General features: G+C 39.6%; 1 protein-coding gene across 1 annotated transcript; it reads right to left on the reverse strand.

Moving 5' to 3' along the window:
- Positions 1 to 43,506: 43,506 nt before the first annotated feature.
- LOC149084401 (uncharacterized) lies at positions 43,507 to 106,300 on the reverse strand. The gene is made up of 6 exons (XM_089234789.1): positions 106,056 to 106,300; positions 91,061 to 93,606; positions 65,121 to 65,308; positions 58,051 to 58,176; positions 44,754 to 44,865; positions 43,507 to 44,428 (listed from the first exon to the last, which is right to left on the reverse strand). Exons 2-6 carry the CDS (start codon positions 93,573 to 93,575, stop codon positions 43,773 to 43,775), a joined length of 3,597 nt encoding a protein of 1,198 aa, XP_089090915.1. The 5' UTR covers positions 93,576 to 93,606; positions 106,056 to 106,300; the 3' UTR covers positions 43,507 to 43,772.
- Between the last annotated feature and the right edge of the window lie 23,211 nt (positions 106,301 to 129,511).

The following is a 129,511-nucleotide window of genomic DNA, read 5'->3' on the forward strand; positions in this document are numbered from 1 at the left end:
GCAACAACAACAACAACAACCTTCCGTTCCTATGATATGATAGTCGGTGACCGACCTTCCCCAAGGGGTCCTCGATCCTTTTCAAGAATCATATTTACGAGAATTTAATGGCTGGGGGACATGGTCTTCGAGAGGTGTCTACACCGCGTGAGACTCTGCAGGGGATCTCGATATTACACGTGGTTCGTGTTATATGGTGGGACTTCCCACTGGGTGGCTTAACACGTCAGAGTCATCCGTGATTTTTGCGTATAAAGCCTATACGATATTATACAGGGTGCCCTGTATATGTAAGTACTAATTCGGCCTTTATCTCATCAACTCTTCGTTGTAGAGGTAGGGTTTTAATTTAAAAAATGCTGTAAAAATATGTTCAGAAATCACTCTGTACCAATCTCAAGAGTGAATCGGGGAAAATGTTTGAAAGAGCAGCGTAAACTAATGGACAACACGCTCCTTTCTCTCATTTATACTGTTCTTTTACAACTTTTCTCCGATTTGGAATTCAAACGCATATCAGTGAATATCACACTTAAAAACGTAAAACTTTTTTGTTGGCCTCGGGAAAGACAGGGCAACAACTTTCCGATTGGAAGTTAGAGGTCAGGGAGGCCGTATGACAATTTTTATTTTATGACTCGCCGTATTTTCTCTCGAAATTGGTATACAGCCATTTCCAAATTCATTTTGAGCATTTTTAAATTTTAACCATACCTCTATTACGAATGTTTGAGGAGATAAAGGCCGAATTAGGACTTACAGGACACCCTGTATTCAATATGTGCAATCCGTCTCAACAGGTTACCGAGTTAACACGGCCCTAAATTAAGATATTATTTAGGAGACACTAGATATATAGTCTTATAGGCGCCCGAGTGGTGCAGTGGAGTGGTAAGATGCTCGTCTTTTACTATCAAGGTACGTGGGTTCGAATCTGGGCATAGAACGTCGGAAACAAGTCCTTTACTTACCGATCCTGGGGCGAGAGGATGTACTTAACATGGGGATATTCTGGGACCTCCAACAATCGAAAGTGAAATTATTGGTACTTCTCCGAATGCAAGAAATTTCGCGTACTCTCTAGAAAGTTACTCTTGAGTTTAAGAACGGCGGATCTAGATCAGTGCTTCTCAAATGGAGTTCCATATAACCCCGGGATTCTCCGAGACATCACTAGGGCTTCCACGAGTAATATAATACCCACTGCTAACAGTTCTTATAATTTTGTAGGAAGCACGGATGTATCATTTCAAGGGGCGCCTCAGAAAACAGAATTTTCAAACCGCTCAATTCACGCGGAACCCTTTCTGGTTGCAAGACTACTGCACCTAACCCAGAATAACGGGAATACTTCTCTGATATAGATATTTTTCTTATGCAAAATTTTGCAGCTTATGATACTGCGAAACACCCCGGACGAACAAGTTCTGACGGAGCCGTGAGGAAGAGATATTCAGTTAGAAACAAATGCCTTGGAGATATTATTTCAATGGTTTCCTAACATATGGATATTATTTCAACGGTTATCTCAGTAGAACTTTGATATTATTGCAAGGTACTATTGCTATAGAGCAGTGTTTTTCAACCGCCGGGCCGCGGCCCAGTACTGGGCCCTGACCTCATTCATACCGGGCCGCGAATGATCAGCCGTTTAATTTTTCCTCGTTCATTTACCGTTGGTCTTGTGTTTAACTGGCCCTTCCACTCACAAAAATGAATGAAACTGGGCCGTGGGCTTGCCAAGGTTGAGAACCACTGCTAGAGAGGACATCAACGGTTCTCAAAATAGAGCCGTATGACCCCCCCCCCCCCCTTATGGACATGGGATATTCTAGAAGGGACGGGTGTGAAAATCAAGTGAAAGAAGAGCTGCGGTGAAATAAGTTCAATAAGTAAAATGTTGCTTTTGAATGTAGCTTCTGTGGGGGGGGGGGGGGGCAGAGAAAAAAAGAGGGCACCACGGGTAGAAGAGATTAAAAAACACTGCCTTGACCATGAAAAATTTCCAGATCATCTCTAGATACCTAGAACATGCATATAATTTAATTTAAGCGCTTCCTAGAGCGTGTAAATTGATCATGTGGCACTGATCATTACTTCATGGGTTGCAATATGATTGATGTAGTTTCAGGGCCTCCAGCAGTACATGGATCGTAGCACATAGACCTGTTATTTCAAGAATTCCATAGAAAAATGGAAGTTTCCCCCAAGATCAGGGCCCTATCCCCATGAATCTGTAAAGGCAAAGTCATGTTCTGAGGGCCCCCATTTATCTCAAAGTATCCTCCCTATACCTCTTTTGTTCACTTACTGTAGGCTTACTCCCGAAAATCATACCACCAAACATCGTCATCACCGGGCTCCCTACGCACTTGAAGCCCCCGGGCGCAACCTGTTGGGATCCTCCGTTAGGTGTTTCCTTTCCCAAGGGTTCCACGAGGGCAAAGGGAATACACCAATTAATAAGTGTGTAATGGTATTCATGAAAACGCAACCAATGGGATTTATAAACGTTATATAATATACAACATTCTTCATAGCACCCCTTTCAGATTAAAGAATTTTTTCTCCAAATCATTTCAGCACCCTAAAGCGGTGTTTCTCAAAGTGTGCGTTGCAGCTCCTAGGGGTGTCCCAGCCAGCTTGATATATCGATTTGTGTACCTAATTATGCTTTGAATTGTCTCTTTTATAGGAGAAAATATCTATTAAACATAGGGTATACAACATTTAGGACAGTGCGGGCCACTTCATTGTTTTAGAAAACATATCACGTATCACTTAAGTGATATGTAAATGTGCGCGGGTAACATGAGTTATCTAGAACTGTGCCGCAGGTTAATCAATGGATCTGTAAATAAGCTGTGGGTCACTCAAGGCATCTGAGAATGTGCCAATGGGTCACTGCTTGAATAATTTGCAATTGTGCCGCAGGTCACTTGGATGATCTGAAATTTTGCTGCAGGCCAGTCTGGGAATATTTCACGGGCCACTTTAGTGACGCGGAACTGCACCGCGGGGTCACTTAAGAGATCTGGGAAAGTGGGCCAATTAGTTCATTTTCACAGCCGCTGCGGTGGTCGAGTGTTCATAGTGACGGACTCGCGTCTCACAGTCCCGGGTTCGAACCCCACCGTTGCCACATCGGGGGTCGGCCGAAGTTGGTTTAATGTGGTTCCCAACTTCAAGGCGCGAATGTGAGCCGGTCTCGCCACCGAGAGCAACAGACCTACAAAAAGCAGAAATTTAATTCAATCATAACACATCACTCACTTCACTTCTGAAATATAGATGGCGGCACTGAAAAATCAAACAAAAACACTACAAACACGCATACAGACTGTTAGGTGCACACACAGTTACACTTCCGGCACAATTCACTAGGTAGTAAATCACCCATAGATGGTGATATACCCGAGTTGTGCTCGGTTTGAAAGAAAGAAAAGGTAGTTCATTTTCACAAAATTAGGTCTGAGGCCAAATCACTTGGCTCTGAGGGCCACGGGTTGCACATGTATGTATATATTAAACTATTCTAGAGAGTCGCGCGCAGATGAGCCATAAATTTGACGAGGAAGTCGCTTTCGACAAAAGTTTGAGAACCACTGTTCTAAGGTTTCACCTACGACTTACCTGTAGTATGGTACCACCGCAATGTGGCACACCATTTGGAAAGGGAATAGCACTAAAATTTTTGCTTTGCTATCATGTCCATTTTAAAATATTAAACACTCGATCTTACATAACATGAACAGCTATTGTCCATAAAAGCGTATGCGGAATGATTGTGACTTCAAAATTCAGCCGACTTTTTCTGTCAGCCAGCCATGAAAGGAAAGCCATCGAGTTGACCTTAGGAAGTGGGGTTTCTTTCTAATGAGCCTGTGCCTATATACGTATTCGTGAAGCTTCCACCTGATCATTCTGGAAAAAGTTGAGAAAAGGATGAAAAATAGCTGGAAGGTGGAAAAACCCTATCAAGTAGGAGTCGTCTTCGCATTTTATTAATGGCTGATGCGATCGAACGAGTAAATCATTTTCAACTGAAGAGGAAGGCCACAAGGTCCGTTCCGTTTTTGGTAATCAATGACACGCACACACACACAAAATAATAATAATAATAACACTTGCGTGCGTATTTCCGAATGTGCGTATCCGGTGGCTACGATTCCTGACAAGAGATTAATTGCATGCTTGCCTCATAATGAATATGCTTGTCTATAAGAGGGTGAAAAAAACTCTGCTAGTCTTTGATTAATTATCAAACTTGAATGATAATTATTTTGAATTCGCGAACCATACTTTACGGTGCATCCAATCATGCTATTAAGACGGTCTTGTGTCTTGGAATCATAAACGTACGCGTGATTTTCTCGGGGCATGGGGGGGGGGGCGCATGTTCATTTATTAACTAGGGCTGGGAATCGATTAAAATTTTTAACTGGTTAATCGAAAAAATTTAATCGATTAATCGAATTTTTTTCAAATGCTATGCATAGCAAACGTAGTGTGTTGGCAACTATGTATTATTAATTGACGTTATAAAAACACATATTCTATTCATTTCACGCGTCTATCCACTGAATGGATGTAAATAAATATAGAAATATATTAACAAATATATAAGCCACCTGCTTTTTTTGAAGCTATTTAATATCGTCCCTCCCCCGTTCCAGAAACATGAATCTGCAAATTTTTCTAGAACTTGGAAAACGGCTTTTGAATGCTTATTCCACATCACTCTATGGAAGTTTTTCTCCTAAAATGTGTTTGAATAGGGTATACAATTTGCGCATTTGTGGCAAAACTTAGCAAAATAAGTGATCCAACCAGCTGATAAACCCTAAAGCAGCGGTTCTCAACCTTTTCTGACTCGCGGAGCAATTTTCAGTGAATAATTTCAATGGCGGAGACTTGTTTGACTCGTGGAGCCCTTTTTAGTACATTATTTATATGGCGGTACCCTTTAGGTCTTTTTTTTTTTTGTTTGTTTATCAAATTTATTGATTTATTTTATTATCCTCGAGTGGCCGCGGAGCCCCCGGGAAGTGCGCACGGAGCACCGGTTGAGAACCGCTGCCCTAAAATGAAAATTTGCACATTCGTGTCATAAGGGGGACGATATGCTAAACATGCTTGTCATATCTTGGAATTTCTTAACTCTTGGATTTCTTAACTCTTCTTTTTAATCAGTAGTTTTAGAAATCATCACTAGTTTTCGTTGAATGGACTTCGTGTTTGCTTATGTTGAAAAATTTGATCAAAATATTGATTCAAATATTTTTAAATACGGTCACTCATCTGAAATGTGTTTTATAGGAACATAGCTTAAAATATTTAATGGGTTTAGTCAAATAAGTCAAGTTAAATTATAAACATTCAATAAAACTTTCAATTGAATTTTGATTGAATTGATAGAGTTGATTAAAATTTTCAACAGCGATTGACAAATGATCGGTACTAGCCCAATTTATTACTACAGAAATACATTGAAATTTCAGCTGTACTTGCGTTTGCAGGTGCTCGGAATAATATTTACATTCTGTAGGATCGCATTGGCCAGTCATCAATATCCGTGATCCTAGTGTTCCTTTAAAGCACTCTTCACCTTCAAACGGAGCCCCTGCTGCACCTATCGAATAAAACCAAAAACTATTTGGTATTTATTTTTCCACTAAAATTGATTATACGTTTCAAAACCTGTGTGCAGTATTGAAATGGACACACAGAATTCAATTTCTCTCGTCGCTGTCCAGCCCGAGGGGGACTGCCCTTGCTGGCTATGAAGGGGGCTATAGACAAGTTCGTGCGTGTTTATGTAGATGTGAAGTGCTTGTAAGTTAGGGGCCGTTCAAGTATTACGTAAGCAAATTTTTAGCCATTTTTGACTCCCCCCCCTCCCCCCTTGTCAGCAAAATTTCGTCATCAGTTCTGCCCCTCTGAATCCCAACTCATATTTTCATAAAGGGTGGTTGATGACGTAAGCATTATCCAAACCCCCCCCCTCCCCCTTGTCATCAACAGTCAGCAAATCGGAAACCCCCTCTCCCCCCCCATAAATGATGACGTAATACTTGAACGGCCCCTTAATGGATCTTAAAGAAGGTAACTGTGCGAAAAACATAAAAATATAGTAACCGGTATCTTGAATGCATAAGACTTACACCAGTATGATGTAGCATGAAAATAATACATTGTTTCATACACACCACACATATCGTCCATTTTTATGATGCACACCGGTTTAAAACCACAATCAATTTTATTTGAAGAATTATGACAGACAGTTTTTTTTCCATTCGATAGGTGGCAGTAGGCATATCAACCTAATGATGTTTCTAGTATGGATAATAGTTAGAGTTTGAAATATACAGTCAAACCTCGTTAATGAGTCACTCTTGGGAGAGCAAAAATACGACTTAGTAAGCGGAGTGACTCGTTAAACGGAGTAAGCCATAGCAGTACCAATTCCTGCCTGAGGAAAATTAGGACTTCCCAAAAGTGGGTGACGCACTAACGAGGTTTGACTGTACTAATAAGTTGGAGGTAAAAAGAGTTTTCCTCCTATTATTATTATTTTTTTCTCCTGTTCGTAAATTATTTCTTCCATTTGCGCCCGTCTGCGAAATTGTTCACCAATTTCACCAGTCCGCAAACAAAAAAGGGTTGAAGAACACTGGTCCAAACAGCATTATGTGCCACGGGCAAAGTGATGTTATGTGGCCAAGCGTGGATCCGGGGGGGGGGCGAGGATGGTGATCTCACCCCTCCACATGTTAAGTCGCTTATTAGACACGGCCTACGTCCGCTCGTTTCGCCATTGAAGATGCCTGCTTCCACTCCATTCACGCTGAAAATGTATGCCTTCTGTCAATTTGCAGCTCAAGATGTCTGCCTCATTCGCAGCTGAAGATGGCTGCGTCAATATGATCTATAACACAAGGCCTTCGCGCGAAGCTCGTGATGTCACTGAAGTCGTCCATTTCACCTATAGACGTTGAATATATTGCAAAAAAAAAAATAATTAAAATTTTTTCGCATACGTCGGACTGCTATATCCAATGGCTACAAGTGAAATGTACGACTTCGGTGACGTCATAGCTTCGCGCGGAGGCTTTCTGCTATAGAAGGTGTTGCCTACTGGATATAGCAGGCCGACGCATGCGCCAACTTTACCCCTCTTTTGTAGTACATCCAATGGCTATAGGTAAGATGACCTCCTTCAGTGGCGTCACTAGTTTTATGGGGGAGGCTTTCTGCTATAGACGGTGTTGCCTCCGTTCGCTCAGGCGCGATTCCAGGGGGTGAGGCGACGGGAACGACCGCCCCTCCCATTTCATTATACGGGAAAATTTGCCTGTTCCGGTTCTTTCATGCCTGCCTTACGTTTTCGCTATAGATGAATGAAATTTTTACATGCGGAATTATATGCCAATACTGCTACTTGACCGTACATGCATCTCGTATACATACCCCTACTTCTACTTCGATTAAGTTCTAACACAACATGGCGCGCATTTGGTGTATACCAAAAAGGATTTCATAAAAGATCTCCCAAATGCATCTTTTGTGAGAAAACGACAAGTGCTGTTGAACACCTAATATATAAATGAGAAGCTTGGAAGAAAAACGGAGAGGATATCAATTTTAAGAATGAAAGCATCGCCATTCTGGCACTAATGAAAAACAAAAAAAGACTGCATATCTTATAAAGCAAATTAACTCTTATAAATTACAATAAATATTACAATTTATAATTATCTCTTATAAAGCAATTAATGGAAAAAAAGTGTAGAGAGCATTATATGCAATAATTCATAGCTACACATATCGTTCATTGGTAGTAATGTGCTGATGCAATAATATGCTGACAATCATTGGCGTACGCAAGGGGGGGGGGGCTTATAACCCTGCCCTTAAACTGTGATTATAGTGTTATTTTGCAGAAAAAACGTAATCCCCCCCCCCCTGAGAAAATTCTGCGTACGCCTTTGCTGAAAATATGGTAACATAATATCTGCTAATCTTTTTCTTTAATGTAAATTACTTATTGTAAGCCAGAGGGGCACCAAATTCTTGCTCGCGAGATGTTAAAGGTGCTCCCTGGGGTAGGAAGTTTATATATATGGGTTTTTTTTTTTACATTGAGAAAATAAATGCTCCCTTCGGGGGAACCCCCGTATGGCGAATCATATTCGCCGGGCCTGGGTAAGTTACTCAAACATACCTCTACGGAATTTCTGACGAATTGGTACATGCCGTAATGTGTGTGTGTGTGTGTAAGTGTTGACCCTAACATGAAGTTTGTTCTGTGTAGTGCTACCATCTGCCGTCAATTTTTTTAACCGTGAGTGAAGTGTAATGATTGATTAATAGCACCGTTGTAGCCCTGTTGCTTTCTGTGGCGAGACTTTTTAGCAGGGATATCGGCTGGCATTTGCACCTCTAAAATGGGAACCACAGAAAACCAACTTCGGCCGACCACCACTCTGTGGCGACGGCGGAGTTCGAACTTGCGAGTCCGCAACTATGTCACCCTTCGACCACCATAGAGGCAATTATATGCCACTTCTTTTCTTTCAAACCGAGCACACTCTGGCCTATCGCCATTGGCAATTTACTACCGATTGTGTTGTGCCGGAAGTGGGAGGGGGCCCTTATTTAGCTGAAAGTATCCTCACTACCTCTTGTTGCACACTTATTCTCAAAAATCATAGCACCAAATATCGTCATCATCGAGCTTCCTACGCACTTGGGGCCCCGGGAGGCTCCCTGGTGGGGCCCCCTCGTTTGGCGGCTTCTTTTTTTTGTGCCCTTATACGCTACCACAGATTACACGCAGGAAAGGCCGTCCTCTCGGAAATCATAGTGCAAGAATTTCGTTGAAAATACGGAAAAAACGAAATATATATAATTTACAAAAAAGTTAGGGTGACCAAAATTACTGAGAAACATCGGAATGTTCTACGAAATACGGGCATTTACTTCACATAAATTTGTCAAAAAAATGTACGTTTTTTTTTAATGAAATCCATTGCAACTGTTTCCCGCTATTGACGATTTTTCAGAAATTTTAGCGATAGTTGGCAATCATAAGCGGAGATAGACTCAAAATTCTGGGGGGGGGGCCGGGGGGGGCGGCACGATGATGAATGTTGGAGGGGAAGGGGGCATGATGATGCTAATTCATATATACGCATATACATTGTGGGGAGAAAAAGTCCGTAAAAACGTTAAAAATGAATAAAAACCAGAAAAATAACCGAAATAAAAAACGGTTTGCAGGGTTAGCATCGCTAGGTCACGGGAATTTTTTTGACAGGGAAAAAAACTACAAAACAGCCGATAGGTGGCACTAATACGAGCAGTACGGCCCCGGGTGTATCGATCCGCTCTATGGGTTCATCCAATCTGTCGGAACTGAATGATGCGATTCACTTAAAGGTGTGATGTATATACATCCGGACCTGCTGCACTCTGCCGTTGCTGGATTTGTGACTCGCCTGCAATGTGTTATCCCTGTTGTGGTGTTTATGTGGAGCACATATCTGCTGTAAGAAACGATTTGGAGGCATTCTGTTCGTTATTTGTGTATCTTTTCTTTGACTTGTGTACATCAGCGCCACCTGTCAGCTATTTTTTAGTTATTTTTTCCCCCTGTCTTAAAAAAATTCCCGTGACCTAGCGATGCTAACCCTGCAAACCGTTTTTTATTTCTGTTTTTTTCCGGTTTTTATTCATTTTAAAAATTTTTACTCAACCTTTGTGTTTCTCAACCTTTCTTAAAACAAAGACCGGTAAAATGTCAAACAATTTGACGGACCCGTGTTACGGGACAATCCTGTAATTTTCGTTGTTCCGATTCTTTTAAGACTTTTGTCCCTTTTTTCAACTATACTTATTTGAATTTGTGATATCTAAAGTCTTGAATGCACAGCGCTTTCATAATATGTATGAATTACATTACGATAATTATGGTAAAAAACTATAAATATTCATCTCACATATTTATCAAGTTTAACGTTCTGTCCGCAATTTTTTCGGAATTTTAATTGTGAATATGGTGATTGTGGTGCGCCTTCTCCTCACAATGTTTTTGATGACACTTAGTGATATCCCGTATTTTACGGACCACTATTTAAAATCTCAGTTCACCTTAAAGTATGAACCTAAGTATGAATGTATAATTTTATTTGAACCTATACGGAAGTCACTAATATCAATTACAACGGGTGAATAATTTTATCAAGTCTTCATGCGGACTATAGGTTGAGAAACACCGCATTAGATCAGTCGGCTCCTCCTTTGACGCTGGGGAGGTTGGCAATGTCCCTCCCCCGTATCTCCACCCATGTTGGCAATTTCAATTACCTTTGACAATTCTTTTGGCCGTTATCGGAAAAATTCACTTCACCTTTGACATTTTTTGGTGATTTAAAATTGGCGATCCTCCCATATGATTCCCTATTCACAGTATTTTTATGAAGGAAATATGATCGAACTTCTCTGCTACTGATACTTTTCTACCGGCACACCTGTCACGGGCCGGATCGATTAGCGGGCTGTATCTGGTCCGCGGGACAGTTGTGTAAAAAAAAAAAAAAAACCAAAACTCCATTACAGCCATTTTAAATATCTCATAATCTAAGAAGCTTTTACTACAGTATATCCACCTGATAACCTCAACCATCCCCCCTGACAGGACTTTCTTAAATCTTTTGCATCAATCTTAATTCTCACGATAAGGCGCACTCTCGTTCCGAGACGTTTGCCGTATTTGATAGATATCTATCGGTCAAGTAATACTACGCACTAACCGAAAAAAAAAGGACGTCCTAAACGAATTTCCATTTACTTCTCAGAATTTTTCCTATGAATTAATTCCAATTAAATAACATATAAAAATATCTTAATAATTATATAATTTCTTCTCTCTAGATTTCTTTCCCTACATAAGGAGCATTTTTCCGGCAAAGTCTTTTCAAGGAAAAAAAAAAAGATCCCATATCGCAAACTTATTTTTTTCTCGTTGTTTTCTTCTATTTGCTTTGACAACCATCATCAGTTTTACTAGTCAAACCAGTAAAATGTAAATGAAAAAAAATTAAGTTTTTTTTTCCCCCTTTTTAAGGATAAATAGAAAGAAAATGTATAAGAGAAACCTGTTCTCTCGGACCCTCTAATGCATTTCTTGTTTTTCTTATAAAAGAAGAAAACTTTTTTTCTGATAAGAAAAATATTCTGAGCCGTTACGGTGAACCCTAATTGCTCTGATTTATAGACAACGGACATAATGTTAATTTTTTACCGCGACTTATCATTTCTCGAGATCTTTCTCTACTTTTCTTGAGTATTTAGAGAACTTTTTCTCCGTTATTTTTATTCCTCTAATTCATTTCTTCTTCTTTCTTTCTTCAACCGTGACTTTGAACTTGAAAGTTGTGTGAATTTACATATGCGAGGACGTTTGATACGCGGTGCGGTTTATGTATGTATGTGTCTTTAAAAGTGTTTAAGATTGTTGTTACCTTAAAACACTTTTTAGATCTTACTACGTATCAACCTTTGAAGAAATGTATTCTTGATTTTGTATAGAGATCAAAACCTAGGAAATACGGATTAATTTTCTTCGTGGTTAATACTAATCTACGAATATGTTACGGTAAATGTGATATAGGGCCGGACTTGGGCAGGTGCGAAGTGTGTAGCCGCACCGGGCCGCTACATTTTAGGGGCTGCAAAACGCATTGAAAATATTTTTATTACATTGAGGTTTTTCTCAACGTAATCAAAAAATCATTGAGGAAAAATACTTTGATTAGATTGAGGAAAATACTTTGGTTGCTCTGAGAATAATACTTTGATGACATTGAGAAAAATACTTTGATGGCATTGAGAAAAATACTTTGATTAGATTGAGGAAAATACTTTGATTAGATTGAGGAAAATACTTTGATGGCATTGAGAAAAATACTTTGATTACATTGAGAAAAATACTTTGATTAGATTGAGGAAAATACTTTGGTTGCTCTGAGAATAATACTTTGATGGCATTGAGAAAAATACTTTGGTTGCTCTGAGAAAAATACTTTGATTATATTGAGAAAAATACTTTGATTATATTGAGAAAAATACTTTGATTATATTGAGAAAAATACTTTGATTATATTGAGAAAAATACTTTGATTATATTGAGAAAAATACTTTGATGATATTGAGAAAAATACTTTGATTATATTGAGAAAAATACTTTGGTTGCTCTGAGAAAAATACTTTGATTATATTGAGAAAAATACTTTGATTATATTGAGAAAAATACTTTGATTATATTGAGAAAAATACTTTGATTATATTGAGAAAAATACTTTGATGGCATTGAGAAAAATACTTTGATTACATTGAGAAAAATACTTTGATTAGATTGAGGAAAATACTTTGATTAGATTGAGGAAAATACTTTGGTTGCTCTGAGAATAATACTTTGATGGCATTGAGAAAAATACTTTGGTTGCTCTGAGAAAAATACTTTGATTATATTGAGAAAAATACTTTGATTATATTGAGAAAAATACTTTGATTATATTGAGAAAAATACTTTGATTATATTGAGAAAAATACTTTGATGATATTGAGAAAATACTTTGATGATATTGAGAAAAATACTTTGATGATATTGAGAAAAATACTTTGATTATATTGAGAAAAATACTTTGGTTGCTCTGAGAAAAATACTTTGGTTGCTCTGAGAAAAATACTTTGATTATATTGAGAAAAATACTTTGATTATATTGAGAAAAATACTTTGATTATATTGAGAAAAATACTTTGATGATATTGAGAAAAATACTTTGATGATATTGAGAAAAATACTTTGATGATATTGAGAAAAATACTTTGATTATATTGAGAAAAATACTTTGGTTGCTCTGAGAAAAATACTTTGATTATATTGAGAAAAATACTTTGATTATATTGAGAAAAATACTTTGATTATATTGAGAAAAATACTTTGATTATATTGAGAAAAATACTTTGATTATATTGAGAAAAATACTTTGATGATATTGAGAAAAATACTTTGATGATATTGAGAAAAATACTTTGATTATATTGAGAAAAATACTTTGATTATATTGAGAAAAATACTTTGATTATATTGAGAAAAATACTTTGATGATATTGAGAAAAATACTTTGATTATATTGAGAAAAATACTTTGATTATATTAAGAAAAATACTTTGATTATATTGAGAAAAATACTTTGATGATATTGAGAAAAATACTTTGATGATATTGAGAAAAATACTTTGATTATATTGAGAAAAATACTTTGGTTGCTCTGAGAAAAATACTTTGGTTGCACTGAGTAAAATACTTTGGTTGCTCTGAGAAAAATACTTTGGAAATACTTTGGTTGCCCTGAGAAAAATACTTTGGTTGCTCTGAGAAAAATACTTTGGTGGCATTGAGAAAAATACTTTGATTATATGAAGTACATTTGGACTTCTTAATAAAGCAATAGCTTAAAATTCTGTCCAAGACAGGAGACCCTCGAGGTCTAGGATTTTGACAACCCACTCCGAAACTCAGGGCTTGTATCTCATGAGTTCGGGCCCTGGGCAATATTATTTTTGGGATACCTTATACATAGTGTTCTTTGAGGCAGAGGTATGAGGAGCTCTGGATACTTCAGGGGAGCACCGTCGTGCTCGCGAGCAACGGGTTGAAGATGCCTGCTGTATAGAAAGAGGTTCATATGAATTCCTGTTTGCCCAGGACCCGAACCGGGAAGACTCTGCACGTATGTTACAAACAATATCCGAACAGAGCCGCCCTTAGTGGTGAAGTCGCTCCGCTTCGCCCTCCCCCCTGCACTCACGGTAAAAATTATTGGACGCTTTTACTAGTACTGGAATTTTTTCTTCCGTGAATTCTGACTTTTCATCAGTTCTGGAATTATTTAGTCCGTTATAATTCTGTATTTTCATCAATTGATAAAATTATTTCTTTCGTTAATTTTGTATTGTCATCAATTCTGGATTTTCCCCCCATCATTAACCCTTTAAGTGGCAATGACGAGATATCTCGCCTCCGTTAAAGCCTCTTATTTTAGCATTGACAAGCTCAGACATTTTATAAGAATGATTTCTCAATGGAAATCTTTTCCCTCCGCTTAGTTTGTACCTGCTGAAAATTGGAAGAAAGCTTACTCTCTCTCTCTTAATTAAAAAGGATATGGCATTTGTGTGTGTGCGTGTGGAAGGAGCGTTTAGTGATTTCTAATTGCCGCTTAAAGGGATAATTCGGTATTTTCATCAATTCGGAAAATTACTGCTTTCACTAATTCTGAATTTTCATCAATTCTGGAATTTTTCCTTCCGTAAATTCTGAAAATCATCTTCCCAGCGTCAAAGGCGGAGCCGACTGATTTAATGCAGCGTTTCTCAACCTATGATCCACAGGCAGACTTGATAAAATTATTCACCCGTTTTAATTGATATTAGTGACATCCGTATGGGTTCAAATAAAATTGTACATTCATACTTAGGTACATCATGCATGATCGAGGAGAATGCACGAAATTGCGATCCTAAATACAGGAAAATTTTGCTGAAAACTGTAATTTATTGCTTTAAATACTATTCGCTAATGATATATTTCATTAAAAAAAATATGGTGAACTGGGATTTTAAATAGTGATCCGTAAAATACGGGACATACGGGACTAAGTGTCATCAAAAGCATTGTCAGGAGAAGGCGCACCACAATCACCATATTCACAATTAAAATTCCGAAAAAATTGCGGACAGAACGTTAAACTTGATAAATATATGAGATGAATATTTATAGTTTTTTTACCATAATTATCGTAATGTAATTCATACATATTATGAAAACGCTGTGTATTCAAGACTTTAGATATCACAAATTCAATTAAGTATGGTTGAACGAAAGGTACAAAAGTCTTAAAAGAATCAATTCTGGAATTATTTACTCCGTTAAGTCTGAATTTTCATCAATTATGTAATTATTTGTTTCGTTAATTTTGTATTCTCATCAATTCTGGAATTGTTTTTCACCGTTGATTCTGTATTTTCAATAATTCTGGAATTTTTTCCTTCTGTTGATTATGAATTTTCATTGTATGGCGCTGAAATTGTTTTCCTCAATTCTTTTTAAAAAGTCTAAAATTTTCTTTAGTTTCGGGAATTGTTTTTCTCATTGATTGAAAATTAACATCAGTGCTGAATTTTTTGTGTTAATTTACATTTAATAGTGTGTTTTTAAATTTTTTGTATGGTTATTTCTCAGCATTACCGTATATTCTGAGATAACGGATGCCGATTTCTCCTCCACAAAATATATAAAATCGGGTCTTCAACAATTTCGGTGCCTTGAAATTGTTGAGCCTCGCTATTGTTTTCGCACTGGGCCTCGCGAATGGTAAGGGTAGCCCTGAATCGGAAGTTGGACTTCAGTTATTAGCCATTTCATGAAGTGCCTAGATGTCGGAAATTAGCCCTGTATTTCTAAACTCAATGGTTCTCAAACTTTTGTTACCCGCGGCTCCCTAACTGAATTTTACCTGCAGCTCCAAAGAATAGTTTGATGGATATTTTTCTATGTAAAAAAACCACTTCAAAACATAAATGGGCACAAAAATCAATTTCTTCTGGTCGCCGCGACGCCTTTGACATAGGTTTGTTATGCCCTATTAGAAGCCACAACGCACACTTTGAGGAAACACTGCCTAAATCAACCTATACCCCGGACCAAATGTAGCCCTCGGAGTCATCTAAGGTGGCCCATGACTTCAGACATAATTCTGTAAAAATGAACTAAAGTGGCACATAAACAGATCATTTAAGTGACTCACTGTGCAGTTCCACATCAGTTGGTCGGCCCGTGGTATATTCCCAGATCACAATTAAGTTTCCCTGCGACAAATTCACTCCTCATTTGAGTAACGTGCGACACAAATGCTGGTGTGGAGCAGTTCCACTTCACTCATGTGATCCACCACAGATTGGCGCATCACTTGAGTGACACGCAGCAGAATTCCAGAATCTTTTAAGCGGCCCGCAACACATTTAAAGATCACTTAAGTGGGCCGCGACACAGTTCCAGATCACTTAAGTGGGCCGCGACACAGTTCCAGATCATTCAAGTGACTCGCTGTTTCAGATCACTTAATTCAGTGGCCTGCGGCACGGTTTCGAATCAATGAAGTGACCCCAGCACTCTTTCCTAAAGGTTGAGCATCCTTGGACTAAACCGTTTCAAATATTCCAGGAACGTACCTCGGACTCAATTGCTGTGTATTATTGGATTAATTCTCAGTGTCTTCTCGACATTCCAGATGCAGAACAAAAAACCAGGTATTCGACATAAAACTCAAAATTTTTCCGAAACATTGATCCACATTCATATCAGTCACAGGTATCACATCAATAACGAGAGTAAAAAAACACGTCCATCAATCAATCTTCTTTTCCTCAAGCCGTTATTGAAGTCATAACAATCCTGTCATAATATAATATACCAGCCTAGAGGGTCTTTTGGAAAAAAAAAGAAAGAAAGAAAAGCACCATCCAAAGTGACAGACTCTCGTTACCTCAAGGACTTCAGTGACGTCTTATCAAGGATTCTAGTCCACTCTCCAAATGTACACTCGCAGAATAAAATTACGAATTCCCCAAAAAAAACAATAAAAATAATAAACGTCATTTTCATTACTGTTAACTCGAAAGCCTTAAAAAAAAAAGGGCCTATGCGCGTAGAGAAAATAAAAGAGACAAGATGGTGGACAATCAAATATAAAAAGGGTGGTGGGCTCTAGGGTTTTTTATTTCGGCTCTCTAAGAAATATTATTCGTCTTGACCCGGTGCCATATTTTTCTTTCACGTATTTAATTCAATACAAGGCCCTGGAATTCTCGCATAAAAGCTTTTTAGGCCTTTTTTTTGCTTCTTCTTACTTTTGCTTCTTTCACTTAATATAAATCACACTATTAAGATTGTCTCCAACCCATCCTCTTTAAAAAGCTTATCGCGTTTCTTGTTTTTAACAGATGCCGAAAATTATTAGGTGGGGCCCACCGATGCTATAAAATAAAAGGGATGAAAAAAGATATATAAATGACCATTTACCTGCGGAATTTGTCTCTCATTAATATATACAGCGGGTAAACAGCCCATATGCGTTATTACGGTTTCTCAATTTATGCCGATGATGGCGTTTTTCTTGTGGGAATCGCTTTTAGGCTCATTTTTTAAAGGGGTTTTGTCCTTTGAATACGTAAATATGGTCGGCCCCGCTTTATCGGATATCAACGATTCCAGCACACAATATCTGATTATGGGAACAGTTTAATTACCATTTTACAATGTTAGTATATTTTGTGTATTGAAAACTGATGAAGAATCAATATTGATAAAGCTTCTCGAATAAATAAGACGTCAAAAATGGAATGAAAATGATATTTAATTACATCTCAATACCATTTTACTTTTTATTAGGAAAGTTAGCTCCCTCTATTGGCTCAACAGAGAACAAAAATAAAATAATTAAATGTATGGGGTCATTCAAGTATTACGTCAGCATCGGGGGGGGGGGAGGGGGTTTGAAGGTTGCTTACTTCATCAACCACCTCTTTTTGAAGATATGAAATATTCTAAGCTGCTGACGGGGGAGGGAAGGGGAAAAGGTCAAAAATGGCTAAAATCTTCTTACGTAATACTTGAATGGCCCCTATGTACGTATTGGAGACAACTTGAATACTAGGAAGAAAGCATCATATGTTTTATCTTAACCTCTCTAATGTAACATTTCCCATTAATTCCAAATGTTTTTATTCAATAAAAACATTATGTGTCATAGTGGTTGGGGATATGTACTAACAGTTAACTAAAAATATTTAAATGTACGTATTAAAGTCACAATTTGACGCAACGGCACATTTTGAATACTTGGAGGCAAGTAGGCACCTATTCTGAAAAAAAGAAAAAAAATGTTTTCTTGTTTTTTAATGTTAACTTATTGTTAATAACATATATTTTCCATTAATTCTAAATCACTAAATGTTTCACTCAATAAAAACATTAAGTGAAAAGTGGTTGATGTGTATTAACAGTTGACGTGTGAAGCTTAATGTTCAGTTAAGTGGGGGAAAAATCGCTAAAAAAAGCGGGAACTTTAACGTTGTCTCTGTGGGAGAAATTTTGGTGACGGAGGATTTTGTGTCCGTTTAAGTGGGGTATTCGTTATCCGATTAAGAGGAGGGGATGTAAAGATTAATGTACAGATTGGAGTTCTGGAGGCCGCTAAGTGTCTGGAAGTACTTCTTAGATTCAAAAATCATAATCTAATTATATTGAAGGTACCCCCCCCCCTCCTCCCACCACCAAGGAACTTGAGGCCTGACGGGTCCATTTTAGAAAGGCTCTGGTCCCACCTTGTAAACTATAGGTGTACTACGAAAGTGGCAGAGTGGATATCAATTTTAGGACCTGTCAATTCTGGTGTCTCCTAATTTGGCAAAAAAAAAGTAGAAAAATTGCAGAATATCACTTTCAGTAGATATATTAAACACTATAAAGTGGATAATTTCATGAAAATCCAGTGGTTCTTAACCAGGGGTCCATGGACTCCTTAGAGATAGATCTTTGGAGAGATTTCGGAGGGAGCGGGGAAATTCGTGAGCTTGGAGAAGATTATAATTATGAAATAATAACTAATAATATTCATTCATGTAAAATTTTTCCAGTGCCCTCCAGTTATTTCTCTATTTGGTATTGTTTTTTGCCGATCTGCAAACCATTATTCATATTTATGGATTTTTTCAGGTCTGAATTATTTTTCACATTTAGTAGGTTCTTTTTGTCGGTTCTCAAATTATTTCCACATATTTTTTTTTGCTAGTCTGCAAATTATTTCTATTCATTTCTTGCCAGTCTACAAATTACTTCTATTTATTTCTTGCCGGTCCGCAAATTATTTCTTTTATTTATGTTTTTTTCGCCGGTCCTCATATGATATTTACCCTATTTAATAATTTTTTGCCAGTCTTTCTCATATTCATTTTTTTGCCGGCTCGCAAATTACTTCCATTAATTTTTCGTCCGTCCGAAAACTATTTCTGCTGTTCATGTTTTTCGCCTGTCCTCAATGTATTTATCCAATTTATTAATCTTCTGCCGGTCCGCAAATTGTTTCTCGTATTTATGTTTTTATCGGTCCGCATATTATTTCTCCTATTTATTCATTTTTTCCGCCGGTTCTCGAATTATTTCTCCCATTTACTAATTTTATGCCGGTCGCGTTAATTATTTCCCCCATTTCTGTATTTTTTCCCAGTCCTCTAATTGAATTTTAAGTTTCGAAAAAAGGGCTTATCTCCGAAAATTAAAACTTTTCACGAGACACAAAAACAGTGTTGAACCCTTTTTGACTTATTTCAGCAGTTTTCTTTTTTCGTTCTAAAATTATAAACAAATGCGTTTAATTTTAGAAAAAATAAATAAATTGTGTTTGGTGAAAAATTTTAATTTTCGTAGAGATCAACACTTTGAATTTCAGTTATTATTAGAATTTATCAATCTTTTTTGCTGGTTCGGATTTTTGTCCAACTTATTTTTCCAGTTTATTAGTTTTTGATAAACTCAAATATCATTTCCCCCAAATTTATGTTTTTGTCGGTCCGCATATTATTTCTCCTATTAATTCTTTCCCCCCCCCCCCCCCGTCCTCTGGTTGTTTCTCCGACTTTTGTTTGAAAAACTCTTATTTTTCCCTATTTATTAATAATCAAAATATTTAGGAAACATTTTTTCTGGATATTATGCTGAGGTGAATTCGGAAAGAAAAGTCATTTTGTCTCCGCCGGGACACGAACCCAGGCCCTCTTACATACCTGGAAAGCATGCTACCATCTACACCACTGGAGACACGACACCTTCCTTATTTCACACACTGTGGCGTGAGGCACTGAAGTATAGACATTAGTAGCCTCTCAACTTCAGGAAGTATGCCCGGTATGCAAGAGGGCCTGAATTCGAGTCCCGCCGGAGACAAGATGACTTTTCTTTAAGAGTTCAATTCAGCATAATATCCAGAAAATAAAATGTTTCCTCGATATCTTGGGCTGAGAAAACGCCATCTATCAACCAAATTATTTGTATCGTATTTACGTAACATTTGTATTTATGTGTTCTTTTTGTCGGCCCACAAATTCTTTGCCGTATTTATTAATTTTTCACCGGTGTTCTCGGTATATTTATTTCTCTTAGTTATTAATTTTTGCCTGCAAAAATTAAATAACTAAAATTAACTAAAATTATATCTTCTATTTATTAATTTTCACCGACGCTCAAATTACTATTCCTCATATATTTATGGTTTCGGCCTCTATAATTATTTCTCCTATTCGTTAATTTTTTGCCCCGATCCACCAATTAAATTCATATAAATATATATTTATTCCACACAACTTAAATTTTTCATATTTATGTATTTCTGCCATCATTTCTACTACTTTATCCATTTTATATAGCCGGTCCGCTTATTTATATCTCTTGTTTATGTATATTTAGCTGGTCAGCAAAAATTATTATTCAGATTTATGTTTTTTTTGCGGTCTGCAAATTATTTCTCCCGTTCCTGCCGGTCCGCAAAACTGCTCAACTATTTCCACGGTCCGCAGTTGTTTAGAAAATGGAAGAATATAGATACAGAGCACACAAGGTACCTCCTATATTCCCAACGATTTTCAACCGCTCAAAAGCCTGAAGGATTTCCGCAAAAACCTATTGGAAGAGTTTTCGAGAACTGGCGGAAAATAGTCTAATTATGCCAATGTCGATTATTATTGGCTACGAATACGCAGAAATGGCCGACGGGAAAAGGGCAAAAAATAGAGTGAGACACTCAGACACCAATTAGTATTGTAAACCACATAAGTGCTGAAAGATAGGTGACAGCCTTGGGAAAGCCCTCCAACTTCTCGGGTATCAATTTTGCCACCCCCCCCCCGAGAAGAAGAAGACGCGAGACGGGGGTGGACAACCCTATTTTGTCTGTCACACCACCCAGACTCTGGTCCGCCCCGACGTCGTTAAGGGTCATGATCCCTTGACGGGAGGTCACCTGTCCAAAAGAAAAATAGGCCCAACATTTCGTCACTCTTCGGTCACGTATATTTTAGAAACATTTCGTGGGTGTCTCGCCGTCTCAGGGCCGTCGTAATGAGTTCGAGGCCCCCCAAGGAAGAAATGCTTCTCAGGCCCAAAGTCAGCTTCTGCTAAGGGGGCCGATTGGAAAATAATATTAAATACTGAACAAGATAATCATAACTAAACAAAATTCATAATGAACAAAATTTTGAGGATCGCGAGCGATTTTAGTGGTCTGGAAATGTGTCGCAGACAATTTAAGTGATCCAAAAGCCACTTAAGGGTCTTATGAAATGCGTACTGCTTAAGTGAACTGTAAATGTAGTGCCACGGGCCGATTAAGTGATCTGGGAGCCAGGGCCGTCTTAAGAGCATCATGGACCCCCGGGCCAAGTGATTTTTCTGAGGCCTTACGTGGCAAATGTTCGAGAATTTCAACCGGTTCTAATTTGTCTGAGGCCCCTCTTCCCTTGAGGCCCCCGGACCGTGACCGGGTGGGCCCATTCGTTAACACGGCACTGCTGGGAGCATGCCGCGGGACACAAGTAATCTGCAAACGAACCGATCCCCTTGAGTGAACTGGAGGTGTTTCGCGGGTCGCTCAAGTGATTTGAAAATGTGCTTGGGGTCGCTTGAGTTATCCGGATATGTGTTGTTGAGGGGCTTAAATGATTGGGAAATGAGCCGCGAGGCGATGAAATAATTTGGAAATGTACCTCGGGCCACTTAACCTGGGGACACTTTCATGGGCCACTTGATTGGTCTGCCGTGGGTCGCATCAGACGACTCCGAGGGCCATATTTGGCCCGCGGGCCACGGATTGGGAATTTATACTGTAGGGAACATAAGATAAGCTGAAAACACCGATAACAATTCATGTTAACGATAACATTCACCACGCAATTCATCGATATGAAAATTCACCGACGAAAAATCCCCAACAAACAATTCACCGACAACAGTTCGTCACCAGTGAGTGAGTGAGTGATCGAGTGAGATGCTTAATGAGCTAGTGAGTGAGTAACCGATCGAGTGAGTTACTGCATGAGTGACCGTATGGATGACAGAGTGAGTGATCATATGAGTGATCAAGTGAGTGGGTGAGCTAGCAATTGTGTGACCATATCAGTGAACCGGTGAATGGGTAAGTGAGATTTCGAGTGAGTGATTGAGTGAGTCAGTGACCGTATTAGTGACCAAGTGAGTGCTGTGTGAGAGAGAGTGAAGCAACTTTATATGAGTGACTTACTTATCCGCTCACTCACTTGCTAATTTGCTCACCTGTTCACTGGCTCACTTTCCTGTGCTTATCAACTCATTTACTATATCATTTTGTAGATGAATTGTTTGTCGGTGAATTACGAGGTGATGAAAATTGTCATGGCGGTGAATTGCGTGTCGGTCAATTTTCTTTTCTGTCAATTGCATCGTGGTGCATTTTACTTCCGGTGAATTGTTGTCGTTGAATTTCCGACATACGACGAGTCTGGGTTTGAATTCCGGTGGTGACGTGGGAGCATATAATTCTGTCCCAGAGAATCCTGAAAGGAAAGGGTAATTCCCAGGACCCCCCGGGTGCCAGATACCACGATATCCTGCGATACATTAGCATTCTTCCTGTTTACTGTGTGTGTGGGGGGAATGGATGGATGGATGGATGGATACCCGGATGATGAGAGAATTCCGCGAATTAAGTGGGCAAAGCACCAACTAATAATAAGACAGAGTCTGTCTCCGCTAAGAAAAAAAAAAACTTCTCAAAGATCGGGAGGCGCCAGCGCGTGGAGTACATTGTAAATCAAGATACTCCATTTTTTTTTTAAACTCCTCAGGGTCGATGGCGAATCTCTGTCTCTGCAAAGTGACGGCCAGAGCCCAACAAACCTCACCACCTCAAAGAGAAGAAAAAAAAAACGTAACTCGAGGAGTGGTGAATATTGTTGTGTGCGGAGAGAAAGTCACAGTCAGTCCTCGCCGTCTTGACGGGCCACTGGCACCTTTGTTTACATCCCAGTTTAAAATAGTGGTGACCTGATACTCTCTGGTTGTGCCTTGCCCACCACTTAAGTAGTCTATTCGGTAACAGATTGTATCTATCCCCCCATGGACGCCCTTTCTTTTCACTTGTGTTATAAAGACCACGGAAGCGATAACAACAGTCGCGCCGGGGGAACCCTGCTGGTGGAAGCTACTGATCCATCATTACCTGCTGAGGGAACACTCTGTAGGGAACCGGTCCTCCTTTTTCTCACACACTTTTAATACCTTGTCCAAGGAAACGGACTTGTGCGGAAGAGGCACCTTCCCCAGACTGACAGCCAGCGCCTGTTTTTCGCATGGGCAAACGGGGCACGTGCCCAGGGGCTCCGAATTTTTGGCGAATTTTTATATTATAGGCACGGGCCCCCCTCCAACGCTTCTGCCGTGAAGAACACAATATAATGTAAAAGCAGTGGTGTCTTAACGCACGGACCCACTCGAACATGGCCAAGGGTACTCGAGTGCTTAGAGGGTCGGTCTTTGATCAGAGCGATTTTTTTGGGACGAGCGATCTATGGTGTTGCCTAGCTCAATTGATTGTTCGGATTGTCCATTGAATCCTTATAAAACGGGATGGGCTAATTTTTCCCACATAATTTGCTCTTGGCAGGATAGTGGCGACCCCACCACTCTTGGTCCTGGTGCCTGCCTTGAGCCTCAACGAGGAAACGAGTGACATGGATTTTTTACATTATATTATATTGCACACTAGCTATTACTCGCGGCTTCGCTCGCGGGGATTTGGTAATCTGAAAATGACTTGGCGGTGATTTCTTCCGGTAACATTTGAATCCCTCATGACCCCGTTGGGTGTTGCATTTCCAGAAATCCCGTCTTGGCGAGTTTCTATGTTATAAAAAATATAATACTGACCGAATTTCATATTGATAGCTTCCATAGTGTTTGGGCTCAGCGATGATTGTCCCATATAACCTTCGAACTCCCTTTGTGACCCCCTTAGGGTTCGAATTTAGGAAAAACCCCTTCATAGCGAGTCTTTACGTCATGAAATAAAACTACTGACCCAATTTTTCCCAAATACTCTAGTGCTTTCGGCTCGGCTTGGAATTTTCGAGAATAAGTAGTATGCAAATAGGTAGGAGTTACTTTTGACAGGTGAAGGGGGGATGTCTGAGAAAAATCACGTTTTCCGGGAAGCCTATGATGCTTTTAAGACAGTCCTGGAGTCACGAGCACCGTTCAAGTTGCATTAAAGCAGTGGTTCTCAATATTTTTTGACTCGCGGAGCCCTTTTAGTAGGCCCTGTATCATTTGTATTTCGGAGCCCCCGTAAGACTCTTTTTTTTTTATTTATTTATAAAATTCACTGATTCAATTTATTTTCCTCGAGTGACCGCGGGGCCCCCCGGGAAGTGCATGTTTAATAAAATCAAATTATTTCTAAGAAAGAAAATGGAGATGGTTGCGAATATTGGGAGGGGGGGGGCGGTAAGCTTTCTCGTGGGGTACCGATAAATTTTTGCGCGGAAGAGAAATGCCCATGAATATTGCTTGAACGCTGGGACGGCTCTCGGCGTGTTGATTGAAAGCGCCTGCTTCTCCCATGCCGTCATTTCCCCTGACTAACGGACTGTTGCCACCTATTGGATGAAAACACAACTAATAATTCTTAGAATAAAATGGTTGCTGGTTTCAAACCGATGATACAGCATGGAAATTAACAAAACAATTTTTTAAAATTTGTATGCTGCATACCAATGTAAGTTTTATGCGCTACCAGACCAGAATTGAACCCTGAGTCGATTCCCAGCCCGCGGGGGCCAACTGCCGGCATAAAAACTGGCCAAGAAGGCCTGTGAAGAAGAAAATGTGTACATGTTTGTAGATAGATATGTGTTTGCATGAATGTGTAGTGTATGTAAAAAGAACTGGTCAAATTGGTTAAAAGTCATGATCTGGCTATAAGCAGGCAAATGTCATCACAGTTCACAGAAGCAGGTCACACAATCTGCAGCTGGCAACATCTATTCCAAGTGGAAAGGGGGGGAAAAAACATCACATGGGAGTCGTGACGCAAAAACCCCAGCAATGACATCAAAAATGCAATACAGGTAATAAAGTTCAGTTTCAACTCAGTGCATCAGAAATTAATGGGGATTTACTATTGACAAATTTTATGTAGCAAAACAATCCAAAGTTCAAAAAGAGTCTTCTCGCTCTTTTTTTTTTTTTTTTTTTTTTACACCTTTTTCATATGTACATCATATATAGGTCAAAGTTCAATATGCAAATTCAATTGAGAAATATATGTGTATATACAAAATTCAATAATGAGAAGATACAAATCGAATAGATGCGAATAAATGTCAAAAGTGGGTAGATACATAGTATGCAAGTAATGCGAGTATGTACAATTGAATGACAGAATTTATGTATTAAAATAGTGTGTGCACAATGAGATTTGTAGAAGAAAACATCTTTACAAACTCTCCCATGTAAGGCGCCCAATTTGTTTGGGCCTCCTATATTTCCTTAAGCAGTCAGCATCATAGTCACAACTTCCCTCAGATGTTCGAATTGGGAATTAAACATTCGCTCGAATTGATCATTGTTTAATTTCTTAATGTATGTGAATACGTGAGGTATGTCCAAGTCTTGTCTGATGTTTATTCCACGAACAAACCAAGGGGCTCCAACAAATCTTCCGAGTATTTTATTCTGCATAGTCTGTAGTTTTTTGATATTCGTTTTACAAGCGTGCGCCCAAGCTGGCGAAGCATAGAGTAGAGTAGGTCTTATTATGGATTTAAAAAGAATAATTTTGTTCTTTAATGAAAGTTTTGCCTGTGGAAATGTGATGCGATTGAGCATACCCATAATTCTATTAGATTTGTTTATTACATGATCAATGTGTGAAGAGAAAGATAGATTTTTGTTGAGGATACAGCCCAAGTACTTTATTTGTCTAACAGGACTTAAAGATTGTGTACCAATTTGAAGTCGTCTGTCCGGTATTTTACGACGTCTAGTGAACCATAAAAATTTGCATTTGTCACTATTCAGTTGGATGGCAGATTGATCACACCAATATTCTATTTCATCCATGGTTTCTTGTAAATTGTTGAAGGACTGATTTGCATCCCTGCTACTGCACAAAACTGCACAGTCGTCTGCAAATAAAGATATTATGCCATTTTGGGGACAAAGTACGTCATTCATGTATAGCAGGAACAGTTGTGGCCCCAACACACTGCCCTGAGGCACAGAGGCATGGATTTGTTTTATTGAAGAAAGTGTATTTTGAATTTTTACTTGAAAAGTTCGACCTAAAAGATAGTGATAGAAGAATATGACCATATGCGGAGGCATATTTAAGTCAATGAGTTTGGAAAGCAATGTAGCATAATCACAACGGTCAAATGCTTTTGCTATGTCTAATAATGATACAGCCACAAAATCAAAATTGTTAAAAGCTTCATTTATGAACTCTGAGACTCTAACTAGCTGTGTCAGGTCGAAACCCGTGTTGTTCGGGTCTAATTAAATTATTTTCACCAATGTACAATAGGTGGCAGCAGATCTCCTTACTTAACACCTGTCTCGTATTTATTTTTCTCTTCATCATGGGCGGAGATACGGAGGGTCATTGTACCTCCCCCCCCCCTCGTCAGTGGCGGAGCCGACCGATATAACGTACTAGTTATAATACCCGGCTCTTCCCGGGTTTTCTTAAATTTCTGGGAGGATTGGAAAAGTGACAAACCATTATAAAGGAATAAACTGTTATAATGGCAGCATTAAAGATGTGACAAACCATTGTAAAGGCATATACACGTCTGAAACGCATTGTTGTGTGTAACGGTAACCAAATTAACCAAAGCAAATGTTCCGAAAAGTGATTGTTGTGGCCCAAAAACCATTTTTGCCCGACGATTTTTCGCCCATTTCGGGCATTCGCCCAGCTCTGACGAACTTTTAAAGTAGTCTATGGTTCAATCCCGGTCCCGTTTGGCATATATGCTAAATTTGGCGACGATCGGTCTAAAATTGTAGATTTGTATAAAGAAGAGAAACACATACCTACATACTTTCACATTTATGTATAAGATACTCATGTATATGAGTTGGCATCAGGGCCGCAACTAGGGGGGAGCAGGCGGGTCTCGTGCCTCGGGCGCTGGACCAGAGGGGACGCAAATTTTATTCTAAAACTTCTCCTTCAACATTACAAGTGGGCGCCAAAATGCGCACTTAGCCCGGGTGACCAAACGTCTAGTTGCCCTGGTTGGCATCATCATCATCGAACGCCCCCTTCTCCCCCAGCCTTTCAAGCCCATCTCCGCCTATGTTCCAGCCGCGTACAGCCTATATGCAGTCGATTCCGCTTATAACGTTCACATTTAGAACGCTTCCCAAAACCAGTACAACTTCTTTTCGTCGTCTCCCACAACTCTAGCGAATTCTTATGAATATTTCCCGCTTATAACATTTTCATGACTTTTTTTTTATTTTGAAAAAGGTTATAAGAGGGGTCCACTGTATATAAGCCGTACAAAGTCCGGGCTTTAGTGCCAATAGATAATTTTATCCATTGCCTTACAATTCGCATTATGTCCCGGTTTTTATCAGGGTTTGTCCAGGTTTCTCAGTCGCATGATTTGGTCATCCTATCCGTAAACAGTGCTCGCATAGGGAAAAAAGGCTGAGTACCCCCTAGATTCCGTGCTGTATCTGTAGCTTCTATCGTACCTCTGTTCCATCGCACTCGTCACCCATTTTGGGAAACACAAATCAATGCCTTTTTAGGAATGAAAGTACCTAATAACACCAGCTGATTCGGCTAGAAAAAGTCAGGATTTTCCCCCATGGGCAAGTGGATATCACTATACTAAATGGATATCAAGCTCAAGATCCTGATATTTTCGAGGCCCCCAAATTCAAACAAGAAATATTTACTGACCAATCTAGGCCCCTAGTCACCCACGCTGGCTTCGCTCAGGGCCAGGGGTGGATCCAGTGTGCTATGTCAGAAGGGACGACCAATTGCGTAACCTAGTTGGATCGTCCCGTATTTTACGGGAGAGACCGATTTCAAACATATTATTTGGCTCTTGGGAGGGGCGATCGATGCCCTCACCTCCCACTTTGGGTCCTCCGGGCCTCCCTAAAGTGAAACCCGAACAGATCCTAGAAAAGTTTCATGCCCCGGTGCGGTCAGCCCCTGGTGGTACCTCTCCGGCTCATGATGATGATGCTACTCTTGAGGACTTTCAAGGTCTTTAAGAATGTTTCATATATAGTAATACTGTTTATATTTAAAGGCCCTTTTTTCTTTCTGGGGCCTTCTCGACACCTGCGAGAGCCCTAGCCGGGTCTTGGCGAAATTAAAATTTGGGTGAACCCTCAATAATTTCAGGTTCTACTTTTTTTTTTCACTTCTTTTACACCAATGGGTCGACGTTTTACACGAAAAACCACTTAAGTAAAAGACGACGGGGGCGAGGGGTTGGTGAACGTCTAAAGAAGTTAACAAGCAAGGGGGCGGCCGACACGGGTCGCGATGACTTCTCTTGTTATCTACCATTCGTCAGTTTCTCGATCGTCAGTCACAAATTGTCCCCCCCCCCTCTCGCGTTTGTCTGTGACCCCCGGCTCCACACCTTTTCTATGGACAGGATTCGAGGTCCCGAAGGAGAAGCTCGTCACACGTGATGCTCATTTTCAATGTCCTCAAGGAGAAAGCCCATCATAACCGTATAGTAAACAAAGATCGTAAATGCTCAAATTGTGGCCCCAAGGACTAAATGCATGGCCCTCACATCCTGTAGCGGGGCCCCTCGATCAAACTTTTAACGGGCCCTTTCTGTAGTTAATTTATAGCGTGAAAAAGTAAAAAAATGATGATAACCGTCCCGGGCCCCACGGCTAGAGCCCTGTCAGCCCCCCCCCCCCTATGTGGGGGTATGGCAATCGGTTGACGCGGTAAAGGCCGCATCATCACTCACGGGTCACTCTGTAGACCAGTGTTTCTTAACCTCCGGGCCGCAGCCCGGTACCAGGTCCTGATATCATTAATACCTGAACTAATATCCCCCCCCCCCCATTGATAAGTTCTCTAAAGAAGTGTTTCGTTCCGTCGGGCCGCGAACTGGTACTGGGCCCTGATATCATTCATACCGGGCAGCGAGTGTGATTACCGTTTCATTTTTCCTCATTTATTTTCTTATAATCACGTGGCCCTCCTACGCACTTGATGCCCCTCAGGCCGTACCAGGGTGGCTTAATTCGTAAAGATCGCACTATGATGGGGACAACTGGTACTTTGAGGGGGAGGGGGGGGGGAAAGACTAAAGTAATAGTATAATAGACAAAATCACATTATTCCGTACGTAGTAGTCATATTATCACATTTCGGAAGGAGGTGGACCCCTCCCTCCAGGGCCCGTATGACCTACTTGTGGTCCTGGGACATTTTAATTAGACCACAATTGAAGAAAGCCATGGCAGGTTATTGGGGGGGGGGCACAGAGTGTATAAAACACAGATGTGAAGCATTCGTAAAATATGGCGGTAAAAGGTGTGACTACTTTTAAAATCACAGTAGTAGTAGGCTACCTGCGAACCCCATGGTTTCCACAAGGGTGGGGGGGGGGCTGACAATGCTCCAGCCCGGGAAAGATCCGATCCTAGTGACCCTGCTGCAGGATGTGGGGAGAGGGTCATGCTGGGCACCCCCCCTCCCACAAGAACGAGAATCTTGTCCAGGGTTCCGCTCAAGATACACCTTGTTCATAGAATTTTTCTATGCCATAAGTTTACTCAGAAATATATGTAAGTAGAAACGTTCTTACTCCTTGTTGTTCGGGAGGATTGGGGGGGGGGGGTCCCGGGTAGACTGGGCCACAACGGAAAAATATGGTCCACGAGGCAGTGCCATGTGAACGAACTGGCCTCACCCTTTCACGGCCGGGGGGGGGGGGAAGCCTCATAAAAATTAGATCTGGTTACAATTTTTAAAATTGAGCGTATCTCGCCAGGGGTAAGGAGGCCGAATAAAAATCACTTTGTCCGGGGGCTCAAGATACGTTTATGACGGCCCTGCCACGAGGGGACCATTGTTGAAAATACATCGAGAAAACATTTCTATGGATCACCACTGGTTGTTTCTTGCTATAGGCAGAGCTGGAACTAGAGTGGAGACGGGGGAGTTTAAAATTTAGGGGAGTGGCAATTTTAGGTGGGAACAAAGAACACCGTTATAAAATTATTCGAATTTCAAAGTTGTGGTGGGGCAGCAAAAATCCTAGTTACGGCCCTGGTTATAGGACAGGGGTCCTCAACTTTTCTTGAGTCGTGAGCACTGCCTATGCAAATATTTGCCGAAGAGCACCCTTACGGCAAAGTCGACATAAGTGTGCCTAAAATCTGTATAATTGTAATCCTTGAATGCAAATTTTATATGGTGTTTAATTGAAGTATTGATCAAGTACCCGCGAGTATACGAAATCGGACGCGAACATTGAGCACTCTTGGTGCTTCAGGGAGCACAATGGTGCTCTCGAGCAACAGGTTGAAGATGGCTGTTATAGGCGATTTAATTATGGAGAGCACTGGTTGCAGCATCAAGATGGTGGCACCGGCTGGGAATTAAGTGCCCCCCCCCCCCAGTTTATATATTGTTTGTATATATGTGCGCGTGTGTTGGATCTCCCTCCCTCCCCACCAAAAAAGTTGTTGCAACTTCAGGCGTCACAGTTTAGATGACATCGCGTTTTTTGGTCCGGTGTCACGAAGTCGCCGTCTGGGCTGAAATGTCACCCTCCCCACTGAAAAACCACTGGCATTAGGAAAGAAGACCCGAGGGTCTCTCCCCCCTGAACATTATCTCACCAGCGGGAAAAAAAAAATGCCCTCACTCCCCCGATAAAAATCACACTTTTTTTTTTAAACTATGTGGAGCACCATCACCACAACACACCCTTGGGGGGGGGGGAGGGGTATTTGTTTCTTTCCTTGAAAGACGCTGTCAACAGTCTCCATTGGTGAGCCATGACGGTATCCACGGACACTACTTTCTAGAAGTTACTGTTTTAAAAGCTTTCTCTCTCTCCTTTGATTTTTTTGTGTGTGTGTTATTTTACTCGCAGAAACGATAACTGGACCACCGGCTTTGAATCTCGTACGGTGTGTGAACGGGTAGGTGGGACAACGAGGCCCAGGGCCCCGAAGTCCTAAATTATTTAGGCCTAAAAAATTTAGGACACTTCGTGGTCATTTTATAATAAAAAATTATGCCCGATTCAAAATTTTTACATGATCCGAACGGGGGGGGGGCAGGAGAAGGGAGGGTAACTGCCCCGGGCGGAAAAATTTAGGGGCCGGTAGTTTTAGGTGGGAACAAAGTACACCGTCACAAAATTTTATAATCTTATAGGTGTGGGGGCGGCAAAAATCTTAGTTACGGCTCTGGATCTGAACATGTCGGACAATATCAGTACGAAATACTGCTACGGACATCAAGTTTTTGAGGCAGAATAGCTGAAAACAGGCAGAAGAGAAATCGTATTAACCGATTTTTCATTATAACCGACTATTTTATAAGTGAGTGTGAATTATTAAAGGTATTCTGTAAGTTTTTCTGAAAAAATTCGTTTTTTGGATCAAAGAAACGATAGAAATTAAAAAGATTGTCTCCAAAACTCATTTACGTGTAAAACCAGAAAGTAACATTTCAAGTAAAACATAGATGACGCTGAAAAATAAAACTGCAGTAGGACCGGGATTACACTATAAAAGTACGATAAAAGATCTTTTACAAAACTTAAAAAGTAACCAATAAGCCTATTGATTACATTCGATCAAATGTAATTGATGTTCTTATTGGTTACATGTTTCAACTTTTATAAAACAAGTTTTATCGAACTTATATAGTGTGATCTTAGGCCGGTATTACACTATAAAAGTTTGATAAAATCCCTTTTATAAAACAAAAAGTTCAACCGATAAAGCTCATAACTATTTTTGAAAGTATAAATTGCAGTGCATATCGCGTATACAGGGTGTCCTGTAAGTGCTAAAGGGCCTTTATCTAATCAACCACCCGTCGTAGAGTTACAGTTTCAATTCAAAAAAAATGCTCAAAAGGTGTTCAAGAATTACCCTGTACCAGTTTTGAGAGTGAAAATACAGTATGTAACATAATAAATATAAAATCTAAATTTTTAAACGTCCCCTTGTCCTCTACTTCCAATTAGAAAGTTGTTGCCCTGTCTCCCCTGAAGCCAACAGCAATATTCCATGTTTCTAAATGCACTTAGAAACATGGAATTTTTTCTGCTGGCCACATGAAAGAAGACAGGATAACAACTTTCTAATTGGAAGTTAGAGGACAAGGGGACGTTTAAAAATTTAAATTTTTATGTTTTGTAATACACTGTATTTTCACTCTTCTTGAAAATTTTTGAACGCCTTTTGAGCATTTTTTTTTTGAATTGGAATCATACCTCTACGACAGTCGGTTGACGAGATAAAGGCCGCATCATTACTTACGGGACACTCTGTAGACCAGTGTTTCTTAACTTCCAGGCCGCAGCCCGGTATCGGGTCCTGATATCATTCATACCTGAACTAATATCCCCCCATTGATAAGTTCTCTGTAGAAGTGTTTCGCAACCGCCGGGCAGCAGCCTGGTACCAGGCCCTGATATCATTCATACCGGGCCGCGAGTGATTAACCGTTTCATTTTTTTCTCATTTATTTTCCGTTGGTCGTGTGTTTAACCAAGTTTTCGACTCACAAAATTGAATGAAACCGGGCCGCTGGCTTGAAAAGGTTGAGAACCACTGCTGTATACTCGTGTATATGCCGACCCCACCCACTTCAGGACAATCAAGACCACAATAAATTGAAAACCCGCCAAAGATCAGCGCATTTTAGACGGGGGGGGGGGGGGGGGAATCGCATATTTCTTTTCAATGAAAAATGATTCAAAACTTCTTAATCCATTTCTTCTAATTCTCCAAGCATTACATTGAAAAAAAGTCAAAGTCATCATACGGCGTGGCATCTTCAACTGTGCCGTCATCACTTTCAAAGAGAGGTTGTCATCTTCAGTTCCGTCCATCGTGTTGATTGATGATAAACTTTTCTCCCAAAGCAGCGTTTCTCAACCTTTCTGAACCTAAGGACCGGTAAAATATCTGAAAAGATTCGACGGCGTCTTCTTGTGTCCCGTATTACGGGGCATTCCTGCATTTTTAGTTGTTCCGATTTGTTTTATACATTTGTCCGTTATTTCAACGATGCTTATTTGGATTTGTAATGTTTGCTAAAATCAAGAATAAACATAGTTTCCATAATTATTACGGTAATTTTGGTTATAAATACTGATAAATGATAAGTATTCATCCTACGTATTTGCCAGTATCAACGTTTTTTTCCCCCTCAATTTTTCATCGATTTTAACTACAGTTAGGAACTTTGTCAACTTATGGCAAGGTTTTTGATGACAAGTGGTAACGCCCTGTATTTTACCGTATTTAATTAAGATCCCAGGTTTCCCCTGATTTTTTGGCAATGAAATATAGTCATCAAGTCGTTTGAATTGGTCCACCTATGCCATCGTCGTGAATTATCTCTGGTCCACGGACCATATTTTCGTCAAATACTGACTGAGATTTGTACCACACTTCTCTCATTTTTGCAGTAGGCCTAATTAGTGAATTCGTCGTGAACTGCATTTTTTGGCTACAGTTAGTGATATCCAGTATTTAGGATCGCAACTTCTCGCTTGTTTTCCCCTGATCAGGTATGGTAAACCTAAGAAAGTATAATTTTTATTTGAACTCACGTGAATAGTATTAATATCAATTACAACACAATTGATAATTCGATTCTAACTGAATGTAAAATTATTCGAGTCTGTCTGTGGACCACCCATGCCATCGTCGCGAATTATCTCTGGTATGGTCGGTATGGTCCGCGGTATGGTCCGCGGACCATATTTTGAGGAAACGCTATTTTCAAGGATTTGATTATGATTTCAGTAAAAGCAGAATTCCACACCTCGTGTACCCACTGTCAGACCGACACGACCCGGGCTCTGTCCCATCCGGGATGTAAGTTCTCTACCCGTGTGGGTCGGGTCGTTGCTGGGGATCGTTTACCCACTGGCACACCTAGGCCAATATCGGGTTTCTTAAAGGCACCGCTTTTTTGTTGTTTCTTTATTTTCGGAACTCATCTGTTCGGGCCTATATAAATTATATAATAAATAATTTTAAAATAATAATAATGATTATTAAAAATAATAATAATCAAATAATCTTTAAAAAGCTTGTTGTTGCTAGCTATAACATCTAAGGTTGTAAAATCCACGTTCGTCCACCGGGTATCAAAGTCAACGTCATTTTTGATTATTTTACTTTGGCTCATGGGCGGAGATACGCCCCCCCCCCCCAGCGTCAAAGGTGGAGTCCACTGATCTAATGTATATATGTATATATGAATTGACATCATCATTATCGTGCCCCCCCCCAGCAATAATGACCGTGCCCCTACCCCAGACTTTTGAGTTTATCTCCGCCTATGCTTTGGCTTTAACATCATCGGTTCTGTGAGGCTTGAACATATCCCGATGCAGCGATTTCGCTATAGGAGGAGGAGGGGGGGGGGGTCGATATTTTCTCCTCGAAAACTGACCCGTGTATAAGTGGCTCCCTCTAATTAAGAAACGAATTTTTCAACAAAAAAAATCGGCTTATACACGAATATATACTCTTCGGTGTTTGGAAAAACAAATTATTTTTCAGAATAAAATAAAAACAAATAATATCGTTCGTGTATATACACATAAAATCAGAAAATATCTATAATTGGCACTACTACTACTAAACCACAGACATGCACCTCGCCCATATTCCTCTGCGGAACCTCTAACGAATTGGTACATGTTGGAATGTGTGTGTATGTGTAATGAACCTGACGTGAAGTTTGTTTCTGTGTTATGCTTGCTGTGTGTAGTGCTTCCATCTGCCATCAAGTTTCTAACTATAAGTGAAGTGTAATGATTGAATAATTGGCACTGGAGATACCTCTAGTGGAGCAGTTCTCAAACGGTTCTCCGCGGAGCCTTTTGGGGCTCCGTATGTACATATAGCATATATGTATTTTCAATTTGCAAACCCATTTCCAGGATTAAAGTTAAACCCCAAGCCGAATTTAGCAAGTGGGAATTCCTGAAATCAACTTTTAAAAATCGCTTAAAGCGAGGGATACCTGTGAGGATTATCCGTTTCGCTCGGGCGCACTGGGTTACTCTGAAGACATTTATTGCTATAAGAATCCTCCTCAATTCAAAGAAGCTATATATATACGTACAATAGCGCACACAAAGAAGTCCAAGCACGATGGAAGGTAAGTCTATCAATTACATAAAAAAAAGGGAGAGAAGACGGCAAAATTTTATATTGAAAAGTGAAAGCGAAGGACATGTTAAGAAATAGAAGAAAAAAAAAAAACGTTGAAGAAAATGGTGTCGGGAAACACCATAAAAATGGCATCTTGAAGTTGATTTATAATTTACGCGCACATAAAAAGCGAAACAATCCTTGTTTGTGAGAGCCTTTGCTACAAAAGAGCCATCGGATCCGGTTTTATCGTGGCCACAAATCTTTGTTGAAGTCGCGTGTGCACCGAGTGTCTCTTCTTTAACATACACCCACGCATTAACACGTCTGTAATGTTAGGGAAAATATAAAAAAAATCTTTCGCACAAAGACGAGTAAATATGTGCTCACGAAATGGCGTTGCTCATCACAACCGCATCGTGAATAAGTTTCAACTTGAAATCATGATGGATCTGTATGATTATCTGACACTGGACAGCGGAGGAGTATTTATGGGGGGTGGGGGGGGGGGTTAGGACTAAGCGGGCTATAGCCAAGGGTGGCAAGTTCGTAGGAGCGGCAAATTTGAGAAATGAGCGGTCAAGAAAATAGAAGTACAATGGGAGAATGAGCGTCAAAACCCATGGCATTGAGAGCGAAGTCGGTACACGAACAAAAGAGTGACCTAATCGTCCTAAAGGGTGTGTGGAAGCATCTGCGCGACTAAGCCTGCGCACATAGTGCGGCCACCAAGAGGTACGGGAATGTATAATAGAGGCTAGTGACGAAAATTATTGTATTGTTTTGTTCTACACCGAGAAGCGAGGCGAAGGAGAGAAAGAGGCCACCCAAGGAAGCGCGCAACTTGAACAAACCTGTTTGTTTTCACCTCGATTTACTCATTTTCGCTATCTGCTGATTGGCCCACGCGCGCTTTTCTCCCTTTTTTTTTTCTTTTCCTCTTCTGCGCAGGTATCACCATCATCATCACATCCTTACATTTCGGAACCCCTCAGACCATTTTCTCTATCCTCTTCTTCTTTTACTATGTGCGGACATCTCTTCCTCCACCCCTAAGCATTTTCTTCTTCCTAGTTGCAATTCTTGTAATCCGTAACTCTTCGCTCCACTGTGAGCGAAGCCTAAAACAGTAAGCAAACTTGTAACCACCTAGGGAGGGAGAGAGAGAGAGGGACAACGTCGATGAGCTGAGGAAAAAGTGTGCGAGCATATGAGTGACCGAAACAGTGTGCAAGTATGTGAATGACAGAGACTTAGAGAGCAACAACCAAATCACTAAGCGACCAAAAGAATGACCTAGACACCTAGAGAGTGTGTGTGTGTGCAAGCATTTTATTCGATAATTTTTGTCGCATCATTTTATGCACACGAGGGCTAGTTAGACCGGGACCTGCAATTTATGGCCGATTCCGAACGGCAGCGTTTCTTTTTATACTCACTGAGAGGTTGGTGCACTATTTCTTCGATGGTGGACTCCCTGCGGTAATAATTTTTTGCTGCGGTCAAGTCGCCGTTTTTTGTTGTACCCCTGTGTCAAGAAAGTTTTCTGACAAGGACGAACCGGGTACCGAACTCGCGAGAACTCGAAACATCCTTTGGTACTTTAGGCGAGTGTCTTATAGACCTGAACTGAATTTTATTGACCAAAAGAGTGTGCAAGAAAGTGAGTGACCAAAACAGTGCTTAAGAATGTGAGTCCGTCAAATTGTTTCGGGAATTTTGCTGGTCCTTGTTTCCACAAAGGTTGAGAATCACTGCCCAAAATTATTGAAAGCTTCCGCCGATTCTAAAATTATTTCTCTGTTAATTAATTAAAGATTAATTAATAATAAAAGAAATTAATTATTGATTAATTTCATCAATTGTAGAATTATTTCTGCCGTTATTTCTGAATTTCCATCAACTTTTCACTATTCTAGGATTAGTTTTCATCGATTTTGAATTTCCGTCTATTCTGGAATTATTTCTTTTTCTGATTCAGAAGAGGGCGCGGTAGCCCAGGTCGATAAGATACTCGCCTAAAGTACCAAAGGATGTTTAGAGGTGTCGCGAGTTCGGTACCCGGTTCGTCCTTGTCAGAAAACTCTCCTGACACAGGGGTACAATAGAAACGGCGAAATGACCGCAGAAAAAATTGCTGCCGATGGAGTGCTAACCCCATCGAGGGGTTAGCGCACCAACCTCTCGACGAGTATAAAAAGAAAGGCTGCCGTTCGGAATCGGCCATAAATTGTAGGTCCCGGTCTAATTAGCCCTCGTGTGCAGAAAATGACCGCCGTGCGACAAAAATGATCAATGATCTAATTCAGAATTTTAATCGCTTCTGATCAATAACTTATTTCATTCATTGTTAGTTAATATAATTTCGGTGTCATTTCTCCCATCGATTCTGATATTATTTCTTTCATTAGATGAAATCATTAAATTTCATTTCAATGATTTAGTAAATAAATTCATTAATTTCAAATTTTTTCATAGATTCTGTCAGTGTTTCTTCCATTTCTCCTATCAATTCCGTAATTATTTTCTCCTATCAATTCCGTAATTATTTTCTCCTATCAATTCCGTAATTATTTTCTCCTATCAATTCCGTAATTATTTTCTCCTATCAATTCCGTAATTATTTTCTCCTATCAATTCCGTAATTATTTTCTCCTATCGATTCCGACTTCATTTATTTCATTAATCTCAAAGTTTAATTTAATATAATTTGATAATTTTTGTCGCACCACTTTTGTCACTTTCTGCACACGAGGGCCAATTAGACCGGGACCTGCAATTTATCGCCAATTCCGAGAGAACGGTGGCCTCTATTCAAATTTTCTTTGGTTCTGGAATTATTTCTTTCATATTAATTGTCAATTCCAATCGATTCTGTAAGACCAGTCGTGGCCCAGGCTCTGTCCCATGAGGGATATATAAGCCTTTTACCACGAGGGGTTGGACCACGCTGCCCTGTCCAATCGATTCTGGAATTATTTCTTCCATCAGTTGTGGATTTTCAGAAGTGCCCAAATTATTATTATTTTTTCAATTATTTTTTTGTAATTTTCAATTCATCAATTCTTAATTTTAATTAGTTTTTTTCAAATTGTTTCTTTCATTAATTTAAACTTATCTTCAGTTCTGAATTTGTCACAATACAAAAATAATAATTTCATGTCATAAATTAAAACACAAATTAATGAAAATTTGTGTGAGAGAGAGAAATCCATAAATCACCGAAATTTTAGAAATAAGAGCATAAACTTAGCATCTTTTCTATTGATGACATTATATACTAATGTGTTTACAAGATTATACTTAACTTTTCATTTTTCAAATTTAATCAAGTTTCTTTAATGTTTCGAAGGAAACACACACATTCTACCATTGACTTATTCATTTCAGGGCATATTTTTAAATGCATATTTTCCTAGTCTTTATGATTTTTTTTTCATTTTCAATGCTAATTTTTTTCATTTTTGTGCCATACTTTGGCATTTTTGCATGGGTTTGTTTTCATTTTTCGCACACACATGTTTTTGATTTCATGGCATATCTCAGCATATTTAAATGAAGCTTTATCTTTATTTTTAGACCATACTTCAGTGCATATTTTGTCACTTTTTTAGTGCATTTAGGCATCCAGGCCGTAGTTATAATATAGGCAAAGCCGTCTTAAGGGCATCATGGGCACAGTGATTTTTCTGAGGCCCTACCAGGCGAATTCTCGGAAATTTGAACCGGTTCTTATTTTTTGTGTGAGGCCCCTCTTTTCTTGAGGCCCCCCTCCCGAGTGGGCCCACGCGTTAAGACGGCACTCAGTATAGGCTACGCCAAAACAAACAATATTTCCAATGCAACTAGGGGTCTCCAATTTTTAAATAATCTAGTCCAGGGGTGCACAACCTTCCCAGTCCGAAGGTCAGATACATTCAGATTGCCTTCGACAATTTATTTGCGATTTCCGTATTTTTGAAGAAAATATGGTCAGCCTCGGTATTTATCGTGCTGTGTGTATTAGTACTTTACTACGGGAAAAACTCTTCGCGGGCCGAACGGAACCTCTTGGCAGGCCGCATTTGACCTTCGGGCTGATGGTTGTGCACCCCTGGTCCAGGCCTAGGGGAAGACACGGAGACTTGATGCCCCCCCACCGAACGTACATCGATGCAAGTGAAAAGCTGACTGTCACAACTCCATTCAAATATAGTCTGAAAAATGGCGTATTCTTTTATTATTTCTGAACACAGTTGTCCAAATAATTTTGTCTTACGTAATGTGAGGATCGACGAAGACATGTCCCATCCGGGAAGTCTTCCGTATATGAATCCGAACAGACAGGAAATGACTCGACTGTTATATTGTATATGGGTGTACATATCTCCCCGTGACATGCATGTTCACGCCATGTTCATTCAACGCAACCCGCCTGAACGCTCCGTCACTCTTTATGATCCTTTCCTCGTCGTCGTCTCAGTGACAGCTGACGTTGTCACTCCCGATGGTGACCTTAATTGCAATTTATATCGCAAACCAGAACGTTCTCTTCCTTTCTAGAATTTCTTCATATTCCACACAATATTATATCTAGGCCATTTCATAAATTTATGGAACCTGAAAATATGGCTGCCAAATTTCTAAAATTTCGAATATTTCTTTGTTCCATTTCCTTCAGTGGAATTAATTCCATTAAGAAAAAGACAAAACAATCCTCGAACTTGATCTGAGTTTTTGGTCGTAATTGTGGATTTCCTCGTCATAAAAAGTGTTTTATGGACCATAAATCAATGGCCCGGCTCTTCGAAATCCCTCTGAAGTGAAGGGCCAGGAATTTCTGTCGTCGTCGTCCCCCTTGAAATAGAAAAAGGGACGTCCTTCTTTGATTGTGGCCGCCGTAAATTAGCGAATGATACAACATTCGGGGTGTTTCTTTTATTGGATGAATTATACACGTGCTCTGAATCGGTATGGGTCTGATTATATCTAGGGGTCTGTCCTCATGGAATGACTTTTCTGATGTCACTGGGACATGGCATCGCTGGACACTCGGGAATCATCATCGTTGTCTCTGCGTGCCATACGTGCTCAACCCAGGTACAGCGGGCCGAATATGGCCCTCGGAGTCATCAGAAGTGAACCGCGATCTCAGACTTAATTTCGTAAAATTTAATTAAGCGGCACATTTACAGATCTTTTAAGGGACAAATCACTTAAGCGACTCGCTGCACATTTTTATACAGGCATGGCCCCCGGGACAATTCTCATAAATTTTCGCTTTTTCACGCTGTACATGAACTATAGAAGGGCCCGTGAGAAGTCTGACCAGGGGGCCCTACTCCTGGATGTGGGGGCCATGCTTACAGGACCCACGGCTTATTTAAATATTACTTGAAAGACCCGCGGATTATTTACAGATCACTTGAGAGACTCACCGCACATTCCCAGATCACTTAAGGGACCTGCGGATTATTTACAGATCACTTGAGTGATCTGTGGCACAGTTCCAGAGCACTTAAGTGACCGCGGGCTGCTGAAGTGCTCTGGAACTGCCGCTGGAACTCCACTGTGTGCCGCTTAAGTTCCAGTTCCAGATCACTTAAACTATCCGCGGGACACATAAGAATCATTCAAGTGATCCGCGACGTACTTGTAGATCACGTAAGTGACCTGGACAGCAGAGCTGTTCCATATGACTCAAGTGGCCCGCTACAGGTTTTCAAACCAATGAAGTGGTCCGCACTCTCTTAGAGGTTGAGGGCGGCCCTTTCGCTATACAGCACATTCGATGTTTTCTTCTTCTTACGGCAAGATTGGAATAATCCCAATAATTTGTTGGAATCTCAAATAGATTTATTTGATTTAATCTCAACAATTTGTTTCCATAATTATTGAGTTAATTTTAATCACAAAATAAATGAAGTTTGCGTTTCTTCCACGTGGTTGTGGCTGACAGGGCTCTGACGGCTCATGCTGTTGAGGGTTTTCCATGGCAGAAAGAGTTTACTTGTGTGGCAGGTGGTGATGGCATGGCCCCCCACAAGGGGTGAGCTGACACGGCTCCAGCCCTGGGGTCCGGGATGATTTTTACCTTTTTTTTGTTTTTTCACGCTATAGATTCATCATAAAGGGTTCCCGTGAAAATCTGGTCGGGGGGCCCGCATAAGATCCTGGCCTGGGGGCCCTGCTCCAGGATGTGAGGGGGCCATGGGTGATGGTGCAGCGGCGGCGCTGTTGCTGCTACCACTACTGTTACTGGATTCTCATGGTCATAACGGGTCTAACTGAATTTTGCATCGCAATTCATAGATTACCATTGTCAAAATGAAACTGACCGATATAGTTCCAGCCCTAATATATTCTTTCTGTCAGTTATCGCCTCGATAACCTATGAGACTATATTTAGCCGGTTATGGCCACAATCATGACTACGACGCTATGTTCAGCCAGTCACGCCCATAACAATCTCTCTCTATATGACGCTACATTCAGTTTGTTATGACCGTGACGATCTATGACGCTATATTCAGTAAGTTATGACCATGACAATCTATGAAGCTATATATTCAGTCAGTTATGCCCCCCTCCCTATGATATACAGTAAAACCTCGATAAGTCGTCACCTCATGTTGTCGAAAAAGTATGACATCTTAAGCGGAGTGCCGTCAGTTTTAATGTACAATCTTGTGAAAATTGTATACATTTAAAGTAATAGGGCATTTATTAAAGTATGAATTAAAATAACAATATATTAATAAAATTTATAGATAGCAAAAGAAAAATAATAGCAATTTTTTTTACCTTTTCTGATCTCTTATTACTTAACTTATTGTGGTAAAATGTACTGGTACACTTTGATTCATACTAGTAATTTTTTTAAACTTAGACCAGCGGTTCTCAACCTTTTTTGACTCGAGAGAGAGGAGCCCTTTTTCAAGTAAAAAAATTCTGTAGTGGAGCCCCGTAGACCAATTTTTTAATTATTCTCAAAGATACTGACTTAGTTATAAATGTTTTTAAATAGTAAAAATATATATTTTTTAATTTTACTGATTCTTTTTAGTTTCCTCGAGTGGCAGCGGAGCCCCTTGAGAGGGCACACGGAGCACCGGTTGAGAACCACTGATTTTGACTAACAGAGCAATTGTTAGAATAGGTAGCTTTTCTTCATAACAGAACTCTATATTGCACATTAATGTTACATGTACATCACATTTAATTTTAGTGTTTTAATTCTTCATCGGTAGTTCATGATAAAACTACAAGGTAATCTCGAACACTTTTGACTTGAGGTGGGGGCTCAGGGCAGGGAAAAGTAAACAGAGGACCTCAACTTGGGAAAGAATGTCTGATTTTTTTCAACAAAGATAGTTTGTTTAAATTTGAAACCCTAAATTATATAGAAGGGCCCATGCAGAAATGAGATCTAGCTCGAACAGCCCCTAACGTTTCAAAAACCTGAGTCAGCAAATGAACTACCCCAACGTAACTTTCGCTACTTAAACTGTTCCGTTTGGGTGTATAAGATTTTATGGTGACTTTTAAGCATATGGCAATGCTGTTAACAAACAAGCTCTTTTTTTTTATGGGAGCCATAAAAATAGTCTGTTCCTCTTTCTCAAACTTTTTCATAGTGACGAGTTAACCGAAATTAGTGACGAGTAAACGAGGGTTTAATATAACATTGTTGTCTATTAAAGCTGGAAGGTCCTGAAGAAAAATGACGACTTAACGAGGTTTTAGTGTATATATAATCTATGACTCCATATTCAGCTAGTGACGACTATGATTATCTATAATGCTATTTTCAGCTAGTCACGACCATGATTATTTATGACGCTACGTTCAGTAAGTCACGACCACGACAACAAATGACGTCAAATTCAGTCCGTGTGTGACCTTAATAATCAATGACCAGAGAAGCAATGACCAAAAATCCAGAATTCAGTCATATTTGTTACTTTATTACAATATTTTACATTTACAACAGGATCACAATGGACATTGGTTCCAAAGATTCGCTTTCATTATATTTCATACAAAAATGTTTTACACAAAGTAGTAAATTTACTATTATCACGAAATGCGTGTATGGTACAAGTCGGATCTGTCCAAATTGTGCCAGTACGTAAATTACAGACGCGGATGTCAATCAACATCATGGACACGTTGAAGAGGTATCTTCCTGAATCTAGATGGAGACCATTCTTCACGTTTCGTGCTTCAACAGCGTCGACGTTAGTGGAAAAGACGTCGTTGAACCGAGTCTGGTGCTCGACGAAGTTCCACCAACACCAGCAGCTGAATTCAAACTGCTGTTATTGGACGTCGTCGCCGAAGATATCACTGAGCTACCACTGCCACCACCGTGTTGCTGATGGTGATGGTGAGAACCGTAGAATGAGTTCATTTGCTGCAGGTGGTGATGGTGCAGCAACGACGCAGCGGCAGCGGCGCTGTTGTTGCTGCTACTGTTACTACCGGCACCACTGTTCGTCACGGAATTGCTGCCGGCCGAAGAAGAGTGGTGATTGTGGCTATGGTGGTGGTGATGATGGTTATTGTGCATGTGATGATTGTTGCTGCTGTTATGCTGTTGGCTTTCCTCCAGGGAACCGCCGCCGCTGCCGTGTGACAAATGATTATGGATGGATCTCGTTGATGGCGTCGAGGTCGTCGACGGGGACGTCGTTGGATGCTGCTGCTGCTGCTGCTGACCGTGGTGTTGGTGGTGGTGGTGATGATGGTGGTGGGCGTCCGACGTGGCAGTTATCGATAGGTTCAGACTGTTTATGTACGTGCTCGTCGTCGTTAACGGGTATACAGATGTCGTTGAAGTATTAGACTCACCTGTGCTCTTGGCAGCTGCAAGAAGAAAAAGAAGACAACCCCGAAGTTAAGAGAAGAACATTGTTATCATCTCGTGAGATCGCATGAGAAATAAACTGTGATGAAAATAAATGGAAACGTATTTCTTAGTTAAAGTTATCAATGTCTTATTTGACAGTAAAAATCTTGTTTAAAGATTGAAAACGCTTCTCTCTTGTCTTCTTTTTTCACTACTGATACCTGGTGGTCTTACTTTCCGCCAACACACGAGCTGTCCGTTCAAAATCTAAATGCGTATTCGAAATATATCGGAGATTCTAGAAACAATTACGTAATTTAATGAATCGAACTATGTGTTTACCTGATGGTGACGTCGGCGAAATCTTTTTCTTGGGATCCTGTTGGCCGGTATTTTTGGGTTTCCTCTTCCTTTTCTGGATGCCCTCTTTCTTCATGGCCTGTGGTCTATTCACCTTCACGAGAATAGAGACCATTTTCAATAAGTAAAAATCGATGCAATTCCAAAAATAATTGTAAATATTGATGTTGAAAGCGAATTTAATTTACTTAAAGGCTTCCGAGTTGGTATCGGCTTTTCTATGAGAGGGGGAGGGGAGAGGCTCGTCTGGTATCAAAAGCTGCAAAAAATTACCCTCGATGTTGTGATGAAAATATCTACAATTCGGAGAAAAATTCAAGTCTATTTGGCGTGTGTTGGTTGTGTATTAACTGAAACTAAAAACGCCGGAAACCGGAAAACTTTGCTCCATGTTGATAACGGGCTGTTCCAATGAGGATTTAAAATAATTGACAATACACCACAGGTTCCCAACCTTTTTCCTTTACCCCCCCCCCCCCCACAGAGCGATTCGACTTACCTTCCCGCACCCCTTGGGTAATACGTTTTTTCTATTGGAAAATTCACGTTTTTTTTCGATATAATTGATTACATTAATTATCCAATAATTCTGCGATGTTTGGTCAGAGCATGTGATATCTCCAAAAAAAAATGGCTTTTTGATCTAAAAGTAAGCCTTACTAATTATAACTAATTAGAAGTGAGATAAATGCACAAACGCGCACGTACGGCTAAACAACATGCTGGTGTATGATATTTTCATTTGTATTTGTGAGTATGCTTTATTTTCGACTTTTAAATGACAACGAAAATGCTTATATCTCAAAAATGTGATTTTGGAGTTATCATGTTCAAACCAAACACCACAGAATTAATTTCTATGAATTATTTTACTTACTGTTCAATGTCTTTGCGGCTATGGCTAATATTTAATTTTGGGGTTTTTTTTTGAAAATTAATTTAAAAACGAAACTAAAAAAAAAACATTTTTTTAACTTCTTTTTGAGATTTGGAAAAAAAGATTCATTGAATAGTTCTTCACTTATTGATTCCAGTAAATTTCCTATAAATTAATGCTTCTTTGACATTTGACGTTTATCCTGAGTCACGTGTGCTCACGACAGTATCAAATCTAAAAGCACATGCACGAGGTACCAATGTAAACAAACCACGAAATAGTTTAAGTAAATAATGACATTTTTCTTCTCAACCGAAATGGAAAACAAGTGCGATCACCCTAATCGGAAAAAAGAAACTTTTATTACTCAGAATTTGTATGACATATTTCTGCGAGAAAAAGTCAAACGATGAGACGTCAAAATATTGGTATAATTCATATTCTTTTAGGAATTGAAAAATTCAATTAAATTTTTATCGTCATTTTAATTTTCCGGAATAATCAGTCAACATGTTGGTTGTAATTTTTCTTTTCCATCTCGCACCCCCCCCCCCCCCCGGGTTGGGAACCACTGCAATAGACTGAGCAACTTGATATACAGTCGGCCCCGCTTATGTAATCGGGTGTCAACAATTCAATACGAAATATCCGATTAGGCGGGGAACAACTCAATTGCCATTTTACAACGTTAGTATAGTTTGTATATTGAAAAATGATGAAGGATCAATACTAACTAATTAAGCTTCGCGAATAAATCAGACATCAAAAATTTAATGAAAATTATATTCAATTACAGTGATTACAATACCTAAGATTTTTTTACTTTCCATTAGGCAAGTTAGTGTCCTCTATTGGCACAACAAAGAACAAAAACAAAATATCTGAATGTACGTATTGAAGACACAACTCTTGAATACTTGGAGGCCAGTAGGTACGTATTCTGAATTTTTTTTTTTTAATCTTAACTTATTGTTAGTAGCATATTTTTTCCATTAATTCCAAATCGCTAAATGTTTCACTCGATAAAAGCATCAAGTGAAAAGTGGTTGATGTGTATTAACAGTTGACGTGTGAAGTGCAATATTCAATTAAGCGGGAACTTTAACGTTGTCTCCATGGGAGAAATTTTGGTGCCGGTGGAATTTATTCGTTTAAGCGAGGTATCAATTTATTTGTTATCCGATTAAGCGGAGCCGACTTTATTGTATTTAAAATGAGTTGCGAGTTTATAAGAAAGGGGGGAACTATTGTTACTTTATATGAAATGCTGAAAATATCCATTTGACAACCATCAAAAATAAATTATTGAGAGACTTATTTCATGAATCTATCAACAAAACTTTTGGTTATGAAGCTTTTCCTGACAGAAAAGCTTCAAACCATCAAGCATTTCTGTCGAGAATCTAATATTATTTAAGAACATTCTGCATGTGTAGGTCTGTATCCATTAGAGACCATTGTTTAAAGAAATCTATCGCGCGCGTCACAAAAGATCGTTGCTCAAGAGTATCTATATATTGTTATCGTGTATTTTTCATAGAAATCAATTTTCATCGAATACTGTATTCTTTGTCGTTTAAAGAAATACGTGTACCACCATTATCAAAGATTATGCTACTTATTCAAAGAAATATGCGTCTTGTTATTGAAGATTATTTTTCAAAAGACATTTTATTGCCATAAAAGAACATCCCTCAAAGAAATTTGTTGAAATTATTGCTGAAAAGAACTTTTCATCAAAGAAAATTTCTCGAAAAAATCTACTGTCATCAAAGATCATTGCTCTCAAGGGGATTCTAATATCATCAAAGAACATTGCGAATATAGATCCGTATTCCCGTATTCATTAAAGACGATTATTTAAAGAAATCTGTCGTCACAAAAGAGCGTTGGCCAAGCAAATCTATTATTATCGCACAACACACACATTTTTCAAAGATATATATTATCATAGGAAATCTATTGTCATCAAGAACATCGATCACAAAAAAATCTGTTGACCAAACGAACTTTCCATCATCGAAATCATCTGCCACAAGGTAATCAAATATTATTAAAGAACATTGCGAACATAAATTTGTATTAATTAAAGGTAATCGTTTAGAGAAATCTGTCATATCATAAAAGATCGTTGCCCAAGGAAATTTATTGTTATATCGCATAGTATTTCTTCAAGAAAATCTATTGTCATCAGAAAACGTTTCTCAAACAAATATACATATATTATCATCAAAAACTATTCATCGTTCAAAGATATATGAGTATTATAATCAAGGAATAGTGTTCAAAGATATTTATTTCCATAAAATAATCTTTAAAATATATATTTCTATAAATTTATATATATTTTTTATTATTAATATATTTTATTATAAATATATTATATAAATTTCTATATCCATCAAAGAATATCATGCAAAGAAATCCGTTTGAGAAATTACTGAAAGAGCTTTTCGTCAGAGAAAAAAATAAAGTTGCCCCACGACTTTATTTGATAAAATAATAAGTCGCTTAAAGAAGTCTTTTTACTATCGCAAAATACATTTTCTAAAAATTTAATCTAGTGCCATCAGAAAGCGATGAAATACATGATCAAAGATTGTTCGAAGACATATGCGTATCGTTATCAGAGATCTATTGTTCAAAGATATTTATTGTGCGTGTCATAAAAGAACCTATTGCTATCAAAGAACATCGCTAAAAGAAATCCGTTGAAATATTACTGAAACAACTTTCCATCAAAGATCATTGCTCAAAGAAATCTACTGCCACACACACATCAAAGATGATTACTTAGTCAAGGGAATCTAATATCATCGGAGAACATTGCGAATATGAATCTGTATTCATTAAAGATCATCATTCAAAGAAATCTGTATTCATTAAAGATCATCATTCAAAGAAATCTGTATTCATTAAAGATCATCATTCAAAGAAATCTGTATTCATTAAAGATCATCATTCAAAGAAATCTGTATTCATTAAAGATCATCATTCAAAGAAATCTGTATTCATTAAAGAACATCATTCAAAGAAATCTGTATTCATTAAAGATCATCATTCAAAGAAATCTGTATTCATTAAAGATCATTGCTCAAGAAAACTTTCCTCAAGAAATATATCATCTCATCCAGGGCCGTAACGAGGATTTTTGCAGCCCGGGACAAACATTATTTTGTCCCGCCAACTTTAAAATTCGATAATTTTATAACGGTGTTCTTTGTTCTCACCTAAAATTGGCACCTCCTAAATTTTGCCGCCCTAGGCAGTTGCCCCTGTCCCCCCGCCCCGAGATTACCAAATATTATTTATTGTTATGTGAAATGTGAAATATATTTTCAAAATATTTTCATAAAAGAAAATCTTTAAAAAAAATAAAACCATTGTCATCAAAGAGAGAGCAACATCACTCAAAGAAATCTTTTTTTCAAAGAAATATGCGTATTGTAAAACCAAGGGTTAAAGATATTTATTGCCATAAAAGAAAAATCGTAAAAAAATCTATTGCCATTATGGAACATCACTCAAAGAAATCTGTTGACATATCATAAACAGAAAGAGATCGTCATAAATGAACTCTATTGCCATCACAGTAAATTTCTCAACAGGGGCGGCTTAAGCGAGGGTGCAAGGGGGTGTGGTGCACCCGGGTGGCAGGTTGCAAGGGGCGGCAGCGTAGACTTTAGTTAAGACCTCAAAATTTAACGCAGCAAAAATTCACATGACATCACACTTTTGATTCATACCTCGACAACAAAACGTTGAGAAAATATGCAAAGACTCTCTGACTGTAATTCTAGAAACTAGAATGTTAGCTATCGGGGTGGCTCGAGGCAAAATCTGTACCCGTGCGGGACTTATTTTTTGGACTTGCTGTCCCCCATAGCTCATACATCCTACGTCAGGGCCCCTAGAATGGAATCTTTCGTGGGGTCCAAGCCAGATTTCCCATGGAGCCCCTTCTACAGTTGATTTATAGTGAAAAAAGAAAAGTTATAAGGATTCCCGGGCCCCAAGCTGGAACCCTGTCAGCCACCCTTGTGGGTCAGGCCCCCTCTTACAATTTATCCAAAAAATTCCTAACAAAAAATTTTTTTCACCCTTTCATCTTGGATTTTGCACCCCTCCAGAGGCGACAGAAAACATTTTCTTTGATTTTTTTCAGTCAATGGAACTTATTTTTACCCATTCACCTCGGATTTAGCATCCCTCTTGAGCGGCGCTCCGTGCAACCGCAATGGGTCGCATGTCCAACTGCCGCCCCTGTACTCCATCGCAAGGGGCAAGTGTGCATTTTGGTTCCCTCACCCATGGCCCCCACAAGGGCCCGGGACAGTTCTCATACTATTTTGGCTTTTTCACGCTACAAATTAACTATAGAAGGGCCCTTGAGCAGTTTGACTGAGGAGGGGGGGGGCGCAAAAGATCCCAGCCTTGGGACCCTACTAGAATGGCAGGGGTGGGGGAGACATGCCCTCATCTAGAATTTGTTCCACAATAATCAAATGAAAGCAAAGGAAAAATTCGGCTTCTCACTTGGCCGGTCCCTGGAGTACCAGAAACATATTTGAAAATATTTCTTAAGCCCGGTTTTCCTAGGAGCAGGTTCCTACAACATATGCAGCGTGAAAACGATGATTGGTCAAAAACCCTGAATTTCAGGTTTTTAACCAATCAGCATTTTCACGCTGCACACATTCTACTCCAGGCGAAGAAATTCTACTCCTAGAAAAACACGGCTTTAGTAAAAATATTCTCGTTACATATCTTCTTTACAGGATAAGTGATGGTGGCTCACAAAAATAAGTGCTGTTTCAAGGATTAAGTTATCTGGCAGTATTAAGAATGGTAAAATAATTCTGGAACAACAACAAAAAACAGGAATTCTACTTTAAAAGCGGGACGTATGGTCACGCACATTTTCACGGTAGGCAATGATGTGCAGAATTCAGGTTTATCTCAAGGTCTCCCTCACTGAAGCCCTGTCAGTCTCCCGCTCGGGTCGCCATTAGGGGCGGCATATGAGGCTTCGCACCCAGGCGGCAGGTAAGCTCGAGCCGCCCCTGTTGCTCAAGGGAATTTAATACAAGCAAAAAAACAACCTTCCGAATATGTATTCATTTAAGATCATCGTTTAAAGAAATCTATCGTCACAAAAAATCGTTGCTCCTGGGAATCTATCGCCATTAAAAAACGCTTCTCAAAGAAATATGTGCATTGCCATAAAGATTACTCATACTGTAGTTCACACAAAACATTATGCGTATTATTGTTGAAAGAAATTATTGCTGTGCTTACTTAGTTTGATTATCTGATTATATAAAAAATTGTCTACAGTTGACTATATATATGTATATAAACAGGCCCCGCCCTCTTGTCGACTAATAATATGCAATACATTTTTGTAATTTTTGACATATCTCAACCCATTTGCATCATAAGCGCATATATGCGCGGAAATTTCCTGTCCCTTATCACCAAAGCGCATATATGCGCGCTAGTTTTTTTATGCATAAGAACAAAACACTAGAGCGCATAGCCATAGCACGCATGCACGCAGTCATGGGCAGAGATACGGGGGGGGGGGGGCTTGCCCCCCAGCGTCAAAGGTGGAGTCAACTGATCTAATATATATATGTATATGTGTGAATTGACATCATCATCATCGTCGTACCCCCAGCAATAATGACCGTGCCCCCCCCCCCCCACCACAGACTTCCAAGTCTATCTCCGCCTATGCACGCAGTTAGTGAAAATGATGATTGCAAAAGGGTTAAAGCATTTTTCCGAGTAAAAGCAATAATAAAAATGGAGGAGTTTGATTCAAATAGTAGTGAAGAAGTAATTAATGTCTACAAACGTAGACGTATTATTGCGATATCTTCTCACAATGACGATAGTGATCAAAGTGTAATTAATTTTGAAATGTTTCTAACTTTACACAATAAAAAAAAAATTTGGTGATATGGGCCAATTTTACACTTTTTCGAATGATGCAAATGGGTTAAACTGAAATAATAAAGAAATATATAAAAAAAATTAATTAATTTAAGAAATATAAGAAAATTGTTTCAACAATCGAATTGCTCAAAGAAATTCACTTCCTCAAAGGAATCTAAAATAATTAAGAATATCGTGAATATGAATTCGTATTCATTCAAGATCTTCGTTTTAAGAAATTTGTCATAACAAAAGATTGCTGCTCAAAGAAGAATTCTAATGTCATCCAAAAACTTTTCTCCACACACAAGAATCCAATCATTGAATATTATCTATTTTTCAAAGAAATATGGGTATTGCAATCAAATAATATTGCAAAAATAAATCTGTTGTCATCAAAAGACCATCGTCTAAATAGAAATCTGTTGTCCCGAAAGACTGAAGAAATTCATTATCTACAGTATTACGCAGGGGTGCTTAGCCTATGGGTCGCAGGATCTCTTGAAACGGGTCGAACAAATCCATTTGCTCTCCGGCTCCATATCAATTTGTTGCACCAATGGTTTTAGAGGTGTAACAATTTTGGTGGCCTGTGGGATCCAGACATTTTATATGCATATATGAATCAACATCCTCATCATCGTGGCCCCTCCCCAGACTTCCGAGTCTATCTCCGCCTATGAGCAGGGCAAGCACGCATTTTGGCACCCCCCCTTGTGATGTTTAAGGAGAAGAAAGAAAGTGAAATTATTTTTTAAGCCCCAAACCGCCCCCTAATAGCGTCCCTGAGCTTAGGTCCTGTAGGTCCACCCATTGAGACGCCACTGAATAGATATTCACTTGTTTTAAAAAACTACTAGAACTTATGAGGAATATTTATGTATAATAAGCATTTTTCAAATAAAAATAGGCACATGGGTTGCGAAGATGATCGTTTTTGTTGATTTTGGGTCGTAGCTATGGCCGGTATTACACTATAAAAGTTTGATAAAAATTATTTTATATAACTTGAAAAATGTAACCAATAAACACATCTGTTACATTCGAGCGAACTTAACTGATCCGCCTATTGGTTGCATTTTTCAAGTTTCATAAAAAAAACTTTGATAAAACTTTTATAGTGTAATCCCGGCCTTAGGCTGGGATTACGCTATAAAAGTTATGTAAAAGATAAAAAAAACTGGAACTTTGATAAAACTGGAAAAAGGCCACCAATAAGATTATTGGTTACAATTCTAGAGAATGCAACCGGTGATCTTATTAGTAGCATTTTTCAAGTTTTATTAAAAGGGCTTGTATCAAACTTTTATAGTGTAATCCCGGCTTAATTGACCACATCACTTGCCTTTGACAATGTTTTGGCCGTAATTGGCAACTTTACATGCATTTGAAATTTTTTTCCTCTCGATAACTGGTGATAACCCGTATAGATCGCGATTTCCCGGGATTTTATGGAGGAAATATTGTCGGCCTATGCATTTATTGTGTCGCGTGTATCAATACACTTTTCTAAGGGAACATAATACCACGTCATCATATCGACAAAGGCAGCTTGAGAAAGTTCCGAATTTGTAACGATGGAAAAAGCAATTTATGGATTGAACCTCACGTATCACGAGCAAACTAAAAACACATTCTTCTCGTCAGTCAATTAAAAGACCAAAGAGAAGCCGTCTCTCTCCGAAATTTAATGATTTATTGCCCTCTCTTCTCGCCCCACTCACCACTCACTTTCACCCCCCGACACGAACCAATCAGATTTCATTCGAGGCGGGACTATCAAGAGCTTTTTTTCTTCTCCTACACCATTTAAGAGACCACAGAGTACATTTGTTTTTTTCCACACGTACTATGACCGAGGTTTCATTATTATTATTTTTTATATTATTATTATCATTATTACATGTAGTATCATTTTCATGAAAAGGAATGCGGATCGGGACCCCCAGAGCAATTTCGTGTGCGATTTTTTTTACGATCAGCTAAATGCATTTTTTTTATATATTTTCATTTTGGTTGATCGATCGCGTGCAAATTTCACACAATTTATACAGTATATTAGTAGGATTATCTTCATTTATATTTCCTTTTTTTCCCCCCAGCATGGCCCAGGTCTTCGACGGCCTGATAAATCTCTTGACTGAGATAGAGCGGCGGGCCATAATCTGGTTAGGAGTAGGATTATTTTGGTTATTACATGAGGATTTTAGGGTGCGATGAAGGCAGTGAATATTGAATAATAAACTAATAATATTGAATAATAAATAAAAGAGCCAAAAAAACTGGTACAGGCATGCGTATGCAAATAAAGAGATATGGAACCAATCAGAGTACGGCGCTGTGGTCGGCAACGCCTATATAACACAACAAGTGTCTGGCATAATTGTTAGATCGGTTACTGCTGCTACAATGGCAGATTATCGAGATTTAAGTGAGTTTGAACGTGGTGTTATAGTCGGCGCACGAGAGATGGGACATAGCATCTCCGAGGTAGCGATGAAATTTGGATTTTCACGTACGACCATTTCACGAGTGTACCGTGAATATCGGGAATCCGGTAAAAAATTAAATCTACGACATCGCTGCGGCCGGAAAAAGATCATGCAAGAACGGGACTGACGAGAATCATTAAACGTGACAGACGTGCAACCCTTCCGCAAATTGCTGCAGATTTCGATGTTGGGCCATCAACAAGTGTCAGCGTGCGAACCATTCAACGAAACATCATCGATATGGGCTTTCGGAGCCGAAGGCCCACTCGTGTACCCTTGATCACTGCACGACACAAAGCTTTACGCCTCGCCTGGGCCCGACAACACCGACATTGGACTGTTGAGGACTGGAAACACGTTGCCTGGTCTGACGAGTCTCGGTTCCAATTGCTTCGAGCTGATGGACGTGTACGGGTATGGAGACAACCTCATGAATCCATGGACCCTACATGTCAACAGGGGACTGTTCAAGCTGGTGGAGGCTCTGTGATGGTATGGGGCGTGTGCAGTTGGCGTGATATGAGACCCCTGATACGTCTAGATACGACTCTGACAGGTGACAAATACGTAAGCATCCTGTCTGATCACCTGCACCCATTCATGTCCATTGTGCATTCCGACAGACTTGGACAATTTCAGCAGCACGATGCGACACCCCGCACGTCCAGAATTGCTACAAAGTGGCTCCAGGAACACTCTTCTGATTTTAGACACTTCCGCTGGCCACCAAAATCCCCAGACATGAACATTATTGAACATATCTGGGATGCCTTGCAACGTGCTGTTCAGAAGAGATCTCCACCCCCCTCTTACTCCTACGGATTTATGGACAGCCCTGCAGGATTCATGGTGTCAATTACCTCCAGCACTACTTCAGACATTAGTCGAGTCCATGCCACGTCGTGTTGCGGCACTTCTGCGTGCTCGCGGGGGCCCTACACGATATTAGGCAGGTCTACCAGTTTTTTTGGCTCTTCAGTGTATAATGACCTGAATGTTTAGGATGGCCAATAATAATTTCGCTCCGACAAATGAGCGAATTCGAGCAGCTTATTTTCGAAAAGAAACGCATTTCCACAATTACTAAATTTACAGAAAGACATAATAATAAAATCCTTTCTTTCTCCGGAATGTACTGCTTTACAAAAGTAGAAAATGGCCCGAGAGGTATAGCAAAGCATAAGGGAGTGGAATAAGGATATTTAAACATTACGTTTTTCTTGATCAACATTCAAGGGAATTATCTACATTTAAATTTTGAAAACGTTCCGTTTTGAAAGAAAATTAGCGGAAATGCTACTTTTTGATTGAAATTGCAGACGGTTAATTCTGAAAAATTGGAAATTTCTACGCCATCCTGGTTTCAGAAGGTTTCTCCTAGCCAAGGGGTAGGCACCCTTGCTACTAACTCTCTCGTGAGTAACATAACAAACACGATCATTTCTACAATGGAACCTCACATAACGAACACTTCCACTAATGGATTTTTTTTAATTACGTCGATATGGGACTGATTGCTTTTTATCCATTAAGAGACTTTTCGGTCACCCTGGATTTCAGGACCGAAACCAGGATTTATGCCGCCCGACAACTTTTAAATCGGGTAATTTTATAACACGGTGTTCTTTGATCCCACCTAAAACTGCGACCCCCTAAATTTTACCGCCCGAAACAGTTGCCGGCACCCTCTAGTTCCGAACTTGTCCTGGATTTATCCAGAGGTTCTACTACAAAATGTGATTTTGAAAGTGTGTCTGAAAAATGCGCCGTTTTTCGTAAAAAAATTCCTTAACGCCAATTGGACAACAGCTTTGTTATGTTCCCCTTTGAATGGAAAATACCGCAGTGTATAATATGTGTGTCTTCCCTTTCGCTAGAAACGATCCGCTTTACATTATAATTTCGACCAGAAGTATAAACCCTTTTGCCTAATCGGACAGAGCTCATCCCAAAGATTCAGAAACCGTTAAAAAGAGCATTTCGAAAAATAAGTGGAAATATTCCCTTTTGAAAATTCGGATTGTGCTTCGTGTGGTTCAATATTTAAATCAAATAAACGGCGCGTTTACTTTCAAGTTGCATATTTATCATTGGTTTGACCGAACGTTATTTCTGACTTTCATAATCGAAAAAGTCTAAAGATATTTATTAACTAACGTAACATTCCAGTATAAATTGAAATTCAATGACAGAACTATTGCTGAACGAACATCGATGTCGTCATCCCTTAATTCTCTTCATTGCCTACTGTTAGCGTCTTCTATTGATTCAATAAAGAAAAAAAAAATAAATTTGCGTATGGAAGACAACTTAAATAGGCTACTTAGAGGCCAGTACCTACTCTCAAATGCATTTATTTCAACTTAGTAACATATTTCCCATTGATTACAAATGTTTCCTTCAATAAAAATCATCATGTGTATAGTGGTTGATGTATATTAACATTGATGTGTGTGTGACTCGTAATATTCGATTTTAAGCTGGAAAATCGATATTAAGTGGAGATTATTAACATTGTCCTCCATGGGAGAAATTTTGGTGCCGGAGTATTTTATCCGTTTAAACCGGGTGTCTCTGTCATCCGATTAAGCGGGGCCGATTGTGTTTGATGGCAAGGATCTGAGCAAAACACGCTAGGACTACTTTTCACCACCCAAAAAGTCATACGTTTTTTTACTTTGTTTTAGGCTAAATTCAGCTCAGTATCAATCATATTACGTTCAAAATGAACATTCCTGGTCTCTTGTTTTTTGATACAATATAGTGGGTCCCGCTTACAACGGTTTAAAAAAAGCCGTTATGAAAAAACGTAAGCGGGAAAAACGCTTTGTGTGTGAACGGGAAATTTCAATGAGAATTAGAGTTGGGACCACGAACAAAAGTCGTACTAAGCGGGAACGTTATAAGCGGGATCGACTGTAATACCAAATTTCATTTATATTAGTTGCTTGTTTTTTGCATGTTAAAATGAGACGTGTTGTGCTTTTGTGAATTTTGGTCATTTTTTCCATTCAAAGAAAAAGAAATTCATTTGCTGTCGGTTTCCCGAAATACTATGTGGTAACAAACAATAAATTTTAGGTGGGTCGACAGTGGTCCAAAACAGTAGATGATAAGAAATAATCAACATAATAAGGTGATGCAAAGTAACCCGCTCCTATGGTTACTTTGCACCAATTTTAAAAAATTCATAAAAGCTAAAAGTAAAAAATTGTGGTGGCTTTTTATGGCAACAGGCCTGTTCTCACATCATCTTAGAATGTATCAACATAATTTTCAAAAATCATTGTACATATTTGCTATGCCTAGCACATGGGTTTTTTCATATAATCTCTCAAAAAGCGGCGCGAAGTAGTCCCGTGTTACGGTATTGTATAACTTCAGTAAACTACCTATTTGATTCACAAACTAGATGATTTCGGTAAGCCCCGTGGCAATAAAGCCGTGCGTTATCCTTTTTTATTACTCGTTCTAGTTCAAAGTTAAAGAATCATAAGAATAGCTTCGGGGGATACATGCGATGTTTTGAAATTCAATCTAACAATACGATCAAGTACGCCAACACCCTGCGTATAACATATCTTGTCATACATAGCAATAACGCGACAAAATGCTTCGAATTTCCGGATTCGCAGCTATCCACCCGCGGAAAAATACCGTTATGGATATTTCTCCGGGTGTCATTACCTCATTCTCGTGTCCATTATATTTCAGTAAAAATCTCTTCTTCCTATCTCTACATACAAAACAATCTCTGAATACGTTAGAATTCCCCCGAAGTACTCAGTACCCTAGAACCGTGTTGCGTCATAACCGTGGGAACATTCCTGAGGTTACAGAGGAGAAGGAGGGGAGTGCAGGCAATAATGGGAGCGATTCCAGACAGCGATATTGGCATTTCCAATGAGAAAAGAAGAGAGAAATGCGAGATTTCTCCTAAAAGAAACAAACAACAAGAAAAAGCACTTACCCCGTGAAGCTTGAAGTAGAGGCCGCAGGCATTACAGACTGGTTCGCCGTGGTTATTCCGCCGCCACAGGGTCGTATTCGTCGTGCCGCAGTTCGTACAGATCTGACCCACGCGCCTGTTGGTAGTCTGGAAACATATAATAAATACAAGAATATTATGTAATTATTTAGTTTTGCAAATTTCACGTAACATTTTATAATTTCTTCATTAGAATACGACTCTTTTTTGGGACAACCATTCTGTTGCTCCTAACCAGTGTTCAAATGTGATTTCATAAGGAAAAAAAATACAGCCAATCCCGCTAATAATGTTTTTCAAAAAACCGTCACGAGAAACGCTGTCACCGGGAAACTTTCTAAGTGGAAACGTTATGAGCCGGATCCTGAATACCGTGTGAGTGTAAGGTTGAGTACAGTATATTCAACCAATTCTGATTCAACATCGGCGAATGCATACATCGTGTGAAAGATTCGGAATTGTCAAGATAAAATTGTGGTAAAACTGTTGTGTCTGGTGGTCATTGAGTATAAAACCCTCCATCTATGAATTCGTTACGTGAATAATAATACACAGTCCAAGCCGCGCTTTATGCGATTATACCGGTACTCGATGCTTCTGATAACTATATCCGTAAAAAGTCCCGTTTGCAAGTACGGTGACCATATATCTCTGGTCTAACGCAGTTTCCCAAAGTGGGCAATATCACCCCCCCCCCCGGGGGTGATGGAAGGGTCTGGGGGGGGGGGCGAAAGAAACTTTTTGATTAGTATAGGACACTATGGGTTGGCTTGAAGTTAGGGGTGATGAGAAAAACGTTTTTGAGAAGGAGATTATGGAACAAAAAGTTTGGGGGACGCTATAGTTTAGTACAGTGCATTGGCGTAGGAAGATTCGGGGGAGGGGGGGGGGGTTTAATCCTCCTTCTTCCTCAAGCCGAGATTATAGTGTTAAGCAGGAAAAAAACGTAAAAACTCCCTTCAGAAGAAAAAAAAAATTCGGAAATCCCCCCCCCCCCCGAAAAAATACTGCTACAGTGTATCCTAAAGTAGGCAATATCGTCACTGGGAGGTGATGTGATGGTCCAAGGGTAGAGCCTACAGGTATTGTATAGGGTCCCTGGGTTGGTTTAAGTTGGAGGGATGATAGGAAAAAAATTTCTGAAAAAGAGAGGGGGGGAGGCGATGAAACAAAAATTTGGGAACCTCTAGTCTAATGGGACGTTTTGTGAACGGTATTGGTAAAACGGGACTTCGTTTTTATTCCCCACATAATTGGTTGCAAAATGTTAAAAATCATTGCATTTTTTTTCATTCTATTCTAAAAGGGGAGTTTTCCCCCCCTTTGAGCTAAAATTCTACATTTTGGTTATTTAGCCACTGTGAGAACAAAACTTTGGCTCTAATCAGTGATTTTGTATAAACTAGTGCTCATCTCCCCAACCTTTTTACACCTGTGGAAATGTGAGAAATAATTTGGAATCGACAAGAAATTCTCACGGACCGGCACAGCGGTTGAAGAACACTGGTATAAACCAGGGATGGGCCATGTCAACCCATGGCGACTAAAAAATTGGTATTGGTGCCTAAAATTTTTGTGTATTCTGAGAGCAGAACAAAATGTTTGGAATTTATTGCAACACATCTGCCAACATGAAAGAGGGTCATTAGTCCCCCTGGAAAAAGTCAAAATAAACATAATTTTAGACCTTCTTCAGGGAAAAAAAATGTTGGCGCCTAAAAAAATTGTTCTGACATCTATATTTTTTTGTGATTTCTCTAGCCTTGGGCTAAACTACTAACTATTAAACCACCACTGGACTATCACTAGATTTCATAAAGTGTAAAAATTAACTAAAAAGTCGGATTTTTTCCCTTCGGTCAATGGAAACAAAATTAAATAATAAGTTATCTGTATAGTAACTGGTTTGCAGACATAGAATCGCTATCAATTACGGTAGAGCCTCTCCAATCCGGACTCCTCGGGACCTGAGGGATTGCGGATGAGGGGAATCTTCCGGATTCGGATCAAGTTTTATTTATTTTCCAAGCTTTCATATTTCGAGCAGTAAATATGCCTCTTTGAGCACTTTGATTCATATTTTCCTTTCAAAAAAAAAATTAATAGACAATATATAGGCCTATATGTAGATACATGCATATACGAATAGATAATTTAATGTTAAACCATAAATACCAGTGTTTCTCAAAGTGTGCGTCGTAGCTCCTAAGGGCATCACCAACCTTTGTCGGGACGTCGCGACAAAGTCGTTGATGATATTGATTTCTGTGCCTATTTATAGCTTTGAAGTTCTTTTGTATGTGAAAATATCTACTAAACTATTCTGGGGGAGCCGTATACAAACCATTAATTGGGAAAAGGGAGCTGCAGGTGCATTGGCGTACGCAAAGGGGGTGGACCAGAATGGGTGTTCAATTCACCCATTCACTGCTTCGTCTACATGGCAAGGGGTGCAAAAATGCCGGTTCGGCACGATTGACCAAGTATCTAGTTGCGGCCATTATTATAAGCAACAGCAGACGAAGTAAGTGCAACCAATTTTTAGCCAGTTTTCAGGCACTTAATATCTAGGCTTTTAGTCATTTTTTTCTTTCTTCCACTAATTATAAATGCCTTTTATTAGTGCCTATTTTAAGCATTTTCAGTGCCTTTTAGCCTGCCTATTTTGACCATTTATAATGCCTAAACTTTGGTCTCTACTGATGATGGTTCCATCAGATCATTCGGTACCATAGAGAATACTACTCTCTTTGAAATATTATTATTCACGAGGCCAAAAGTTCATATGGAAGGTTTTACATCCAATGACCATCGGATAACAGATAACAGTTTCAGAATGGGCGAAAATTCAAAATTTATGAAAGAAATTATTATTACTTGCGAGGGGCCCCTCCCCCTCAAAAACGCGGGGCTTGGTGCGACCGCACCTATCACATACCCCATAAGGGCGGCTCTTCCCTTGTATACTCGGGTTTTTTTTCACTCTTACAATGGATCCCGCTCATAACAGGGACAATTCCAGGTTATGGTGTCACCAGGAATTTTTTCCCTAGGCCGGGATTACACTATAAAAGATTAATTTGATAAAAGATTTTTTACGAAACGAAAAAAAAGAACCAAACAAGCCAAAGCGTGTCTGTTACCGCTTGTTGGTTGCATTTTTTTGATTTATTTTATGAAAGAATTTTTATCAAACTTTCATAGTGTAATCCTGGCCTTATAGGGTTGTTAATAAATGGAATAGCTTACCTTCCAGGGTCGTGAACTCTAACACAATTGACACGTTTAAAAAGAAGTATGATACATAGTGGGATAAATCGATAAGCTATCCATACTTAGAATTAAGACAACCGTAATGTCTTTTAGTCTTTTTCATGGGCAGTGTATTATGTAGAATTAATTATTAGTTTTTCTTTCGTGCTACAGTCGACGCTCGATATAACGACTCCCTTCGTTCCATTGGAAACGGGCATTATAGTGGAGGATTTCTAATAACGGACGTTTATTGCCGGGGGGGGGGGTCGTTATATTGAAAGTAAAACATATATGATAGTCGTTCTATGAAAATATTTATCTTAAATAATAATCTTTATATTATTAATACATATCGTTGGACATTTAGCTTGTTGTAGCCTTCGTGCTTGTATTTTTATAACGTTCCCACTTAGACCGTTTTCTCGGTGACAACGCTTTTCATGACGGTTTTTTGAAAACTTTATAAGCGGAATCCACTGTATATTTTCCGGATGAAATCACAGATAAAGTGAAAAGGATTAGAGCATAGTTTTCAAAACTTTTCTGTTCCCTCGCCCCCTTCTTCAGAAATTTTTCTCTCTCCCATCGCCACCCAACTCAAACAAGCCCATAGAATCCAATGGTATAATCGTAGCTTCCACCGCCCTCTCCCCCGGTCTATTCCATCGCCCACCAGGGGACGATATTGCCCACTTTGGCAAACACTGGATTAGAGTGAAGTGACAAGGAGTGCCGTGAGGTATTCGAAATTTAATTATTTTTAATGGCATTGTTAAGGCGAACGCAAAAAAAAAGGGTTTTTCCTGTCGACTGAACTCGTGTCTGTTCCTCGGTTCCCAGTGACAGGAATATAAGCCATATATCCCGGATATAGCAAATGTCAAGATGAATCTGATATAGTAAATGATAATTTTTTTTCCTTAACACACATTACAATACGAATTTCAGCAGCAAGAGATAGAGATAACGGTGGGGAAAGTGTTTGGGAAATTGTACGCAGGTGATAATCATTCATCATTATTCCAGTAAAATATTAACTCTCAAAAACATTTCTCTCCATTTCTCTCTTCTCGAATTCTAATGAGCCCAGCTCATGATTTCGAAGACCAATGGTAGAATCACTGCTGAGCCAGCCGCACACTCACACTCTCTCTCTCTCTATATACATATATATATATAGAAAAAAAAAAGAGTTTTCGTGCGCCATTACAGTGCTGTCTAGTTTGATGGATGGCGTCCGTTACGTGTTCGGCCATTGAATGTCGTGAGCAGCAGCAAAAAACTAGGCGGTGGTCAATCAAGGTAGAGAGAGAGAGAGAAGCCTATAGGTATATGCGAGAAATTCACTTTCAGTCGTAGGGTGTGAGGGGTATGGGCTTACATAATATAATAGCCACGATGCATTGGGCCTAGATGCCACACCCACGAGAGTTTTTTCTTTTTTATATACTGTATATGTAATTAGTTGGCAACTTTGACTTGTCAGGTGAGTTGGTGCTGCCTTTTTTGTTTATTTTCTTTCATGAATATCATTAAATAGCTACGAATAGTAAATAGATCGTGATGATGAAGGTTTGAACTCACTAGAGACTAGGAAAAGAATTTTGTGGTCATTGTTCCTGTGATTGAAGCCACAAGCTACACAAATTATGAGGCCTTTTCTCATTCTAATCATTTTCTTGACCACTTATTCAAATTTGCCAAACTTGCCGCCTTGTGCTATAACAGGTATCTTCAATCCGTTGCTCGCGAGCACCACAGTGCTCAGTGGAACATCCAGAGTGATCGATGCTTGTGTCCGATTTCATACTCCCGAGCACTTGGTCAACGTTGCAATTGAACACCTAGTACAAATCAAGAGCGTAGCTGGGGGGGGGGAGGACTTTTGGGTCTGCCCCCCCCCGAAATATGAGAAAATGACCAAAAGAAGGGAAGAAGATGGCCAAATCTATTGTTCTATCACTTTGGTTCCCCCCCCCCCCGAACGAAATTTCTGGCTACGCCCCTGGTACAAATGGCATTCAAGGATTGAAATCAATCTTAATTTCATGCATTCGTATGTCAAACTTGCCGTAAGAGTGCTCCTCTTTTGATGATGGGTACAGGCAGAATACAGAATGAACCGAGCACGTCCAGGCTCTATCGCTATTGCAATTTAAGCACAGTAGTCATAAGACAGCGGACGAAATTGGCACAGGCAGTGCTCGCGACTAGAAAAAGGTTGAATAACCCTGGGCTATAGCTTAGGCCTCCTGTAATCACACTTCTGGAGCTACCGCACCTAACGATATCAAAGTGGCGTCGGGATCATATAGGCTTCACGAACTAAGAGATCTTATATCAAGCTGAATGTAGAAATTTTTAAAAATTTTAAGGATCTTCAAAAAAATTATTCAGATCAGATACAACTTGTCAAAACAAATCTTAAAAAACAAAATCAGCCTCTTCAAAAGTATTACAGCAGGAATTTTTACAGATTCAGCTTCAACTTGTGGGGGGGGGGGGGGGGGCCTATTTCCACACAAGCTTCATGAAGCCAAAAAAGTCCATTTTAAGATTCAAGAATACCACAAGTTGTTATTGTTGTTGCCCATCGCGTGTCTTTTACAGCTCTGATCATAACCGAAAAACCCTACATCGCCAATTGGCGATTTTAACGTTTTAGCCCTCATTAACCCATCCCCCCTTCTTTGTCATCAAAACTCTCAAACGCTCCCCCTCCCCCACCACCAGACAACAACATTTCGTCAGTTCTGTCCCTTTCTGCTAACGCATATGGAATCAGCGACATTCGTTCGGGAGAGGGGGGGGGGGCGCACGAGCAATTTATGCCCCCCCTCTATCAGGCGATCAAAAATATTATTTTGCTGCAAACAAATGTTAAAAAAAACTAAAATATTGGAAGAAAATACATTTATATCGAATTATGATCAGTTTTTGACAATTTCAATGCTGTTTGAAGGCTAAGAACTTTGACAAAAGATTATTTGAAGGCTAAGAACTTTGACAAAAGATTATTTGAAGGCTAAGAACTTTGACAAAAGATTATTTGAAGGCTAAGAACTTTGACAAAAGATTATTTGAAGGCTAAGAACTTTGACAAAAGATTATTTGAAGGCTAAGAACTTTGACAAAAGATTATTTGAAGGCTAAGGACATTGCGACTGCGGCGCCCCTGGGAAGTGCACACGGAGCCCCAACGGGCTCCCCGGAGCCCCAACGGGCTCCCCGGAGCACCGGTTGAGAACCGCTGCTCCAGGACAACGCACGTGGCGCACTGAGTGCGTACGAAACACGAAACCGTTTAGTCGACCCCCTCCCCTTATAAGTAATACAAGACATGGTGGGGGGGGGGGGGAAACCTCTTTTGAGGTTTGAGGGGTCTACTAGAAAAGATCTTATGAGGACTTATCGGTAGGGAGATTGCTCAGATGTCCACAAACTTTTTCTCGTTTTTAGCACACCCAGTTATGGTGCCATTAAGAATATTTAATATTTTTATAAAGGGGGTGGCCAATGACGTAAACATTAGCCAACTCCCCCCCCCCCGTCATCAAAAGTCAGCAAATCCACTTCCCCCCCCCCATCGATGCTGACATAATACTTGAATGACCCCTTTTTTCTAGGGGTGGGACGGTATCAGAGAAGCCCTAATTGGTATTAATAAAAAAACCCCATTAATATAGGCTTAAAATGGGTAAATATATAACGTCGTCTATATTATTTCTAAAACATTATTGGCCCATAAATCGGACGATACAAATGACTGAAATTTGCGAGAATCTTCAGCAACGTACCACGAGCGGGCCCACGAGCCTCTTCTGCGGCTTGATCAGAGGCCTATTGACGCCGTTCATCCTCGAGTAGAGGCCACAGGCGTTGCAGAGATAATGCCCCGTGCCGTCTCTTCGCCACAGTGGCGTCGATATGGCACCGCAGTTGACGCATTCTCGCTCCTCTTGCAGTCCGAAGTACTCTGCTCTGTCTGTTTGAGAAACAAAAGAAATAATAATAAAATTAACGTCTTAGATGCCAAATAGTCGATACAATATGTGACACGAGCTTATATATTATGCATACATAAATATTTATGTAATAGGCTGAAATGCGCATTCTTCAACCTATTCACATATCTTATTATCTCATTCACTGAACACGATTCATCAATGCCGTATTCGTATTTATCGCCATACATCATCCACTGGCGTTGGGCATTGGCTACATAAAGATTCAAAGTCGAAAAACAATGGCTATTATACATGTAAAATGTTTCACTTTTCGTACCGATTCTCACGGCTTCAGTGACCACGGGGCGGCCCGACCAGAATCTAAATTAGTATTTATTTAGACATTTACATGGGTGACTCGATAACACTGGCTTCAAGATGTCTTATCGTCGTCATCCGCTAACACACACAAAAAAGTCACATTTTCAACTCGAAGACACACATTGCGACCAATTTTTCACGCCATATATACATTATATTCTGGTCACTTTGAAACATTGTATCAGAATGGTTTCGGTTGCACGAACGAAAAAACAAACATGCCAAAGATGGGCCGGACATGAACAGGTGCGAAGCGGCACCGCGGCCCCGTAAAACAAGATTGAGAAATCTATTGAATACGAGTTTCATTTTGAACTTGAAGGTAATAATTAGAGCCCGGATTATATGCAAATGCATATGTGCGTATGCGTTTGCATATTTTTGCCTTTTTTTAGCATTAATGCATATAAATGCATAAAATCAAATAATTTTCAGCATAAGTGCATATTTTTGAAGGTTTATTTAAGCTCACTCAATTTTTTTTAAATAATTTTTCAAACAAATATTGTTCATAATATTTTCATTCTAGAGATGTATCAAAGTGTTAAATTGTTTTTTAGAAATAGTGTAAAATCTTTTGTTAATGCTAATTTCGTTATTAAGCAACTACAAGTTGAAAATTAAAAAATGCCTGAATAAAAATATGTAGAGATATTTGCACATGCGATATATGTATATGAGGAGATATTTTTTCGTTAATGAAAAATACATATGCACTAAGAAATAGAAAAGATGCATTTTAAAAACACATCTGTTTTTTTTTGCATGATTTATTTAATGCATATTTTCTAATTTTTTTAATACATATTTCGGAATTTTTGACTTTTTCAAGATTTCTAAAGCATATTCTGGGGTGTTTAATGCATATTTTTGCATTTTTAAGTGAATATTTGCATCTTTTTAGAGCATATTTTCCACTTTTTTAGTGCATATAATCCGGGCTCTAGTAATAATCATATCCAGTGGCTTATTTGCAGGGGAGCTCAGTGGGCTATAGCGCGGGGTGGTAAGTTCAGAAAAGCGGCAAATTGGAACAACGAGTGGCCAAAAAAATTAGCAGAATGGGGGAAGGGCGACTAAATTTGTATAACCCTAAATAAATCCGCCTCTGCCGAGACAGTAAGGGACCAAGTCAGCGAGTGATCAAAAGAGTGACCTAGAGAGTTTGCAAGCACATGAGTGATCAAAAGAGTGACCTAGAGAGTTTGCAAGCACATGAGTGATCAAAAGAGGGACTTCGAGTGTGAGCAAGCATGTGAATGGATAAAATATCTACCTATATAGTATAGTCAGTGAGTGACCTAGCACAGTGGTTCTCAACCTTTGGAAGCCCGCGGCCCGGTATGAATGATGTCACGGCCCGACTGTTAAGAAACGCTGACCTAGAGCATGTAAAAGCATGTGAATGAACAAAGAGTGACTTAGAGACACGGGTGTACTTGCTGGAGCGGAGGAAGGCAAAGCGGGTTATACCACAGGGTGACGAATTCGAAGAAGAAGTAGCAGAAAAATTGGACTATATATAGAATGGGAGAAGGGCGGCAAAGTCCGCGTAGCCCGCAAGCGGCAACCATAAATCCGCGTCTGGTCCTATCGTGCGCTTCACGGATCCTGTAGGGGATTAAGACCCAGCCCCCCACTCCCTCGGACGGTAACCTTTCTACATCTTAATTCTGTGGAGCCCGTTTATAACTTTCCCACTTAGAACATTTCCCTACTTGGTACGACTTATTTTCATGGTCCCAACTGTTGCTAATAGGCTACTCATTGTGATTTCCCGTTTAAAGGTTTTCCCACTTACAACGTTTTTACGACAATTTTTTGAAAGTTATAAGTGGGGTCATCCACTGTCTAGGGCAGTGGTTTCCAACCAGTGCTCCGTATAAACTTCCTAGGGGCTACGCGGCCTCCACAGGAAAATAAAATTAATTAATTAATTTTGTATATAAATAGGAGAAAAGTCTAAGGGGTTCAACCATAGAAATTGAATTGTTAATAACGGCCCCGTGAGTAAAAAAAATTTGAGAATCACTGGTCTAGGGCAGCGGTTCTGAACCGGTGCTTCGCGGAGCCCAGGGGCTCCGTGGCCGCTCGAGGAAAATAAAAAAACATTAAAATTTAAAAAATAATTATAAATATTTTTAAATAGTAAAAATAAATCAGTAACTTTGATGAATAATTAAAAAGTTGGCCTACGGGGCTCCGCCATAGAATTTTTTTCTTAAAAGGGCTCCGCGAGTCAAAAAAGGTTGAGAACCGCTGGTCTAGGGAGACACTGAAGATCGGGGTCAGGGTCGCTTGCGTCTATATAGTTATGGTTCTATTCATAGATGTGTCATTAAAAAAGTCATTTCATATACGCCATTGATGAGCATTGTTAATACAGTTAATGTAAAGGGCCTCGAAATGACTAAACCTGTTCCTCTGAACAAGTCTGTCTTGAAAGGGGGCTCGGTCGATTGCGCCGAAAATGGGAGTGTTTGTATTCCCCCAACAGGTCGATTACGCCGAGTCTGGAAATTGGGTGTTTTTGGAAATCGGGGTGAGCGCAATCGACCTACACCCCTTGAAAGTCTCATAGCGCCGCTTCCCCCCCCCCCCCGAGTGAAGTGTTGTTTTGGTTGGCTCCTACGAAGCAGGAAGAGCCTCTCTACCAATTTAAATACATAGGACTTTAGAGTTGGAAAGCCTTCCGAGGAAAATCTTTTCCGCGAGGCTATTATGCTCTTGCTAAATCGCATTTCCTCTAGGTTCCATGCGTTAGAGCGGTCTTGCCTCTAACTCCTACGACGTACGCCGTTCCCTCAATACAAAAGTCTTCAACCCTTTTCTAGTTGTGAGCACTGCCTGTACTCATCATCAAAAGAAGAGCACCCCTCTACCTTACGGCAAGTTTGGCATACGAATGCATGGAGTATGATACCGGTATGTTACATTTATGTGTAAGTATGATATTAAAAAAAAATTAAACATACTGACAATGTCGTAATCGTTTAAAAAAATTGGACACAATCCCCCCCCCCCCCCCACACACACACACAGCCTGGGTGTCAAAAGGTTAAATTTACATTTTACAATAGATTTATCACGTTATTTTTAGAAATACCATCGCTATCTAGTTGCCGAGTGTCAGTCTCGCTACGGTTCTACAAATCCAGGTTCGAATCCCGGGAGAATTTGGGAGACGTATCCTAGCTATACGTATAAGAGCCGAACCGGGCTCCTTTGAAAGATGAAGAATCGTCTCGTCGCAGAAGGAGTCTCCTCTGAGCTTTTATGGACGTTGGTTTTAGGGTTTTATTTAGGGACGTCATTTCAACATTTTAAGGGGGGGGGGGGCAAAGAACATGTACTTCAATGTATGTGTATATATATATATATAGTACCATTTTTCAAAAGCGGGGGGGGGGGTAGGCAACGGCTCCCTCTGACACCCCCAAATGGCGGCGGGCTTGGTTTTATTGACTCGAAGAAAGAAAGATCAATATCATTTTTGAGGGAGAGATGATTGTTTTGTTGATCAGATAACAACAAATAGTTAAAACGGCAAACGTAGGAGGCCAATATGATAAAGGCTATCGTATTTCTCTTTCTTTTGCAGTACAAAGCAAGGGTGTTCAATCATCAGGAGAGTGCGGGAGTCACTTCATTGATTTGAAGACAAAACATGTCGCGGGACACTTAAGCGATCTGTAAACGCCCGGCGGATCAGTGATCCAGAAATGTAATCAGTGATCTGTAAATATGTCGCGGGCCGCTTAAGTTCACTTCTTTAACGCACACCAACTCCGGTCATATATCGCCGTACGGTCATATTTCCGACCACCCACAGGAGTTGAGTGGGAAATGAAGGCTCCATCCACGGTCGTCCCAGGTTCAGTAGGTAAAGAACTTGCTTCTAACGTTTTATACCCGGATTCGAATCCATGGATCTCGATGGTAACCTTCGAAGTGGCAGACGAGCATCATACCACGCCACTCGGGCTGAAAGTATGGCATTCTGGCGCAGGTCGGATTCGAACCCAGTTCGTTCGAGATTGTCCTGTGGCGGATATGCCTATGCACCTCACGCCATGCCTCTACCAATCGCGCTATCGTAGCAGTAAAAAAAAAAAATCTCCGGGGTTCACTGGAACTGTGCCACAGGCTTGTGATGTGATCTGTAAAGTTGCCACGAGTCAATCAAGTGAACTGGGAATATGCACGGGACACTAAGGTGATGTGTAAATATGATACGGGTCAATGAAGTGATCTGGGAACGTGCTAGGGGACCGATTGAGCGATGTGAAAATGCACCGCGGGCCATTTAAGTGCTCTGGCACTGTGCCACGCGCCACCTGAGTGATTTGTAAATACGTCGTGGGTCACTTGAGGGATTTGTAAGTGTGCCGTGGGTGAATTGAGTGGTTTCTTAATGTGCCGGGGCCACTCTAGCGATGTGGAACTGTACCATAGGCCATTTAACTCGGAGTTTCACAACATTTCTGAAAATCTGAAACAATTTGACGGACCACTTATGCCCCGTATTATGAGATATTCCTGTAATTTTCGTTGCCCCGATTTTTTTCTAAATATTTGTCCCGTTTTTTCAACGATATTTATTTGAATTTGTAATAATTACCAAAGTCGTGAGATACTTAAACTCCTTGTTGAAAAGATTGCAACTGAAATATTTTTTGAAATTCTTTGTTGAAGAGATTTTAAAACTTCTTTGTTGAAGAGATTTTAAAACTTCTTTGTTGAAGAGATTTTAAAACTTCTTTGTTGAAGAGATTTTAAAACTTCTTTGTTGAAGAGATTTTAAAACTTCTTTGTTGAAGAGATTGTTGATCTCATTGTTGAAAAGATTGCTGATCTCATTGTTGAAAAGATTGCTGATCTCATTGTTGAAAAGATTGCTGATCTCTCATTGTTGAAAAGATTGCTGATCTCATTGTTGAAAAGATTGCTGATCTCATTGTTGAAAAGATTGCTGACCTCATTGTTGAAAAGATTGCTGATCTCATTATTGAGCAATGAGCGTTTTCATAATATACATAAATTATATTTTGATAATTATGGCAAAAATCATAATTCATCTCACATGTTTGTCAGGTTTAACGTTTTGTTCTCACTTTTCTTAGAATTTTAATAGCGATTGCACCTACTTCTGACAAGGACTTTGATGACAATTGTCAATATGTCACAGATCCCAATTTACCGTATTTTTCTCAATGAAATATGGTCATCAAATCATTTGAATTTTTTTTTTCGTGAAATAAGTTTTTTACTGTGAAGCCCTTTATTTCCACACCTACAGCAATTTTAGCAGTAATTAGCAAATTGAATTTAAAGCAATAAATTACAATTTTCGGCAAAATTCAGTGATATCCGTATTTAAGACCGCAATTTTCTGCATTCTCCTTGGTGGTGTATGATGAACCTAAGTATGAACGTATAATATTATTTTAATCCATCAGATACAACGGGTGAATAATTGTACCAAGTCTGCCAGCGGGCCATAGGTTGAGAAACGCTGATCTATAAATGTGAAATCCCATGATATCTCTCCAAGGACACCTGGTTAAGAACCACCGCTTTTCATCATAGAAAGGGACTCCATCAGAACTTTTCTCGAATTTTCAAAAGTTGTAAAAAATTTTCAATGGCATTTCATTTCAATGGCACTGCAACTGCAGTAAAATATTTAAATATTTAATAGGGAAATGCATGTTGAGAAGGGGAGAGAGAGAGAGAAAGAGAAGTTTCGTGAAAATATCAAGGGGATTTCACAGGGACTGAAAGAAGGTGTCCTTGTGCTGTAGCCGGATCAAACGGAAACACTCGCTCGACTTTACAAAAGTAAATATTATTAAGAACTAATGAGTTCAATAATAAGATTAACAAAGTCTTCAAAAATATGGTTACAAATCTCTTCAACAAGGAGTTTGAAAATTTATTCAACAAAGAAGTTTTTAAATTTATTCAACAAAGAGGTTTTAAAATTTATTCAACAAAGAAGTTTTAAAATCTCTCCAACAAAGAAGTTTTAAAATCTCTCCAACAAAGAAGTTTTAAAATTTATTCAACAAAGGAGTTTTAAAATTCAACAAAGAAGTTTTGCGACAGATACAGGAAACTGGCTAAGTGAGGAGATATCGATGTTTCTGGAAAGGAAAATTCATCTCTGCCCTCACGGAGTCGTATTAACAAGGGAGAGTGACATCTTTCGTCATAAAGAAGTTTTAAAATGTAAGAAGTTTAAGAATTTCAAAAAAATTTTCAGTTGCAATCTCTTCAACAAGGAGTTTAAATATTTCTTCAACAAGGAGTTTAAATATCTCTTCAACAAGGAGTTTAAATATTTCTTCAACAAGGAGTTTAAATATTTCTTCAACAAGGAGTTTAAATATCTCTTCAACAAGGAGTTTAAATATCTCTTCAACAAAGAAGTTTAGAAATGAGATGATCTCTTCAACATTTAGCAATGTCAAGTTCACATTTCTGAAGGTATAATTTAACTTCAGGTAAAGAACTAATTCAACAGAAACAATGTATGAAATGGTATAAGCCAATAGGAATCTTTACACTGTATTAAAAAGAAAATTTTACCGAGAGAGAGAGAGAAACATTCACTCTTCTTAAATTCAGTCTACATTAGAAATAGGGCTGATCCGATTAATCGGTTAATCGATCAATTGTTAATCGGAATTAAAAATTTCATTTGAATTAATCGACTCGACCAATCCGATCAAATTCAATTAAAGTTTGCAGAAAAAGTTGGTAATTTAACTTGTTTATTTGACGGAACTGGTAAGATGTCTTAAATTTTAATGTTCTTATATTAGAAAGTGACCATATTCAAAAATATTTGAATCAATATATTCATCGACTTTTTCCGCATGGGAAAATACACGTCGATTCAAGAAAAATTGGAGGTACGGAAATTTGAGTTTGATGAGCGTTTCAAAATACAAGACCAAAAATTTATTGTCTCCTCCGTGAAAATAACAGTTTGCGTATTGCGTATAAATTTTTATTTGACATCCATACTTTTTTATGAACATTTTTTTTTTTTTCAGCCACTTCATTGGGCAATTTTCCTGCTGCTGCCTCTGTATTTGTGTTTGGGAAGTATCAGCTCCTCTCGCAACAAGTAGGCCTACCATTCGACAAGAGTTTCTAAGAAAACAAGCAGCAGTAAGAAGATTGGAAACAATTTCGAAATCAATGTGGACACTAACCTGAAATAACTGATTTAAATTAAAAGATCCAAGTGAAGATCAACTCCAAGATCTGACAAATATGTTCAGCATCTTGAATTGCTTCGTGCGGGCAGCCTTATGATTTCTTAATTTATCCCTATATATTTGTTCAACGAATAGGTGTAAAAAGTGAATAAAATATATTTTTTATATACACCGATATAGTTTCGAAAAATATGCGATTAAAATTTTCCAAATTGATCAAAAATTTGTAATTAAACAGTGATTCTTTTAATCGATTCCCGCGCTAATTAAAGAGTATTATCCCCGTGACGAATTACTTTAAAGTAAAGTGTTTAACTATATGTGAAAACTCGAATGTATTTAGAGTGAATTTTTTTTTGATTGTACGAAGGGATAATAATAATGCTTTTATAATAATTAAAACAATGCATATTTTTTTACTTTAAATAAATATTTCATTAAATCAAGATTTATCTCAAAAATTCAAGACTTCAAGATAAGCTTTCATACAATTATTCAAAACAAATTTTGAATAACAAAAAATAACATCTTCATAATTTTATAATTATTTTTCATAACTATTGGACATTACATCTCTGGATATAGATCCTAGCTGTGTTATATACTCAATAGAATGTTAATTATTCGAGAGATAACGATATTTCTTCCCATGTGTGCAATAATATTAATCGGATATATAGCCAATGTGAGTGTGTGTGTGCAACGGGGTGTGCGCCCGGAATTATGCAAAGTATAATTTTTTTAAAAATTTTCTACTTTAATATTTCATTTTATTATTGGAGATTCCGATTCGATGTGTTTTCACATGCTAATTAACAATTTATTATTATTATTACAGAAATAAAGAAGGGGTTAAATGTTTTCGGCACCGGCTTCCTTTGCTACGCTTATTTTACTTCTTGTGTCTGATGCCCCCCATGATGATCTTTCTCTCCAGAGACCCATTTGACCACGGCTGATCAAACTTCTAGGCTTTAGAGCCGTTATTTACGAAAAAGCACCCGGGCAGGAGTTGGCGCACCCATGTTTTTAGATCTTCAGCTTTGAGTCAATTCTGGAAACCGGAATAGGCATCCTCATCCCAGTTGGAATTCGTAGCCTGTTGAATTCGAGTCTGATGCACTCGCTGATTTGATTACAAACCCGTTTAAGACTTGAAAACTTCTTGAAAGGATACGAATATTTATTTATTGTGTTTTAGTCTCGTTTCCTTGTATACCTTAACAGCGATAAGAAACTTCGAACCTTCACAAATCGAGGAAAAACTCGATAATGATTCCTGTTATTCGAGGTGTTTCCAGAAAAACATGATTGTCTTTCATATTTCTTCTAATATATCAACGTTCTTATGAATACAAATCTTAAGAAGACGCGGAAATATCCGTAGAAAACCGAACGTAGTTATTGGAACAATGGCTTTAAAATCCAAGTCGTAGCTACCTACGACTTGGGTTTCAAGAGCTCGTGTAATTTGTTTAAAGAATACCATGTAGAAAATTGTACATTAAAACTTGAAAAGAATTACGTTATCAGTCACGAAAATTTCAGGATTTACCTTTCTATTGTTTAAAAAAATCATTCTTTCCAGACATTTCTCGTGTCAGTGATAATTTTTTATTTGTTAATAAACATATTAAAATAATTTTATATCCTGATTTCAAAAGAGCTGCTTGGACGCTCTAGGCCAGTGGTGCGTAAACCGTGGGTCGTGGCCCCCTGGAGGTGGGGTCACGTCAATGAACTAGAGCAGATCGCGAGAGGTTCTCCAAAATGAAAACTTCCAAATAAGAAATTCATTTTTAATTAAAAATATGTCAGAACTAAAGAATGACTTTATTCAGCTGAGCTAATCACCATGTATATCATACAATGTAATTGTATCAAATTCTACTTGTACAATACTCAATATATCGGCTCCGTCATGCCAGAATCACAAATGTGTAATGTACTTGCAAAAAATAAAAGAACGTGGGAAATGACGTTTGGAATGTTTACTCTACCCATGTTACTCTATGGAAGTTATTTTCCTAAAATGTTTTGTAGCGTGTGTTTCAGATTAGATGACTTTACCTAATAATACTCAAAAAATCGTCAACGAATAAAGCAAATTAGGAATTTTTTAGTATTTCCTGGTATTTACCTTATTCGTTGACAATTTTTTGTATATAACTTAGATAGCAAAACAAGGTATCCAAACAGCTGATTAAAAAAAAAAGGAAAATTGTACATTCGTGCCTCTGGCGCATGCGGCGGACGATATCAAGTTAGTACTTTTAAAGGGTGACTTGGAGAGAATCGCCCGATTTCAAAATTGCACATTACTTAAAAATCAAGAACACAGAATAGAATGATAAGTAATATGTGAATATACGCGGGAAAATGTGCCTGCGTTTTATGAACAGTTTTTAATGGTCGATTTCCAGTGAAAATTGGATAATTCTTTCTTAATCACCCTATATACGCAAATCAAGGACCATACACCTCTCTCCACTTTCATCTTGCATAAAGGAAGTAGCGTACATCAAAAAACAAAGTAAATATTTATATGATATTAAAACATTAAATATGTTTGGAAGTCAATATCGCCTAATTAAAATCGAAACAAGCGTTTCGAAAAGTGCTTTCGGGACAGCCCCGGAAAACAGGGTCATGTGGTCACCCCATGTAGCGATAAATTTTTTTAACTGTCTAAAAAAACTATTTGCATAGACCGTTACTCGGCGAAAAACGCCTCAATTATACTACACTCGAAGAGTTTTATCAGTTTTTCTCAGCGGCCCCATGGGGCCGCTAAATGGTCTGATTTCACACGACCCTCAAACGAGTTATCAAGATTTGATGCCAGCGAATGACAAATAGAAAAAAAATTTAAGCACCAGCCAAATTTGTTAGGATTCAGCCAAGAAGGATTTTGTTTCACGGAAAAACGTTCCAAAATAATGTTTTTCGACTTTTCCGGGACTTTATATCCCCTTCCTATATGAGACATGAAATCAAAAAATTCTATGTCATTCAATGATTCCAATTTAGTAATCAGAACAGAAAAATTTCAGACTCCACTACAGACTTCACAGCCGCCGTGGTAACCTGACGCCTAGGATTTGTCGGACCATGCTTTATACGGTCTTCAAAACGGGACTCTTCAATTTATTTGCAAAATCATTTGCTCTTATAATGACCTCTATGAAATAATTCAGCTCTTATACTGCCCTCGATGAGAAATGATTCAGCTCTTATACTGCCCTCAATGAGAAATAATTCAAATCTTATATTCATGACCCCCTCCCCTGCCGATTTTTATCATTCTTTGTTTTTTACGCAATAAATTCACTATGGGACCGTAAAAACTCTGTCCTGGGGGCCCGCCAAAGATCACAGCCGAGGGGAGGGGGGGGGTCATGCTTATTATATTGATCTCGATGAAATAATTCAGTTCTCATACGGGCCCCTCGAAGAGATTATTCGACTTTTACTCAGCCCTCCCTTAAGAAATAATTATTCTAATTTTGCACGGCCCTGAAGAAGTGTACCAGTCGTACCTGACTTAGCGTGGGGAAGACTCAGCTTCGAACCCGTGACCGGCACAGCGTCGACAATCGTGAGATTGTCGCAACGACCGCGAGACAATCTCCCTCTAAAACAGGAATCTTAAACCCATGGCTCACGAGTACCACGGTGCTGCTCCCTGAAGTACCCAGGAGTGCTCGATTCTGAAAATAGGTCTTTCAATAATTCTGAAAATATACGAATTTTTATGAATTGTGAAATAATTGTTTCCACCAATTTTGAAATTCTTTCAATAATTATTAAATAATTTCATTAATTCTAAAATAACTTCTCATTCTCAAAATTATTGTTCATTAATTCTGAAATTATTTCTTTCGAAAATTCTGAAATTATTTCTTTCGACAATTCTGAAATTATTTCTTTCGAAAATTCTGAAATTATTTCTTTCGACAATTCTGAAATTATTTCTTTCGAAAACTCTGAAATTATTTCTTTCGAAAATTCTGAAATTATTTCTTTAGAAAATTCTGAAATTATTTCTTTAGAAAATTCTGAAATTATTTCTTTCGACAATTCTGAAATTATTTCTTTAGAAAATTCTGAAATTATTTTTTTAGAAAATTCTGAAATTATTTCTTTAGAAAATTCTGAAATTATTTCTTTAGAAAATTCTCTAAATTATTATTTATTAATTCTGAAATTAATTCTTCAATAATCAGAATTTATAAAAATTCTGATTATTGTTCATTAATTCTTGAACTTATTTCTCTCATTAGTTTTGATACGTTTTCTTGAAGTAATTTTGAAATTGCTTCTTTCACCAACTCTGAATAACATGTCTAATTCAGAAACTACGAAAGGGTTGTCATTGGCGGGCCACGGCAAAAATCTTCGAGGGTCACATGCGGCTCGCGGGCCATGCGTTGAACACCTCTCTCTGATTTAAGCTGTTCCATCAAATGTGCGATGAACACAGAACTCGTTAATAAATTTCAGTCTCGAAAAAAAATTTAAATACTAATAATACACACAGATTAGATTTTTCCTAAAAAACGTTTGTCCTACCACCCTCTCTTCAGAATTTTTTTTCGAGTGCTCAACTCCCTAGGGGGCGATATCGCCCACTTCGGGAAACACGGGTCTCGACTCGTATATTTCTATCCATGTGGGAAAAAAGCGTGTGGCGTTTTCATCATCGCAAAACTTCCCAGGATAACGTTCTAAAAACGTAACCGTAAATTTTTCTGAAGTTTACGACGAGAGAAAATTAGAGGTGTCGTCAAACAAACTAGTTGGGAATTAATCGGTATTTTTCCATTTTTCAACGGCAAACGCTGTTTGTATGAACACCCGAGCGTTTTTTTCTTCCTTTCAAAAAAGCACAAACACCTAAATATTTCTCTCGGAGAAGCGTTTTTCAAAAAATAGCCTCGACTCCCCCGTGTTTTGTTGGTGAGTTTACATAAACGCAAACACTCTGTAAATCAGCTTTACTGACATGTATATGCCCAGTTTAATATATTTACGCCTCAGTCTTTCAAAAATAAACCGTCTGAGAAAGAGAGACACCGTTTTGTATACAGTCAAACTCGGTTATAATGTATGGGTTGTAACGGCACCTCGGCTATAACGTCAATAATGGGCAGTTCGGACTGATTGCCATATAGAGCAGAGTTTCTCAAACTTTCTGAGCCCAAGGACCAGTAAAATGTCTGAAACAAATTGACGGGCCACTTGTGCACCGTATTAGGAGACGTTCCTGTAATTTCGGTTGTTCCGATTTTTTTATACATTTGCCCCATTTTTCAAGTTTATTTAGATTTTTTATATTTATTTTATCGTGAATACAAAGTGTTTTCATAACATATAAATTATATTCTGATAATTATGGCAAAAATATAAATTTCTGTCTCAGATATTTGTCAGATTCATCGTTTTTTTACACAATTTTTCAGTAATTTCAATAACAATCGGTGATTGTGGCTACTTCTGACAACGTATTTAATCACTATTAGCGATGTGACCCGTATTTTATCTTATTTAAAATCCCAGTTCACCGTATTTTTGTTTCAATGAAATATGGCCATTTGATCATCTAAACATATAAAATAACATGTCCTGACTGACTGATTCATCATCACCGAGCCGAAACCCCTGAAGCTATAAATGTGAAATTTGGTCCGTAGTTTTATTTTATAATGCAGACTCACTAAAAATAGATTTCTCAAAATTCGATCCCTAAGTGGGTGTCATAAGCGGTTCAAACCTTATATAGAGAAATCATGCCGAACCGAAACCGCCGGAGCTACAAATATGAAATTTAGTCAGTAGTTTTATTTTGTGATCTAAAGACTCGTGAAGAACGGACTTTTCAAATTTCACGCTCCGGGGGGCATCGGTTCAAAGGTTATATGCGCAATCATAGCTGAGCCGAACTTTTCAGAGATGCCGTCTGTTGTGTGGATGGGATCGTTTGAACGAACCACTTGGGGTAAGAAGTTGTAGATGGAATATAGGCTCCTATGGGGTAGAACCGTCGTAACACCATTGGCCTTCGTGTAAAGCAGCGGTTCTCAACCTTTTTTGACTCGCGGAGTCCTTTTCAGTAAAAAAATTCTATGGCGGAGCCCCTAGGAATTTTTTTTAATTATTCATCAAAGTTACTGATTCATTTTTACTATTTAAAAATATTTTTAATTATTTTTAATTATTAAAATTATTATTATTATCAATTATTAATTTAGCGGCCGCGGAGCCCCTGGAGAGTGCACAAGGAGCCCCAAGGGCTCCGTGGAGTACCGGTTGAGAACCGCTGGTGTAAAGTAATTAGCTGGAAGCACCCGTGTTTGGAAATTTCTTCACCTACTCACGAAAATCGTAATTCCAGAACTCAATATGACGAGACCTCTCATGACCCTCACGGCTGGCTAATTCTGGTGGTTCTCATCATGCATTAAGACGGCACTCACTCCTTATGAATTAGCTAAACGGCGTAGCTGAGATTTCAACTATATCATCCAGAGCTCAAGAACCGCTATTTCGTAGAAATCGTAGTAAAGAAAATGAAATCTCACTATATATTATAGAATCCATTATTTTAAATAGGTCTGTTCTGTGATAGTATTTTTTTTTTTAAAGTGGAATATGAAAAGGGAATTTAAATAACAATAGAATTTCTTTTCATATCAAAGAATTTATCTAAAAAAATATATAATTTCATATCTCATTTAAAAGAACTAAATACATAGGCAATTAATACACTTGTATGAATCTACTGATATCAGTGGTAAAGCCTAACTTTATCATATTTAGGAATTTGTTTTTAAAGATACTGTAAAAATATATTTCATGTTTTGTCGACTTAACCAAGCAGAACGCCAAGATGTTAAATTTGTCAATAACTACTGTAATCATAATAATTTATCTAGGAATTTTTGCTGGAATTTCGAATGCACAGTCGGCCCAGTTAAAACGGATAAACGGATACCGCGCTTAAACGAAAAAAGTTCTCCGGCGTCAAAATTTCCCCCCATAGAGTCAATGTTAGTTTCCCGCTCAATCGAACATTATGCTTTTAAGCGTCAACTGTTAATACACATCAACTGCTGTACACATAATGTTTTTATTGAATGGAAATATTTCGAATTGGATGAGAGAGAGAGAGAGAAAAATGTGTTTCTAAGTTGAGAGTAAGTACTGTGCTAGCCTCCAAGTGTTCAAGTTCTGTCTTTAATATGCACATTTAATTACTTTATTTAAGTGAAACACTTTCTTTTTCCTGTAACTGGTGTAGGTCCGAGAAGCAAATGGATGTGGTGGTGTTAATAAAGGTTCGACCGTGTGAGAAAATAAAGTTGGGTAGTGGGGGTTGGTTTGTGTCGGACCAAAGACAGTTTATTACCTTTCCCTACACCCTGTGACACCGCACACTCCCCAGGCCACACGAGAGTACATTTTGCACACGAACGCAAGTTTGGTGACGTCATAATGCCAGCTCCTAATTGGCTGCTCTGTCATAAAACGCAGCGAATCTACACATCCGGGTCCAGGCAAATGATGTTCAGCAATTTCTTTTATTTTGAATACATTTTTACATTGGCGTCGGGTAATTTTATCTTGCGGGCAAGCTGTTTTTAATGCATTTGTAAACTTCATTTGACATAATTTACATCATATGTTGGCACATTTATATTAATTACAAATTTTCGAAAATTTGTGAATCTGGTCATGTCAAACCTAGAAGTTTCACTTCTATCGCGAGAGATTCTCACGCAGATTTTTTTATTTTTTGTTCTCTGTTGAGCCAGTAGAGGGCACTAACTTTCCTAATGAAAATTAAAAATCTTAATAATTAAATACAATTTTGAATATTATAATTGAATATAATTATCATTTCATTTTTAATGCCTGATTTATTCGAGAACCTTTATTGATATTGATCCTTCATCCAGTTTTCAATATACAAACTATACTAACATTGTAAAATGGTAATTGAACTGTCCCCCCCCCCCCCTAATTGAATACTCCGCTTAATCGGATATTGTGTGCTGGAATCGTTTATATCCGATTAAGCGGGGCCGACTGTATTTACAGATTTAGCTCCACATCCATGTCCGGAATGGTGGAAGCATTTTCTTAAACTTGCGACAAAAATTCTGAATAGTTATTTGTACGATATGTTTTCTATAAAGAGAATTGTGTGCTAGCATTAAAATCAATAGGTGCCGGAATTGAGGGAATATAGGCTAATACAAAACACCTAACACCTAAATATTTCTCTCGGAGAAAAAATCCTATAGGAGACTGGAATTTCAAATTCATAAAATCTGTGGGTAGCAGACAAATGCAATGAAGATGACTTATATATGCGAAATTCATTATTTTTCCCGAAAAGAGCTTCTCATATGATTTTGATAAATATGAGAAAAACTCTCAAATGAGTCTAGTATGGAAGACCTATACCACGATACTGACGTAACATGAAAGTTCAAGTATTTCCATCTTTAACTTCAGAAAATGGAAGACAGGTGGCAGCATAAACAGGAAACAAGCTCAACTAGACAAAGGGTAGGGTTGTCTGGCCTACTCCGATTTAAGGGGAGTGTCACGACCCCTGAAGTTGGTTATACATAATTACCGGTAAAAAGCAATAAATTTTAAATATTTATTGAATTAGCCAAGTACGCATGGGTATTATGTATAATCACAAAATGAATTTTTATTTAGTATTTATCAAATTTACCTACGATACTTGGGTATAATCACCGGTTAAAGTGATAAATTCATCAAACTTACGGAGACGATTGACGATTATGCATAGTTACCGATTTACCACATTTACAGTAACATACCTACTGTGCACTAAAGCAATTTGAACCCCTTGCCTCTTCAGCCCCGCCTCGTCTTTTAGTGACGTAATAGTGATCTTGGCCAGTGAGATAACTCCGTATTGAAATCTCATGTATAGGATGTAGTAACGTAGTCCCGTATTATGTTTTTTTTGCGATTCCAATTTTCCTCATTTCTCTCAATGAAATAGTCACGAAGCCATGATAAACAGTTTTAAGGAAAAAAAATTATTTACTGAGACTTTTTTCTAGCAGCCCGTTATTTCCCGGCCCTTCATCAATTTTATCAATAATTAGTAAGGGGCCATTCATTCAAGTACTATGTCAGCAGATGTAGCCATTATTGACCATTTTTTAGCCATTTTTGACCCCTCCCGTCATCAAAAATTCGTCAGGTCTGCCCCCAACTCCTAACGCAAAATGGGATCAGAGACGTATAAGAGGGGGGGGGGGAGGGGAGGGTATGAGCCCCTATGCGCCCGACCCCGACGATCAAAAATTTATTTTTTGATGCAAAAAAATATTTAAAAATTAAAATTTTGAAAGAAAATACCTTTATATGTGTGTTATTACAATCAATTTCTGTTAATTTCAGTGCTATTTGAAGGCTAAAGAGCTCAAAATTTCTCTTTAAGAAATTAATTTCAACTTACCCTCTAAGCCATATATGCTCAATCCATGGCCCGCGGGCCAAATGTGGCCCTTGGGGCTATCTAATGTGACCAGCCATCTCAAACCTAACTTTGTAAAAATGAACTTAGCGGCACATTCCCAGATTGCTTAAACGGCCAATGCACATTTTCAAATCACTCAAGTAGGCCCGTGGCACATTTCCAAATTACTTAAGTAGGTCCGTGGCACATTCACAGATCATTTGAGTGAACCGTGGCACCGTCCCATAACTCTTAACAACGGTTCGTGGTGCATTTAGAAATCCCTTAAATGATATATATGACACAGTTTTTGAGCACTTAAGCGGTCCGCAGTGCAGCTCTTCATCACTGAAGTTACCCGCGGCACATTCCCAGATTACTTAATACGGAATATTTGCGGATCATTTGAGTGACCCGCGACACAATTCCAGAGCACCAAAGTGGCCCGGACAAATTTCCATATTACTTAAAGGGGTCCGCGTAACACATTTAGAGAGATCACTTCTAACCCCCCCCCCCCCAGTCATTAAAAGTCAGCAAATCCAACCCCTCCTCGATGCTGACATAATAGTTGAATGACCCCTAAATTTCTCCAAAATAATTTTTTTTTTGGCTGAAATACGATTATTATCATGTATTTTTTCAGGATATTATCAATTACAAAAATTAAATAATTTTCCATCCAGTTGAATTTAGAATAGCTCTGGTCCGCGGACCATAGGTTGAGAAACGCTGCGTTACACCGAAACGTACATAGTAACTATAAATTCTTAAATAAGTAAAGGAGAGAAATCACATTATATTATGCTCTCCGATTTTTATCTCCATAAAAAAACAATTATCTCGAGATCATTTTAAACGACAACAGAGGAGTAATTACTTGCAAGTCACCACCAACCTGTTGATATATCCATGATCGTAAATCGGATCGATTTCAGGTTCTTTCACTCATTATTATCATTATTAATAACTCTCTTTTTTACCCCTTGAAATAATGAAATAATAACAATAACAGTTGTTGTTGTTCTTAACTCTCACTCTTTCATTGAATGGCGTCTTGGACTGGACTTCGGTCCCTCCCGAGAAAAAAAAAACGAGTTATTTTAACAGCATTTTATCTCTATTTTTTTTAGGAGAAAGAGAGATAAAGATTCGAGATAAAAGTTCACAACTCAGTGCGCGAAGATCTCTTTTTTTTGACATCTTATCTCAGTGAACGAAGAAACATCTTATTTCCAAAAAAAAAAAAAAAGATATCTCTTATCTTTTTCTTATATTCTCCTTTTTATCATTATACGTGAGAAAGAGAGAAAAAGATAAAAGAGAAAGAGTTTTTTTCTTTCAATTTTTTATCTCCCTTTGTAATCACAAACACGAGGTTTTCACTCCTCTAATGAAAGGTCCCTTTTTTGCGTCTTCATTCCAAAGTTCGCCGTCTTGGGTGTCTATGTTAAAAGCCCTTAATTATTGAATGGAAAACCCGAAACTTCATACAAGGTTATTGGAATAAAATCGATGGGTCCTTGGGAGGTCCCGGGTTCGACCGGGTCCATGATCGAGCATTTGTTAAATCATTGAATGACTTGACCTCAGCCCTCCCGTTTCTGTGGTGGTCAGACCGTATTATCTCCGTCTGATCTTATCGAATGACCGTTCGGTGTGTGGTCTTGTAGTTTGTAATACCGAGTGTTGAGGTGAAATATTCGGAATATTTTGATTGATAATTAGCTCTGGAAACGGAAAACGGAGAAGGTCAGAAATTCAGAAAAGGTCAGGGGGGGGGGGGAACAGAGATTCAGAAAAATAGCCAGTACCGTAGAAATGCAGAGCATCTGCAGAAAAACAGCATATGAGTCATTCAGTAAAAGTCTACGAGGGGCAGAAATTCGGAATAACGGCAAATAACAGAAATTCAGAAAAAAAATGCAAGTAAGACAGAAATTTAAAAAGTCTCTAAGTCTAAGAATGGGGGTGAGAAATTCAGAAGAAAGGTAAGTAAGACAAAAATTCAGAAAAGGTCTCGGGGGAGGGGGGGGGGTAGAAATTCAGGCATGGCCCGGGAGAGCAAAAAAAAAAAAGTATCGAGTGAGGCAAAAATTCAAAAAGTCGGGGGGGGGGGGGGGGGCAGAAATTCAGAAGCAATGTAAGACAGAAATTCAGAGGAAAAGCAAGTAAGGCAGAAATTTAAAAAAAGTCGGGGGGGGGGGAGCTGAAATTCAGAAGGAGGTCATTTGGTTCGCGGTTGAGAACCATTGATTTCATGTGAGAAACCTCTGAAAAACATTTTAAGGCTGTTACTTAGCCTGGTGTATAAAAATACTGGATCCTCTGCTACGTTTCCGCCCTAGGCCGGTTCGCTCCTCCTTAGAGCCTGGTGGCCACGGGCTTCCTACCCCCCCCCCCCCCCCGAAGCTACCATGTCGACATCGGGCTTAGTACGGACGCCTGATCTACATAGCACTACTGGGGTTAGAACTCCCAAGACATCCGCCAGATCAGGCTTCCAAAGTAGCTGGGCTACACGAACCCGTCACAATTCGCAGCCAAGGTCTTATGCTACTACTATCACTAAAACACACATGTACTTGTTATAGTGTTGCCATCCACCACATATTTTTCGAACTATGAATGAAGTGTAATGTTTAGAGATTTTACCGTTGCAGGCCTGTTGTAGGGTCTTCTGCCGGGAATTACAGTCGACACTCGTTATAACGGCATCATGTTATAGTGACCATTCCATTACAACGACCGACAGGAAAAGTCCCAAACGTTTTCATTTAACGACCCTCCCAATATAGCATACGTTTTCGACTGGAAGAAGGGGGGTCGTTATTTGGAGCGTCGACTGTATATAGGTTTTATTGACTTGTGCAATGTCACCATAGACCTACAGTAATTACAATATATTAATGAGTTGGCTGTTACTTCCAACTTGGTAAACCCCCCCCCCCCACCCCAGAACACCACTTTGGCCGAGGCACATGATGTTGTTTAGACCAGTGTTCTTCAACCTTTTTCTACTCGTGGACCGGTGACATTAAGTGAACATTTTCGCGGACCGGTACAAACGGAAGGCATAATTTACGAACCGGAGAAAAAAAGCAATAGGAGGAAAGTTTCCTAATCTCCTATGTATACATATATACACTTATTAGTATATTTCAAACTCTACCACTCTCCATGCGAGAAACATCATTGGATTTATATTCCTACTGCCACCTATCGAATACAAAGAAAACTGTCTGTCATAATTCTTCAAATAAAATTGATTGTTGGTTTTAAACCGGCGTGCAGTATGGAAATGGACAGTAAAAATGGGCGATACCATATAAATACAAATACAAATCCACAACAGACAAAATGCCCAACGAGGTGACTGAAAAAAAAAATGTCAATAAACAAAAATGGATGTCATATATTTCTGAAATACGGCAACCCAATTAAAAGTGGGGTATACGTATAAACTACAAACTATATAAACAGGATAAACTGTAATGTAATGCCCATAAAAAATATTTATGGTTGTCTTATTGTATATATATATATATATATAAGCATTGGTATCTTCTCTATTTACCACAACATGTTTATCGTATTTCTTTTTAAACGTGCCAATTTTGTTAGAGTTCACTACCCCCGGGGGTAAGCTATTCCATTTATTCACAACCCTATCTAAGAAAAACTCCCTGCGACCCACAACTTAGATTTGTCTCTTACCAATCGATACTGGTGTTCTCTTGTCGAAGCACTTGATTGATGATGTATCAATGAACTAACGATATATTACTTGGCGATGTATTAGTGATAAAATGGACCAAGAGAACCAATTTTATCCATCCCGTTGAAAATTTTAAACACTTCATTCGTATCCCCAGTGACACCTGCGTTCTTCCAATGTAAACATATTCAAGAAATCAGGTCTCTCTTCATAGCTCAAGCCTTGTGTACCAACCAGAGCACTTCTCTGCACCCCCTCCTCTGTAGGTAAGGTCTCCCAACCCTTACGGCGTATTACTCCAATCCAGGACGAACAAGATCCGGAATGTGGAAGAATCATTTCAGGAAAACGGGCGAAGACACCTTCTTAAAAATGAAACCGAGAATTCTGTGTGTTCGATTTTTTGGCCACCGCTGAGGTTTTCAGGAAATCTAAGCCGTTCGTCAATAAGAATACCCCCCCAGATCGGTGATCCTAGTTGCATCCGGAATAATACCACCACTTAAGTTTACCATAGTTGAACGGAACAAGCTCCCCTCCACTATTGTTAACTCCCCCACGATCTCCGATTTCTTGTCAAATTTTACAAAACACATCTATGTGTAAATCCGTCCTCTTGTATAGGCCTTTGAAATACAAATACAAATACAACGCCACAACAGGCAAATTGCCCAACGAGGTGGCTGACTTAAGAACATCCCCGAGCCCCTACCTACTACTGCTACACCGCACATGCACCCCCCCCCCGCGGAACCCCCCAACGAATCGGTACATGCGGGAATGTGCGTGTACGTGTAGTGCAACCTGACGTAGAGTTTGTTTCTGTGTAATGCTTGTTATGTGTAGTGCTGTCATCTGCCCCCAGTTTTACTAACTATGAGTGAAGTGTTATGGTTGAATGATTTACCGTTGTAGGACTGTTGCTCTCTGTGGCGAGACTTTTTAACGGGGAGATCGGCTCGCATTTGCGCCTTGAAGTTGGGAACCACAGAAAACCAACTTCAGCCGACCACCACTGTGGGGTTCGAACCCGGATCCTCGCATCACGAGTCCGGCACTATAACCACTCGACCACCACAGCGGCATATTGCATAAATAAATGAATACTGATGAAAAAAATCTTGCTCACAAAAATACCGGCAAATATGTAATTTTGTTTTCCGAAAAATTACCTTTTGTAAAAATAGCCTAAGTTATTGGACACACACACACACAAAATCTCTTTTCAGCAATTGCCACACAGTGTACAGTATTTAGAAAATTTGGAGTAATTGAAACTTGTTCACACACGTATTCAGCCAAACATAATGATTATCAATTCATAAATATTAACCAAGTGAGAATAATTTAAAAGCGTAGTAAAACATCGCAATATTTTGGGGACCTGGGGAAATCAACTGTATAGTATTTGTACACATTTTTTTTTTTAATTTTGCCTAAATGTTTAGACTTTTGAAAAAAAAAAATTATGGAATTTTTTTTTCAAATTAATTTCAGGACAGAAAAAATAATTTTCTCTGAGGTGTTTGAATATTATAAAATATTTTTGTGTATATTTATCATCAACAATCTTAAAATGTTTATTTTATTTTGTCGAAATATATCCATGATTTTCGTCCCATCCATAGTTATGGGTCAATCACACCGGAAAGATGGAAAACTGTTGTTTAACGAAAAGCTATTGTTGAAAGAATGTAATAGAAAGATATATATATTTCGTAATATAAATTTCATTGAAAGCAATTGATTGTTGAATAAATTTCATTGAAAGCAAGTGAATTGTTGAATAAATTTCATTGAAAGCAAGTGAATTGTTGAATAAATTTCATTGAAAGCAAGTGAATTGTTGAATAAATTTCATTGAAAGCAAGTGATTGTTGCGTGAATTTCATTTAAAAGCATGTGATTTGTTGCATAAATTTTATAAGAAACTGTTTTAGGAATTTCATTAGGAACTGTTACCATGGTAATTTCATCTATGCAAAACTGCATTGCTGCTCTGCAATTCTTTTCCAAAGTGAAACTGGGCTTCATTTACTGGTTTTCAACAGGAACACACGTTATTTAAATTATGCTTCAAGTCCCATATATAAGAAACTTTTAACAATTCTACTCAAACTGACCAAAGAAATAATATCAAACATTAGAAATAACTTGTTCTGATAATTAAATTTTTTATTATTGAAAACCAATTTGAATCTACCACACATTTTTCGTATAATTAGCCTACAGCAAAATAAAATGTTATGGAAAACGTGTGCACAGAACTCCCATAAATTTAGTTTATAGGAATTGTGATGATAAAATAATTACAAAAATATTTATTGTTTATTTATAAGTGCAATAATAATATGTATTAATTAACTGTTGGAAGAATTCTAGAAAGAGCTAATGAAAGAATTTAACGAGAAAACCCATTTTCTCAAAGAATTTCGGGGAAAATTGTTGCTTAACGAAAAGCTATCGCTGAAAGAATGTGATGAAAAGCTATTTTTGAATAAATTTCATTGAAAGCAAGTGATTGATGCATGAATTTCATTTAAATCATGTGATTGTTGAAAAATTTTATAGGAAACTGTTGTTGTAGGAATTTCATTAGAAACTGTTGCTGTAGGAATTTCATTAGAAACTGTTGTTGTAGGAATTTCATTAGAAACTGTTGTTGTAGGAATTTCATTAGAAACTGTTGTTGTAGGAATTTCATTAGAAAATTTTTAGGAATTTCATTAGAAAATTTTTAGGAATTTCATTAGAAAATTTTTAGGAATTTCTTTAGAAAATGTTTAGGAATTTCATTAGAAAATTTTTAGGAATTTCTTTAGAAAATGTTTAGGAATTTCATTAGAAAATTTTTAGGAATTTCTTTAGAAAATGTTTAGGAATTTCATTAGAAAATTTTTAGGAATTTCATTAGAAAATGTTGTTTTGAAATTTCTTTTGTGTGTGTGTGTGTGTGTGTGTGAGAAACTGTTATCGTAAAAATTTCATTAGAAACGTTTTGAAATTCATTACATATATAGAAACTGTTGTTTAGAAATTTCATTAGAAACGTTTAGAATTCATTAGAAACTGTTGTTTATACATTCATTAGAAACTGTTGTTTATAAATTCATTAGAAACTGTTGTTTATAAATTCATTAGAAACTGTTGTTTATAAATTCATTAGAAACTGTTGTTTATAATGACATGAATGTCGCTCTCCACTTGTTAATACAAGATTTACAGAAGACTGGATGTTGTGAAGATATTTGTTATTTGAGATGTTAATTTTTTAAGGAAGGAAAAAACTCATCTCTGCCTCTACCGGGAGTCGAACCCGGGTCCCTCGATTGCCGGACGAGTGCTCTGACCACTAAGCTACAGAGGAGATATACGCTCTAGCGAAGGAAAATCTCTATCTCCTCTGTAGCTTAGTGGTCAGAGCACTCGTCCGGCAATCGAGGGACCCGGGTTCGACTCCCGGTAGAGGCAGAGATGAGTTTTTTCCTTCCTTAAAAAATTAACATCTCAAATAACAAATATCTTCACAACATCCAGTCTTCTGTAAATCTTGTGTTGTTTATAAATTCATTAGAAACTGTTGTTTATAAATTTCATTGGAAACGTTTAGAATTCATTGGAAACGTTTAGAATTCATTAGAAATGTTTAGAAATTCATTAGAAACTGTTGTTTTGAAATTCATTAGAAACTGTTGTTTTGAAATTTCATTAGAAACTTATCTTAAAAATTTCATTAGAAACTTATCTTAAAAATTTCATTAGAAACTTATCTTAAAAATTTCATTAGAAACTTATCTTAAAAATTTCATTTGAAATTATTGTTTAGAATTTCATTTGAAACTTTTGATTATAGGAATTTCATTAGAAACTAGCATCGGCTGTGCAGATTCTTAAATGAATTCAATAAAAAACTGTTTTGGAGGAATTTGATCGAAAACATAGGTCGTTGAATGAATTTCATGAGAAAATGTTTTCGAAAGGATTTAATAAAAAAACCATTGTGTTAAAATCCAATAAAACCATCATTGAAAAGATTTACTGAAAAACTATTATAAAAGAATTTGCTGAATAACCGGAAACTCTCTCTTTTTTTCGAAAGAATTTATTAAAAGCATTTGTTGTTGTGTGTGAATAAATTTTAAATGAAACTGTTGTTGAAGGAATTCAATGAAAAAAAAATATTGTTGAAGGAATTCAATGAAAAAAAAATATTGTTGAAGGAATTTAAGGGTTTACAAAATGTAAGAGAAAAACTGTTCTGTGTTGAAAGAATTTCATTCAAAGCATTTGTTGTTAAATGAATTTTTCATTAAAAAAAAACTATTGTTGAAGGAATTTAAGAAACACTATTTTGAAAAAGTTTGAAAATCTATTATTGGAAGAATTTCACTGAAAAATCATTTGTTGTTGAGCGAATTTCATTGAAATCACTTGTTGTTGTGAGCGAATTTCACATGAAACTTTTGTTGAAGAGATTTCATGGAAAATTATTTTTTGAATGAATTTCTTGGAAGACCTTGTAAGAATTTCATGATAAAACTATTGTTGAAAAAATTTCATTGGCATTTTGTTTTCACTGAATGTCCAAGAAATTCCATGAAAAACATGAGAGAAAATTTGACGAGATTGAAAAATATCATTGATCAAATTTTGATGAATCCCAGCTCTAATCAAATGCCTTTTTCTAGGTCGAGTGAGAGAGGGGGCTGTGCCCCGTGACCTTTAGTCGGGCCACCCCCTTCATTATCGCTAAAAAAATTTAAAAATGGAACGTTCCCAGGCCCGGTCAGCCTCCCCCATGGATGGGCATAAGGGATTTCATTCATAAATTATTTAACGAGTATGCAAATTATTATGAATTATTCATAATGATTATATTAAATTTGTAATGAACAAATTGAGAAGGGGGGGGGTAAATTTACTGATGAATCGGAAAATATATTTTTAGACTCACCTTGCCCAAGATGGTGGCCCATACCATCGGCACAATACGGCGAGTGCTGCAGACTGGTCACGGAATGATCCAAAAGGCTCCACGGGGTCGTCATGTCCGGCCTCAGGTAAGAATGACCACTGGTCCCGAAAGACGAGAAACCGGCCGCTGTCCTGTTAATATCGTTGTGTTCACAAGCACTGCCCTGGGCCCCTCCGGACGCTATATTCAGAGAGTTCTGAGTCAAATTCAGACCGGACGTCAACGGCGAGATCCCGTACGGGCTCGGGGACTGGTTGTCCTGCCCGACGACGTTGGACGCCTGGGACTGGTTGCTCCAGGGGTGTCCGGTCTGTCCGACCATCGCCTGATGTCCACTCATGGGCTGACCAGCTGCTGTCACGTACGGCAGCATCGCCAATCCTCCGGGACTGGCGTACAGGGCCGCAGCTGACGAAGTGGTGTTGTCCACCGCGTGGCAGTAGCCGGCCGCAGCTGCCGCTTTGCCCGAATACAGGTCCCTACCGGAATACGAAGGCGGCGTCGGGTAATTCCCTGCCATGCTGTAAGGAGCCATGCTTCCAAACGTGCTCACCATGACTGGGGATATGACCGTCCTCGTAGGAGCACCACTTGAAGAACCGGCTTCCAAGCCTGCGGTGGTCTCTTTGCCGCCCCTGCCCCCACCGCCGTCAGGTGGCGACGAAACTCTGTCGTCCCCCTCTTCTTCTTCTTCTTTCTGCGGTCCCGACGATATTTGTTGATGATGATGATGCTGCTGCAGGTGGCCCTTAGTGGGTGGGTTCGAGTCGCTCAGGGGCGGGGACAAACGGGACGATGAACTCCCAGCAAGACTGAAGAAGGCGGGTTGGTTGTTGGCGATCCCTTCTTCGCATTGGTTTTGGGATCCCGATAAGATCCGTACGTGAGCGTGGTTCGGTTTCGGTGATGACCAGTGCTCTTCGGCGGGGGGCGGGGCTGATGATGACGATGGCGGCCAGCCGTGATGGTGATCTGCATGATCCGCGGCGTGCAGTGAATCCTGAATGGAGGAGGCGTGGTGCTTCTCCGACACCCAACACTCCGTTGCAGCAACGGATTTGTTGTTGTTGTTGCCACGGGTGTCTTCGGAATTCCCGTATGGATCCGTTTTAATGACTGCCGCCGACGCCACCTTGGGTTTCGTGCCAGTCATCAATGGATATGCCGCTCGTGTATTATTGTTGTGATCATCTATCCTACCTCCAGGCCAATGATGGTGATGGTCGGTTTTCATTTTAGGATCTGGATCCTGATTAAATGTCGGAACGACGGCTTCTGGTTCTTCCGACACGTCTTTGTAGGGGACAATATTATCAGATGGCTCGATTTTCACCCATTTCTCTTGGGCGTGATGGTGGTGATTGTCGAACCAGTGGTGGTGGTGGTGGTCACCCTGCTTCTGTGGCCATCGGTGATGTTCCTCGTAATGATGATGCTGCTGCTGTTGATATGAGTCGTGTCCGACAGCTGCAGCGTCGTGGTCACCATTCATGTTGGACTTCCCGTGCAATAGTTCGACGCTGTTGTCGATCCATACTTCGGTAGAGTTCTGGTTCAACCATGCTTCCACGTGGTTCTCGTTGTTCAGGAGTTGCCTCAGTGCCTGTTTCTGGTGGTCGATACTCACCCATGAAGTATCGTGTTCGTTCCTTTGTCGACCGTCCGCCCACAGCTTGTCCTGCTCCGTTTTGACCTGCTGGTGTCCCGGAGGAGATTGATTTCTTTGGTTAAACAGCGTATTCGCGTGATGACCGCCATCATCATCCTCAATGACAATCCGATTGTCTCTCAGCCAGGCTTTTGCTGTCGGCGATAGAAGCGACGGCTCCTGTATGATGACTATTGACGACACCTGCTGGTTTTGCTGGTCTTTGTCCCATTCGACGTCACCTGGTTTGTTTTCCACGGTCGTTTCATCTTGGACATCTTGAGAGTTGGCAGCAAAGCCGACGATGTCATGTCCGGTGTCTTCCGGAGAACCTTTGTGGCTGGATGTCGGGAAATACATCTTTATGAAAGCCTTGTTTTTACCCATGAGGGGCATCCCGTGAGTGAAGTTGCTGAAATTCTGCTCGTTCAGCTCGTGTTCGTCGATCAATACGCCATTGTGCTGGCCGCACCGACCGTCGACGACATCGTTGATCTCTTCCATGGACCTCTCCAGAATGTTCTTGAGCGAATCGGTCCTCTTCTCTGATTCGTCGTCGTCCTCGATGTCCCCGGAGTCGATTTTCAAAAGACTTTCTCCGTCGTTTTCGGATTTTCCGAGAACTCCATTGACTTCCGGCGGATCTCGATCGTATTTGGTTATTCTGAAATCTATCACCTCGCCGTTCTTGGCCGCATTAACAGGCTGTTGTTCGCTGATTATTGTTGAGGGAGGGACATCAGACAGCTTGGAATCATTCGCGACAGCTTGTTGTTTGATGTCGGCGTCTTTCTCGCCAATGTCCGTCGCGGAAATTGAAGCTTTGCTTTCCTGGCATTCAGACATTATCAAAGAACAGACGAACGGTGTTATTTACCTGAAATACACAGAAATATTGTTTAAATATTAAAATCTGGGTACATTAAGGTACAGGCCAATAAGATACAGAAAGTAAAACCAGAAGCGGATTTATGATTTTGCCGCCTGTGGGCTGCACAAAATTTGCGGCCCTTCTTCCATTCTGGTATTACTCTCTTGACCACTCCGCCTTAGGCTACATATAGCCCGCTTGGCCCCTGTGTCTGTCTTCAAGACACTCTTTTGGTTGCTCACATGCACACTTTTTTGGTCATTGATCTGGTCCCTCGTTTTTCGATCATTCTTTTGTTTGGTCATTTACATGCTTGCGTGTGTGTACTCTTCGTCACTCCCACGTGCATACACTTTCTAGGACACTCAATTGGTCGCTCACTGAACTCGTCCCTCGCTCTCTAGGTCATGCTTTTGGCATTCCCATGATTCCACATCGTTTTGGTCACTCACATGGTTTCGGTGACACTGCCCTTGTCCCTCACCTGACCTAAGCAGAGGCCGATTTCTGGTTGTACGGCCTTTGGCTATACAAATTTTGCTACCCTTCTGCCATTCTACTGATTTCTTGACCAATCATTTCTCAAATTTACCGTCCCTTAAAACTTACCGCCCTGGGCTATAGTTTGCTGCTGAGCCTCCCAGTAAATACGCTTCTGTGCAAAACCATGGCTCCTTCCACAACGTGAAAGCTGACAGGCGTTTTGTTTGGTGGGTGGTCCACGGTACGACTTCACATGTTTTTATTTAAAAAAAAAAACAAAAGTTCTCGTTTGGAAGGGGGGGGGGGACTACTACTAAACCCAGACATGCACCTCATCCATATTCCTTTGCGGAACCTCTAACGAATTGGTACATGCGGGAATGTGCGTGTACGTGTAGTGAAACCTGATGTGAAGTTTGTTTCTCTGTAATGCTTGTTATGTGTAGTGCTGCCATCTTCCACCAGTTTTTCTAACTATGATTGAAGTGTAATGATTGAATAATTAATCGTTGTAGGCCTGTTGCTCTCTGTGGTGAGACTTTTTAATGGAGAGATCGGCTCGCATTTGCGACTCGAAGTTGGAAACCACAGGAAACCAACTTCAGCCGACCTCGCTGCGGTGACGGTGGGGTTCGAACGGGGAGGGGGGGGACTGCAAAAAATTCTAGTACAAATCCAAGAGGGTGCACACATACACGGCTACCTAACTAGCGAAGATCATACGTGTCTGGTGCCCCGGGCACTGGACCAGATGGAGGGGGGGGGGGGCCCGAATTCCCTCTTTAACCTCTCTTTCAACATTATACAGGGAAACACGGCTGGCCAAGTGGGCCTTGCGGCCCTGTGCACACCTTCTGTGAGAATGAAGATACAGTTCAGCTTACGAATTTTTCGACTAACGAAAATTTCTTGTTACGTTTTCTGCCTCAGCCAGTGCCGGATTTAGACTTGATGGAGACTAAGGCTATTGAGATTCGTTATATGTACAATTCCAAGGAATTTATATCCAAAGAACCTACGCAATAAATCGTCCCTTCTGACACCACCATCCCACAAACCAGAACATGACTCCCATTCTGTAAGAAGTCATGCTGGAAAAGCCTTTCATTATCCAGGCCGGGACAGCTACCATACAGAGGTCGCAACCGTAATATCCAGACCTGGAGGGGGGGGGGATGACCCCGACTCCATCAGCACCCACCAATTCCCGGAGCCATCAGAAAAGCGATCGCTTCTCTGGGCCAAAAAACAAAATGCGACCCCCCCCCCCCTGGATCTGCACCTGCGCACCAGTAGGGAGGGGGGGGGGTTGATAATATAGTTACAAAGACATCCATCCATCCATCCTAACATCCTAACCCAGCGCGGTGACCCAGTCCATATTCCAAGGAATTTCCAACTGAAAGGTCACCTCCCCGGAGTATGGGAGCATCTTCCCTACTGGGTGAGCGGCCACCGTAGGACGCCACAGGTCCTGATAGTAATATATCAGACTCAGTCCCTGGAGACAGCAGCCTATAGGGTAGTAGTTTAGTAAAAATTTTACTTGTTTCCATCGCAAGTTCTCTTTCCTTTCGGGTCCTTCAAAGAGTGTTTTTTTTCCACAACCCCTAGAAGTTATTGAACCCCTACGACGGCGTTTCTCAACCTATGGCTCGCAGACTGGAGGTGGTTCATAACGATGGTACAGATGGTCCGCAGACATATTTTACAATTTAATTCATAGGCGGAGATAGACTTTAAATGTCTTGGGGGGGCACGATGATTGCTTTGGGGCATGGTGATCATAATGATGATATCAATTCATGTACACAATGTCCCCCCACCCCCACCCCGTATCTCCGCCCATGATTTAATTCTAACTCAATGGGAGATTATCATTATTGTGAAATTGATATTGATAATGTTGTCTTTGGTTCAAATAAAAAAAAACCAAACCCTAATACGATGGGAGACCATATTTCATCGGAAAAAATACTGGAATATATGACCCTAAACACAGGATGTATTGCCAATTGCCGCCAAAACATGAAATTCCAAATAAAATTGGCAATTATTGCCGAAAATTATTGAAATTGTGGGCTATTGCAAATAACTGTAAAGCAAATTTATTTCTCGAGAAAAGTTAAAACTTAAGTGATCACATTCCGTTCAGGGAAAAAATACGGAAAATTGGGACCTCGAATATGGCGCACATCGCCAATTGTCACCCAAATATGTTGCTATCAGTTGGCAAAATCACCAATTGTTGTTAAAATTGCTAAAAAGATTACAGGAATTGCAGGAATTTTAGTTGAAAATTTCAGTTCCCGGAAAAAAAGTGCTGAAATAAGACAAATATCTGTGAGATGGGTAACGTTTTCCCACTCAAAACGTTCCCCCGCTTATAGCACGATTCATTTTCGGGTCGTAACTATCACTAATACTCATTGAGGTTTCGCCCGTTTAATGCTTATTTATAACTGTTTTTTGAAAAAAAAACCGTTATAACGTTATATATATATATATATATATAGTTTTAGTAAAAATAACATACTAAAATCAGCTTCGTTAAAAAAACCCTGGACAATCGGGTAGAAAAAAATCAGTTCAACCAAAAAACACAGGAATGTCCCGTAAAATACGGGTTATTTTTTCACGCTACTCACGGTGGTCCGTCGAAATGCTTCAGACATTTTACTGGCCCTTGGGTAGAAAAATGACAATCCGACAGGGTCGTAACTAGAATTTTTGTCACCCGGGACAATCATGATTTTGTCTCCCCACAACTTTGAAATTCGGTATCTTTATAAGGGTGTTCCTTGTTCCCACCTAAAACTGCCACGCCCTAAATTTTTTCGCCTGGAGCAGTTGCCCTCCTCCTAGTTCCGGCCCTGCAGTTCGGACTACGTATGGTTTGTTTTGTCCTGCTTTTTTTTTTTTACTATGCTTGGAAGAGCTTCGAGCAGTCTCGGTGACTATTTTCGGGCCCTGTGTTTTCCCGAAAAACCCTGAATCATATTTAAAATAACAAAATAAAATATCGAAATAAAAAATGAATAATCAATAAAAATTCAGAATTACATCAGCATCACGCATCATAGTCCCTCTCCCCCCCCCCCCCCACGAGTAATTGATATCAGTGCCGTCTTAAGGCATGGGGGCCCACCCGGGCACGGATTGGGCTCCTTTTCGCTTCACAAAAATTAAATCTGGTTAAAATTTTCGAGGATTTGTTTGGTAGGGCCTCAGAAAAATCAATTGGCCCGGGGACCCATGATACTCCCTTAAGACGGTCTGATTGGTATAGGCCTACTGAGCCTTCCACCTGGTTTATCATCCTACTAATTTGCATACTTTCTCGAGAATCATTGCGAAAAAATCAGTAGGCTATTGTATAGGCAGGGCCTGTTCCTATAAGTTCGGGCCCTGAGAAAACTCGACATTTTGGGGTGCCATCTATATGAATATACATTCTTTGAAGGCAGAGGCGAGAGGCATGGGGTACCCTTTGCCCCCCCCCCCCCAAGACGATCAAAAATGAAAAATATGTGTTAATAGAATACTTTCGTAAAAAATTAAAGTATCGAAATAAGATGCCAACTTTTGGCATCCGAATGGAACCCACAAATTTTTAGGCCCTGGACACGTGCCCCGTTTGCTCATGCGAGAAACAGGCCCTGATTATAGGGGAGGGGGTCCCCTAATGTATTCGAGCCTCCTGGGCTTCGCCCAACGCTTGAGAGACGATCCCGTCATCGTAATGGGATCATTTTGTAATTCATTGGAAATTCAGAGATGGGATGTTTCCAACAATCAATTAGACGAAAATAATCACTGAAATAATTATTAATCTAAGTTGTATATTGTTGTGTCCTTGGAATTTATTATCGTTCCTCGAAATTCGAAATTATTGCGCATTCCTAGACGGAAAAGCTTCGATTATTCTGTAGTTGTGTGTGTGGATGATTAAACAATCGCTCTTTTATAGTCCGGAGAGTTTTTTACGATTGTCTCATCAAAATTATCAAAGAAAACAATCATGGAAACAATGGAGATTTTTTTGATTGTTTCCTGTTGTAGTGTTTTTCCTGATTCTTGTAAAAAAGCCCGTTTACGTCTTTTGCGAGTATAATTAGAATAACAATGGAAACAGACAACTGAAGACGCGATATGTAATGCAACAATTTTCAAGTTTTTAACAATGTATTGAAGAAAAATATTTATAAGTTATTAAACACACTAATTATGGGGGGAGGGCGTTTAAGCAGGAAAGTTTACACCCTCCTCCCACTTCCTGTAGCTGGGCTGCTACTCTCCTGAGCTGTAATCAGGGCCGCAACTGGGGGGGGGGGCAGGCGGGTCTCGTGCCCCGGGCGCACTGTTTTTTGAGGTTTTCTCTGTCTTAAAATAATTCCCGTGACCTAGCGATGCTAACCTTGCAAATAGTTTTTTTATTTCTGTTTATTTTTCCGATTTTTAGGAATTTTTAAAGTTTCTACGGACTTTTTGCCCATCCTGTATATAATATAAGCATTTTGTAAATGCAGATTTATCTTTATTTTTAGTGAGAATTTTATTCTCAAACCTCTCCTTCAACATTACAAGGGGGCGCCAAAATGCGCACTTGCCCTGGGTGACCAAACATCTAGTTACGGCCCTGGCTGTAATCATTTGGGGGTTTTCACCAGAATTTTTGACAGGGTCTCCTCTATAGTAAATTTATGTTTTAAAAAGAGATTCTTAACGGGCCGGGCCCCTGTACTGGTGCCCTGTTAGCCTTTTCCATGTGCAAGTCCCCCATTAAATTAAATGATAAAATTTTTTTCAAAATGCATTTTTTGTTCTGACTTTTTTGTGATTTTTTTCACATAACAATGAGCTTTTTTGACAATATACCGTTGATAACAATGCTTTTCTAACACTCTTTAATTGTTAGTAACAGCAAATTTTCAATAATGATTCCCGAAAGTCGTCTACTTGTCGGTGACAATCGCTTTACGGATAATATTTTGAAATGCGACTTACGCTATTTGTCGTTGGTAACTATTTTTTAATAACGTTGACTCTTTTCCTTTGATAACAATTAATTTCCTTTGATATATAACAATGACTTGTCCTTTGATAACAATGACTTGTCCCTTTGATATAACAATGACTTGTCCTTTGATATAACAATGACTTGTCCTTTGATATAACAATGACTTGTCCCTTTGATAAAACAATGATTTTTTCCTTTAATAACAATAACTTTCTCGTTGATATAACAATCAGGTTCCTTTTGATCTAATGGTGAGTTTTCCTTCGATATAACAATGATTTTTCCTTTGATAACACTGAATCTACTTTGATAACAATCACTTTTCGAACATTGCTTTATACAGTTGTTAGCCCTACAAATATTCATTTCATATCGACCATTATCAATTTTAGCTATCGCCCTGCGCTATTTGTAGGGCAGGGCAATATTATAGAGGATTTCAATATATTATCCGACAAGTAAATGACTTCCGGGATGTGCATCAGTCTAAAAGTCACTGTTACTGACGTGGCGTTGGAAAAGTCATTGTTATCAAAGGAAAAATTGTTATCACCGACAAATAGCATAAGAAGCATTTCAAAATGTTATCCGAAAAATCATTGTTACCGACTAGTCAATCCAAGTCCCAACATTCGAGATGCATTAGTCAAAAAGTCACTGTTACTGCCACGGCATTGAAAAAGTATTGTTACAAAAGGTATATTGAGTTTTAAATTAATGCATCCCGAAAGTTGGTAACAATGGCTTTTCGGATATTTTGAAATGCCAAGTACGCTATTCATCGGCGATTTATTTTTCTCACTGACAACAATGACGTTTTCTCTGATAACAATGACTTTTCCTTTGATAACAATGACTTTTCCTCTGATAACAATGACTTTTCCTTTGATAACAATGACTTTTCCTTTGATAACAATGACTTTTCCTTTGATAACAGTGTGACTTTTCTTTTGATAATAATTAATTTCCTTTGCTATCTCTGAATTTCCTTTAATACCAATGACGTTTCCAATGTTGCTTGCAAGAAAGTAATAATGTTTTCCTATTTTTTTTTCGCTCTTCACTACTGGTAGGCAACAATACCTTCACTTTTTTAATGTCATTTACTATTCATCAACAATGTCTTTTTAATAACACTTTCTGAATGCCAATTAGACCGTAAATTGTTAAAAATGACTTAGCAAATGTCATTTACGTTAGTTGACGATAAAAATGACTTTTCAACCAATGCTTCCTGAGTGGACGAACTTGTTGGTAACATTGCCCTTTCGAACGTCGCTTCGAAAATGTCATTTTACGTTGTCATAACAATATTTTCTTAGACAATTCAAGTGTCACTGAATCCACTTCTTTTCCCTTTCAACAATGACTATTCCAACGCCAGTCACTAGTAAAAATACAGCAACAATGCAACCCCCGCAGAAAAAAAAAATTCCCAACAACAATGACTTTCGTAACACGCTCTTCTAGTTGAGAGAACTTATATTAAACATTCATAAAATGTAAGCTCATTTGTTTTACACGACATGCGGCTCGTTTCTCACAAGTGCGGGCCCATGGTAAACATGAATTTATGGGAGGGAGGAGGGAGCTTTCTTAGTTCAGAATTGTTACAAAGCATTATTGTGTGACAATCACCCCAGCATGTACGAATACATTATAAATCGATTGTTAAATACGCTATAGCATTTCTTTTTTGACAATTAAGTACAGAATTAAAAGCAATGAGAACGTGAATATTTTGGGTAGTTTTTGTGGTCCTTGAATTTTGTAAGCACTATTCATGCGTCCCGTTTGCCCGAGGGAGAAAACGGTTCACATAAAAGTTCGGATATCGGCTCGAATATAGTAGATGGCAATGACTAGAGCCCCGATCATGCGCAAATGAATAAGTGCATATGCAATTGCATATTTTAGCACTTTTTATAGTTAGTGTGGATATAAACGCACGAAATCACCGAAATTTTAGGATAAGTGCATATTTCCAGTATTTTTTTCTATTAATCGCATTGCACCAATGTTTTCAGGATTATTTTCACATTTTTATTCTTTAAATTTAATGAAATTTCTTTAATTTTTTCACGAAAATATTTTACCATTTAGGATTTATTGTTCACTTTAAGGAATATTTTTAAATGCACATTTTTGCACTTCTAAATGCATTCTTTGTTCAATTTTTAGTGCATATTTTTTTTAGTTTTACCGCATATTTTTGTTTCTTCTCAGGCCACAGGCCGACTTCGGTGATTTTAATATGCTTTTTTTTTTTCATTTTTGTGTACATTTTTCTTTTGTGCATATTTTCCATTTTTCGGTCGCAGTTCCGCATATTTAAATGTCCGGATTTTTTCCCCCTATGTTTTTTGCGCATATTTTTCGTTGTTAAGGAGACTTCAGCATTTTTAAATGCATATATATATACTAGCTGTAATACCCGGCGCTGCCCGGGTTTCTTCAATGAGGCTTTTTTGGATCACGTGATATCTCCCTCTCTTTTTCTTCTTGAGGGACATATAAACCGTGTCCAAGTTAACCAATATGGCGACTTCCTGCGCGATTCATGAAATAAACAAATTTAGATTTACATGAACGTAGAAATGAATATATATTTTCCTTTTTTAAGGGGTGCTAAGTATTTCGATAAACTTCCACCCCCTGAACATCAAGTTACCCATCTACCTGTTTTAGCTTTCAAAAAATGCTTAATTAAAGCTGTGGAAATTTTTCGATCCACTTTTTACGGGCTCATAACTAATTTTAAAATATCCTAACCTACATGAATTTATGCAAATAAATATCAAAAGACAATACGAAGACATTAATTTTCATGCTTGAGAAGATATAAATAAAAAGTTGAAATCAATGTTATTGCATGGATATCAAACTCAAAAGTAGGTCCGGCTAATTACTTCATATTTAATCTCCTAGGCTTCGTATCTCTAAGCGAACTGAATATTTCAAAAATCGAAAATTCAATACAATTTTTAAAATTATTGACGGGGCGGAAAACCCCACCAAATTTCCGCATTTCTACAGTAAAATCGGCAATTTTAACACTGATTTCTATGGAAATCATCCTTTGCTTGACCCTCAAACTGATGCTGATGATGATTATGACGTCTATTCGAAAAGCCTCATTACTGGGAGGATTGAAAAAGTGGCAAACCATTATAAAGGCATAAACTATTATACATATGGTAACAGGATTAAAGAAGTGACAAACCGTTGTAAAGGCACATACACGTTTGAAACCAAAGCTGCATTAAGAGTAAGCTTGTAAAACTTACAAGCGGCTTTGTTTGAAACGCATTGCTAGGGAACCACGGTAACCAAAGTAAATGTTCCGAAAGTGATTGTTGAGGCCCAAAAACCATTGTTGCCCAACCGTTTTTTGCCCATTCGGGGGATTCACCCTGCTCTGACAAAATTTTAAAGTAGCCTATCGTTCAACTCGGGTGCCATTTGGTAAATATGCAAAATTTGGTGACGATCGATCTAAAATTGTAGATTTGTATAGAGAACATACACACACACAGACATACACACATAAAATCAATTTTATATATATAGATTTTTCGTATAACATTCAACATTTCTAAGCATATAGAAATATTCTATTTATTGTACTTTTATGTACATATATAGGATGGACGAAAAGTCCGTGGAAACTTTAAAAATGAATAAAAACCGGAAAAAAACCGAAATAAAAAACAATTGCATCACCAGGTCACGGGAATTTTTTGACAGGAAAAAATAACTAGAAAACAGTCGATAGGTGGCGCGGGTACGCGAGTGACTTCGGTGGAAATATGCAAATGAGATGTTTATAAGAACTTGAATTCTTAATCCACCACCGGTTCACCGTTGTAAACCGTGTATGTGGACCTGCTGCACTCTGCCGTTGCTGTATTTGTGACTCGCCTGCAATGTGTTATCCCCTGTGGTGGTGGAACACATACTGTTGTAATAAATGATTTGGAGGCATTCTGTTCGTTTTTATTGAGTATCTTTTCTTTGACTTGTGTACGTCAGTGCTACCTATCGACTGTTTTTTGAGGTTTTCTCTGTCTTAAAATAATTCCCGTGACCTAGCGATGCTAACCTTGCAAATAGTTTTTTTATTTCTGTTTATTTTTCCGATTTTTAGGAATTTTTAAAGTTTCTACGGACTTTTTGCCCATCCTGTATATAATATAAGCATTTTGTAAATGCAGATTTATCTTTATTTTTAGTGCATATTTCAGAGTTTTTAGTACGCCTGCATATTTCAATATTTTCTGGTGCGTATTTTAGCGTTTTCAGTAGACCTACATATTTCATTGCTTTCTAGTGCATGTTTCAGCGTTTTCAATAGGCCTACATATTCCAGTGTTTTCTGAGGCATGTTTCAGGGTTTTCAGTAGGCCTACATACTTCAACGTTTTCTGGGGCATATTTTAGCATTTTTAGTAGGCTTACATATTTCAATGTTTTTAGTGCACGTTTCAGTGTTTTCAGTAGGCCTACATATTTCAATGTTTTTAGTGCACGTTTCAGTGTTTCCAGTAGGCCTACATTTTTCAGTGTTTTCTGGTTCACGTTTAATCATTTTTAGTAGGCCTACATACTTTAATGTTTTCTGGAGCATGTTTCAGTGTTTTTAGTAGGCCTACATATTTCAATGTTTTCTGGGGCATGTTTCAGCGTTTTTAGTAGGCCTACATATTTCAATGTTTTCTGGGACATGTTTCAGCGTTTTTAGTAGGCCTACATATTTAAATGTTTTCTGGGACATGTTTCAGCGTTTTTAGTAGGTCTACATACTTCAATGTTTTCTGGGGCATGTTTCAGCGTTTTCTCAGTAGGCCTACAAATCTCGAAAAAATCTACGCTTCAGGGCCATAATTACTCTCTTTCATGTTGCTTCTGTAAATTCCAAACATTCTGTGCTGCTCTCAGTCTGCACACAATTTAGTAACTACACAAAGAAAATTTTAGGTGCCAATAACAATTTTTCAGTCGCTATAGCGACCTGGCACTTGGGTTTCGTCCAGTCCTACCTTAAGCCAAGTTTTCCTAGAAGCAGGTTTCCACAGCGCGTGCAGCGTCAAAACTCTGATTGGTCAAAAAAACCTGAATTTCAAGTTTTTAACCAATCAGTGTTTTCACGCTGAAAAAGGCGCAGAAATTCTACTCCTAGGAAAACCCGGCTTTATACATAGTCTTCTTTGAAGCATAGCTAAAGGGGAGGTGGCATGTGGACTTTTGGGAGCCCTGAAAATTTTTGGGCACGTGCCCCCCGCCCACCCCCAATTTGCTCATTCGAGAAACTGTGCCCCAACTAAATGTTGATCTTGCGTAGGTACCCCCCCCCCTCCCTGCACTGGGCACGTGCCTCATTCGTCCTACGGAAGAAAATGGTTCTTATACGCAAGGGTGCTCGAATTTTAAGAGTTTGCGGGCCACTTAATTGGTTTGAAAATGTGTCGAAGGCCACCTGAGTCATCTGGAATGACGCCACAGTGATCTCCGTGCTCATCACACATTTCAAATGATCTGGAAATGTACCGTGGGTAACTTAATGTGATGTTGAACTGTACCACGGGTGGCTTAAACGCTCTGGAACTGTGCCGCAAGTCACTTAGGGGATCTGTGTATGTGCAGCGGGCTGCTTGAATGATCTGGAATTGTGTCGCTCAAGTATTCCTCAAATATGCCGGCAAGTGATCTGGAACTATGCTTCAGGTCACTTGAGTTATCTGTAAAGTGAGTGATCTGGAACTGTGTCGTGGGTTACTCAAGTATTGTATCATTCTGTAAACATGCCGGTGATCTTTGAATGTGCTTCGGGCCACATGAGTGATCTGTAAATGTGTCGCGGCCCTCTTGAGTCATCTGGGAATGTGGTTCGGGCCACATGAGTGATCAGTAAATGTGTCGCAGTCCTCTTGAGTGATCTGGAACTGTGCCTCAGGTCACTTGAGTGGCCTGCAAATGTGCCACGTGAAAAATCTGGACTGTGTCGCGGGTCACAAGTATTCTGGGAATGTGCTGTGGGCCGCTTCAGTGAATTGTGAATGTGCAGCTGGCCACTTGAGCGACCCGGAACTGTGCCTCACGGGTCACAGTGATGTGTAAACGCACTGCTTGAGTGATCTGGAATTGTGCCGCGGGGATTGCTTAAGTATTTTGTAAATATGCGGCGAGTCACTCAAGGGATCTGGAGAAAAATGCTACTTAGACTCCATTTTTTTTTTTAAAGTTAGGTTTGAAATCATGCTCCACATATATTAGATGACTCCGAGGGCCATCTATTGAGCCTGCATGCTATACACTGATAGTAGGCCTATACAGGTTGAAATATCGCCTGTAACATGGATGGACCATTAGCAAAATATATCCAAATTGATCCAGAAATAAAAAATAACCGCTGCCCCCCCCCCCCCAACAACAAAAAACCTAGATAATTTTCAAACATAATCCTAATTCCTTAAATTCTTGTCATAACAGTAATAATAATTAATAATTATAAAGCATATATACAGGTTTCAAAACAAAGAAAACATTGGCCGGGCTGAAAGTTTCTGGTCGTCCCGTATATACGGGACTCAAGCACGTACGCGGGAGAAGGGGAAGGTGCACATTGCATTGTTCATTCATTAATTATTCGGGGGCCGGGGGCTCAGCCCATACACAAAATTTATTTGAGGTGGGGGTTACCTCAAATGATCTAAGCCCCCCAGGTTCATGTGCCTATGCATAATATGTACAGTGTGCATTTATTTTCCCAGAATCAAATCTGCAACGTGGCCTCTATCTCTACGTTGTATCTGTACATTATCTATAACATGTTTAACACTGTACCGATAAGAGAGATCTAATGTATCTATTTTTTCCCCCCCTAGATATGGCGGCGGTGGCAACAAATAAATAACACTGAGCAAAAAAAAGGAAAAATTCAAACGGGACTCACTTCAGTGCTGTGTCTTCTCCCTGTGTTGGTGTCCGGTAGGGCCGTGTTTCGTTCGGATGGTCAATCACAGCATCAGTCGGACGCATTTCTCTTTGGCCTGTCGGTGGCGATTTGCAGAGGATTCCGGGTGCATTTTCTCTGCGCGATGGCTGGCTTGAGATGGCTGCCGTAGAGATGTTGTTATAGACGGGGAGGGTTCACGATATCCTCACAATTTCATTTTCAGTACGAGGCTTGGAAAAATGAAATAGCAACGACGGATTGTGTCCTAATCAGTGACGAAGCCTCGTGGACTTTGTTTTGTTTGTTCTCTGTGTGTGTGTGTCGCACGCATACGCACATACACGCGCGCACACACACACACCTATACCGAGGTAGATAAAGAATGCTTAGCTGCAATGCTGTTTCGTTGGTCAAAGTCACTCAAGACTCGCAGCTGAGCGACATATGGGAAAGTCACACAGTCAGTACTTGGATTGCGAAAAAGTCGCCTTTAGTCGCATTAGTTTCTCACAAGCTTCTTTCCTATCACGCGTGCATTCGGATATAACGGATGGGTGAGGTAACGGGGCAAACATGCGAGGTAATTAAGGTAATTATTAGGTCATCTTGAACGTCCTTAAAAATTTCTTGTAATTTTTTTTTTTTTTTGAGCGAACAAAAGAAAAATGTCTTGCCGTTAATTGCCTGAGTACAGTCAAAATCGCTCCTAACGACCTTGATTGTAACGCCACCTCGGCTTTAACGTCAATTATTAGCAGTGCGGGCTGATTACGATGAAAACAATGTTACTGAACCTTGCTTATAGCGTCGATGAAAGCGCAACGACCTCGTATATAACGACTCAGTCTCTGTCGCTTTGCCGGAGATGCCCTGGATCCCCCGGGGGGGGGGGGGCGAAGAGCTTACGTTGCTTCTTGCGACAGAGCCTGGGTGTCGCGGGGTTTCTTCAGTCTACGCGGTCCCGTCCCTTCACAGAGCCAAAAATTGGCTAAAACCGATAGAGCCTGGGCCGTGTTCGGTTTGAAAGAAAAGTCTCCGTCACTTTTGTTTCCGCTTTTATGGTGTTTTCCCAAGAAATTCCGAAAATCAGAGCTGATCACATTCAGGGAACGCTCGTCTGATACTCAATTAATACCAAGCGATTAAAAAAACATTTATTACATATTTGATGCTTTGACTTGCTACCGTAAACGGGACATTCCCGTAATTTTTTAACTTTCCGACTTTCCCCCCCCCCTTTCATTAGAATGTCCCGTTTTTTCTGTTTTTTTAACAGGCTTAATTTAATTCACGATCATCTCTGAAATCCGGGACGTAGATAATGTGCATAATTTAGAAATTATATTTTTATGCATATGACTATGTATAAATAGTACATACATTCATCACACATATGTGTCATGTTGAATCTTTCTTTTTTTGTGTGATTGCATTCACTGCAGGCTTGCTGTAACACTTTATTTACAGCCGGCTACTTATAAGCAATAATTGGAAATTTAGCTGGCAATCGGCAATATTTTGCAGTTTTCTCCGTAAAATATAGTCAACTTTGACAAATTTTTTAAATTTCAATTTTGTATTTGGTAACATTTGATTATATTTTGTACATAGTTTGTAAATAATTGTAATATTTATACATAATTTGTACATAATTGGTCTTGAAAACATCAACAATGGTTATAACGACAAAATTTTACACAATCTTTCATGTCATCATAATGGAGTTTAGATATACTGTATTCCCCCACTATTCACCCCCCCCCCCCACAGCTCTAACCAATTTTTTTACCGCTCTTCCAATTCTTATACAGCATCGTAAAGCAGGCGGTGGTCAGCTGTAACTTTTAATACAGCAATCAAACTTGTTGCTGATACTCGTACGGGGCCGTTCAAGTATTACGTAAGCAAATTTTTAGCCATTTTTGACTCCCTCCCCCCCCCCCCCCTTGTCAGCAAAATTTCGTCATCAGCTCTGCCCCTCTGAATCCTAACTCATATTTTCATAAAGGGTGGTTGCTGACGTAAGCATTATCCAAACCCCCCTTTCCCCCCCCCCTTGTCATCAAGAGTCAGCAAATCGGAAACCCCCCCTCCCCCCCCCCCCCCCATCGATGATGACGTAATGCTTGAACGGCCCCTACCGCAATGTTTCTGAAAGTGTACGTCGCTGCTCCTAGTGGCGTCGCCAACCTTTGTCAGTGGGTGTCGCGGTGAGCTGGAAATATTGATTTGTGTGCCTATTTACTTACTTAAAATACTTTGAAGTGGATCTTTTATAAGGTGAAATATCTACCACATGCAAACTATTCTGGGGAGTCGCAGACGAACAGTGAATAGGTCGAAGGAGCAGGGGGTGACAAAGGTTTGAGAACCATTGGCGTAATCCTATGGCAGTGGTTCTCAAACTTTTGTCACTCGCGGCTCCCTTGTCTAATTCATGGTTCATCTGCGGCTCCTTAGAATAGTTTGGTAGATTATTTTACTCACCTTATAAAAGAGCCATTTCAAAGTTTAAGCAAGTACACACATCAATATCCAGCTCGTCGTGGTGCCCCGACAAAGGTTTGCGGCTTCCCTAGGAGCCCCGACGCGCACACTTTGAGAAATACTGCCCTCTGGGTACGTGGAAAGTGGTTCAGGGCGTTTGATTAGCGTTTGTGGCGAAAAAAAACCCGAGTAAAATAGGAAAGAATGGGGGGGGGGGGACGAACTTCCCTTAGCTCATTTCAGGGGCGCCCAAGACACGTGCTCATTTCAGGAGGGGGTGAGGGTAAGCAAGTCTCCATAATATTTATAGTGAGGTAAAGCGAGCCTTCCACGAATTTCAATGCACGTCTTTTATGCATTTCTAGGTGTCGGCTAATATCCTATCTATTTCTGAAGTACGCAAGACCCCCACGAGCAAACATCCTGGGTATTCCTAGGGACACGCAAGCGTACTACATATTCCAAAGACTACGCACACCTATTTTATCTCTAGGGATAAAGCAAGCCTCCCATGCATTGCAAGAGTGTATCCATGGCTTGAACGTATTTCTAGAGAAGTGCCTAAAGTTTTTTTTTTTCGAGGTCCATCCAATACGAAGGAAGACGAAAGATGGATACATCTCAGAAGACTTGCAACTTTCAGCTTTGTTTTACTGCTATGTAAAGCAGCAAAGGCAGAAACAGCACGTGTAAAAAAACTGTCATGACTGTTGGGGTCCGCTGTGTCCCATGAGTTTTCAAGGGCATCCAAGTCCGCTTCTAGGAGCCAAATTCATTATAGTGGCAGTCAGAGGTGCATTTATGCTTTTGCCGCCTGCAGCCTATGCGAATTTTGTGTGTCGCCCTTCTCCCATTCTACTCTAATTTTCTTGACTACTCTTTCCTCGAATTTACCACCCCGTGCTATAACCCGCTTTGCCTCCCTCCACTCCTGCAGGCACATTTGTATTTCTGTGTTACTCTTTTGGTCACTCCCATGCTCGCACACTCTTTTAGTCATTCACATGCTTGAATATTATTTTGGTCACTCCCATGCTTGTACACGCTCTAGGTCACTCTTCTGATAGCTCACTGACTTTGTTTTGTAAAAAACAAAGTCAGTTAGTAAACACCTTCACACATGTTCTAGGTCATTATTTTGGTCATTCATATGCTTGCACACATTGTAGGTCATTATTTTGGTCATTCACATGACCAAAGTATGCACTCTAGGTCACTCGCTGGCCTGTTATCTCGCTTTGTGGGAGATTCTTTTTGTCATTCACATGTTTGCACGTACTCTAAGTCACTGTTATGGCCATTCACAAGCTTGCACACGCTCTAGATCACTCTCTTGAATATTAATATACTTTCATACTCTCTAGGTCACTCTTTTGGTCATTCACATGTTTGTGCGCACTCTAGGCCACTCTTTTTGTCATTCATAAGCTTGCACATGATCTAGGTCACTCACTGATCCGGTTCCACGCTCTTTAAGTCATTTATTTTGGTCATTTACATGCTTGCGTAGACTCTAAATCACTCTTTTGCTCACTCAAGTGCTTGCAAACTCTCTAGGTCATTTTCTTAGTCAATCACTGACCTAGCCCCTAGCTGTCTGGGTAGAGGTGGATTTATAGAGGGTTATACACCTTTTTATGCCACCTTTTTCCCATTCCAATTTTCTTGGCCAATCATTCCTCAAATTTGCCACCTCTCTGAATTTGCCACCCTGGGCTTATAGCCCACTAAGCCTCCCCCTGTAAATACGCCACTGGTAGTAAGAAGTAGCCCACATAGTCTGCTTCTAGGATCAGGTAGTCGACAGTTGGCATTCAGCTCTGCGACAATCTGAGAAATTGTCTGACTCGATGGCGACGTGCAATACAGTACGGCCGAGTCGTCGCCGACCGCGATCATTGAACGCGAATTGCCCTTTGCAGTTTTGGCTCGATTACCCTTTCTTTTCTCACCAACCATTGTCACCATACTCTTTACAAAAACTGTCGAACGCGAAAAGCCCAATTCTATAAAAATGTCAGAATTTAAAATGGTCCCACTCGGGTCCTATTAAGCTCCCATTATTTCACCCGCACAGTCGTATATGTCGCTTCGCCTCGTGATGACGTCGCGAAAGTTCGGGTTCGATCCATGTAAGGATCCCTTACATGGCGACACATCCATGAAAAGGTCTGGTCATCTGTAGTTTTCTAACTTCAAAGGGTCTGTTCTTCGAAATGAATCTTGCCAAGGAAAGAGAATAGCAGACATCGTATTCATGGCCCCCACATCCTGGAGCGGGGGCCCCTAGGCTGGGATCTTTTTTGGGGGCCCCCGGTCAGACTTTTCACGGGCCCCTTCTCTAGTTAATTTAAAGTGAAAAAAGAAAAAAATTATGAGAACTGTTCCGGGCCCCAGGGCTAGAGCCCTGTCAGCTCCCCCCCCCTTGTGGGGGGGCCATGATCGTATTCTCCTACGTCTAACACATGCTTAACTCATGACCCGCGACTTCAAACCTGATTTTGCAAAAATGAACTGCGCGATGCATTACCAAATCACTTAAGTGATCCACGGTGCAGTTCTACATTACTAAGTGGCCTGCGGCACGTTCCCAGATCACTTGAGGGACCTAGTTCCAAGCAACTTGAGGCAGCCAGTGGCACATTTCGAATCACTTAAGTGACCAACAGGACATTTCTAATATAAACGTTTGTAATGTTTGCAAGTCTAAACGTTTCGCATGCTGCTTAAGTCTTGAACTGCGCCGCGAGCCACTTAAGTGATCTGGTATAGCACCTCAGCACACATAAGTGATCTATAAATGTACCACATGTCACTTAAGCGGTAATGTGCCACTTAGTTCGTTTTTGAAAAATTAGGTTTGAGGTCGCGGGACACATCAGATGATTCCGGGGACCACAATTGGCCCACGGGCCATGGATTGAGCATGCATGACCTAGAGAGTTTGTAAGTGCATGAGTGAGCAAACGAGTGACTTCGAGCGTGAGCAAGCATGTGAATGACCTAACGAGTCTACGCACGACCTGCAATGCGAGGGACCAGGTCGCTGAATAAACTAGAGCGTTTGAAAGTATGTGAGTAACCTAGAGCATATATGAAAGCATGTAAGTAACCTAGAGCATATATGAAAGCATGTAAGTAACCTAGAGCATATATGAAAGCATGTAAGTAACCTAGAGCATATATGAAAGCATGTAAGTAACCTAGAGCATATATGAAAGCATGTAAGTAACCTAGAGCATATATGAAAGCATGTAAGTAACCTAGAGCATATGTGAAAGCATGTAAGTGACCTAGAACGTGTGAATAGTATGTGAGTGAGTGTATGTGTATGATAGTTGGCGGAGCGTGTACATTGGATCCGCGTATAATGTTTTTTCAAAAAACCGTCATTAAAAACCGTTATAAGCGGGATCGACTGTATCTGGGTGTGGAAATTCCATTCATCAACGATGAAATTCGGCCTTAAAGGAGTGGAAGGGATTGTTGGTCGCATTTTCCTGGAAAAAATGTCGACTTTTCAACGCTTATGCGTAATTCCCCGCATTAGCCGGAAAACGCATGCCGGGAACACAGGCTCAAACATTTAAATAGCTGGTGTCTCTCGAGTTTCACGGCATGCCGGAAATTGTGAGGGCATAGAGAACTTTTTTAGGTTCTCATCGATACAATATTATTAAAAAATCATAAATTATAATTTCAAAAATAATTTTAATTTCAACCACCGAGGAAAAAAGAAAACTTCAGATTACACAGAGTTTTATCAAGAGGGTTCCAATTTTTTTTCTTCTCGGGGTGGGGGGGGGGGAATTACGTTTTTTCCTGCAAAATAACACTATAATCTCGGCTTAAGGGTGGGGGGGGGGGGTGGTTAGAGACCCAACCTCCCCTTTGCGTACGCCAATGTAATACGCAGATAACATAATCCGCATCAACAAACTTGAATGTTTTTTTTAGCGTATAATCTGCTTACTACAAGCTGGAAAATGCTGCAACATTTAAATTTCACGCAAGAAAACAATTATTTCAATGCCAGTTTCTCACTCCCGATTTCGGCGATAGATAGCAGCACTTCAACACGTGACATGCACGCAATACACAAGAACACAACTTCAGTTAATTATCATATTTGTTACAATTACCAGACATCTTTAGCAGGAGGAGACGTCCTCTTTTTTTTTTTTTTTTTGTCATTTCAAGCATCCTCCTACGTTTTAGAAAATTTGGTCCTCCGTCCTCCTTTTCAGGTTTCCGAAATTATTTTTCTCTTTTTTCCCCCTGGAGAATTTTTATATTACTCTGAAATATATATATATCTCGGCTCCCCCCCCCCCCTCCAAGCATTTTTACACCTTTTGATCTATCGCCGTCGAAATTCCAAGAACCCAAGCTGCCTCAAGGCAGGGCAGATAGATTCTAACCACGGCCCAGACAGTTTCCTCCAGGATGACGTGAAAAACTCCAAAAACAACTCTGAAGAACAGAACCACAACATCCATTTTAAAAACGCCATTGTTTGCTCACCAGTAGCTAATGCCATGTACTGAACTGAAGTTTTTTTGCATTTAGAACTTGAAGAAAATAGAATACAAACAACAGCCAATGCTGATTCCTGTGGCGAAAAAAAATTTCCACCGGCAAAAAAAAAAACAACGCTCCCAAGAAAAAAAAAAAAACTTTTCAAGGTAGAAAAAGAGGGAACCTGTCGCCTTGCTCCTGGCAAAGTAATAAAACTGATCAGACGTTGCGGACTTTCCGAGTTCTTTAATTCTTTATAAGCAAGGGGGAGACGGATCGTTATCTGCTCTTTTTCTTTCCTTTTTCCTCTTTTGTTAGTGGTTCTGTTTTAGTCGGGAAAAATTATTGTGGATGTGTTTTATTGTTAGTAAAGTGGCGCTATCTGCTGTGGAAATTGGGAAAAATCACGTGATCAGGGGTGCGCGCAAACGTCCTCCTTTCTCAGTTTTCAAATCTCGTAACCCTATTGTTAGTAGATGTCATATGACCATTCTCGTGCAGTTAAAGTCCGATATAACGAGTAAGCCTACGGCTTACAACGAGAATATCGCTATAACGAAGGTATTCGCAAGTGACTGACGATCTTGAAGACACAAAAAATATTCGGTTATAGCGAGTTGAAAATTAAGAAGCATTCACTATGACGTCAAAACGTTTCCCATAATTCCAGTTTTTCTTTTCCTTCTCAAGAACTAAAAACATGATGACTCCTATCACATAGCACATGCTCCTCCTTCTCTGGGGAGCTTCTTCCTAACAAAGAACAGACAATTGGATTTTTTTTAAACCCACTCTTCCTTTGCTTACGTTTCCAGACATCAAATCCAATTAGACCAGCGTTTCTCAACCTATGGTTCGTGGACCAGAGGTGGTCCGCGGCGATGGCATAGGTGGTCCGTAGGCAGACTTGATAATTCAATTGTAACTGTGAAGGAAAAATTATTCAATTGTAATTTATGTATTATTAATATCCATACCATATGCACCTTCATACTTAGGTTCACCTACATACCTCATCAAGGAAAATGCGGGAAATTGCGATCCTAAATACGAGATATCATTGATTATAGCCAAAAACGATGTATTTTATGTTTGATATTTTTCTTATATTTCGTTGAGAAAAAATAAAAGGGGAACTTGGAATTTATATAAATAAGATGAAATACGAGACGTCGCCAATTGTCATCAGGAACGTTGCCGCAATTTGGCAAAATCCCTAATCACTAAAAAATTGGGGAAAAAAAACGTTGATCGTGACAAATACGTATGATGAATATTTGTATTTATAGCCATAATTATCATGATAAATATAAAAACGCTGTTTATCCACTATTTCGGTAAACGTTACAAATTTACGTTTACAATTAAGCATCGTTGAAAGAACTGGACAAATGTATAAAAAAATTTGGAACAACTGAAAATACTGGAATGTCCCGTAATACGGGACACAAGTGGTCCGTCGAATTATTTCAAATATTTTACTGGTCCTTGGGCTTATAAAGGTTGAGAAACGAATTAGAAAGCTGTTATCCTGAATCTGCTGAGACGAACAGGAAAAACTCTTCTAAGCGCAATATTAGCTAAGATATTTGAATTAAAAAAATCGGAGAAGAATTGGAAAAGAACAGCATTAAACTAACGGACACAACGCTCCTTTCCCCCATTTATGCTGTTCCTTCGAAACTTTTCTCCGTTTTTTGAATTCGTATATCTCAGAGAATATTACAGTTATATATATATAAGTTAGATTTTTTTTGTCGGGCTCAGGAGAGACACACAAGGCAAAGCAGCAACTTTCTAATTGTAAGTTAAAGGACAGGGAGAGATCGTGAAAAATTTAAATTTTTTTCATTTTGTGGTACACTGTATTTTCACTCTCAAAACTGGTACAGGGTAATTTTTGAATAAATTTTGAGCATTTTTTTAAATTGAAACCGTACCCCTCTACGACAAACGATTCATTAGGTATACGCCGCGTTAGCACTTACAGAATACCCTGTATAAACAAAACAAGGCCGTACGTTTTAATGCAGGTAAAGCTACAATATTATAACCTAACGAAGCGGAAAATGGATATCCGCTGATAACAAGAAGTCCGTTGTAACGGCAATTTTTCCCGTGATTGGAAACTGTCGTTGTAACGCAGTTTTACTGTATTTTTAGCCGTCCAGACATTTCCATAAAATCATCAAAGTCACTGCCCTAAATATCCATATGTAATTTTTTAGCAATTTTTGGAAATGATTAATGAATTTATCGGCATTTGGCGATATTTTTTTGTTACAATAAACAAAAAACAGGTGATGCTCCTTTTTTTTCATACTCACGATGCAAATTTTCCCCATTTTTCTCAATCAAATATGGTCAGCCTACGAAATCGATTACAGTGGAACAGTGGATCCCGCTTATAACGTTTTTCAAACACAAAAACCGTCATTAAAAAAAGTTTTAAGCAAGAAAACGTTTGGAACGGGAAATGATATGAATATGAATAATATGAACGGTACTAATATGAATATTAGTTTGAGTTAAAATCACGAAAAATAAGTGGTGCCAAGCAGGAAACGCTATACAAGCCGCTTATAACGTTCCCATCTAAGTGGGAACGTTATAAGCGGGATTAACTGTAATACGATTTATTGTCAAAATTGAAGATTGAAGGAAACCAACTACAGTATAATCAAGACTAATTCTTCAATTTCAGATATATTCCAAAACCAATGTTTGATTTACATGTACTGAAACTGTATTTGTAACGACATCGAAGATTCCACGATTTCTGTCGTTATAACCGAGGTAGATAAATACAATATCTCTTGAATGTGAATAATATAATCAGATCAAATCAAATACTGCACACGAAATTGTTGTTTTATCGTAATTAGTGTGGCTATACTTTATCGTGGAAAAAATATATGGGAAAATTTTGGAATCATTTGGGGCTTTTGGCCAAATCTGGTCAAAAATTTTCCCATTGTCGGCGGAATTATTGTGTATAAATATCACGGGCGAAGTAAAGTACTACAGCATAGTGTCCCAAAATTTTTTGTCCGACCCCGCCCCTTCTTCAAATAAATTACTTTCTTATAGCCCTCACCTCAAGCCAGCCCACAGGATGCTATACTAAACCCATCGCTTCTATTCCCCCCCCCCTCCTGGACCATCCCTATAATGTGGGACATATTGCCCACTTTGAGAAACAATGCATTACATTAATTCTAAGTGAACTGAAATGCATTTTCAGTGTGGTGAGCTCTAATTCAGTGAATTTCTTTGGAAAAGGCCACAAAAAAAAACGGAAGAAAATGCGATGCAAATTTGTCGTTGTATCCAAGATCGTTCGCTTTCCATTGACGTTATAAGCAACATTCATCAGCATTATTCTCTACGGTGGTGGTTCTCAAAGTGCGTGTCGCGGCGAGCCAGGGATATTGATGTGCACCTGCTCGGTGCTGTTAGACTGTACTGGGGAGCCGCAGATGTACGTTTACCAAGGCAAGGGGGTCACGGTTGTGAACATTTAGTAAGGCGAGGGAGTCGTAGATGAATATTCAACAAGAAAAGGTAGTCGTAGACGAATGTTTAACAATGCGTACGCAAATGCCCCCATTGAGCCAAGATTATTCTGCAGGAAAAAACGTACCCCCCCCCCAGAAGGAGAAATATATAACCCCTCCCCCGAGAAAATTCTGCATACACGCCTACGGCCATGGATGAACGTTAACCAAGGCAAGGGAATCACGGATAAAAATTTTCTAAGACAAGGAAGCCGTATACATTGGCGTACGCAAAGCTGAGATTATAGTGCTATTTTGCCGGAAAAAACGTAAACCCCCCCCCCCCCACTTGAGAAAATTCTGCGTACGCCTATGGCCGTATATGAACGTTCACCAAGGCAAAGGAGCTGTAGATGAAAGTTTATCAAGGCAAGGGAGCAGCAGATGAACGTTTAACAAGCCAAGGAAGCCATCGATGAGAACATTTAACATTTACCAAGACAAGGGAGACGTGGATGAACGTTTATCAAGCCAAAAAAGCCGTTCATGAATGTATACGAAGGCAAGGAAGCCGCAGACAACAAAAGTTTCAGAACCACTGCTCTATGGCTATCAACTGGGATCACCAATTACTAACGTTGTACTCGAGACTTCGTTACACTCGATGTCTTTATAACCGAGTTTGGCTGTACTTGAAGATTATCTTTTCTTTTTGCTATAAAACAATCGATATACACTATTAACAACAATAATAATAACAATATAGTCTTTCGGGTGGCGGGCGGGGGGGGGGGAGAAGAAGAAGGAGGCTTCGTATGACGATATAAGCCATATTATCAGGCACCATTTCTGGCAAGTTACCCTTTTATGACAATATACGAATTTTTATGATTATGTGAAACAATGATGGATATCTTTATGGTACGATCGTGGACTTGAGAAGCTTCGGTGATTGCTGTCACGGGCACTGTTTCGTCTTAAATGGTAATGACCGATGTTATCGAAGGAGAAGTCATACGTCCGCGATAAACTACTATTATGTGACTTTACGGTGGGAACAAAGATTATTGGCGGAACGGCAAAATATATCGACAATAACATCCCATGACACTAAAAACCCGTGAAAAAGAGTCCTCCCCCTTAAATTACACGAAGACGGGAAAAAACCAGAAGCCATTAGTTATCAAACTTCAGAAAGAGATCCACAAAAGAAGATCGGAATTCCTCAATCGCGTGTGACCTCAAGTCACTGCTTGTTGAGCCCAAAAAAATGCCCTAAATCAATCATCATAGGCATTAAAAGACAGTCGAAAGGTCATCTATGGTTGTTTGGTGGCGAAGAGGAAGAGATCCACCGCCCAAGTTGGACAGACAGCAACAGTCTGGCGACCGACCAGACTGTGTCTCATTCTCACACACAGACGGGGGACCACTTTTTAAAACGCCAAATGGACCCAAGAGAGTGTCGCGAGCCATGCGTCAAAACCTGTCACTGTCGCGACTTGCGTACGTACTACGGGAAGGCAAGAAAGGGGTGTCTGGTGACGAATCACTTGACTCTCTGGACCACACGTTAGATTTTTCTTTTTTTTTTAAACCCACCACCAGCTCGACTAAAAACTATCCTGAAAGGTAGTGAGTTACGTAGATCTTGGGAATTGATTATACGCTATTATGTAGTTCCGTAGGACGGAGGAAAACAAGTTATTGCTCTTTTACTGAGAAGACTTTTACGGGCCGGAAACGGGTCCCTCATACATTCCTGGGCAGTCCATCATGGACGCGGTTCGACGAAGATGTTTCCTAGAATTCGTACAAGAATGTTGTGGTCCCAGCGTTTTATTTTGACGGCCTGGTCTGAATGAAAATGAGCAATTAGCCTTTTCGAGTCCCCTTGAGGCCGAATCAACGAATAACCTTTTCCAGATCCAGGGACGTGGTGTGCCTTCTCGGGGACCTGGTGGCAGACTTTTCTTGGGGCCTCTTGGTTGCAAATTAAGTGTATATTTTTGTGTGCGCACTGCCCCGAGGCAGTGTCCCGGTTGCCCCAGCCTAGTTACGGCCCTGTTCTAATCTCATTTGATATTATTCCTTTGCCGAAATCCGTCTCTAAAGAAGTAAAGCTTTCGAGTGAACTGTAGTAAGAAAAAACGTGACTAGTAACTTTCAGAGCCCAGCAGAGCTGCCCGCAGAACCCGGATCACCTTAACAAATGAGCTCTTCCGGGCCATGACACGTGGGCCTCGCGTCCATAGGAAGCCTCCATGATGAGATTCGGTTTCATGATCTTCGCGAGATAATAATCAAATACGTAAACTGCGTAATGATGATGGCCCTACCTCCCCCTTTCAGGTCTATGCTTGGGCCCCCGGAGGTCCAGGTAGGCCTTATGTATAAAATGGTTTTTTCCTTAAAAAATACAGTTTAACTTAATTCCAGTCAATAAATACAAAGAGTCTAGCTCTCTAGGATGAGGTTGGAGGAAAGGGAAAAAATGGGTGTTCAACACCATTAGGAGAATGTGGGCCACTTCATTGGCTTGGGAAACGTGCCGCGGGCTAATTTTTTTTTCGTGAAAGCATGTCACGGGCCACTTGCGTGATTTGAAATTGTGCCACACGTCACTTGAGGCATGTGAAAATGTGCCGTGGGCCACTTGAGTGATCTGAAACTGTGCAACACATAAGTGATCGATAAATATGTCGTGGGTCACTTGAGTGTTCTGTATGTGTGCCGCAGAAGTCATAAGTGGTCTGCGCCGCGGTCACTTAAGTGATCTATGCATGTACCCTCAGGCCACTTGAGTGATTTATAAATGTACCACGGGCCGCTTAAGTGCTATGAAACTGTACCTTGGGTCACTTAAGTCATCTATAAATGTGTCGCAGGCCGCTCAAGTGCTTTGGAAATTGCCCCCGGGTCACTTATGTGATGGGAAACTGCATTGCAGGTCACTCAAGTGATTTGTAAATGCGTCCGCTTAATTCATTTTTACAAAATTAGGTCTAGGATAGTGGGCCACATCAGATGACTCCGAGGGCCAGGTTGGGCCTGGGGGCCATGGGTTTGAGACCCGAGGCCAAGACTTTTCGGTTCCAAATTCGGGGAGCGAATACAAGCCGATCTCCCCTTTAAAAAGTCTCGCCACAGTTTCCGCCTCCTTCTCGCAGGGCCTCCTCACACAGTAGCATGCCGGGATCATACCCGAAGGCCCGACGAAACTAAATTTAGTGCGCTAACCACTCGGCCTCCAGGCGGCTCAGATATACATAAATGTCCGACGCAAGAGAGAATTCCTATTTTGTTTACGACCATATCAGTATCGGAATTCTCTTTTTTGGCATAGGCCAGGAAAGGCCCAGACAGATAAAGGCTTGCCTTTCAAAAATAAAATAATAATTGAAGGGCCCCCGTAACAGTGGCTTGATTTACAATGGCGCTCTAGGGGAAAAAAAAAATGGGGGGACCCGCAAAAAAATGCTTCAAGCGTAGGAATGCCGTTTCTTTTTTGCACGGGGACGATGGCGCCGACGCCGCGTTTGTTCGGCGGTGGCGGCGGCATCACGACATCATCATCACACACTAAACAAGAAGCAATCTGGACTATATCACACCAAGCTGACGCCTTTTTTTTTTCTCCTTGGCCCGCCAACCGTTAGTTATAACATTATATAGGCCTTTAAGGCCACAAACAACAACAACAACGTAGACGGGGCCCTTTTTAAAGAAATGGTATGTGTATGACAAATGGAAATGGCGTCGCAAATATTTTCCCCTCTTCTTTATATTAACACTAAAATAAGAAACGTTCTGGTCTATAAATATCCCGTGGCATGTATTTATAATACTCTTATGTGCAGGGCCGTACTAAAAGCATCGTGGGGCCCCTGGGCGAGTCCCCCCCCCCTGCCCCGACTAGAAATAATTGCTTATAAATTGACATGCTCAATCTCGAAAATATCAAAGGGATCTCATTATCACGTGGACCTTCCCCCCTGCATTTGAAGCAATCAGGCCGTGCCCAGGTAGGTCCATATGTGTATGTTAAGACGGCACGGCACTGCGTTCAGGTCTTTCGGACTGGAACCCTGTCAGTTCGGGATCCGGAAATTTCGCCTGACCCTGACCGTAGGAATGGCCGAGTGAGTGACCGTATGAGTGACCATATAAGTGAGTGAGTGACTAGTGAGTGACTGTATAATTGACCATATAAGTTGGTGAGTGATTGTATAAGTGACCATATAAGTGAGTGAGTGACTGTATGAGTGACCATATAAGTGAGTGAGTGACTGTATGAGTCACTTTTTTACTGTATGAGTGACTGTATGAGTCACTCACTTATTATCACTCAGGACTTTCGGACTGGAACCCTGTCAGCCCGGGATCCGGAAATTTCGCCTGACCCTGATCATATGAATTGTGGTCAAAATGTGGTATGAATTGAGTGACCATATAAGTGACCATTGAATTACCGAGTGAGTGACCATGTGAATTACCAAGTGAGTGAGAGAGAGAGAATGAGGGCGTTATATATATATATAAATTTATTTCATTTCCGTCATTTTGTGAGGCCGTCGTTGCTCCCAGGCCGTGCCCGGACGAGCCTATGCGTAAGACCACACTGCACATGCGCACGCTTGTTGCACGCTGCTATTGGCATCTTAATGGGCAGGACTACCCAGGGCCCCGAGTTAAACGAAATAAAGGGGACGTTCTTTCAAGTATCACGTCATCCAGTTTTGACCCCCCCCCCGTCAGCTCTGCCTCCTAGCGGATATTGGTAGGATCGGAGACGTACGCGCGGGGGGGGGGGGGGCTCATGCAATCCCCCAAATGCAAACGATCACAAAATTTATTTTTTTTAATTCAAAAAGTATTCATTGCGACCCACCCTCTAAGCCAGGCATCTTCAACATGTTGCTCGCGAGTATCAAGGTGCTCCCTGAATGTGTCCCAGAGTACTCGATGCTCGAGTCCGATTTCGTGCTCGCGAGCACTTGATCAACGTTCCAATTTAACTCCTTGTTGCATTCAACGATGGGAATCAACCCTGATTTCATGCATTCATATGCCAAACGTGCCGTAAGGGTGCTCTTCTTTTGATAATGGGTATAGGCAGTCATTGGCGTACGCAAAGGGGGGTTTTGGGGGTGCTAACCCCCTTCCCAAACCGAGATTATAGTGTTATTTTGCAGGAGAAAAACGTAACCCCCCCCCCCCTGAGAAAATTCTGTGTTCGCCTAAGTAGGCAGTACTCGACTAGAAAAAGGTTGAAGACATTGCTCTAAGTCTAAGGCATGTACGGTAAACCCCGCGGAACAAATGTGGCCCTCAAACCTAATTTTGTAAAAATTAACTAAGCGGAAATTTACAGATCGCTTAAGTGACCCATTGCACCAGTGACGTAACCAGCCAGTCCTATGCCCTGTGCAAGAATTTGCATTAGGCCCCTTCTGGCCAATTCATGATGGGCCATTCTGGGTCCCCAAGTGGGGGAGTGCACCTGTTGCTCCTGCCTAGTTACGGCACTGCGTGGCGCAATTCCGGAGCGTTTGATCGGGCCTGTGGCACAATTCCGGAACGTTTGATCGGGCCTGTGGCACATTTTCAGGTCACTCGACTAGGTCCGTGGCATATTCACAGATCATTTAATTAACCCTCGATATATTTCGAGAACACTTAAACGATCCGTGGCACATTTAGAGACCCTTGAGTGGCATGTGGCACAGTTCTAGAGGACTTAAGCCGTCCTCAGTGCAGTTATACATCACTCAAATTACCCGCGGCACATTCCTTAATTTAATTTAAGGATTATTCAAGTGATCCGCGGCATAATCACGGATCACTTGAGTGATGCGTGACACAGTTCCATAGCACTTGGATCAGCGAAACATTTAGAGATTACTAAAGTGGCTCTGTAGGGGACTTATCAATAGGGGCAATTTTCGTTCAGGTGCCCACAAACTACCGAAAGGTTTTTCTCGTTTTGTGACGCACCGAGTAAGATGTCACTAAGAATATTTCATATTTTCATAAAGGGGGGGGGGTTGATGACGTAAGCATCATCCACCCACCCCCCCCTTGTCATCAAAATTCACCAAATCGGAATCCCGCCACGCATCGATGCGGACGTAATACTTGAATGACCCCAAAGTGTGTACCGAAGAAATCATTGAAGATCTTTTATCAATATTCATGTATTCAGAAGCATGTGGACTCCACATCGTAGATAGATAGATAGAACCGCTCACAGCCCCGGACTGATGCAAAGCACCTTACTTCCGTTACCTCAAAAGAGGCAGAGTACTCCACATCGTAGAGCAATCAAAGAGTTTGCTGGTATGGGAGTTGCCAAACAGTGCAGGCATGTGTCCGAAAAGGGGATCTAGAACATGGGTGCACAATCTCCGGCCCGCCAAGGGGTTCCATTCTGCCCGTGAAAGGTGTATGTGTATCACTCATATGTGAATTCACATCAACATCGCTGTGTCCTTCCAGCAATAATGACCATGACCTCCCAGGCTTCCAAGTCTATCTCCACCTATGCATGCAGGATATCACCAATCATCGCAAACTATCGCCCATTATTGCAGTTGTTAAATTGCAAGTGAAGTAGCCCATCACAGCAAAAAAAAAAACAGTCAACGGTAAATGAAGTTGTCAATTATTGGTCATTCAAGTATTACGTCAGCATCGGGGAGGGGGGGTTCGGATTTGCTGATTGGTTCATTTTGGATTTTGGATTTGATGACAAGGGGGGAGGGGATAAAAATGGCTGAAAATCTGCTTACGTAATACTTGAATGGTCCCTTACAGCCAAAAAGAAAAATTGTTTGAAGGCATTAATTTATGTCATCACTGTGTGATCTCAATTCTTAATTTCAGAAATTAACGTAGGCCTCAACGAAAATGGGCATTTTATGGAAAAGTTGGAACGACCTGTATTTTTACGGGACATTTAGTAAAAATACAGGTTATATGGACACCTTGTATTTTCTGGCCAGCGAGCGGTAGAATTGCCATATATCTGGCCCGAGGACTGAAAAGGTTGTGCACCCGTGATTGAGAATTTTCACTCATGTGAGAGACCAAAAAAAATGTGTGCAGGAATGTAAGTGAACAAAAAAAAAGGACGGCCCAGGGAGTGTGTAACCATGTAGGTGACCAAAAAAGTTACCTAGAGGGCAAGAACCATTGCATCAAAGAACACAAAAATAAGACCCCAAAAACTCATATTTGGCCAGGGTCCGAACTTATGGGGGAACAGATCCCGTCCGCATCCCGTTACTGAATTACGTATTTGAGTGGCCCACGGGGAAAGGTTGAGCAGCCGGGCAGTGCCGCAACTGGGTACTTTGTCACCCGGGGCAAGCCGGAATTTTGGCGCCCCTTGCATGTAGAGGAAGCATTTAAAGAGTGAATTCGGTGCCCCCTTCTGGTACAGTGCTCGGGGCACCAGACCCGCCTGCTACCCCCCCTAGTTGCGGCCCTGCAGCCGGGTACGCACATTAAGGCCGGGTTCATACTGGCGAGATACGGCAAGCGTCGCATCATGCAACTCTCGACGCGGATTGGTTGAAAAAATTGAAATTCTGGTTTCTAACCAATTCAAGTTGCCGGTGGAGATTTTACACTAGAAAAACATATTGTTTTACATTTGTAATTTTTTTCAACAAAAATTATTGTATTTGATGAACTCTCAAAATTTCCCACAAACGCAGAGAAATTTTCCGGCCAATTTTTCCTTTCGAATATGGGGGAAATTTCCCACGAGTTGTCATCACTGTATGTGAACCCTGTCTCAAATATTTTTAGATCAAATCCTAAAGAACAAACTTTTCGTATTTTCGTGCTGCCATCTATTGTTCATAATAATAAACGTGTACTTGGAAAAAGGCATTTCTGATTTCTAGGTTATTTAAAAATCCCGCATGTTACAGAAAACGAGGGATAAAATCATTGTGTGTTGGCCCGTGACCGGATCGAATATTGTAACAACTTCATTGATAATAATATTTCAATAGATATTTTAATTAAAAATATATAAAATTTACAATATGATTCGTTTCTGATTTTTAGTTTTGTAGAGGGGTGCCTCCAAAAAATTCTGGTTAGAAAGATACGGGAAGGGGTTATTATAATTCCACCCTGCCGTCTTAATGGACGGGCCCGTCAGGGGGCCTCAGAAAAACGAGAGAAATGGTTGAATTTTTCCAGAATTTAAAAAGTAGGGCCTCCCGTGATGCTCTAAAGACGGCCCTTCCTCCCGTTCAGTGGAAAAAATTATATTAGCATAGGCGAGAGTGTGGAGGTAGACATTCGCAACCCGTTCACTATATACTGTATTGATACTTTCCACTCGTTCATGGAGCCGGTATTCGCTTGTGCCGCTGTGGTGAGTGACGAGTCGAGTGGTCATAGTGATGGACTCGCATCGGGTTCGAACCATTGCGACAGTGATGGTCGGCTGAAGTGGGTTTTCTGTGGTTTTCCAACTTCACGTCGCGAATGTGAGCCGATCTCCCCGTTGAAAAGTCTCGCCCACAGGTCTCCAATGTTACACTTCACTCACAGTTAGAAAAATTGACGGCAGATGGCAGCGCTACAAATAACAAGCATTACACAGAAACCGCCTTCACGTTGAGTTCACAATATACAGGGTGTTTCAAAAAGAATCATCCAATTAAAAAAAATCATAACTATTCAGCTTTCGATCCGTTTTGATCGAATGATATGAAAGTAGAAAGAGGGAAATCTCGAGTTTCACGCAGTTGCCGACAGGTAGCGCTAACGCTTTTCCTTCGGTCGCCACTTCAGTGTTTTTCAATATTGGCTTTTCCCACAGTTAGAAAGTGATTGAGATGACTTCATTTTTCAGCAGGACTAGGCACCATCACACTGGAGCTTGGACGTTCGAGAATTTTTGAACAATCGCATTCCTAAACGATGGATCGGCCGTAAGGGACCTGACGATTCAGTTAAACATCACTGGTCCCCAAAATCACCGGACCTCACAGTGTGCGATTTCTTCTTCTGGGGTGTTTATAAAAGACTACGTTTATGTGCTTCCAGTTACATTAGCCGAACTGAAGATACGCATAACAGCAGCCGTTGATGCAAACATGCTCGCAAAAGTTTGGGACGTATAGACATATGCCGTGCATCCCAAGGTGGACATATTGAGCACCATTAATTTGGTTTGTAAAAAACTTTATGATTAATTTTATATAATTATATAAAATTATTCTTAAGTGTCTATATCTGTTCAATATTTTTCACAATAATGCATTTCAAATCGGATGATTCTTTTTGAAACACCCTGTATATAAGCACGTTTTTACGTCCAGCATGGCCCAGGTCTTTTTTGACCACCCTGCTAAAATCTCTTCATAGAGACAGAACTGTGGGCAATGACCTGGTTATAACGAAGAGATATGCATAGTAGCTGATCAGGTTGGGTTTTTTTCCCCGATCATGTGATTGTTTTGTTTTGGTGTTTTCTACCTCTGTACGTGAGTTTTGAATCATCCTGTATATTCTCTCGACATCTATATTTTTTATATGGGGCATCTTTTTTCCAGCCACCCCGTTGGGCATTTTGTTTGTTGTGGCCTTTGTATTTAAGTGACTTTTATTCTGCATATTAATTAATCTTTGCTAACAGATGCATTGTAATGCTAATCAGAGGCGGCTTGAGCTTACCCGCCCCCCCCCCCCCCAATGCCCAATGGTGATCCTGGCAGGAGACTGACAGAGCTTTAGTGCAAAATGTGCGTGACCATACGTCCCTCTTTCGAAATAGAATTTTTTTTGTTCCAGAATTATTCTACCAATTAATAATGCCAGGTAACTTAATCCTCGAAACAATACTTATTTTTTGTGTTGCCATCATCACTTATCCTATAAAGATAATATATGAGGTTGTTGTTAGGAAATTTTTTTTTCAAAGGTATTGCTGGTACTTCAGGGACCGGACAAGTGAGAAGCGAAATTTTTCCTTTGCTTTCATTTGACTATTGTGAAACGAATTCTGGGTGAGGGCATATGTCCTCCCTCCATCCCAGAGCAGGGCCGCTAGGCTGGGATCTGTGGCGAGTCCCCGGACCAGACTTTGCACAGGCAGCTCAAAAGAAAAATAAGCGTGAAAAAACAAAAAAATGATGAGAATTATCCCCGGCCCTGTCAGCCTTACCCTTGTGAAAGCCATGCCCCCCCCCCCCCAGTCAGCCTTCTCACGGGCTTTTCTATAGTTATAGCTCCTAGGTTCCCAACTTCGACGTGCGAATGCAAGCCAAAAGAGCAAACTCGCCGCAGAAAGTAACAGCTCTACAACGGTAAAAATCTTCAAACGTTACACTTCACTAATAGTTCAAAAAATATATGGTAGATGGCAGCACTGTAACAAGCATTACACAGAAACAAGCTTCACGCTAGGTTCACAACACAGACACGCACATTCCAAAATGTACCAATTCGTTAGAAGTTACGCAGAGGAATGTGAACGAGGTACATGTGTGTCTTAGTAGTAGTAGTAATAGCTCCTATAATTATATTTATAGCGTAAAAAAGCCAAAAAATTATGAGAACTATCCCGGGCCCTGTCAGCCCCGCCCTTGTGGGAGCCATGGGTGAGGGGAACCAAAATACACACTTTCATTTGATGATAGAGACAAGAGTGACTCATTGTGGCCGTACGCTGGAGAGGGGTCGCTAAATCCGAGGTGAATGGGTAAAAAAAGTTCCATTTCTATTAGCCGGAAAAAATCTAAGAAAATCTTTTATGTCTGCTCTGGTGGGGCTAAAAATCCGAGATGAAAAAACATTTATTTTTAACAATAGTTTGGGTAAGTTGTGAGGGAGGGACATGACCCTCAAAGCTAAGGCTGATAGGGCTCCAGCTTGGGTCCCCGGGACTAAATCTTTAGAATTTTTTTCACTCTGTAAATTAACGGTAGAATGGGCCTCATGGAAAATCTGGCTTGGTTCCGCGAAAGACTGCAGCCTAGGGGCCCTGACGTAGGGGCAATAGGCAGGTGGCGTACAAGTCCCATACGGGTACAAATTTTGTCCCCAGCCGTCCCGATAGCTTACATTCTTGTTTCTGGTATTACGGTCAAAGGCCCTATCTATTTTCTCAATGTTTACGTTGTCGAGGTATGACTCAAAAGCGTGCGGTCATGTGAATTTTTACTGTGTTAAAATTTTGGTCAAGTCTACGTTGCCGCCCAGGTGCGCCTCACACCCTCGCCTAATGCTGGTAAAAAGAAAAACACACAAGATTGATAATTATGTCATTTTTATTTAACAAATGTCGATTGTGGAGAATTTTATAATGGGAAGGAAAATCCATTATAATACCAGTAGAGAAAGAGAAAAGGGTATTATATTGAAGAGGTCACAGGTATTTTTTTTTTTGGGGGGGGGGGGGCTGGAACCGAGATTATATATGGCGTATTTCTGCATTACAAAATTAACCCCCCCCCCATAGGAGGAAAAAAAATAAGTTGAAACCTCTTCCTATTGAGAAAAACTTGCGTACCCTCCCTCCTTCTAGTCAGAAACAAGTGACACACGCCACTGACTGAAACGGCACACCATTATTTTAGATATGTAGTTATTTATTATGTACTTTGGCCCATGTAATGGTAGTTCACATAAAAATTCACATAATTTTTATGGAAGGTTTTTGCAATTTACACATAATAACCAAGAATTGCGTATTTCATTGATGTTATTGTACCCCTTCCCCCATTTTAAGTACTACTTCACCACACACACCAAATCCGGTCATATGACCGTACGGCAATTTACTACGGATGGAAATTGGGTCGAAAATGAAGGTGCCATCTATAAGTTGCTGATTCAAGTTTATTACGAAAAAGAACTTATGTTCTCACCCAGGATCGCACCGACGGCAACATTCATGATGGAAGAGGAGAATCTTACCACCGCACCACTCTAGCGTTTACTTTAGTTAATAGAGATTGATTTAGCGATATGGTAATATTCTGTTCCCTTCTGGTCACACTGAATTATATACGCATTTGATACGCGTTTACAAATACTTCATGAAAATTTGTTCAACGGGTGAAACACCATCTGTTAGCCATTTTTGTAATTACTTTTTAAAGGTTTCAATAAAACCCATTGTTGTTTTTAGCATGTGTCAATTTTTATCCTACGTACATCTCATACCGTGAATTATTAAACTTTCAAATGCAAACTGACTTTTTTTGTTCACCCTGTGAATAAAACATGCAAGTTTTGCACGTTTTAAATGATTAACCATTACTAGGGCTCGGATTTCTGTCTTCGCACATATTCATTTTTATTTTATTTTTTGTGCATATTTCGCCATTTTTACGCGATGGAGCATATTTTCCATAAAAAAGTAAATTATTTCCTCGCTATTCAAATCCCGCTCCAGACTGGTTTTTGCGATTTCCCACCGCTGACGAGAGAGCTTAGGGTTTTTATTCACTAAAAATGAAACGTCCTTGCTGATTGGTTGAAAAAATGTGAATTTCGGGATTTTTTTACCAATCAGCAATGACATTGAATTGTTAAAAAAAAATACTAGTTCTTTAACGACACTAGTATGTGATTGTAAATAGATTAATCATAGGTGTGGTGATAGTAACTCGTGGGGGAAATAGACTAAAATGGGGGAATGGGAATTTTTTTTAGCGTTTGTTGGGAATTTTGCGATTTTATTAAATAAAAAGATTTATTTAATTTTCGTGCTTTTCTAAAGCTAAATACACTATATACTAAGTATTTTCACGTACAGAGATGGCAGCACATTAATTCTGAATTTAGAGGGGAAAAACTTGCTCAAAAGGGGGAAAATTCTGGCTATATGAGATTAGCAAAACGAAGAATTTTGTTCATACAATAAGCAATGGTTCAAAATAGTTTAGACCGTATCAACACTTCTCATTACCATGTCAT

This window comes from Pholcus phalangioides, unplaced genomic scaffold (assembly GCF_987345545.1).
Source record: "Pholcus phalangioides strain wild (caught in Gottingen) unplaced genomic scaffold, Ppha-v1.0 ptg000008l_1, whole genome shotgun sequence".
Classification (NCBI taxonomy): Eukaryota; Metazoa; Arthropoda; class Arachnida; order Araneae; family Pholcidae; genus Pholcus; species Pholcus phalangioides.

Bases quoted from the DNA above. Each gene is read 5' to 3' on its own strand.
- LOC149084401 (XM_089234789.1), bottom strand. From the start codon at position 93,575: ATGTCTGAATGCCAGGAAAGCAAAGCTTCAATTTCCGCGACGGACATT. The intron at 65,309-91,060 runs GTGAGTCTAAAA...TTTCTCAAACAG, and splicing joins GGGCCACCATCTTGGGCAAG to ACAGAGCAGAGTACTTCGGA. The intron at 58,177-65,120 runs GTACGTTGCTGA...ATATGTTTCCAG, and splicing joins GGCTCGTGGGCCCGCTCGTG to ACTACCAACAGGCGCGTGGG.